This window comes from Lolium rigidum, chromosome 6, assembly GCF_022539505.1.
Source record: "Lolium rigidum isolate FL_2022 chromosome 6, APGP_CSIRO_Lrig_0.1, whole genome shotgun sequence".
NCBI classification, from domain to species: domain Eukaryota; kingdom Viridiplantae; phylum Streptophyta; class Magnoliopsida; order Poales; family Poaceae; genus Lolium; species Lolium rigidum.
This window is the reverse complement of record NC_061513.1, coordinates 287,853,605-287,997,783: the sequence shown is the minus strand read 5'-3', so window position 1 is coordinate 287,997,783 and position 144,179 is coordinate 287,853,605. Positions and strand designations below refer to the sequence as shown.

Genomic DNA, 144,179 nt, shown 5'->3' with positions numbered 1-144,179 from the left:
CCAAGGAAATGAGAGACTTTCTTCCAAAAATTATCAGAAACTATGCAATGAAAAAATAAATGCTCGACAGTTTCAGCTTCATCGCAGAAAACACAATGCAGAATTTTCATTTTGTACTAAGCACGACTTGGTTAATTGATTCATTTCAGTGACCATTACCTAAAATAAACACACACAAAATTTTACCATTACTGGAGAATGTTTCATTTCAGTGAAATAGAGAGCATGACCATTTTGACCAAAAATGTTCAGATCTCTTTTATGCATCAGTTGTGACATGCACAGTTGTCCAGTTTGTCATTTTCAAGCAATTGCACTTTCTAATTGTTCAGAACACTTTAGTCAAAGTGCTTCTGTATTGTGGAGTGAGTTTAGACAATCATCTTATTGATGATCGGAAGATCCATGTTGAATTTAGTCAAAGTGTTTCAATACTGTGGGGTCAATTTAGGCAAAGCAAACAAAATGCAAATAAAGGTACAGTTCTTGACCATGTCTTCTAATCCATGAAATTATTTATTGTTGCAAAATGTGAATTCTCTATGTGGTAGATAAAGATCTAACAATTTTGCCGGTCTTTACTTTGGTCCAAAGTGGAGACAGTGTGTTGTTGGTTCTGGCTAAATGTGAGAAAACTCTGTAATGATGGGAATTGCAGAGCAGCAGGCATTTTACTCCATAAATCTGAAAAGAATCGCATCTAAGAGAACCGTAGTTATCTGTTCATCCTTTTTCTTTCCATCTAAGAGAACATTTTGTTGTTTTGGGGGGTTGTCGGTAAAAGCTAAAACGACTTATATTTCGGATCGGAGGGAGTACTAGACATGATTCAGAAGGTAAGTAAAAAAAGGATTGCAACTGAAGTCCAAATGAGTAAAAATCTTCAGTCTACATTGCCCCCGGGATTGATGTCACCACACTGTTATTTCCTCACCAATGAAGCCAAGAAACAAAAGTCCAGTCATGTTATTTGTATATAACATAAGGAAAACATATTGAGGAAACAAATAAAGCACGTCATTCTTCAGAAATAAGCCTGATTTGTAAGAATAATTGGTAATATTCGAGAGTGACTAGAAAGGGTTCTAGCTGCAAATGAAGTGAAAAAGAATGACCATGGATACTGTAGCCTATCTGCTTGACAACTCAACAGAGAAAGTGAAAACAGACCAAATGTGTAGTAGTATTCTCTTCTTATTATTCATGCCATCATCGGACCAGAAAAAAAAGCAACGGTATTCGCTCCCCAACCAAAACCAGAACCACAACAAAGAAGAGCTATTTCTCGCGTAACAAAAGAGCGATCATCAGAATCAGAACATACAAATCAAAATCAATCGCTTATGTCACCGATAGAGCTATATATGAGAAATCGCAACTCTTTGTACACAATTCCATAGAATTTGCAAGAAAAATATGAAAGATAACCAAAACAAACGTGATACCATCTCAGAACATGTAGAGGTGCATCTCGTAAATATGTGCTATCAGAGACCTTATGTTTTATTATGGGAGAAAGGTGTAGCACCACCTGTTCTGTACACTTATCTATTCTTCCGCCATGAATAAATGATGAATACAAAATGTTTTAATATAATTCCTTAGCCAAGCGATCAAATTATTAGCAATCATCCATACAAAAGAATCAGTTCAAACACATAGTATTTGAACTAGTAAATCAAAGAAGGATGATCTAGCGCAATACCAGATCGATGACCAATCACAGTAATCACTCCCAAAGCAAAACACATGATATTTGCATTGAACTAAAAACGTCAGTAGTAAATGCAAAATACGAGCAGGTGCAACGAGTGGGCACTACTACCTTGAGCACTCGAAACATGTAGCAGGGCAAGGAGGCGAGCCGCGATCAGCACCGGCAGCTGCTGCAACCTGAACCGAAGCGCATGCATCAGGACGTCCTCCCCACATCGATCAGCGAACCGAACCGAATCAAAGAGAGTATGATGGCGCTCCTTGTTTGTCTGCGAGGATGGGGCGGCGGCGCTTGGGAGGAGGTGGGGGGGGAGCCGCCGGCGGCCGGTTGAGGTGGTGCAGGGGAGAAGGTGGCCGGCGACCATCCGTCGATCTGATCCCGGAGAGGTGCCCGCGCGTCGAGGAGAGGTGGGGAGAAGAGACGGCGGCGGCGGTGCTGGTGGTTGGGGAATCGCACGCCGGCGAGGGAGAGTGAGGTCAGAGGAAAGTAGCGATGCGTTTGACTGACGGCTTGATTTTCGTTTGGCATACATAATATAATATATCTAGGCCTTGGCATGAGTAATATCTAGGCGTTGGATCTTTTTGGACGGTTGGGATCACCGATCCGGGTGAGGCAAATTGTGTCATGTGATTGGCTGAAACCAAGCGTCCCGATTACTAGCGATATTATTAATGGGATGACGATTAATTAGTCCTCCAGACTACCAGCAATGCACGCGCTACTTCCGTTTGGGACTTGGTCCATGCAACGCTGATTAATTCTCGCACGCCATTACTATTGGCTATTGCTTCCTCTCCCAGTAATTGCTATAGCTAGGAGTACCTACAATCATGGAGGAAAATTCCACGCGATTTTCAAGTGAGCGCCCCATTACTATTTGCGGAATCGGTGATTCTCGCGCGCACGCCATTACTGGCGAATACTACTGTATTGCTTTGTCTCCCACCAATTACTATAGCTGCCTCAAATCATGGAGTACTCCTATTCCACGCGCGAGATTTTCAAGTAAGCATATTTATTTGCTGATTAATCGAAACGAATCGTATTCCCTTCACACTTGAATGAGATGGTATACCAAAGACCAAGATGATCAATTAATCTACCCAATCACCCCAGAAATTCTGCTTTGACAAAAAAAAAAGGCCCCGCGCCCCTTCATACTCTCGATTATTCTACCGAGCTACTAGTATAACCAGCAAAGTGCCCGTGCTGAGTGACAATATTTCTTTTTCTGAAGCGTACAATTTTTTTTCCTTCTTTACTTTGGATAGAACATAGTAGAACTTAGATGATTTTGCTTTTTCATTACAAAATATTCCTTTACCATTTTAAATAATTTCAGCGTTTTGGGCCCATGTATTAGAATTGATGCAGCAGCTTATTTAATTAACTACATGTCGTCTCCTGATATCTAAGTCACGTGTATGATGGTACATTTGTTGCGGCGATTCGAATTTCATTGCTTACAAACACTACACCCGTTTCAAAATGCGAGCCACTTTTATTATAAAGCTAATTAGCTTGCTGAAAAAACTTATACGTCGAAACTCTGTAAATATAAGGAATGCTAAATAAATAAATAAAAACCCTTACACAACCAACATGAGCAAACACAATTCTAACTTCATAGGATTAGTATATAAGGAGTTTGATCTAAAACAAGAGTACATGCTGAAGCATGTTAAATTTAAATTACTCTCCAACATGAAAAGGAAAAATAAAATGCTAAATCTGTACCATTGTCAAGCCATGGTCACCATGCATCCCGAGGCCGCCGCGTAGTGGCGTGGCCCACCGTTCGGGGCCGCCACCCTGATATCCAACACCCAGACCATAGAGCAACCCCACATGACCGCCGCAAACCCAACGCACAACGAGAGTTAAGAAAGTCCAAGGCGGCGCCTCCAAGAATGTAACGACGTGTGCGTCGCCGCCACCCGCTCCAGAGGACCTTAGGTTTTTCACACGGAGATACTTAAGACACTCCCATCGGTAGAGAATTGCATTTCCCAAACGATGCAATCGAAGAGGAGAATGACACCCTAGGGTGCCGCCACCGTCGGCACCTAAGTACGAGGCTTTCACCTGGAGTGCAATCTCGGCCGCCAATCCCTAGGGCATGGGCAAGGGGAAGCAAGCCTAATGGCGTGGCTCTGCCGCCGATCCCATCCACGTGCCGCTAAGGTTGCGAAACCTCACACCACGACGACCACAAGAAGCTAGCAACCTATCTGGGCCTGCCACCTTGGCTTCCTTCCTACCGTAAGGACAAAGGCATGTCACTACCGCCCGTCGCAACAGTAGTAGCACCTCACAGTGAGGAGATCTAGACGGACACCAAACGTCGCATCTCACCCTGTGCATTCACGGTTTAAGATGGTTTATGCAGTTTTCTTAACCCGGACCACTGGCTACAGTTCTGATTGGGCTGGTCTGGTTTAAAGTGTTTACACATGAGATAATACCACTGTGTGATTTGGGTTGGTTACACAGTGTGAACGGTTTGAGACCGATAAAAGGAGCTTAAACATTTATTGTCTCATGCAAAATTTTGTACGGTCTTAACACAAAATTGTTTACAAGATATATTTAAGATTAGAGTGGCCTACTAAGCTACGAACCTAACAAACTTTTGAAGGACATAATTCATAGGATATTTAAGATTAGAGTGGCCGTGTCAATTGCAAGTGCAATTCAAAACAACGGCCTTCATATAAAGAGGGAGTTTGACCTTGGAGTACTTAAAAATGGTGTCTTTCATCAGCTTATTTGCCCAAAAGTCAAACAAAAAAATATTTAAGAATATCTAAAACCATAACAAGTACTACTTCATTGAACTCGGTTGAGATTATGTTTAGTTCCGAACCAACTGTCAGATGATACAATGTGATAATACTTATATCCAGGTATGTCCAGTAGCTACTAGGGATTACACAAATATAGGTGACTTAGATTTATTAAAAATTCAAGCAACTTCCAGACATAAATGTACGCACTTCCCAACATAATTTTGTTGCAACTAAAAGGAATGCTAAAAAAACCCTAACAAAACCAACATGAGCAAACAGTACTCTAATTTCACAGGATTAGTATATAAGGAGTTTGATCCCAAAAAAGGAGTACAAGCTGAAGCATGTATGTTAAATTTAAATCTCCAACAATAAAAGGAAAAAAAACATGCTAAATCTAAACCATTGTCAAGCCATGGTCGCCATGCATCCCGAGGCCATCGCCTCGGCGCACGCCCTCCATCTGGGGCCGCCACCCCGACATCCAATACCCAACAAACCACAGAGCCACCCCACAGCATGACCGCTGCAAACCCAACGCACAACGAGAGTTAAAGAAACTCCAAGGCGACGCCTCCAAAAAGGTAACGACGTGTGCGTCGCTGCCGCCCGCTCTAGAGGACCTTAGGTTTTCACCCTGTGATGCTTAAGACACTTGCATCGGTAGAGGATTGCATTTCCCAAACGATGCAATAAATTAGGAGAACGGCACCCTAGGGCGCCGCCGCTGTCGGCACCTAAGTGCGAGGCTCTCACTTGGAGTGCAATCTTGACCGCCAAGCACTAGGACCTGGGCAAGGGAAAAGCAAGCCTAGTGGAGTGGCTTTGCCGCCGATCCCATCCACATGTTGCTGAGGCCGTGGCACCTCACACCACTACGACCACAACAAGCTAGCAAACCATCCGGGCCCGCAAACCCAGCTTCCTTCTTGATGTGAGGACAAAGGCATGGCACTGCCGCCCGTCGCAACAGTAGTAGCACCTCAAACTGAGGAGACCTGCACGAACACCCAACCCCGCAGCTCACCCCGAATGTGCTGGTATGGTTTAAAGTGTTTACACCTGAGATAATACCACGGTGTGGTTTGGGATGGTTACACGGTGGGAACGGTTTGACACCGGAAGAAGGAACTTAAACATTTATTGCTGAATCTGCAATGGCAGGCCAAGTCAAAGTGGCGGCGTTCCGACCTCGCAACAACTAGATTAGGACTCTCTAACGCTGAATCCGTTGATTCATTGCCAACTTGGACCATAAGGGCATCCTTTTTAAAAGTGGGGAGCTCTATGATCCGATGGAAGGTGGAGGGAGTGCGGTGATGCGAGGGAAGGTGGCACGATAAGCCAGGGGAGCGCGATGGGCGGTGGCGAGGCGAGGGGAGCTCGTTGAGTTCTATGGAAGGTGGAGGCAGCGCGGTGATGCGAGGGAAGGTGGCACGACAAGCCAGGGGAGCACGGTGGGTGGTGGCGAGGCGAGGGGAGCTCAGTGAGTTCTATGGAAGGTGGAGGCATTGCGGTGATGCGAGGGAAGGTGGCACGACGAGCCAGGGTAGCCCGATGGGCGGTGGCGAGGCGAGGGGAGCGCAGCGGGGATGCGAGGGTAGGCACGAGAGAGCAGGTAAAGGGAGTGCGGGTGTGGCGTGGGTGAGGTCTTGAGGGTGAGCGTGAGGGTGGGGTGCGGGTTGAAGGAGAAATTTCTTGAGGCCAGGAGGGTGAGTGTGAGGGTGGCATTACTTCATGGATGTGACTATCAGAGAGGAAGATTGTGAATTTATAATGCAAAACTACCGGTTCGAGGCCATCGACCCAATGCTTGTAAGAAGTTGTTCTCTTTTTTTATTGTTTTTTCATGTTGCTATGACCTATATCATAAAATAGAGAAAGAGTAAAGTTGCATGAAATCACCACTTTCAAGTAAAATACAGGAGGAAGACATCTCTTTACCCACGAAATAGGATTATGACGTTGGGAGTCTTTTAATCTTTCGGTTTATGCTTCCTGATGTTAAGCCGGGGATCTCCAATAATATTTTCACTAAATGCCGGGAACCTAGCGCCATGGCCGCACCCCGGTTCAAGCAAACCAAGAGACGGCTCAAACCCTCACACTACAAGAAGGACCTCAACAAGGTGATTCCATTGGGCGATAAATCGCTTGCAGCTTAGATAAAAACTTCTTTGCTCTAGTTCGCCGAGATCGGTAAGAGATATGTACACTTTTTTTTTATCAGAGAGAGGGAAGGGATATGTACTTGTATAGAACGTGCCATGCATGCATGCAATGTGTGTGATTCAATCAATAGTCGGTAAGAGCGGTAACCAAATACATTCCCGCGTAGGATTTGGCCAAACGAATTTGGTTTTTGGGCCGAGACATAAACGAATTTGGTTTCTGGGCCGATTTGAGTCAAATAGGCCTCAAGCACAATAGGCTGCCCAAACCCTACCCAACATTTCCCCATTCCATTCACAGCTCCCCGCGACACGATCGCCGCCGCTCTTCCCCGTCGCCGGCCACCTCCCCTCCGCCATCCCCTTCTCCATCCGGCCAAGCTCCAACCTCTACCAATCCCCACGCACAAGATCGACCTCCGCCGCCGCCATGGACTCGCCAAGGACAGAGGCGGCGCCCCCATGAGCCGCCGTGCGTCGTGGCGGCTTGTTCGCCGGCGCGCTCGTGCGCTGGTAGGATGGCGTGCGCAGCGCTCCGTCGAACCTTCTGCCCGCGTCTCGCGCGTGGCTGACGGGCGCTTTCACGCCGGCGAGGTGGTGCACGCCGTCCGGACGTGGCGGCGCAGCTCCGCCGTTCCACGCTCCGTCCCCGCCATCGACCAGGCCGTGGCCTCGCCGCGCCCTGCTCCGGGGCGTCCCCGTCAAGGTATGGTATCCAAACCCTAATCTTAATCCATTTTTCCCCCTGATTCAGTTTTCTTGACTGAAAAATTGCTTCTTTGCAGAGCAGCCGGAGGAGGAAGGAGCGAGCTCAGTGTGGTAACACTTCTCACGAAGAAGGTCGTGCTTGCTGTCCCGTTTACTGCATGTATTAGATTGATTGTATGCGTTGGCTGCTTCCCTTGAACGGTTTAGCCCCATTGATTTATAGCTAGGACCTGTAAAACTGTAAACTATAATAAACTAGTTTAGACGTGGATGCATTAGTCAGGCTCAAGTTTAGCCAATTATTGAACACTAATTCTTTTGGTGTAATATGGCCATACTAGAATACTGCAAAAACAAGGATAATTATATAGCACCCATGCACAAAAAGTTGTCTGAATTCCCAGTCTTTTTTTCTTTAGGCTGCAAATACATTCAGTAACTTGTGCAGTGCATGGAGTTCAGATGAGTATGATAGTTCATACTGATTATTCGGACAAGCATGTTTTGTTTTTGTACAGCCCTCAATCAGTCTTTGCTTCTTCCTTGCGACCTTTGGCTCGCTTCTAACTGACCCTGTCGACACCGTGTTGAAAAACTATCAGATCAGTAGAGAAGTTTTGTTGAAATGTTCAGATTTTTGGGTGGCTATTTCTGCACCTCCTGCCTTGCACTCACGTGCATACATACATGTTTGCACCTGAAGCTTGAGCGCTGGGTTTTGTTCTGGCACCGATGCTCAAGTTTGGCTGGCATATATTGCAATTATAGGGCGTATTTAAGTACACTCTGATTGCTTTTCTTTTCCACGCATATTCCTCCATTGACTCAAATTTTCATGTGCAGGGAGCTTTGCTACCCAGACTGCGCTGCTGACGGAGCAAGGATGGGGTGTCTGTGGAGCTGGGCCAAGGGAGCAGCGCTGCTGGTTCGGGGGCTGAAGCCGGTTGACTATTGAGTGCGACCTACCTGGGGCCAGCAGGGCAAGTCGGGCATCGCCAGGGGCAAGCGGCGCTCTGTTTCTCTTGTGGCGTGGTAAGAACGGAACGACGCTCTCAGTGGATTACACTGCCTTGCATGTATTGGGATACAGGTTCCGTTGAATTGTGGATTTTTTTGGCGATTGTTAGCGATATGGTTATTTAGTGACATAATAGGTCTTCTTTCTTGGTTGGTTTTATTCATTCTCTAGTTTACGAATATGCGGTGCTTCAACCTTTAGGAATTCGTGGTGCTTTTATGATACTGGAATGTGCTGTTGGTCGTGTTGTTGAATCACATGGTTTCCATGATTCAGCGATGCCTGTTTTCTGGTTTGCATTTCCTACAAATTTCCTTTGCTACAATCATATATCATCTGTGCTATTTAGTTCAGAACTATGCACATGTTGTCTTTTAACTGGAGTTCAGTTATAAATGCTGTGTCCTTGGTTGCTATGTGTCACTTTCATGCATATTATTGTTCTTTTAATCATCACTAGTATTGATCTGTACTTGTTTGCACAATATTAACTTTGTGCTATAATTTTTTGACTAGGCGACCCTGTCGACACCCTGGGCGAAGGGAGCAGTGCGGCTTCACCTCCACCCTCGCTGACGTGAGGTGGCAGTGAGTTCAACACGCCGCTACCGTGGCAGTGGTGGCCTCTCAGCTGATTATTTTGGTTCCCCTTTGATGTTGCTTCAGCCATCGAGGGTGCGTTCAGGTGTGCATCTACATTCGTTGATGTTCTGTTTCTTTGGGGGCTGCAGAAATTCTCGATGATGTTTGTATGCCACATGGGTTGTGTTGTATGCACTAGTATTGTCTGAGTTGAAGTATACTAGTATTTGTTGTGCAGGTTCGAATTTCCAAAAAAGAGGGAAGGTCATGACAAAAATTTCAGTACTCCCTAGCTGTTGTCTTTAGTTGGTATATATTCCTTAGTTGCTATTTCGTCCTAGTGGTTTGGGCCAGAATTTCAGCTTGGCCCAGCTCTAATTTTCATCCAAAATATTTGAAACCATCGGACATGACAGCAGCAGCGGGAAAGCGATGGCGGCTGTGGTTGCAAGGGGCATCAGCAGCGCGAGGAAGTAGCAGTGGCTGTAGGAGGCGAGGATGATGCTTGCGTTTCAAACTGTTATTTTCTTTGTACTAGACGCTATGGAGTGGCACTGCTATGGTTTGATTCTGATTTGAACTGTCATTTTCTTGTATACCAGGACTGATTGCATGAACTTCCATGCTGTGCATCTTACTTTGGCTGGACATTCACTGTTCAGTTGTGTGGAGTTTGTGTTTAGTTAAGGCCTCTGATCGAGTTATCATGTTTGGTTGGACTAGTGAGTTGAGTTTGGATGCATAAATAGGCGTGTCATGTGCCACACTTTTTACTGTTCTGTTATCTGAATTATGATCTGGATGTGCAAAAGAATAACAAGGTCATGGCAAATTTTTCAACACAATTGCTGATTAAAGTTGCATCGGTTACTTAGGTGAACGAAATACTATTGTTTCTTGAATAAATTTGCTGATGTAGAGCTGACCACCATCATCTGGTTTTTCTTCTTTTGCGAGGATATAACCAGTAAGTGGACATGCACGGTGGGCGGGTAGCAGGTGGTACACCTGTCGCAGCGCTGCGGCTGCCCTGCGGAAGCCGGTTGACTATTGAGTGCGACCTACCTGGGGCAAGCAGGGCGAGTCGGGCATCGCCAGGGGCCAGCGGCGCTGTTTCTCTTGTGGCGTGGTAAGAACGGAACGGCGCTCTCACTGGATTACACTGCCTTCCATGTATTGGGCTACAGGTTCCGTTGAATGGTGGATTTTTTGGTGATTGTAGCGATATGGTTATTTCGTGACATAATAGGTCTTCTTTCTTGGTTGGTTTTATTCATTCTCTAGTTCACGAATATGCGGTGCTTCTACTTTTAGGAATTCGTGGTGCTTTTCTGATACTGGAATGTGCTGTTGGTCATGTAGTTGAATCACATGGTTTCCATGATTCAGCGAGGCTTGCTTTCTGTTTTGCATTTCCTATAAATTTCCTTTGCTACAGTCATATACCATCTGTGCTATTTAGTTCAGAACTATGCACATGTTTTCTTTTAACTGGAGTTCAATTATAAATGTTGTGTCCTTGGTTGCTATGTGTCACTTTCCATGCATATTGTTGTTCTTTTAATCATCACTAGTATTGATATGTACTTGTTTGCACAGTACTAATTTTGTGCTATATTTTTTTTGACAAGGCGTTGTCTGGAGCGTGCAGCGGAGCTGGGCGAAGGGAGCAGCGCTGCTTTACCTGCGCCCTCGCTGACGTGCGATGGCGGCGAGTTCAGCACGCCGCTACCACTGCAGTGGTGGCCTCTCGGGTGATTCCTTGGGTTTCAGCCATTGAGTGTGCGTTCTGGTGTGCATCTACATTCGTTTATGTTCTGTTTTTTGGGTGCTGCTCCAGAAATTCTCGATGATGTTTGTCTGCCACATGGGTTGTGCTGTATGCACTAGTATTGTCTGAGTTGAAGTATACTATTTGTTGTGCAGGTTTGAATTTCCAAAATAGATGGAAGGTCATGACAAAAATTTCAGTACTCCCTAGCTGTTGTCTTTAGTTGGTATATATTCCTTAGTTGCTATTTCGTCCTAGCTGTTTGGGCCAGAATTTCTGCTTGTCTCAGCTCTAATTTTTCATCCAAAACATTTGAAACCATCGGACATGACAGCAGCTTTGACAGAGCAATGACATTCACTGTTCAGTTGTGTGGAGTTTGTGTTTAGTTAAGGCCTCTGATTGAGTTATCATGTTTGGTCGGACTAGTGAGTCGAGTTTGGATGCACAAAGAGGCGTGCCATGTGCCACATTTTTTACTGTTTTGTTATCTGAATTGTGGTCTGGATGTGCAAAAGAATAACAAGGTCATGGCAAATTTTTCGACACCATTGCTGATTAAAGTTGCATCGGTTACTTTGGTGTATGAAATACAATTTGTTTCTTGAATAAATCTGGTTATCTAGAGCTGACCACCATCATGTGGTTTGTTCTTGTTTTGCAAGGATATATATAACCAGTAAGTGGACATGCACGTTGGGCGGGTAGCAGGTGGTACACCTGTTGCAGCGCTGCTGTGTCAGCCCTGTGCATCATCATCATCACGTGTTGGAAGCTGGAAGAAGACCCGACCAAAGGGAACGCCCATCTGTATATATGCATGCATGCCGCAGCCTTGGTTGAGCATCTCGGATCCTAGTCAAGTTTGTAATAATTTCGTGCCAGGAGGTTGTTTGGCGCACATTGTATGTCTGATGCCGCGCGCGCGGGTTTGCGCATTGGCTGCTTTGCCTTACATTGGATGAAATGCTATCTTATTGTTATCCAGAGCTTTGGTCTGGTCTGGTTGCAGTAGAAACAGAAGAGGTCTCGTGTGGCAGGCAAGCTTTGTTGACGCTCTGGCTGATTAATAAGAGGATTTTTGTTACTAGCTCTACTATGTCTTGTTAACTTTTTTTGTACTCTGTCTGATCCATATTAGTTGCCACTAAAATAAAATAGATGTATCTACGATTAGAATGTGTCTACAGATACTATCGATGTTGTATATTGATGTCATGTAGTATGATTTGAAAAATCGTCTAGATTTTCGTGAGGCTTATATATACTCCCTCCGATTCATATTAATTGACTCTAATATGGATGTATCTAGAACTGTAATGTGTCTAGATACATTCACATTAGAGTCAATTAATATGAACTTAAGGGGGGGATATGGTGGTCAGCAGCTTGAACGGGAAGAAAATCTAGCCGGTTTTTGGAAATGTGAAAAAGTCATCCGTAGGTAGTGTAGATGAGCTGGCCATACATACATAATGTGTTGAATCAGAGGCGAGCGAGCGTGAGCTGAAGCATTGATCCGGGCCGAAACGAAACCAGACGCGATGGAGCGAGCTAGGTTTGCGACTGAAATCCGTAAATATAAGTACTTGCCAGGTATTGCCTCGATCGTATCCTGGCCGGAGTCAACTCGAGTCTATTTGCTTCTCCGCGCGCGCGCGATAGAGAAAGAAAAAAAAAACCCACGGGACAGATCGAGTTCAGCTTCTTGGTGGGCCCCGCCACGGTATTAATTCGGCCGCTGCATGCACTTGCCAGGCTGGCTCCAGCTAGCCACCCAAACCCACCCATGGAATCCCCGCGTAGTCGTGGCGACGATCCCCGCGTAGTCGTGGCGTGGCGCCCGTAGGGTCGTCGCTGCAGGTGACGCCGAAGGTCGGGAAGCCGCAGCTGGGCGCGTGGCGGCCGATCAGCCAGAACGGGTACGTGATGGTCAGGTTACCGCACGCCGCCGGCGCGCAGCTCTTGTCTGCCGGCTGCGGCTGCGCGGAGGCGCCGGTGAGGCCAAGCAGAGCCATGAGCAGTAGCAGCAGCCGACGTAGCTCGGCGGGAGCGTGCGACTGCATTTTGATATTGGAGCTAATGGCGAAAGGAAGAATTCTTTAACTGCTGCGGCGACGGACGGTCCGCAAAGCAGAACCCGCGCACGAAGGCGGGCGTGGGCTCGAGGCCGAATCGCAATGCGGCGAAGCCGGTCGGCGCGGCCGCGACGGGGACGGCGTCGAGGATCGCCATGAGGTTGGCGCGGAACACGGGGGTGCTGATGTCCAGCTCGTCCGTGGGGCAGAGGTTGTAGTAGTAGCTGCCGGTGATGCCCGGGATCGCCATCACGGCGAGGATGCAGAGAAGCATGTGCGTCGGTAGCACCATGGCCGATCGATGTTATCCAAGACTTCCTGTTATGTTCCTTATGTAGTCATTATACTCATGTGAGTACTGAACTTGGTTAATTATCAATACAATTAATGCTCAGTGCTGGGCGACATTGCCTATGGTAGCCGACAGCGGCCGGCTAATATTCGAATTAAGTATGATCGCCAAGTGTTGATTAAATTTCAACAAAGCTTGATCATACGATTCTCCAGCTGACGGAGGCCAAAAAACTTCGCAGTTTGTCGAGCTATCTGCCGAGGCCCACATATGGATAACCCTAAACCCTGAACCCTATTACGAATGTCACATTTTTAAATTTTGAAAAATGTAAAATAAATCAGGAGCGTATAATATGTTGTATAATATGGATCGGCAAAGTTTCATTCAAATATATAATAATATGTGGCCTACAAAGAAAGACAAATGATGTGTGAATAGGGTTGGAATACTTTTCACTTTGGTCTTTTCTTTTCTCCACAGTTCTATGGTTATATTTTGGTACGAAATTTTGTACATGTACAAGATACAACACAACCCATGCCCATGATTTATTACATTTTTTTTTAAAATACGAAAATGTAAAAATCGATATTGGTGCCAGCGTAAGTAGTTACGGAATATTCACTCTACAGCTTGTTGCTTTGTTTGTTTACCTTTTTTTTGTGTCCGACTGACCATTAGATTACGGATACTACTAATTTTCAGTCTACTTGAACTAATTTAGTTCTTTGTACAATGAGATCATCAAGTATCAGTTGCAATTCAAGTTACGTCTCAGTATTAGCCTAGATGTCGAAGCAAATCTGTCGGTTCTTTTCTATAGTTGCAACCTTACCCTGGCTTGCAACTGAAAAAGTATCATTTGCAATTTCAAGTGCAATAATCATTATGTGAATCTGTCGTTGCAGAAATCTACTAAGCACTAGGTCAGGATTCTTTTCGGGGGCATCAACATCAGAGCGATGATATTGTCCGAGTCGAACAACCCTACCGATCCACCATGTCCGCCACCACCGCCATTGTTCAACACGCCTCCGCCTACGAGATGGAGAGCTATATACTGCCCCCGCACGCTCGACAGCCACCGTACTTCCACACAGTTTAGATGTGAAAAAACAACATCAAGTGCCAAACGGAAAAACTGGTCCAGGTAGTTAATTTTGTAACCAGATCTCATAAAATTATTTTTCTCCAAAGGTATGATCTTGCTAGATTTGGGAATCGATGCCACCGCTCACGCCTCAAAAATATTTCTTGCACAAGGTCAGAGTTTGCAAAGTATTAAGACCAAACAATTTGTTTTTATTTATTTTTCAGCAAACTGGAGCACGCACACGAGTATATAGAACTGAAAGATACACAAGAGTTTGGTACACAACTACACAGAACTGAACACCGATGCGAAAAAAGGGAATTAACATGAGAAGCGGCAAATGGGTGTACTCGCACTCACACCGACCAAGCTGGTCCTTATCGCTCAACCAGAGATCTCGATGGCCTTCACCTCGGGCTTCTTGACCTCAGCCTTGGGCACGGTGACGGTGAGCACGCCGTTCTCCAGCCCGGCTTTCATCTCCTCCACCTTGGTGTTCTCCGGGAGGCGGAAGCGCCTGACAAACTTGCCACTGCTGCGTTCGACGCGGTGCCACTTCTCGTTCTTATCCTCCTTCTCCTTGGTGCGCTCGCCGCTGATAACGAGCACGTTGCCATCCTCCACCTCCACCTTGACCTCCTCCTTCTTCACGCCAGGAAGATCTGCCTTGAACACGTGTGCCTCAGGGGTCTCCTTCCAGTCCATGCGAGCATTCGCGAAGGCTGTGGTGTCGGAATCCGACATCGCATGGACGATGGAGCGGAAGGCTTCGAAGGGGTCAGCCCAGAGGTCGGCGAAGGGGTCGAACACACTGCTCCTTCTCACGATCGACATGGTTGGTGTGTTGCTTAGGTTTTTTAGAGGGGAAAATGAAGGGGTAGAAAAGATGTTGGCCGCTCTTGCTAAATGTGATTTGCACTGGCTTGAGTTGAGATGGATTGGAATTGATGGGGAGGCGACGGGGTACTTATAATGTCGTGGGGTGCCGGTCATGAAGCATCGCGAGTTCTCTCGAGTCGACGAGGGTTTGGTTCTGTTTTCCTTTCCAGCTCAGCATTGCTTCTGTTTGTTTCTATTTTCAGCCCAGGAAGGAAGGGCCTACTGCGTTCTAGGTTACTCTCCAGCCTGCTGTCGGTGACTGGACCTTGTCCCTTATGTCTGGAATGGACTGGTCCTGTGGAAAAACGAGAGATATCGAGGTGCTTCACGATTCACGAACTCCCGATCGCGCCATGCATCCTTCCCAAGTCTATAAAAATTGTCAGAATACGTAACGTAGTCTAATTGTAACCTAACATTTGTTTGACCTCTGTACGTCTGTTGATGTTGTCTATATATAAAAGCCAGGATCCCACGCTGTGTGCGTTGAGGTATCCCCCAATATTGTCTTGTCTCTATTGTTTACATGGTATCAGCCAGACCCTGGTTCTAAACCCTAGCCGCCGCCGCCTAGATCGCCGCCGCCGCCGTCATGGGTTCTTCCGCTGCATCTACGAGCTCTGCCCTCGCCGCTCTTCTTCCCTCCTCGGCGCTGCCGCTGTCCGCGGCCGTGTCGACCACTGCCCCGTCGCCGATCCACTTCGGCAATCAGATCACTGTCAAGCTTGCCGCCGCCAATCATCTGTTCTGGCGCGCGCAGGTTGTGTCTCAACTACAGAGCCACCTGCTGCATGGCTATGTCGAGGGCACCTTCCCGTGTCCTCCCTCTAGATTGTGAGAGAACAATAGCCTCCCAACAATGGGAACCAGCTAAAGTTTCCTTGAAGAGGACCTGCAGTACCACGTGAAAGCAAGTTGCAAATTTATCTCCAGTTGTGGGTGCTACAACTTAAGGGTGATGTCATGACATGCATGGACACAAGTCATCTTTTGTAGATGTATTTTGGAAGCACTACACTAAATGCTTTCAACTGGAAACGAGATAGTGCATAACAAGAATTTTCTTATTCAGATGGAGCAACAAACTCAGAAGTTTACTTTTAAGTAGACATCAACATAATGGTAAAGAAAACATATGCTTAATCAGCCTTTCTAGGAATACAAAGAGAACTGCAACAAGATAAGGAACATTTAGAACAAAAGGACAACCAGTAAAGATCAACCTCGCACACTGAAGGAGAATATTTTGAACGAACTAAGTGAGCCGGTCATTACTGCAATCACATTCCATGTTGAGCTAAAGGCTAAAGAAAACTAATGAGGCCATACTATTGCATATACTTTTGCATACTCAATCATATTATTTCGCTGGAAATGTACCCAGAGAACATCATCAGTCCAGTCACACATAGAGCGGCACAAAATCCAGATTAAAATCCTGAGGGGTGCAAATTAATGATTTAGATGTTTCAGTGAAAATATGGGTACCTCATATTCTTAGGGGAAAATCGGTTATGTACCATTAAAAGATGGGAACTTTGGAAAAACCACTAAAATTTTGGCATTAGGAAACTACCATCCAAAGCTATAGGCTTCTACCATGACCGTGAACTAGACGTGAACTGGCTTTGAAAAGAACGAGTATATATCCTCCGCTGCGCCATAGTACCTCCCTGTCAGTGCCACCTCCCCATTCTGGTGCTTCCCGAGGTGTCAACCGGCCACTCCGGTGCTACATCCGCTGTGGAGCATCTGCTTGTCGTCGCGTGCGACGTCCACCACACGGCCTTGTTGGCCCAGGCCGCAACAGGCATGGCAGCGTGGAGAAGCCGCTAACCTTCTCACACACTGTCCGTGGCCGCGAATCTCGACTTGCTCCCGATGGTCGACGTGCACGCATGCGACACTGGTGCTGACCTCGCACACAACAGCAACCAGGCTAGTGCTGACTACTGACCAGGCTGTGCAGATGCCGGTGCTGCATCGACCTGAAGGCTGCCGGTGTTCAACCATACGCGTGAGCTTGCCGGAGCGCGAGGCAAGGTCTAGGTGTTGGAGCGCAGAATGTGGGCAAGTTGACCCTGCTCAAGTCAGACCCAATCAAGGCTTGCTTCGTAGGCACGAGCTGATATCCACTCTTGAGGAGAAGATGCTTGTTCCAGGGAGGAAGGAGATGCAGCCCAGAAGGCCAGAAATACAGATTAAAGGTCTCATTTTGCAGATCGATTCATTTCTTTAGATTGAATTCACGTCCATTTAACGGTCATGGTATAATCCTATAACGGATCAACCTTTGGATGGTATTTTCCTAAAGCCAAAACATTCGGTGGTATTTCTCTAAAATACGAAACTTTTAATGGTACAGTTCTAATTTTCCATATTCTTAGTATTGAACAAACACTGCATGGGACGCCGCATAAATGAGTAGCATAATAAGCAAGAGTAACTTCTGGGCCAAATTTGCTCTTGCAACTTGAAACAGAATTCAATTACATGGTGTATGCGATGGGAATAATTTTCTAAGACCTGTGTTTATGTTTACGAGTAACATATCAAGCACCTTCACACACAATCCAGGTGTAACAGAAAAAACATGCCTTCTGCTGAAGAAATGGTTGGACTGTAAAGTTTTAGCATGTGTACCGGCACATATATCTGTAGAAAAGTGAAGTAGCGCAAAGCAAATACCAACACTCTAGCAGTAAAGTTTTCCACCTATATCCATTTTCAACTTTTACCTAACCTTTCGACATATGCTCGAGGGATGGATCATCATCCAATTACAGAACAAAAGCGATGTAGGGGATGAACTTGTGCATGTTCTTGTTGATATTGTAGCCTATGTAGTACACATCTAGCCGATGAACATACCTCCTTGAGCGTGTCCTGGAACCTTCACATCCCGCACGTAGCCACAGCAGGTGTCTACGACAAGGACAAGAGGTGTTCGTCAGACGCATCGAAGCCTTGCTAAACTAGGATGATGATAAGAAACAAGAGTCGCCAGCTTGCCTATAATGACATAAAGACAAAAAGCAACCAGAGGTTCCCAGGTTCGAAACAAGGAAGGCGTTTATGCTATGCACGAAACGGAGAAGATGCCCACCATGCAGAAAAAAGCTATGGAAATCGTTGAAAATGAAATGGGACTATCTTCGCGATAACGTTGTAAATCTGTAAATTTAAGTATTATACTGATTAAGTACATCTCCGAGAAATATAGGTTAAACATAAGAAAAAGTATGAAGGGGGTGATGTTTTTTTCTTCAAACTAAAGAGTAGAAATTGTAAGTGTTTGAGTGAAATTGTACCTAGAGAGTAGGATTGTGCTGCTTTTTCACTTTCTATAAAACCCTTTGTGGTCAACAACAATCGATTAGGTCAAAGCATTGACCCCCGTATTTAAAAAAAAAACTTTGCCATGGAGCACAACTCCAAGTGTGAAATCCAATATTATCTAGTCTTGACGTGCGCGATAAAGAGAGAGGAACTAATTATTTGGCCAAGTCATCATTCATGCCAACCTCGAAAGATAAAACTGATAACTAGACAATATTGGAGTTCACACTACTACAATATTTGCCCTTCTATTCCATCAATAAAAACAATATTTTCCATAAATATATATAACCATTTAATTTAATAAATAATCACTCTGTTCTTTTTTTCTCGAGTTGGAGTTAAGCAATTTGGAGCATACAGACTCAGAATTAGACTTCTTATAGGTCTTAAATGATGACCAACAAATTTACTTCAAATTTCATGTCTTACAGGTGTTGAAGGGTGATCTTTAAAAATGGTTCCGCGGAGACAGACTACGGTAAACTCTGAATTTTACTCCAATTTGAATTTCTTTGTGATTTCGATAGATAATAAAGCGCAAAACAAAAGTTATGATATTTTAAAACTATATGTTAGTTCCAATAAATATGACAAAATATCAAAACATTACGAATTTTAACATAATAAACACATAAGTCATTGTACATATTTTACATGTACCACCCCCTTCGTCAACAAAGAATTTTCACATCAGCGTCATCTCGTGGTGGGTAGTAGCGGACGCTGCAGACGGTCGGAGCCGGTGGAGGAATTAGGGTCTCACCACCGTTGACTCCAAATGATTGACGTGATCAATATACTCGATGGTCTGTATCTTGGCTTCATGTTCTATTGCTAACTAGCTATATGAATCATCATGACTATCAAACTTAAAACTTAATTATGCATACTATGCTTATTTGATGATTAAATGGACATACGTTAAAACATTAGAAAACATTTCTACCCATGTTATCATCCTGATGTTCTTGCCTAGGTCGCTCGGGCCATTTGAAATTAGCAACATGTGAATACAGAACGGCTACTCAATTAAGCATATTGATATAAATTTTATGCTTACATAATTCTATACAATATGACATTCCACGGAGAAGCATAGTGGTTTGATCCTTGATATTCGTATATGTAATTAAGCCATACTTTACGTATACTTTCTTTCCCTCCAAAAAACAAGGTATAGAAGGATGATTGTAGATTATTATTTTTTGGATTGTATAACAAAAGTGATGTGCAATGTTCAGAAGATCACAATCTCTTTTGTCTCGCTACACTGGATTGAGTTTCGATGTCGCCCTAGAGCCTAGGAGGCGACGTACTTATAACGTGTTCAGCTTAAGATAGCTGCTTGTGAGCATCTAGAGTATTCTTCCGTAATGCGCTAAATCTCTTTCTTGCTCAGGTTCGTTCTAGGGCACTCTGCCTGTAGTTGGTTGGTAGGCCACTTCCCGCACTCACGACATTCCTGGGTACACTGGAATTAAGAGACAGTATAATGCATTGAGCTACGGCTGCTGGGCCTCATCTACATGCTCTTATTGACAATGTAATCCCTCTATTCCAAAAAAGACAAGTTTTGTCAAAATTCTAAAAATTAGAATTTTAACTATTTTTTAGTAAAATGTCCAATCTCTGCAAGGTCAAATAAACCTTATTGATACATTACTAAATGTATTCGATAACTTTTTCTACCCAACTCAGTCAATCTTTGCACGCTTTAACTTTAAACAATATCTATGCACCTACTTTTAGAAAGGGAAGGTAGTACAGTTTAAGTATCCATAAATTTTTCGCTGAACTCATGTCAAAAATGATTTACTTCTTATTTATTTATTCATTTGAAAATTGAAACACGATCAAACTGGCACAACTGAAAGATACAGAAGAGTTCGATACAAAACAACACACGACTCCATGTAGCACAGACACAGCTGCTGCTACAAATCAAGGACATGGACCAAGCTGGTCCCGATGGGCACGCATTTTAGCTGGAGATCTCAATGGATTTCACCTGGGGATTCTTGACCTCTGCTTTGGGCACCGTAATGGTGAGCACGCCGTTTTCCATCCCGGCTTTCACTTCCTCCACCTTGGCGTTCTCAGGCAGTCGGAAGCGCCGGACGAACTTGCCGCTGCTGCGCTCCACGCGGTGCCACTTGTCATTCTTCTCCTCCTTCTCCTTTGAGCGTTCGCCGCTGACGACGAGCATATTGCCGTCCTCCACTTCCACCTTGACCTCCTCCTTCTTCACGCCAGGAAGATCGGCCTTGAAGACGTGTGCCTCGGGGGTCTCCTTCCAGTCCATCTGAGCGTTCACGAAAGCAGCAGTGTCGGAATCCGATGCTGCCGGGATGATGGAGCGGAAGGCATTGAAGGGATCGACCCAGAGGTCGGCGAATGGGTCGAATACGTTGTTCCGCCTCACAATCGACATGGTTGTGACTTGGTGTTGCTTAGGTATGTGCGAGGGGAAAATATGGGGATCGAAGAGATGTTGGCTGCTATATTCCTTGATGTGATTCGCACTGGCTCGAGTTGAGATGAGCTGGAGCGGTGGCGAGGCGAGGTACTTATAATGTCGTCGGGTGCCGGTCGTGAAGCATCCCGAGTTCTCTGGTTCTGTTTTGCTTCCAGCTCACCTTTGCTTCTCTTTCTTTCTAATAATTTCAGCCCAGGAAAGGCCTACTGAGTTCTGGAGCACTCTCCAGCCTGAGGTTGGTGAGTGGGCCTTATCCTTCTTTTTATTTTTGCTGCACAATTCCGGCACCATGGAGACGACTCTCGAATGGACTGGTCCTGTGTCGGAAACATGGAAAAAACCAGAGAAATTGAGGTGCCTCGCGAAGTCACGATTCACGAACTCTCAATCGCGCCCTGCCTCCCTTCCCGAGTCTATAAATATACGGCGTCGCATTCGAGCTGAAACCAACAGAGAAGATCACGAATCCATTCGGCGCATAGCAATTAGCGATCGATTCAAATCAGACGCTCGCAATCACTTTCCCCGCGGTCAGAAACCGCAGCCGACAATGTCGATCGTTAGGCGCTGCCCCTTGGCCGACCTCTGGGTCGACCCATTCGACGGTTTCTGCTCCATCGTCCCAGCATCCTGGGACTCCGACACAGCCGGCATTGCGAACGCTCGGGTGGACTGGAAGGAGACGCCGGAGGCGCACGTCTTCAAGGCTGACCTCCCCGGAGTGAAGAAGGAGGAGGTCAAGGTTGAGGTGGAAGACGGCAAGTACTCCCTCCACTTTCATGATTTTTGTCACGATTTTAGCTCAAATTTAAAATAGTACAATCTTGACAAAAATTATGAAATAGAGGGAGTAGCAATAACACAAGGAACTTGCATGCGCATTGCTTTTACAGGCTTGCCTGCCGCTCACTCACACTGAACCACAGAGGGACGACGGATCACGGATGGATGGATGTATGGAACGAACTACGTACATCAAGCAAGCACCTTGATTTCCGGTGAAGCCACAGACGGAACCGGTCAAGCAAGCAGATCACACGAGTGAAAAGCGGGGAGGGCCCGATCTGTCGGTGACTCGACACACGAACCCCACCGCCACCCCTCGTATCTCTCTCGCCGCCGGCACCACCCCGCCGGCTTGTTGCCCAGATTCCGCCGTCACTCCTTCCCCACCTGCCTATATTCCGCCGTGTTTCGACGACGGCCTATCTGGCTACTCTTCCGCCGGCCTGTTTTCCGACTTTGGCCTGCTCTTCGTCGCTCGCGGCTCGGGTTGCCTCGACCACGCCCGTCAGGTGTTCGTCCATTTGCCTCGCCGGCCATGGACTCGGACGAAGAGGAGGAGCAGATGTTCGTCGAGCTTATGCAAGAAGAGATGGCAGCAGCCGCCCAAGACGACGAGCACATGATGATCCTCGGTTGCTTGGCAAGCATGTACGCCGGACCGGCAACGCGGTCGACGTGGTAGGTCGGCACCAGGTCGCCGGAAGTGCAAGCCGAGACAGCGAATGGAGGGCTACTGCATGTTGTACGCCGACTACTTCGCCGACAATCCATTGCACGGTGAGAGTGTTTTCCGGCGTCATTTCAGGATGAGCAGAAAGCTATTTCTGGAAATTGTGTATGCCATCCGAGACTTTGATCCCTACTTCAGATGCAAGGCGGATTGCACTGGTTTGGTTGGATTTTCGTCACTGTAGAAGTGCACAGTGGCTATGAGGATGCTCGGCGTATGGAGCTCCCGGTGATACCGCAGATGACAATCTTCGGATGGCGGAGTCCACCGCCCTTGATTGTTTCTACCGGTTCTGCAGGGCCGTCATAGCGGTGTTCGGGGACTATTACTTGAGATCACCCACCGTCGAAGACACTCAGAGGATCCTTGCAACAAATGAAGCTAGAGGTTTTCCAGGGATGCTTGGAAGCATTGACTGCATGCATTGGCAATGGAAGAACTGTCCGTTTGCGTGGCAGGGAATGTACAAGGGTCACAAAAAAGGCTGCACTCGTGATACTTGAAGCGGTGGCTACCCATGATCTCTGGATTTGGCACTCTTTCTTTGGTATGCCTGGATCCAACAATGACATCAACGTCCTAAACTGCTCCCCGGTCTTTTCCAAGCTTGTTGAGGGTCATGCTCCCCGGTGGACTATGTGATCAATGGTCGGCACTACAACAAAGGATACTACCTTGCAGACGGTATCTATCCAAAGTGGGCAACATTTGTGAAGACTATCTCGAACCCTAGCACCCCCAAACTTTGCGAGTTTGTCAAGAAACAAGAAGCTTGCCGAAGACGTCGAGCGTGCATTTGGTGTCCTCCAGCAGAGATTTGCTGTCATCCGGTTCCCCGCTATGACTTGGTCCAAAGATCAGATGTGGGAGGTGATGAACTGCTGTGTGTGCCTACACAATATGATTATTGAAAATGAGCGAAAGCATCCGGTTCCTCTGGCTGAGCAAGAAGCACCATATGAGAGAGAGGGTCCTCTTGCACAGCCTAATCACCAGGTGCCTCCATCATGGGCCGCCTTCATTGCTATGCGCCAGGAGATTCGAGACTCTACAATGCATCAGCTGCTGCAAGATGATCTGGTGGAGCACATATGGAGGATCTGAGGCAACGCCAACGCCGACGCCAACTAGTCTGTCTTAATTTGTTTGAAAAATTATGAAATTGTGTGCTTCATTTATTTCAGCACTTGTTAAACATTGTACTGATTATCGCCGAATTTGTTTCAGCAATTTTCGTACTCTTGGTCGCCGAACTTGTTAAATTTTATGTTAAATTTGTTTGAAATATATCAAATGGTCGAGGTTGGGGGTTTCCTGCCGGGGGGACGGCTGGAACTTCGGTGCTCCCCAGGCCAAATCTTCCTCCAATCCGGACGAAAATTTCGCCGGATTTGGGCGTGGGGAGCGCCAACGAGTGGGGATGCTCTTAGGGTCGCTTCTTGCATGCCAGCTAGAATGGATCGGTTCATGAAAGTTGGCAAGCTGGTTGACCGTTGAGTGAGCATTGTGTGAGTTTGATCAAACTTTTAGAACAATCTATTAATAAATATAATATCTATAGATAAATATAAAAATATATTTCATTATTTATTTAATAATATTAATTTTACATTTTACGTATTAATGATTTTTATTAAAAAAATAATTAAAATTGATATAGTTTAAATTTCTAAAAATAATATAAGCTTTATGCTTTGGCAATGCCCGGGCAGCTGCCCATACAAATGTGAGATGATGGCTGCTTGCCCGGGCAACAGCAATGGCCTGCTGGGGCCCAATAAATACACACCAGAACCTAAAACAAGCTGGGTTAGCTGGCCCAAACTGCCAACAGGCCTAAGCACCTATCCTCAAACGATCGGGACGGCAACGGAAGCACCGGCGAGTCGCGCCGGCACTCGAGGCGCAACCCCGGGTACCCGCAGTGGGACGAGGCGTTGGTGGTGCCGTTCGTGCCGCCTCCGTCGCCGTCGTCGATCCAGAACGGATACCGTACGTCCACGGCGTGGCCGCACCGGTAGGACGGGCAGCCTGCCGGCGTGGTGGTGGTGTTTGGGACCGTCGTCTTCGTGGCCGCGGTGCCGGCGACAATGGCAGAGAGGATGAGGAGGAGGAAGAGGTGGACGGGATAGACTGGCGACGGCGCCATGGATCCACCGGCGACAGCGCGAGCCGTGCGCAGTGACGCGTGGCTTTGCGAAGCGTCGGTGCGCGGGATCATGCGTAATTGCAAGCTGCGAAACTGCGCGCGCTCGGGTGACTGACTCCTGGTCCTGGTATCGAGGATGGTTCATCCAAGATGTGTGAATGTGTAGTTCCTGAAATCCTGTAAATATACCTGTTGTTGTTTCTAGCTTCACGAAACCAAGACGTTCAGTTACGCTCCTTAATGTAGTCCGAGGCGAGGCGATGTGAGGATACTCATGTGAGTGGAGTACTGGCGGAACTTGCTAATTATCAATACCTATGTTAGCCGACAGCGGCGACATTGCCTATGTTTCAACAAAGCTTGGTTGAAGCAGGAATGCGGGCGCGCAGGAAGCAGCTGGATCATATGGTGGCGGGCCGGAGTCAACACGTACGAGTGGTCACGTCTATATTTGCGTTGAGCGGCCAGGCAAGGCACATCGATCATGCTGCACTTGCCAGGCTGGCTCCAGCCAAACCGAGGTGGAATTAATTTACACGTGCTTTCCTATCCACCTACGATGGCCGGCAATGTTCCTTTTTCTTGTTTTTTTCTTTTTTCTTTTTTCCCATAAGAGAAGAGGAAGCAAATAGCGAGCGTACGTAATGCGCGGTTCATCAAATCCAGCGATCGATTAAATAGAAAGAAGAAAGCGCGCGGCTGGACCATTCCATCGCGCACCCATCTTTAACTATTCATTCCTCTTGTTTCCCAACTGACTGACTACTACTCAAACGACGACGGATTAATTGATCGATACTAAAAAAAAAAAGAGATCTGCGAAAACGAGCATCCAAACATATATACATGGGGAAAAGAATAGAAAGGCCACCTTTCTCATGAGCAGAAACCCCCACGGATCCATCGAGATGAGATTGGTGGATATATTACCTGATGGATCCCCAAGATCTTCGCGCGCGGATGGGATCAGATCAACCATGAACTCGGCTAGCTAGGTGCCCAAGATCGAGATCCATCCCGACGACGGCAGAGTGTCCTCTCTCCTCTCCTCTCCTCTCCTCGACGAGTAAAGAGTCAAAGTCTAAGTCGTCACACACGACGCACGCGTTGGCTACACCCCTTCCCATATTTATAGACTGTGGGAGGGCCAAGGTCGCGAAATCTGAAAAAACTTGGCGCCAACTTTGCCACCACTTTTTCCCGTTTCTCCTTCCTGCTTGATTAGAGGCCGGAGAGATGAAGAGACGGATGGATGGCTCCGATGCACTACATGTACGCGGATCCCTTGCCTGCCCGGTCAAAACCGAGCAACCGGGGACAGCAAATTAGTGCGGGCGTGGATATGGAAACTGCTAGCTGATTTCTATCCATATTAACACGCTCCTCCTCTCACACTCATAACTGCTATGCGGTAATCACTCCATATTTTAAGGAGCAATCTCTTCATGTTAGGTTCAATACATGGAAACTGCCATCAAAATCACCGAGTCTCTCTCTCTCATAGCTGTTTAAAATGGAAATACTACAGCCCGTGACATTTTCTTCTTCTTCGTTTTCTTATACTAATAGCCATGATTATACTTATTTATTTTTGCTTCCAGGAAGGTGAATTAGAAAGCTTGTCTCGCCCAGGCCAGGGAATTCTTTTCCCATGCATGGGGTCAATATTTGTGTTCCCGTCAAGGTTGAAAACATGTTGAACAAAAGCTCCAATATATATTATTACATCATCATCAGACAAACACAAATCAATGAGTGAGGAAGGTTCCATTTATTTATGTTACCAAAAGATGGATCATAGATCAACAGGAAGCCGAATCATATTACATTGCTAAAACAAGTAACAACGCCAAATGTTGCCAATAATGTAAGAACAGACTCGCATTTCTCTGTAGCTGAATACTTTGGTTGGATCACACTCGATCGAGGCCCTCAAATTGCATTTAGCAAAAATATTTTACAAACTATATGTGTTTTACACACATAAACTCAGGTGCCGCTGCTAGCCGCAGACCCATGATGTCCATGCCAACGATTGGTTATCCTCGTCACCGCCGACATAGCAACAACTTTGTTGGACGTCGCGATGGCAACGCTGCCGCACAGAGCCGTGAAGATCCTCCCTCTAGATTGTGAGAGAACAATAGCCTCCCAACAATGGGAACCAGCTAAAGTTTCCTTGAAGAGGACCTGCAGTACCACGTGAAAGCAAGTTGCAAATTTATCTCCAGTTGTGGGTGCTACAACTTAAGGGTGATGTCATGACATGCATGGACACAAGTCATCTTTTGTAGATGTATTTTGGAAGCACTACACTAATTTCTTTCAACTGGAAACGAGATAGTGCATAACAAGAATTTTCTTATTCAGATGGAGCAACAAACTCAGAAGTTTACTTTTAAGTAGACATCAACATAATGGTAAAGAAAACATATGCTTAATCTGTCTTCCCAGGAATACAGAGAGAACTGCAACAAGATAAGGAACATTTAGAACAAAAGGACAACCAGTAAAGATCAACCTCGCACACGGAAGGAGAATATTTTGAATGAACTAAGTGAGCCGGTTATTACCGCAATCACATTCCATGTTGAGATAAAAGCTAAAGAAAACTAATGAGGCCATACTATTGCATATACTTTTGCATACTCAATCATATTATTTCGCTGGAAATGTACCCAGAGAACATCATCAGTCCAGTCACACATAGAGCGGCATAAAATCCTGAGGGGTGTAAATTAATGATTAAGATGTTTCGGTGAAAATATGGGTACCTCATATTCTTAGGGAAAAATTGGTTCTGTACCATTAAAAGATCGGAACTTTGGAAAAATACCGCTGAAAGTTTTGGCATTAGGAAACTACCATCCAAAGCTTGCCTCGTTATAGGCTTCTACCATGACCGTGAACTTGACGTGAACTGGCTTTGAAAAGAACGAGTATATCTCCTCCGCTGTGCCATAGTACCTCCCTGCCTGTGCCACCTCCACATTCTGGTGCTTCCCGAGGTGTCAACCGGCTGCTCCAGTGCTACAGCCGCTGTGGAGCGTCTGCTCGTCGTAGTGCGATGCCCACCACACGGCCTTGTTGGCCCAGGCCGCAACAGGCATGGCAGCGTGGTGAAGCCGCTAACCTTCTCACACACTGTCCATGGCCACGAAGCTCGACTTGCTCCCGACGGTCGACATGCACACGTGCAACGCTGGTGCTGACCTCGCACACAACGGCGACCAGGCTAGTGCTGACTGCTGACCAGGCTGTGCAAATGCCGGTGCTGCGTCGACCTGAAGGCTACTGGTGTTCAACCATGCGCGTGAGCTTGCCGGAGCGCGAGGCAAGGTCTAGGTGTTGGCGCGCAGAATGTGGGCAAGTTGACCCTGCTCAATTCCATTGCTCGGTGCAAGTCAAACCCACTCCAGGCTTGCTTCGTAGACACGAGCTGATATCCACTCTTGAGGAGAAGATGCTTGTTCCAGCGAGGAAGGAGATGCAGCCCAGAAGGCCAGAAATACATATTAAAGGTCTCATTTTGCAGATCGATTCGTTTCTTTAGATTGAGTTCACGTCCATTTAACGGTCATGGTAGAATCCTATAACGGATCAACCTTTCGATGGTACTTTCCTAAAGCCAAAACATTCGGTGGTATATTTCTAAAATCCGGATCTTTTAATGGTACAATTCTAATTTTCCATATTCTTAGTGTTGAACAAACACTGCATGGGACACTGCATAAATGAGTAGCATAATAAGCAAGAGTAATTTCTGGGCCAAATTTGCTCTTGCAACTTGAAACAGAATTCAGTTACATGGTGTATGAGATGGGAATAATTTTCTAAGACCTGTGTTTATGTTGATGAGTAACATATCAAGCACCTTCACACACAATCAAGGTGTAATAGAAAAAACATGCCTTCTGCTGAAGAAATGGTTGGACTGTAAAGTTTCAGCATGTGTACCGGCACATATATCTGTAGAAAAGTGAAGTAGTGCAAAGCAAATACCAATACTGTAGCAGTAAAGTTTTCCACCTATATCCATTTTCGTTTTTTACCTAACCTTTCGACATATGCTCGAGGGATGGATCATCATCCAGTTACAGAACAAAAGCGATGAAGGGGATGAACTTGTGCATGTTCTTGTTGATATTATAGCCTCGGTAGTACACATCTAGCCGATGAACATACCTCCTTGAGCGTGTCCTGGAACCTTCGCATCCCGCACGTAGCCACAGCAGGTGCCTACGGCAAGGACAAGAGGTGTTCGTCAGACGCATCAGAGCCTTGCTAAACTGGGATGATGATAAGAAACAAGAGTCGCCAGCTTGCCTATAATGACATAAAGACAAAAAGCAACCGGTATCAGGTTCCCAGGTTCGAAACAAGGAAGGCGTTTATGCTATGCACGAATCGGAGAAGATGCAATCTCCCACCATGCAGAAAAAAGCTATGGAACTCGTTGAAAATGAAATGGGACTATCTCCAGGATAACGTTGTAAATCTGTAAATTTAAGTAGTACACTGATTAAGTACATCTCCGAGAAATATATATAGGTTAAACATAAGAAAATATGAAAGGGGTGATGTTTTTTCTTCAAACTTCTAGGTGACTATGTAAACACAAGTGCAAGCTAAGCTAAAAATATCTTGCTTCTTACCATCACATATTAGGAATGCCTACTTCGTTGAGAAGCAAATTACCTTGTGGTGCTGAAGAGACATTTCCTCCAGTTGTGCAGAACCTCTAAGGCCCAAAATAAGATGGACATCACCCAATCGCCATCACAAATTTTGTTTCAGGCTTGCATAGTTTTAGTGAACTATGTGAGGTGATGCCTAGTATAAAATCAATTATGATTCCAATCATGCACAATACTATGATTCCAAACAAACAACTTTTGCATAATCATATGCATAGCTCTTTACAACCAAACAAAATATAGAGCGTACTCATTCATTAGTTGTAGGACCTATAAGAACAGTGCTAGTTGCTGGTAGATGGAAAAAGTTGTGGCCTTGAAAGAGAACGATTGTTCATAAGAGTAACAACTAATAGCTGCCACAATGAACACCGTATGGAGGTCATAGACAAAACTTGTAGCTCACCATGTGTTTTGCTTCAACCTCGGCGAGCGGCACCCACTCGTCCTCCTGCATCCCGCACGCCATCACCACATCCCACACCAGCTGATTAAGTACATCTCCATCTGAAAATGAAATGGGGTTGTCTTCAGGATAACTTTGTAAATGTGTAACATTAAGGAGTACTAGAAGGACCTGGCGCGCGCTGCTGCGCAGTTCTCTACTATTATCGTTTAAATTTTCCTCGTGTGGTATTAGATAGATGATATAGGCATAACTTCACTGATTGGTCTATTTTATGAAAATATAAACCAATCCATAAACAAAAGGTGAATTAAATAGTGAATGTGTATACAAAACTATACTCTGATAAAAATGTACTTCAAGACTAACAACATATATAGCAAACACTAACAAAAATAATAACAAAGCTAATAATGGACAAATTCCTCAAAACACATGTACAGTAAGTTCCTTTTATCATACTTCTTTTCAAAAGGAATAATGGTGTGACCGATCAGGGCATCAAACAATACTCAAGCCATCCAAGTGACCTGTTGGATAGAGAAGGAGAATATCATCCAAGTGACCTGTTTTGTAATAACTGAGCCAAGATAACTGGATTTCAGGAAGTAGGTTTAGAAATTTGTATAGGGCGGGCAAAGTCCACATATTTATTCTATCAGAAAATAAAAATATTAACTATCATATATCTCATAGCTATTTATCTACTAATGATCATATTTCTAGGGAGCTTAGATCGCTTAGAAGGTACCAGAAATTCAGTTCAGCATTATTTAGGCAGTGATCAGTATAAATGTTTGCCTGACTCCAGTCTAAGTTGCATGCACATGTATGTGATACTAACTGCATTAAGTAATCTACAATGTAACACAAGAATTCTGCATCACATTCTGTACTGGACCTGGAAACAGGCAAGCATGAATTCCGAACGAACATAGTTCTAACATTGCTGTCGATGAGCAAGCAAGGCATCTCCTTTGATATTGGTCTGCAGTATTCACAGTTGTAATATTGATTTGCAGTACTCGATTCACAGTTGTAAAAGATAACTGGACATTCATCGTGTTTTATATACCATAGAAAAGCCAATGACCTATTAGCTGTAAGAAAAATATTTAGAAATAGTTGCAGTGTGTAAAACCACATTCCTTGGAGTAATTTCTGCGCGTCTATAACATGATGCACTAACCTACCAAATGTTTTATAATATAATGCACTAATGTACCAAATGTTTTAACTGAACTGATAAACTGATAAATGCAGCAGTGGCCGACTTGGGAAATGAGCGGTCCTCAGAGGTAGAAGCCACTGGCTGATAGTACACAGTGAAGGAATTCTTTGCATTAGTCTAATCAGCTATGGTACAACACAGGGCATACATTCATGAAAGAAGATTGCTCGCAAAGGATAGCAAATGCGGATTCTTCTTTTCAATCGAGTTGAAATTTTAGCAGTAGGTGAACAACTAAATTGCCGGGCAAATTGGATACATGTCTGTGTGTATTGTCACCAGCAAATGTTTTTCAAAATTGAGTTAATGATGGTAATCCAATCATGTGGACTGCAGAATATTAACCAAGAGACAAGACAGTTTTTTCAGTACATAAAGAATGTGCACATGGATCAGTATGTGTGGCGAGGCGGTTTTAGTAATTCAGTTTGCGAAACAGGTAAGCATATTTCTATAGAGATCGACATAATCTTCACAATAGAACCTTCGCAATGCATTTTACCAATAGCCTCGTAAACCCATGATTATAAATGATGGAGTAGAATTGCATCGCAACCTCGTTAAATAGTGGTCTAGAAGCAGAAGGACGGCTAAACAGAGAAAGTGAATTTAACTGATTTTCATTTGTAACGGGAAACACAAAAGAACAAACGGTCATAGCAGGAAATTTCTTACCCCCGTGGAGAAAATGGGCACGCCGCCGCTTGGGCCAAACGACTGCAAAATTACCGAGATGGACTCATGGTTGCGTCAACCAGGTTTGTCAACATATAGGCGAGAGCTGCATTGTCGTTCCTTGATGATCCCTGGTCCTGCACGGTGTTGATCACCCTCGGAACATGCCAGTAGCTCCTCCTGCATAATGAAGACATTTAGTTGTATCTAAAGGAGCAGACAGTACTAATGGAATGCCTGCCAAAAGAGCAGACGGAAGCTTAAACATAAGAAAAAGTATGAAGAGGGTGATGTTTTTTTCTTCAAACTTCTACGTGACTATGTAAACACAAGTGCAAGCTAAGCTAAAAATATCTTGCTTCTTACCATCACATATTAGGAATGCCTACTTCATTGAGAAGCAAATTACCTTGTGGTGCTGGAGAGACATTTCCTAACATAGGTTGTGCAGAACCTCTAAGGCCCAAAATAAGATGGACATCACCCAATCACCATCACAAATTTTGTTTCAGGCTTGCATAGTTTTAGTGAACTATGTGAGGTGATGCCTAGTATAAAATCAATTATGATTCCAATCATGCACAATACTATGATTCCAAACAAACAACTTTTGCATAATCATATGCATAGCTCTTTACAACCAAACAAATTATAGAGCGTACTCATTCATTATTTGTAGCACCTCTAAGAACAGTGCTAGTTGCTGGTAGATGGAAAAAGTTGTGGCCTTGAGAGAGAACGATTGTGAGTAACAACTAATAGCTGCCACAATGAACACCGTATGGAGGTCATAGACAAAACTTGTAGCTCACCATGTGTCTTGCTTCAACCTCGGCGAGCAGCACCCACTCATCCACATGCATCCCGCACGCCATCACCACATCCCACACCAGCTGATTAAGTACATCTCCGTCTGAAAATGAAATGCTTCAGGATAACTTTGTAAATGTGTAACATTAAGGAGTATACTGATTAAGTACATCTCCATCTGAGAAATAAAGGTAAAACGTAAGACAAAAGTATGAAGGGAATGATGTTTTTTCTTCAAACTTCTACCTGTCTATCTAAACACAACTGCAAGCTAAGATAAAAATATCTTGCTTCTTATCATCACATCTTAGGAGTGCCTACTTGATTGAGAAGCAAATTACCTTGTGGTGGTGGCAAGACATTTCCTGACGTAGGAAGTCCAGTTGTCCTGTAAGGGAACCACCTGTGGGTGAACTAGCCGCATGGCATGTGGGTGAGTCCTCCTAGTCGAGCTAGCCAACGGCAACTTTCACTGGTACCCAGCAAGTGTGCCCATCCCTGGACACCTCATGCTCGAGGAAGTCCCCGTGTCGTCCTCTCCGGCGACATCTAAACAAGGGTGAGCAAAAAAGCACGTCAAATATCAAGTGATGATGAATCACACAACTTATGCATCTACGTAGACAACTAAGCTACCTTGACACAAGAGATGATGAATCACAATTTTTTTTGTGTCGGTGTGGTTTCTCTTAGGCAGGTAGCAGGAGGACCGAGATAAAGTTCAGAGATCAAAGTTTTGTTCAGTTAGCTGTACATCTAGCCTAGCTTACAGAGTTGCAGCGGTTAAAAGGAACAAGTCCATACCATGACTATACATGACGAGTTTTTAAATTGAGAAGACACAGAATCTAATCGTAAACAAAAGTGCACAAGTAAATATGTACTAACTCCGTCTAAAAAAAGGTGTCTCACCTTTTCTTAGATATGGATGTATCTAGATACATTTTAGTTAAAGGTACATCCATATGTAGATGAAGTTAAGACATCTATGTCTTCATACATTTATAAAAAGAGACAACGAACCAGGTCTCAGAGTTACAAAATTCAGAGATCAAGGTTCAGTTTGCTGCTAGTTATACAGTTTTTATTTATTTCTTGATTGATGAATCATGAAGCTCTGTTCAGGGTATCGATGCAATCTCATCTGCTAAGTAGCTGAACCCCAATATGCTGAATCAATAGTAGCTGTATTTTAAAATAAACTTGGCAGCCTAAGTAGCAGTTACAAAACAACATGCCAAGGGGTCTTAGCCACACACTGCTTTTCAGAACGGAGCACAACTAGCTAGTGCTTTGCATGCATACTTACAGTTACAAACTGAACCATTCCTATGCAACACCTCGAGAACAAGAAAGCATCCTATGCCTGGCCAATTTGCACTTCTACTGGAAGAGTACAAATGCAAGGAATACAGGCTAACATATGAACCAAAGTGGATTCCCAAAACATTCAATCATCATCCTAGTGAAGCTAATCTTTTGATTTTACTTTCAAACAGAAATCACACAAACTCACACGAGTTACCATGCTCCCTTTGCCCAGCTCCGGACTATCACCAAAATTATATGCCCATGATCAAATTTACCAATATCAAGCTGCACAAAGACTTTACATATTTTAAATTTTCTTGTGAGTAAACCATGGAAATCAACTTATACACAGAACTACACAACACCATGGTTGGCTTCACGAGAAACCATGGCTCACTGCCAGAATAATACAGCATGACACGAATGTTAGGGAGCTATCTTTAGAGAAATTGCAACAATCAAATATGAAACTTAACTACATGGTTACATTAAACACTACACCTAAACCTGATATGCATCCAGCATATACCGAAATTAGCAGTTGATCAAATGAATTGAATGTACTAGACAGCCACTACACATAAAATGCCAAAACTACACCAAATTACATGTTAATCAACTAAAAGAACAGATTAATACCATCATATCTAAATAACAATGCAAGAACCAAAATATACCAGAGTCAAGAAAATTCCAGTACCAGAAATACTACACCACCAAGCACACATTCAGGAAAGCAATACAAATTCCAAAATGTTCAACATGTCCATGGTTAGTCAAATGGCATCAAGTATATGGCCGACAGATAATGCGGAAGACCGGAGATAACACAAGAACCCAAGGAATCACCTGAGAGAATTGCAGCCGCGGCCAAGATAGCATCACCACCGCAATGACTAGCCGCCAAAGAGGAAGAATTCGATGTAGTCAAAGCAAAGCCGACTGGACAAGCAACCAAACCAAGCGAAAACTGCAGATAACAGAAAAGGACATCATTTTGAATGTTTAACCCATACAACACAATCAACATCTAAAGAATAGCAAGTATTCTAACAAATTCCACCTATACATGTGGAATAACTACTACAAACATCACAGCTTTCCGTTGGGAAACAAAACACCACCAGATCAAGATTATTCTCTGCAGACTATATAATGGAAACTAAAAATAAAAAAACTACATGACCAACAGTACATTCCAGTACCAGAACCAACATCAAAACTTCTTTAAAGTTCAACATCAGCACAAACACACATGGCATAAACTTGAAGCCCGAAACAGCAAGCCACGACACAATGGCGAACATGAAGAAAACAACAGATCAAGAGGGTACCTGGGTAATCACGTGATAGAATTTTAACCGAATCCGAGATTGTCACACGGCGGCAAGAGCTGAAGAGGAAGTAGTTGAAGCTGAGCCCAATCCATGTGGCAGTAGCAAGGGCAGAAATATAAATCAACTGGCGAGAGATAATATTTTACACATGAGTAATAACACAAATTACTTAATCCAAAAGATAAAGGAAAATGTGTGGTATTAAACAAGTCAGGTGCATGTTGCAATTCCAGATAAGGAAGCTATAATGGCATATTCATTTTTTTCAAAATTAAGTATTCACTCTCTAACATGTTATACCACGTGGCATATCAAAAACTATGTCAGAAAATTAATGGACGGCGCTATCAAGCAACATTTCTAAATCAGCAACCCCCCTTGGCTAGTCATAAACAACAAAAAGATAGATCGATCCTACTTAACAACGACATTCAGAAACAACCCTACCCTACCCTGATCAATGCATGTCCAACCATTCAGAAATGGAATTTTAATCATGAGAGAAGCTAGCATTAGCAACAACAAAAATTAATGTCAGGACATCACCATAATAATGCCAGGAAGCAAATAGTAAAAAATACTAAGCATTGGCAAAGACAATTGATGCCAGGACGTGGACACCACCATAAATATTGAAATCACATTACATAAATCGATTCCAAGAATCGAAAGCAAGGCCAATTCGCAGTAGATGTCAAATCTCTCTGAAAAATAATCCTTGATACCATAATTGACACTCACATCAACAACATAGAATAAATAGGCAGAAAAAACACCAGGCACCACCCATCATATACGAAAGCACGAAAGGATATTTAAGGGAGAAAACATTCGGATGCCAGCAGCGTTGCGGCATACACCAAGCGTTGAATAAAGAAACCAACTGTTGGGTTTTAAAAACGATTAATAAATGATAAAAAAGTAGAAGAATTTTTTGGAATGTATATATTAAATTTCAACTTTTGGATAATCATATGTGTAGGGCTTTACAACCACACAAATTATAGATCATCCTAATTCATTAGATGTAGCACCTCTAAGAGCAGTGCTCATGTAGCAATTTTCTTCTTGATGCATCTATTTCCATGAATCTGACGCTAGGTTTAATAACAAAATAACAAATATTTTTCCAACTATGTGAATAAGCCACATATGCTAAACTTGTGCATCCAAATTACACATGACTGAATACACTTAACATTGGCAAAAAAGTAAAACCAAATAGTGTTTGCATCAGGCAGCAACCCATTCGAAATTCAGTACCTTTGGATGCTATTGTCGACGAGCTCCTGATCAGTAGCGTCAAGGTCACTGTGGTGGCCCTTGAAGGCAAACAGCTTGACCTTGACGTCCATGACCATCAGACCATACGCGTACACGAACCATCAGACCATATGCGTACACGACCTGCATGCAGTCGGGTGCCACTGTCAAGACAACGATCGAACATCAGCAGCGGATAAGGCCAGTGAGTAGCGGGGGCCAGACTCCAATCATTAGATGAGTTCCTTTTTTTTGTACACGAAATTTATTCATCATCCATGCATATGACTGAAAAGGAGACAATGAATGGTGCAGGGGACTTTTGCAAGATGCACATTGGTTTCTCATGATTTCATATTTGGCACCAAAGTGGGATTTGATTATCAAACATTTCTGGTTCGCATTATCCTATTTCAAAGGTCATCCTTTCTTGCATTGCTACACATAAACATAAGGTGGGTACCATCATAACAAGGAAATTACACTATACCATGGGAACAAACCACTGAAGCCAGTAAAACCTCTTGGGATACAGTTGGTGGGTTCTTCCTCTGAAAGTGGAGCTTCTGATTACTCCTATTGCTGAAGCCAGAAAACATAAAAGACAAATTAGAAAACGAGAACAAGATGCTAGAAATTACAGTGAAGATCTCAAGGTTATTCCTAGTTTGCTTGTACTGATCAGGTGTCTAGGATTCTTTTCCTCAACACCGGAAGACATATAAAAAAGACTCAACTATACCTTCATGACATAAGCATAATTTCTTCAAGCGTAAGAGAAATGAAACTAATTAAGCCGCAGCTGTTGAACAGAGTTGTCCGTCCAAACTAAATAGACACCTAAAACTGATGGAACAACATATCATCGGGCAGCAATCTATTCGACCACTCATAAATTTAGTACCATAGAAATTGGGGTCAGCTATCTTTGTTTGCTCGGGGATTATTTATTTATCAGATCTATTTATGCGTGTAATTATGGACTTGTTAACAGATTTGCAAACCCAAGAAACGAGAAAATGTGCGATGTCAGTGACATGCATAAGCAAAAAAAATATTGTAATCCCTGTTCCGTTGCTCTGTTGATAATAATTAATAAATGAGCAATTAGTCGAGCCCAGCAAAGCAACTACACATATCAGTTGTGACGATGAAGAAATTACATAATTATGAGGATACGTATATACCAATGCAGCAAACAAACTAATTATCAGAGTAAGGATGGCACCAACCATAGAAGGCCCGACCTAGATAATTGTAAATCAGTATTATCACTAGAATCTTGACGCACATAACAGAAACCAAACAACTCGTCTACATTTGGGCAGCAAGCCAATTGGGGTGCTCTTAACGTGGGTACCTTGCGATGCCAATGTTGGCGAGCTCCTAGACCGCAGCGTCGAGGTCACCATGGTGGCCCTTGCGGGCGACCGTCCACGATGCGGCCGCGCCCCACGACGACCATCAGCGGCCGAGTAAGGCGGTGAGCAGCGGCAGTCCAAGGGGATGGGTCGATCTGAGGCGGTGAGCAGCGGCAGTCCGAGTGACTGGTGGCAGAGGGGAGGGGCGGGGTTGGGGTCAGGGCCGGCCGTGAGGGGGAGGGGCGGAGGGGAGGGGCGGCCAAGTCCGAGGATGGTTGAGTCGCCATTATAGTAGCTTTCCATGGTAAGGTTCAGAGAGACAGGATACCACCCGTGGACTGGACCTTGGGCCTTATTTCTTTCGTTAGCTTGGGCCTTTTTTTTTTCCTCTGTTAGCCCGTACTCAACAGTCAACACTATTGGGTTTATAATAAATAGGTGGCGACTTATTTACTGATGTATTATTTGAATATTTTTGTCTTCTCAAAAAAAAAATTTGAATATTTTTGTACTAGCTAATACTAGTAGACAGTCTATGTATGTATTGTATACATTTAATATGCTTGGCACAACCCAATGGGATACCACCGAACACCGCCGTCCCCTTGTCCGACGAGATGCTTCTCGCAGCGTGGCGCAGACGACAACCATCCATGGCTCGCGTCGCTTCCGCCGTTAGCGACGCCATGACTCGGCGCAGCCTCTCCCATCGGCGAGCCTTGCGTGGCATCGGTCGATCTCATGCGAAGTGGAGAGTGAGCGAGAAACTGGGGCGGAGGGGAGGGGAGTGGCGGGGTTGGGGGAGATGAGTCAGCGGCGGAGGTTATCCTAGCGGCGTGGGAGATGAGGTGGCGGCGGCATTAGGTTAGTGGATAGTTTTTTCACTAGCATGCATCGCTGATACATTGTATGTATTGTATACACGAAGGGAGTATTTCAAGAAGTGAGACATATACATGCAATTAGTGCACGCAATAAGCAATTGTTAAATTTAGCGTCTATTTCCTTTGCTTCAAATCGAACTTGGGTATTAGCCTACTACTCTAGCTTTGCCCCTTTCTTAGTATACTAGTCCGGCTAGCTTGCCCCGTAGGCTAGAACATGATACCCTGTAGGCTCTTCGTAGTATTAGTCCTCCTACCTTGCCCCGTAGGTTATAGAACATGGTACAAGTGTTACACATGTTGGGTTGGTTGTCTCGAAGTGGTAGTTTCACACTATATGTCTAAAATCTTCGTGTCGAGTAGTATTGTATTCGAAGTAAGGGTCACTTTAGTGTTCTATATCAGGCGAAACAAACCATATTTTATGTCCCCACGCCATATACACCTATACAAGCCTATGACTAAAACCAAAGTGCAAGGAAGATAGATGGATCAATATGAATTACCAGTGGAGCTAGGTTTTTGTAGTTGGCCGAGGCCATGTTGGGTAGTGGAAGCTGCTCGTCAATATTCGTGTTGGTGGTATATTGCTAGAAGTAACAATTTTTTTCTTCGATTTTGGCTTAGAGGGTACATACACATGCTAGTTAGTTAGTTTGCTAATCTCTAACAATACTTGATTTTAATTATTGTCCCACCAACACTTACAGTTGATCATCATGTAACTAAGGTGGCGGACCTTTTGCACACCACATATTACTTTCTAAATTAATACTGCATTACTTATTCTCCAACCTTGATCACAAAAGTGTACCTGAGTCGGCTTGTCTGTGCCGTTGGCTTGAGGAGGAAACAAATGATTAAGTTGAACCCATGAAAACGTGCCCATTTCCTATGTCGTAGCCAGCATCATCGTCATCTTCTTCCTCCGGACAAACTAAACATCCAAACCAAGACCCATGATTTTGATATTCCACCTTCGAACGGGTGTTAGAAATACTCGACCGCGCATCTTACTGCATGTTGTGTGAATGTGGAGCTTTTAGTAGGAAAAGACTTTTCAGGCACGTCGAGAATGACGTGGTCGCTATATATGGCACCCTCAGGCGGGGTTTGCTTCCACACCATTAGTTAGTTAGTTCTAACTAGCTGGCTAGCTAGTTGCTCAATGTCAGTCACCGTCGAGCATCATTAGAGCATGAGGACGGACGGCGAGTAGCTACGACCAAGCTTTCAATGGGTGTACGACGAGTACACGCATGTCTACGTTGACACCCACGACTGCCGAGCTTAGCATGGAGCGGTCTAAACCTTATAGTAAAGAGCTCGAACTTTGGCTCATCTGTATCAGCTGGCTAGCTAGGATCACGTGGACAAACACGGCTACGTACGTAATTGTACGTACACAAACTTCAATCGATCACAAACACAGCTAAGGTCGCAACACCTCACACCACGGCGACCACAATATTCTAGCAACCTATCCGGGGCTGCCACCCCGGCTTCCTTCCTACCGTGAGGACAAAGGCATGGTAATGCCGCCCGTCGCAGCAGAAGTAGCACCTCACACTAAGGAGACCTGGAGGAACTCCCAACGCCGCAGCTCACCCAGTGCATTCACGGTTTAAGATGGTTTATGCAGTTTCCTTGACCCAGACCACTAGCTACAGTTCTGACTCGGCTGGTCTGGTTTAAACTGTTTACACCTGAGATAATACCACTGTGTGGTTTGGTTGCACGGTGTGAACAGTCTGACACTGGGAGAAGGAGCTTAAACATTTATTGCTGACTCTACAACGGCAGGCCAGATCGGCGTGGCGGCGTGTCTGACCTCACATTAACTAGATTAGACCTCGCCAGCGCTGAATCCGTTGATTCATTGCCGACTTGGACCAAAATGTCATCCTTTTTAAAGGAGGGGAGCTCGGTGAATTCTATGCAAGGTGGAGGCAGCATGGTGATGCGAGGGAAGGTGGCACGAGAAGCCATGGGAGCACGGTCGGCGGTGGCGAGGGGAGCTCGGTGAATTCTACGGAAGGTGGAGGAAGCGCAATGATGCGAGGGACGGTGGCACGACAAGCCAGGGGAGCACGATGGGCGGTGGCGAGGCGAGGGGAGCTCGGTGAATTCTATGGAAGGTGGATGCAGCGCGGTGATGCGAGGGAAGGTGGCACGCCAAGCCAGGGGACCGCGGTAGGCGCTGGCGAGGCGAGCTCGGTGAATTATATGGAAGGTGGAGGCAACGCGGTGATGCGAGGGAAGGTGGCACGACAAGCCAGGGGAGCGCGGTGGGCGGTGGAGAGGCGACGGGAGCTCGATGAATTCTATGGAAGGTGGAGGAAGCGCGGTGATGCGAGGGAAGGAGGCACGACAAGCCAGGGGAGCGCGTGTAGGATAACGTAGCATAGAAAACAAAAATTTTCCTACCGCGAACACGCAATCCAAGCCAAGATGCAATCTAGAAGACGGTAGCAACGAGGGGGTATCGAGTCTCACCCTTGAAGAGATTCCAAAGCCTACAAGATGAGGCTCTTGTTGCTGCGGTAGACGTTCACTTGCCGCTTGCAAAAGCGCGTAGAAGATCTTGATCACGATCGGTTCCGGCGCCACGAACGGGCAGCACCTCCGTACTCGGTCACACGTTCGGTTGTTGATGAAGACGACGTCCACCTCCCCGTTCCAGCGGGCAGCGGAAGTAGTAGCTCCTCTTGAATCCGACAGCACGACGGCGTGGTGTCGGTGGTGGTGGAGAAGTCCGGCGGAGCTTCGCTAAGCGTGCGGGAAGTGGAGGAGCGAGGCGGCTAGGGTTTGGGGAGAGGGGGCGCCGGCCACTATAGGGGTGCGGCCACCTTGGTGGTGTTTGAGGTGGCCGGCCCCCTCCCCTTGTCCCTCATTATATAGGTGGAACCCCAAGAGGTGGTGTCCAAGTCTTCGAATAAGACCCGAACCAAATCCTTCCATAGGAGGGGGCAATCCTAGCCCAACTAGGACTCCCACCCAAAGGTGGGATTCCCACCTCCCATGTGGGGGTGGCCGGCCCCTAAGGGGAGTCCACTTGGGACTCCTCCCCCACTAGGGTTGGCCGGCCATGGGGGTGGAGTCCCTTGTGGACTCCACCTTCCTTGGTGGTTTCTTCCGGACTTTTCTAGAACCTTCTAGAACCTTCCATAGAACCTTCCGCGACATTTTATTCACATAAAATGACATCCTATATATGAATCTTATTCTCCGGACCATTCCGGGACTCCTCGTGATGTCCGGGATCACATCCGGGACTCCGAACAAATATTCCAACTTCATTCCATATTCAAGAACTACCATTTCAACATCCAACTTTAAGTGTGTCACCCTACGGTTCGAGAACTATGCGGACATGGTTGAGTACTCACTCCGACCAATAACCAATAGCGGGATCCGGAGATCCATAATGGCTCCCACATATTCAACGATGACTTTAGTGATCGAATGAACCATTCACATACATTACCAATTCCCTTTGTCTCGCGATATTTTACTTGTCCGAGGTTTGATCTTCGGTATCACTCTATACCTTGTTCAACCTCGTCTCTCGACAAGTACTCTTTTACTCGTACCGTGGTATGTGGTCTCTTATGAACTCATTCATATGCTTGCAAGACATTAGACGACATTCCACCGAGAGGGCCCAGAGTATATCTATCCGTCATCGGGATGGACAAATCCCACTATTGATCCATATGCCTCAACTCATACTTTCCGGATACTTAATCCCACCTTTATAGCCACCCATTTACGCAGTGGTGTTTGGTGTAATCAAAGTACCTTTCCGGTATAAGTGATTTACATGATCTCATGGTCATAAGGACTAGGTAACTATGTATCGAAAGCTTATAGCAAATAACTTAATGACGAGATCTTATGCTACGCTTAATTGGGTGTGTCCATTACATCATTCATATAATGATATAACCTTGTTATTAATAACATCCAATGTTCATGATTATGAAACTAATCATCCATTAATCAACAAGCTAGTTTAAGAGGCATACTAGGGACTTCTTGTTGTCTACATATCACACATGTACTAATGTTTCGGTTAATACAATTCTAGCATGATATATAAACATTTATCATAAACATAAAGATATAAATAATAACCACTTTATTATTGCCTCTAGGGCATATCTCCTTCGATCTCCCACTTGCACTAGAGTCAATAATCTAGATTACATAGTAATATACCTAACACCCATGGCATTCTGGGGTTGGTCATGCTTCGCCCTAGGGAGAGCTTTAGTCAACGGATCTGCTACAGTCGGAGCGGTGTGTACTTTGCAAATCTTTACTTCTCCATCTTCGATGTACTCGCGAATCGAGTGGTAACGCAGCTTGATATGCTTCAGCCTCTTGTGTGACCTTGGTTCTTGTGCATTGGCGATGGCACCCATGTTATCACGAGTAAATGATTAATGGGTCCAATGCACTAGGAACCACACCGAGCTCTACAATGAACCTCTTCATCCATACCGCTTCGATGAAGCCTCTGAAGCCGCTATGTACTCCGATTCCGTTGAAGACTTCGCCACCGTGCACCGCTTCGAGCTTGCCCAGCTTATCGCAGCACCATTCAATATAAACACGTACCCGGATTGTGACTTAGAGTCATCGGGATCGGTGTTCCAACTTGCATCGGTGTAACCGTTTACAACGAGCTCTTGGTCACCTCCATAACAAAGAAACATATCCTTAGTTCTTTTCAAGTACTTCAGGATATTCTTGACCGCTGTCCAGTGTTCCATTCCCGGATCACTTTGATATCCGCTAGTCAAACTAACGAGCATGTGCTATATCCGGTCTAGTACATAGCATGGCATACATGATAGATCCTATCGCCGAGGCATAGGGGATATTATTCATCCTTTCTCTTTCTTCTGCCGTAGCCGGTCCTTGAGTCTTACTCAATACCTTGCCCGGTAACATAGGTAAGAACCCTTTCTTACTTTCGTCCATTCTAAATTTCTTTAGAATCTTGTCCAGATATGTACTCTGTGATAGCCCTATTAGGCGTCTTGATCTATCTCTATAAATCTTGATGCCTAATATATATGATGCTTCACCAAGGTCTTTCATTGAAAAACTATTATTCAAATAACCCTTAACACCGCTTAATAGTTCTATATCATTCCCGATCAATAATATGTCATCTACATATAATATCGGGAATGCTACGGAGCTCCCACTCACTTTCTTGTAAATACGAGGCCTCTCCATGACACTCGTATAAACCCGAAGTCTTTGATCACCTTATCAAAGCGTCGGTTCCAACTTCTTGATGCTTGCTTCAGTCCATAGATTGAACGCTGAAGTTTGCATACTTTGTCAGCATTTTTAGGATCGACAAAACCTTTGGGTTGTACCATATACAACTCTTCCTCAATGTCTCCATTAAGGAATGCCGTTTTGACATCCATCCGCCAAATCTCATAATCGAAAAATGCAGCTATTGCTAACAAAATCCTCACGAGACTTTAGCTTCGCTACCGGTGAGAAAGTCTCATCGTAGTCAACTCCTTGAATTTGTCGGAAACCCTTTGCGACAAGTCGAGCTTTATAGACAGTAATATTACCATCGGCATCTGTTTTTCTCTTGAAGATCCATTTATTCTCGACAGCCTTTCGGCTCTCGGGTAAGTCTACCAAAGTCCATACTTTGTTATCATACATGGATCCCATTTCGGATTTCATGGCTTCTTGCCATTTGTTGGAATCTGGGCTCATCATCGCTTCTTCATACGTCGCAGGGTCCTCATCATTGTTATCCACAATCATGACATTTAGACAAGGATCAAACCAATCGGGAGTGGTACGTTCCCTTGTCGATCTGCGAGGTTCGATAGTTTCCTCGTTCGAAGTTTCATGATCATTATCATTTGCTTCCTCTCGTTGCCGGTGTAGGCGGTACAGGTACAACTTCCGGCATCGCGCTACTCGATCAACGAGTATAGATTCATCAATCTCATCGAGTTCTACTTTTCTTCCAAGTCACTTCTTTAGTGAGAAATTCTTTCTCAAGAAAGGTTCCGTTCTTAGCAACAAAGATTTTGCCTTCGGATCTGTGATAGAAAGTGTACCCTATAGTTTCCTTAGGGTATCCTATGAAGACGCATTTCTCCGCTTTGGGTTCTAGCTTGTCCGGTTGTAACTTTTTTTCATAGGCTTCGCAACCCCAAACTTTCAAGAACGACAGCTTAGGTTTCTTATTAAACCATAATTCATACGGTGTCGTTTCTACGGATTTTGATGGTGCTCTATTTAAAGTGAATGCGGCTGTCTCTAATGCATAACTCCAAAAAGATAACGGCAAATCAGTAAGAGACATCATAGAACGAACCATATCTAAGAGAGTTCGATTACGACGTTCGGACACACCGTTTCGTTGTGGTGTTCCCGGTGGTGTCAATTGTGAAAGTATTCCGCATTTCTTTAAATGCATGCCAAACTCATAACTCAGATATTCACCTCCACGATCAGATCGTAGAAATTTAATCTTCTTGTTACGTTGATTTTCTACTTCACTTTGGAATTCCTTAAACTTCTCGAAAGTTTCGGATTTATGTTTCATGAAATAGATATACCCATATCTACTCGGATCATCTCGTGAAGGTTAGAACATAACGATAACCACCGCGCGATGCTACGCTCATTGGTCCGCACACATCGGTATGTATGATTTCCAATAAGTCGGTAGCTCGCTCCATCATACCGGAAAATGGAGTCTTAGTCATTTTTCCCATCGGACATGCTTCGCATCTATCAAGTGACTCAAAGTCAAGTGATTCTAGTAATCCATCGAGTATGGAGTTTCTTCATGCGTTTCACTCCAATATGACCAAGACGACAGTGCCACATATAAGTAGAATTATCATTCAATTTAATTCGCTTAGCATCAATGTTATGTATATGCGTATCACTACTATCGAGATCTAACGAAATAAGCCATTCTTTTGTGGTGCTCGACCATAAAAGATATTATTCATAAAAATAGAACAACCATTATTCTCGGACTTGAATGAATAACCGTCTTGCATTAAACAAGATCCGGATATAATGTTCATGCTCAACGCAGGTACATAATAACAATTATTTAGGCTTAAAACTAATCCCGAAGGTAGATGTAGAGGAAGTGTGCCGACTGCGATCACATTGACCTTGGATCCGTTTCCAACGCGCATCGTCACTTCATCCTTCAGCAGCTTGTCGTTTATTCTTTAGTTCCTGTTTCGAGTTACAAATATGAGCAACCGAACCAGTATCAAATACCCGGGTACTAGAACGAGAACCAGTGAAATGAACATCTATAACATGTATATCATATATACCTTCTTTCTTCTTCTTGACAAGGCCGCTCTTCAGATCAGCCAGATACTTGGAGCAATTACGCTTCCAGTGTCCCTTCTCCTTGCAGTAATAGCACTCAGCATCAGGCTTAGGGCCGTTCTTAGGTTTCACAGGAGGCGTGGCAGCTTTCTTGCCACCCTTCTTGAATTTTCCCTTAGACTTGCCCTTGTTTCTTGAAACTGGTGCTCTTGTTGACCATCAACACTTGGTGCTCTTTCTTGATCTCAATCTCAGCAGCTTTTAGCATGCCAAAGAGTTCAGGTAACTCCTTGTTCATGTTCTGCATATTGTAGTTCATCACAAAGTTCTTGTAACTTGGTGGCGGTGATTGAAGGACACGATTAATCCCCAGCCTATTAGGAATCACTATTCCCAAGTCACCGAGTTTCTTCGCATGCCCGGTCATGGCGAGCATGTGCTCACTAACGAGCTGCCTTCTTCCATCATACAGCTTGAAAAATTGTTTCGATGCTTCATAGCATTCCACGGCCGCATGAGTCTCAAAAATAGTCTTCAACTCTTTCATCAACTCATGAGGATCGTGGTGCTCAAAACGTTTTTGAAGATCGGATTCCGGATCGCATAAGATGGCACACTCGAACTTGAGAGTACCGAGTTTTCCGAGTCGCGTAAACAGCTTTTACTTCATCGGTTTCAGCTTCTGCAGGAGGGTCACCTAGCGGTGCATCAAGCACATATTGCAGATTTCCGCCGAGAGGAAGATCCTCACATGACGGAACCGGTCGGTGAAGTTGCTACCGTTGCTCTTAAGCTTTTCTTTCTCTAGGAACTCGGTTAAAATTGATTGGGGACGCCATCTCTACAACATATATTTGCAATAGTTTAGACTAAGTTTATGACAAATTGAGTTCAAATTTTAATTCTACATAATTAAAAATCTAGATGAACTCCCACTCAAAACAATATCCCTCGCATTGTCTTAGTGATCACACGAACCAAATCCACCGCACCTAAACCCGATCATCACGAGAAAAGGTGTGATTTCATTGGCGAACACTCAAAGTGTTCATCATATCAACCATATGATTCATGCTCTACCTTTCGGTATCATGTGTTCCGAGACCATGTCCGTACATGCTAGGCTCGTCAAGGCCACCTTAGTATCCGCATGTGCAAAACTGTCTTGCACCCGTTTGTATGTACTTATTGAATCTATCACACCCGATCATCACGAGATGCTTCGAAACGACAAGACTTGATAACGGTGCTACTAAGGATGAACACTTTATTATCTTGAGATTTTAGTGAGGGATCATCTTATAATGCTACCGTCGCGATCTAAGCAAAATAAGATGCATAAAAGGATTAACATCACATGCGAGTTCATATGTGATATGATATGGCCCTTTTGTCTTTGCGCCTTTGATCTTCATCTCCAAAGCACGGACATGATCTCCATCATCTTCGGGCATGAACTCCATCATCGTCGGCGAAGCACCAAGGTCAATGGCGCCGTCTTCATGATTGTCCTCCATGTAGCAACTATTACAACTACTTTGAAATACTACTCAACATGAAATTTAAAGACAACCATAAGGCTCCTGCCGGTTGCCACAATACAATAATGATCATCTCATACATATTCATCATCACATTATGGCCATATCACATCACCAAACCCCGCAAAAACAAGTTAGACGCTCTCTAATTTGGTTTGCATATTTTACGTGGTTTAGGGTTTTTCGATATAGATCTAATCTACCTACGAACATGAACCACAACGTTGATACTAATGTTGTCAATAGAAGAGTAAATTGAATCTTTACTATAGTAGGAGAGACGAGACACCCGCAAAGCCTCTTATGCAATACAAGTTGCATGTCGAACGAGGAACAAGTCTCATGAACGCGGTCATGTAAAGTTAGTCCGAGCCGCTTCATCCCACTATGCCATAAAGATGCAAAGTACTCAACTAAAGATAACAAGAGCATCAACGCCCACAAACCATTGTGTTCTACTCGTGCAACCATCTATGCATAGACACGGCTCGATACCACCGTAGGATAACGTAGCATAGAAAACAAAAATTTTCCTACCGCGAACACGCAATCCAAGCCAAGATGCAATCTAGAAGACGGTAGCAACGAGGGGGTATCGAGTCTCACCCTTGAAGAGATTCCAAAGCCTACAAGATGAGGCTCTTGTTGCTGCGGTAGACGTTCACTTGCCGCTTGCAAAAGCGCGTAGAAGATCTTGATCACGATCGGTTCCGGCGCCACGAACGGGCAGCACCTCCGTACTCGGTCACACGTTCGGTTGTTGATGAAGACGACGTCCACCTCCCCGTTCCGGCGGGCAGCGGAAGTAGTAGCTCCTCTTGAATCCGACAGCACGACGGCGTGGTGTCGGTGGTGGTGGAGAAGTCCGGCGGAGCTTCGCTAAGCGTGCGGGAAGTGGAGGAGCGAGGCGGCTAGGGTTTGGGGAGAGGGGGCGCCGGCCACTATAGGGGTGCGGCCACCTTGGTGGTGTTTGAGGTGGCCGGCCCCCTCCCCTTGTCCCTCATTATATAGGTGGAACCCCAAGAGGTGGTGTCCAAGTCTTCGAATAAGACCCGAACCAAATCCTTCCATAGGAGGGGGCAATCCTAGCCCAACTAGGACTCCCACCCAAAGGTGGGATTCCCACCTCCCATGTGGGGGTGGCCGGCCCCTAAGGGGAGTCCACTTGGGACTCCTCCCCCACTAGGGTTGGCCGGCCATGGGGGTGGAGTCCCTTGTGGACTCCACCTTCCTTGGTGGTTTCTTCCGGACTTTTCTAGAACCTTCTAGAACCTTCCATAGAACCTTCCGCGACATTTTATTCACATAAAATGACATCCTATATATGAATCTTATTCTCCGGACCATTCCGGGACTCCTCGTGATGTCCGGGATCACATCCGGGACTCCGAACAAATATTCCAACTTCATTCCATATTCAAGAACTACCATTTCAACATCCAACTTTAAGTGTGTCACCCTACGGTTCGAGAACTATGCGGACATGGTTGAGTACTCACTCCGACCAATAACCAATAGCGGGATCCGGAGATCCATAATGGCTCCCACATATTCAACGATGACTTTAGTGATCGAATGAACCATTCACATACATTACCAATTCCCTTTGTCTCGCGATATTTTACTTGTCCGAGGTTTGATCTTCGGTATCACTCTATACCTTGTTCAACCTCGTCTCCTGACAAGTACTCTTTTACTCGTACCGTGGTATGTGGTCTCTTATGAACTCATTCATATGCTTGCAAGACATTAGACGACATTCCACCGAGAGGGCCCGAGTATATCTATCCGTCATCGGGATGGACAAATCCCACTATTGATCCATATGCCTCAACTCATACTTTCCGGATACTTAATCCCACCTTTATAGCCACCCATTTACGCAGTGGTGTTTGGTGTAATCAAAGTACCTTTCCGGTATAAGTGATTTACATGATCTCATGGTCATAAGGACTAGGTAACTATGTATCGAAAGCTTATAGCAAATAACTTAATGACGAGATCTTATGCTACGCTTAATTGGGTGTGTCCATTACATCATTCATATAATGATATAACCTTGTTATTAATAACATCCAATGTTCATGATTATGAAACTAATCATCCATTAATCAACAAGCTAGTTTAAGAGGCATACTAGGGACTTCTTGTTGTCTACATATCACACATGTACTAATGTTTCGGTTAATACAATTCTAGCATGATATATAAACATTTATCATAAACATAAAGATATAAATAATAACCACTTTATTATTGCCTCTAGGGCATATCTCCTTCAGCGCGGTGGGCGGTGGCGAGGCGAGGGGAGCTCGGTGAATTATATGGAAGGTGGAGGCAGCACGGTGATGCGAGGGAAGGTGGCACGATGAGCTAGGGAAGCGCGGTGGGCGGTGGAGAGGCGAGGGGAGCTCGGTGAGGCGATGGAAGGTGGATGCAGTGTGGTGGTGCGAGAGAAGGTGGCACGACGAGCCAGGGGAGCACGGTGGGTGGTGGTGAGGCGAGGAGAGCTCGGTGAATTCTATGTAAGGTGGTGGCAGCGCAGTGGGCCATGGCCGCACCCCGGTTCAAGCAAACCAAGAGGTGGCTCAAACCCTCACACGACAAGAAGGACCTCAACAAGGTGATTCCATTGGGCGATAAATCACTTGAAGCTTAGATAAAAACTTCTTTGCTCTAGTTCGCCGAGATCGGTAAGAGATATGTACACTTTTTTTTATCAGAGAGAGGGAAGGGAGAGATGTACACATGTATGTATGTACTTGTAGAGAACGTGCTATGCATGCATGCAATGTGTGTGATTCAATCAATAGTCGGTAGGCGCTGGCGAGGCGAGCTCGGTGAATTATATGGAAGGTGGAGGCAGCGCGGTGATGCGAGGGAAGGTGGCACGACAAGCCAGGGGAGCGCGGTGGGCGGTGGAGAGGTGACAGGAGCTCGGTGAATTATATGGAAGGTGGAGGAAGCGCGGTGATGCGAGGGAAGGTGGCACGACAAGCCAGGGGAGCGCGGTGGGCAGTGGCGAGGCGAGGGGAGCTCGGTGAATTATATGGAAGGTGGAGGCAGCGCAGTGATGCGAGGGAAGGTGGCACGACGAGCTAGGGAAGATTGTGAATTTATAATGCAAAACTACCGGTTCGAGGCCATCGACCCAATGCTTGTAAGAAGTTGTTCTCTTTTTTTTAATTGTTTTTTCATGTTGCTATGACCTATATCATAAAATAGAGAAAGAGTAAAGTTGCATGAAATCACCACTTTCAAGTAAAATCTAGGAGGAAGACATCTCCTCACCCGCGAAATAGGATTATGACGTTGGGAGTCTTTTAATCTTTCGCTTTATGCTTCTTGATGTTAAGCCGGGATCTCCAATATTATTTTCACTAAATGCCGGGAACCTAGCGCCATGGCCGCACCCCGGTTCAAGCAAACCAAGAGGTGGCTCAAACCCTCACACGACAAGAAGGACCTCAAGAAGGTGATTCCATTGGGCGATAAATCGCTTGAAGCTTAGATCAAAACTTCTTTGCTCTAGTTCGCCGAGATCGGTAAGAGATATGTACACTTTTTTTTATCAGAGAGAGGGAAGGGAGAGATGTACACATGCATGTATGTACGTGTAGAGAACGTGCCACGCATGCATGCAATGTGTGTGATTCAATCAATAGTCGGTAAGAGCGCTAGCCAAATACATTCCCGCGCAGGATTTGGCCAAACGAATTTGGTTTTTGGGCCGAGACATAAACGAATTTTGTTTCTGGGCCGATTTGAGTCCAATAGGCCTCACGCCCAATCCTACCCAACATTTCCCCATTCCATTCACGACCAGACGCCACACGATCGCCGCCGCTCTTCCCCGTCGCCGGCCACCTCCGCTCCGCCGTCCGCTCCAACAGCTACCGATCCCCACGCACAAGATCGGCCTCCGCCGCCGCCATGGACTCGCCAAGGACAGAGGCGGCGCCCCCCATGAGCCGCTCTGCGTCGCGGCGGCTCGTTCGCCGGCGCGCTTGTGCGCTGGTAGGATGGCGCGCAGCGCTCCGTCGAACCCGCTGCCCGCGTCTCGCGCGTGGCTGACGGGTGCTTTCACGCCGGCGAGGTGGTGCACGCCGTCTGAACGTGGCGGCGCAGCGCCGCCGTTCTGCGCTCCGTCGCCGCCGTCGACCAGACCGTGGCCTCGCCGCGCCCTGCTCCAGGGCGTCGCCGTCAAGGTATGGTATCCAAACCCTAATCTTAATCATTTTTCCCCCTGATTCAGTTTTCTTGACTGAAAAATTGCTTCTTTACAGAGCAGCAGGAGGAGGAAGGAGCTCGGTGTCGTAGCAGTTCTCACGAAGAAGGTCGTGCTTGCTGTCCCGTCTACTGCATGTATTTGATTGATTGTATGCGTTGGCTGCTTCCCTTGAACGGTTTAGCCCCATTGATTTATAGCTAGGACCTGTAAAACTGTAAACTATAATAAACTAGTTTAGACGTGGATGCATTAGTCAGGCTCAAGTTTAGCCAATTATTGAACACTAATTCTTTTGGTGTAATATGGCCATACTAGAATACTGCAAAAACAAGGATAATCATATAGCACCCGTGCACAAAAAGTTGTCTGAATTCCCAGTCTTTTTTTCTTTAGGCTGCAAATACATTCAGTAACTTGTGCAGTGCATGGAGTTCAGATGAGTATGATAGTTCATACTGATTATTCGGACAAGCATGTTTTGTTTTTGTACAGCCCTCTATCAGTCTTTGCTTCTTCCTTGCGACCTTTGGCTCGCCTCTAACTGACCCTGTCGACACCGTGTTGAAAAACTATCAGATCAGTAGAGAAGTTTTGTTGAAATGTTCAGATTTTTGGGTGGCTATTTCTGCACCTCCTGCCTTGCACTCACGTGCATACATACATGTTTGCACCTGAAGCTTGAGCGCTGGGTTTTGTTCTGGCACCGATGCTCAAGTTTGGCTGGCATATATTGCAATTATAGGGCGTATTTAAGTACACTCTGATTGCTTTTCTTTTCCACGCATATTCCTCCATTGACTCAAATTTTCATGTGCAGGGAGCTTTGCTACCTAGACTGCGCTGCTGACGGAGCAAGGATGGGGTGTCTGTGGAGCTGGGCCAAGGGAGCAGCGCTGCTGGTTCGGGGGCTGAAGCCGGTTGACTATTGAGTGCGACCTACCTGGGGCCAGCAGGGCAAGTCGGGCATCGCCAGGGGCAAGCGGCGCTCTGTTTCTCTTGTGGCGTGGTAAGAACGGAACGACGCTCTCAGTGGATTACACTGCCTTCCATGTATTGGGCTACAGGTTCCGTTGAATGGTGGATTTTTTTGTGATTGTAGCGATATGGTTATTTCGTGACATAATAGGTCTTCTTTCTTGGTTGGTTTTATTCATTCTCTAGTTCACGAATATGCGGTGCTTCTACTTTTAGGAATTCGTGGTGCTTTTCCGATACTTGGAATGTGCTTGTTGGTCATGTAGTTGAATCACATGGTTTCCATGATTCAGCGAGGCTTGCTTTCTGTTTTGCATTTCCTATAAATTTCCTTTGCTACAGTCATATACCATCTGTGCTATTTAGTTCAGAACTATGCACATGTTTTCTTTTAACTGGAGTTCAATTATAAATGTTGTGTCCTTGGTTGCTATGTGTCACTTTCATGCATATTATTGTTCTTTTAATCATCACTAGTATTGATCTGTACTTGTTTGCACAATATTAACTTTGTGCTATAATTTTTTGACTAGGCGATCCTGTCGACACCCTGGGCGAAGGGAGCGATGCTTGCTTCACCTCCACCTCGCCGACGTGAGATGGCAGTGAGTTCAACACGCCGCTACCGTGGCGAGTGGTGGCCTCTCAGCTGATTATTTTGGTTCCCCTTTGATGTTGCTTCAGCCATCGAGGGTGCGTTCAGGTGTGCATCTACATTCGTTGATGTTCTGTTTCTTTGGGGGCTGCAGAAATTCTCGATGATGTTTGTATGCCACATGGGTTGTGCTGTATGCACTAGTATTGTCTGAGTTGAAGTATACTAGTATTTGTTGTGCAGGTTTGAATTTCCAAAAAAGAGGGAAGGTCATGACAAAAATTTCAGTACTCCCTAGCATGGTTTTAAAGGCGCCAAGGCGTCCTAAGGCGAAGGGGGGCGCTCTGACGCTTAGGCGACGCCTAGGCGGACGCTTTGGACGCCTAGGCGCCTAAGGCGGGTGTTTTTCTAAGGCGGAGGGGGAGCGCTTGGACGCTTAGGCGTCCCTAAGGCGACGCCTTTAAAACCATGCTCCCTAGCTGTTGTCTTTAGTTGGTATATATTCCTTAGTTGCTATTTCGTCCTAGTGGTTTGGGCCAGAATTTCAGCTTGGCCCAGCTCTAATTTTCATCCAAAATATTTGAAACCATCGGACATGACAGCAGCAGCGGGAAAGCGATGGCAGCTGTGGTTGCAAGGGGCATCAGCAGCGCGAGGAAGTAGCAGTGGCTGTAGGAGGCGAGGATGATGCTTGCATATCAAACTGTTATTTTCTTTGTACTAGACGCTATGGAGTGGCGCTGCTATGGTTTGATTCTGATTTGAACTGTCATTTTCTTATACCAGGACTGATTGCATGAACTTCCATGCTGTGCATCTTACTTTGGCTGGACATTCACTGTTAAATTGTGTGGAGTTTGTGTTTAGTTAAGGCCTCTGATCGAGTTATCATGTTTGGTTGGACTAGTGAGTCGAGTTTGGATGCATAAATAGGCGTGTCATGTGCCACTTACTGTTCTGTTATCTGAATTATGGTCTGGCTGTGCAAAAGAATAACAAGGTCATGGCAAATTTTTCAACACAATTGCTGATTAAAGTTGCATCGGTTACTTAGGTGAACGAAATAATATTGTTTCTTGAATAAATCTGCTGATGTAGAGCTGACCACCATCATGTGGTTTTTTCTTGTTTTGCGAGGATATAACCAGTAAGTGGACATGCACGTTGGGCGGGTAGCAGGTGGTACACCTGTCGCAGCGCTGCGGCAGCCCTGCGGAAGCCGGTTGACTATTGAGTGCGACCTACCTGGGTCAAGCAGGGCGAGTCGGGCATCGCCAGGGGACAGCGGCGCTGTTTCTCTTGTGGCGTGGTAAGAACGGAACGATGCTCTCAATGGATTACACTGCCTTGCATGTATTGGGCTACAGGTTCCGTTGAATGATGGATTTTTTGGCGATTGTTAGCGACATGGTTATTTCGTGGCATAATAGGTCTTCTTTCTTTGTTGATTTTATTCATTCTCTAGCTTACGAATATGCGGTGCTTCTACTTTTAGGAATTCGTGGTGCTTTTCTGATACTGGAATGTGCTGTTGGTCGTGTAGTTGAATCACATGGTTTCCATGATTCAGCGAGGCCTGTTTTCTGGTTTTGCATTTCCTATAAATTTCCTTTGCTACAGCTGTGCTATTTAGTTCATAACTATGCACATGGGGGTTGTCTTTTAACTGGAGTTCAATTATAAATGTTGTGCCCTTGGTTGCTATGTGTCACTTTCATGCATATTTGTTGTTCTTTTAATCATCACTAGTATTGATCTGTACTTGTTTGCACAATATTAACTTTGTGCTATATTTTTTTGACTAGGCGATGTCTGGAGTGGCTGGAGCTGGGCGAAGGGAGCAGCTCTGCTTCACCTTTGCCTTCGCTGACGTGAGACGGCGGTGAGTTCAACACGCCGCTACCGTGGAAGTGGTGGCCTCTCAGGTGATTATTTTGGTTCCCCTTTGATGTTGTTTCAGCCATCGAGGGTGCGTTCAGGTGTGCATCTACATCCTTTGATGTTCTGTTTCTTTGGGGGCTGCAGAAATTCTTGATGATGTTTGTGTGCCACATGGGTTGTGCTGTATGCACTAGTATTGTCTGAGTTGAAGTATACTATTTGTTGTGCAGGTTTGAATTTCCAAAAAAGAGGGTAGGTCATGACAAAAATTGCAGTATTCCCTGGTTGTTGTCTTTAGTTGGTATATATTCCTTAGTTGCTATTTCGTCCTAGCTGTTTGGGCCAGAATTTCTGCTTGTCTCAGCTCTAATTTTTCATCCAAAACATTTGAAACCATCGGACATGACAGCAGCTTTGACAGAGCAATGACATTCACTGTTCAGTTGTGTGGAGTTTGTGTTTAGTTAAGGCCTCTGATTGAGTTATCATGTTTGGTCGGACTAGTGAGTCGAGTTTGGATGCACAAAGAGGCGTGCCATGTGCCACATTTTTTACTGTTTTGTTATCTGAATTGTGGTCTGGATGTGCAAAAGAATAACAAGGTCATGGCAAATTTTTCGACACCATTGCTGATTAAAGTTGCATCGGTTACTTAGGTGAATGAAATACAATTGTTTCTTTAATAAATCTGGTTATCTAGAGCTGACCACCATCATGTGGTTTGTTCTTGTTTTGCAAGGATATAACCAGTAAGTGGACATGCACGTTGGGCGGGTAGCAGGTGGTACACCTGTCGCAGCGCTGCTGCGATAGCCCTGTGCATCATCATCATCATCACGTGTCGGAAGCTGGAAGAAGACCCGACCAAAGGGAACGCCCATCTCTACGTATGCATGCATGCCGCAGCCTTGGTGGAGCAAGCAAGCGGACATCCAGTCAAGTTTGTACTAATTCGTGTGGTGTGGTGATAATTTCGTGCTAGAAGGTTGTTTGGCGCACATTGTATGTGTGATGCCGCGCGTGTTTGCGCATCGGATGCTTTGCCTTACATTGGATGAAATGCTATCTTATTGTTATTCAGAGCTTTGGTCTGATGTGGTTGCACTAAGAAGAGAAGAGGTAGCGGCACGTTTTGTTGACACTCTCGCTGATTAATAAGAGGATTTTTGTTACTAGCTTTACTATGTCTTGTTAACTTTTTGTACTCCGTCGGATCCATATTTGTTGCCACTGAAATAGATGTATCTACGGTTAGAATGTGTCTACATATATAGATCTTGTATATTGATGTCATGTAATATGTTTTGGAATCACAGATTTTCGTGAGGCTTGTGTACAACTTAAGGTGGGAAATCGTGGTCAGCAGCTTGAACGTAGTGTAGATGAGGTGGGCCATACATAATCTGTTGAATCAGAGGCGAGCTGAAGCATTGATCCGTAGTGCCTCCTCCTGTATCCGGCCCGAAACGAAACCAGACGCGATGGAGCGAGCTAGGTTTGCGACTGAAATCCTGTAAATATAAGTAATTGGCAGGTATTGAACACCTCGATCGTATCCTGGCCGGAGTCTATTTGCTTCTCCGCGCGCGCGACAGAGAAAGAAAGAAAAAGAAAAAGAAAAGACTAGTACGTCGGGGCAGCACGCGAGAGAGAAAAGAAATACGCGGGACTGATCGAGTTCAGCTTCTTGGTGGGCCCCGCCGCGGTATTAATTCGGCCGCCACACATACGCTGCAAACCCACCCATGGAATCAGGCGCACCCCGCCGACGCGTTTAACCACCCATGTAGACTTTGCCAGGCTAGGTGGCGTGGCGCCCGTAGGGTCGTCGCTGCCGTAGGTAGCAGTTGAAGCCGAGCACCGCGGCCACACCGGCTTGGGTACCATCGAGGTAGTAGCACTCAAAATCTCCGTTCATTATCGGGCACCCTTCCAGGTATTGCGCCGAGTCCCTGACGCACTGGGAGCAGTCACTCGCCCTGTCCCTCGGGCAGTGCGCCCGAGCTAGCACTGTGCTCCCCCGAGCAGTAGTCGTGTTCGCAGCGGCTCCGGCGCTCGTGGTCGCGTCGTTGGACGGCACAAGGGACTGCGCCAGGTTGCCGAGCTCGTCGAGGCCGAAGAATTTGGGGTACGCGACGCCTCCGTCGTTTACGGTGAAGTTCAACCGCCGGAACTTTTCGTCGAACGACGAGGAGGTGTTGGTGTTGGAGTAGGACAGGAGGCAGTCGTCGCCCCAGATGCCGGCGCTCCAGCTGTAGGTGCAGTTCTTGGCCTTCATCTCGGCCACGGTGGACTGCAGGCACCCGAGGCACTGCTGCGGCGATGGACGGTCGGCGAAGCAGAAGCCGCGCACGAAGGCGGGCGTGGGCTCGAGGCCGAATCGCAGGGCGGCGAAGCCGGTCGGCGCGGCCGCGGCGGGGATGGCGTCGAGGATCGCCATGAGGTTGGCGCGGAACACGGGGGTGCTGATGTCCAGCTCGTCCGTGGGGCACAGGGTGTAGTAGCTGCCGGTGATGCCCGGGATCGCCATCACGGCGAGGATGCAGAGAAGCATGTGCGTCGGTAGCACCATGGCCGATCGATGTTATCCAAGACTTCCTGTTATGTTCCTTATGTAGTCATTATACTCATGTGTGTACTGGCGGAACTTGGTTAATTATCAATACAATTAATGCTCAGTGCTCGGCGACATTTCCTATGGTAGCCGACAGCGGCCGGCTAATATTCGAATTAAGTATGATCGCCAAGTGTTGATTAAATTTCAACAAAGCTTGATCATACGATTCTCCAGCTGACGGAGGCCAAAAAACTTCGCAGTTTGTCGAGCTATCTGCCGAGGCCCACATATGGATAACCCTAAACCCTGAACCCTATTACGAATGTCACATTTTTAAATTTTGAAAAATGTAAAATAAATCAGGAGCGTATAATATGTTGTATAATATGGATCGGCAAAGTTTCATTCAAATATATAATAATATGTGGCCTACAAAGAAAGACAAATGATGTGTGAATAGGGTTGGAATACTTTTCACTTTGGTCTTTTCTTTTCTCCACAGTTCTATGGTTATATTTTGGTACGAAATTTTGTACATGTACAAGATACAACACAACCCATGCCCATGATTTATTACATTTTTTTTTAAAATACGAAAATGTAAAAATCGATATTGGTGCCAGCGTAAGTAGTTACGGAATATTCACTCTACAGCTTGTTGCTTTGTTTGTTTACCTTTCTTTTGTCCGACTGACCATTAGATTACGAATACTACTAATTTTCAGTCTACTCGAACTAATTTAGTTCTTTGTACAATGAGATCATCAAGTATCAGTTGCAATTCAAGTTACATCTCAGTATTAGCCCAGATGTCGAAGCAAATCTGTCGGTTCTTTTCTATAGTTGCAACCTTACCCTGGCTTGCAACTGAAAAAGTATCATTTGCAATTTCAAGTGCAATAATCATTATGTGAATCTGTCGTTGCAAAAATCTAAGCACTAGGTCGCGTTCTTTTCGGGGGCATCAACATCAGAGCGATGATATTGTCCAAGTCAAACAACCCTACCGATCCACCATGTCCGCCACCACCACTGTTCAACACGCCTCCGCCTACGAGATGGAGAGCTATATACTGCCCCCGCACACTCGACAGCCACCGTACTTCCACACAGTTTAGATGTGAAAAAACAACATCAAGTGCCAAACGAAAAAACTGGTCCAGGTAGTTAATTTTGTAACCAGATCTCATAACATTATTTTTCTCCAAAGGTATGATCTTGCTAGATTTGGGAATCGATGCCACGCTCACGCCTCAAAAATATTTCTTGCACAATGTCAGAGTTTGCAAAGTATTAAGACCAAACAATTTGTTTTTATTTATTTTTCAGCAAACTGGAGCAGGCACACGAGTATATAGAACTGAAAGATACACAAGAGTTTGGTACACAACTACACAGAACTGAACACCGATGCGAAAAAAGGGAATTAACATGAGAAGCGGCAAATGGGTGTACTCGCACTCACACCGACCAAGCTGGTCCTTATCGCTCAACCAGAGATCTCGATGGCCTTCACCTCGGGCTTCTTGACCTCAACCTTGGGCACGGTGACGGTGAGCACGCCGTTCTCCAGCCCGGCTTTCATCTCCTCCACCTTGGTGTTCTCCGGGAGGCGGAAGCGCCTGACGAACTTGCCACTGCTGCGTTCGACGCGGTGCCACTTCTCGTTCTTGTCCTCCTTCTCTTTGGTGCGCTCGCCGCTGACAACGAGCACGTTACCATCCTCCACCTCCACCTTGACCTCCTCCTTCTTCACGCCAGGAAGATCCGCCTTGAACATGTGTGCCTCAGGGGTCTCCTTCCAGTCCATGCGAGCATTCGCGAAGGCGGTGGTGTCGGAATCCGACATCGCAGGGACGATGGAGCGGAAGGCTTCGAAGGGGTCAGCCCAGAGGTCGGCGAAGGGGTCGAACACACTGCTCCTTCTCACGATAGACATGGTTGGTGTGTTGCTTAGGTTTTTTAGAGGGGAAAATGAAGGGGTCAAAAAGATGTTGGACGCTCTTGCTAAATGTGATTTGCACTAGCTTGAGTTGAGATGGATTGGAATTGATGGGGAGGCGACGGGGTACTTATAATGTCGTGGGGTGCCGGTCGTGAAGCATCGCGAGTTCTCTCGAGTCGACGAGGGTTTGGTTCTGTTTTCCTTTCCAGCTCAGCGTTGCTTCTCTTTGTTTCTATTTTCAGCCCAGGAAGGAAGGGCCTACTGCGTTCTAGAGCACTCTCCAGCCTGCTGTCGGTGAGTGGACCTTGTCCTCTGTGTCTGGAATGAACTGGTCCTGTGGAAAAACGAGAGATATCGAGGTGCTTCACGATTCACGAACTCCCGATCGCGCCATGCATCCTTCCCAAGTCTATAAAAAGAGCTGAAACCAAGAGAGAAGATCACAAATTCACACACAGCATAGCAACAAATTCAAGTCAGACACTCGCCATCATTTTATCCGCGAAGGCTGAAACTGCAGCCAACGATGTCGATGGTTAGGCGCTGCCCCTTCGCCGACCTCTGGGTCGACCCATTCGACGGCTTCTGCTCCATCGTTCCAGCATCTTGGGATTCCGAAACAGCCGGCTTTGCGAACGCTCGCGTGGACTGGAAGGAGACGCCGGAGGCGCACATCTTCAAGGCGGACCTTCCCGGCGTGAAGAAGGAGAAGGTCAAGGTTGAGGTGGAAGACCGCAACGTGCTCGTTGTCAGCGGCGAGCGTAGCAAGGAGAAGGAGGACAAAAAAGAAAAGTGGCACTGTGTGGAGCGCAGCAGCGGCAAGTTTGTCAGGCGCTTCCAACTGCCGGAGAACGCCAAGGTGGAGGATGTGAAGGCCGGGCTGGAGAACGGCGTGCTCACTGTCACTGTGCCTAAGGTTGAGGTCAAGAAACCCGAGGTTAAGGCCATAGAGATTTCCGGCTAAATGTGTCCACGCGGACCTTACTGGTCCATTTCTGTGTCCAGTCAGCTACTGACAAGGTATTAACTTGTCAATGCCTATGGATTGTAGGCTAGGGTTTTAGTTGGAAGTAGAGGGCAAGTAGATCTCGAAGGTTTCAGCCGAAAAGTACTCGACGATTATGAAAACTAGGGTTTGTAAACAATGATTCGATGATCTCTGCGTCCCTCGACTCCCCTTATATATGAGGCGGAGCCGAGGGATTCGTGGCTGTACAAGTAACAAAGTCCGGGAAGGTTTCAAACTCATCCCGTAAGATTACAAATAAGACTTTCTATTACAACTCTAGCTTTCCTTAATAATATCTTGGGCTTCCGAATCTTCTTATTCTTCGAGTAGTGGGCCTTCAATAAACCCCGGGTACTATCTTCGGCAGGCCCATTAGGGATGCCCATGTCAGTAGCCCCCGAGATTTTGCTTGAATCGTAGAGTCAGGGAAAATCTCCACTGTTTATTTTTACTCGACAACTTAAACCTTTCTATATTTCTTCATATAAACTTCTATATTGTACAGGGATAATGGTAGTTGGGGCTAGTTCATCTGACGGATCAGGTACTAGTTAACTGCTCTAGTGGCAATCCGCAAAAACCTACTTCAAAATCACGTCCCTGGACATGATTTCGGGATACCGGTGTAAACTTCGACAGGTGCCGCTTAAGGTCTTACCATTCTGTCGAGTCCCGGCCATATTTATCGGGTACCTAACGCGTCCGTTAGGATTTTTCTTCGTATCCGTTGATACGGATAAAAGTAGCAAACCGACGTCGAGACGGCGCCACGCCTCACGTGAATAGATCTGGGGTCTTACCTTCGCAAAGTTTTGCGGCATTCAGAAATTGATCGCAACTTCGGCGTTCTGAGAATATATTGTCGAGTGCTTATTCGGCTGATGGAATGGCACATTTTATCGAGTCAAAGATGACTTATATTGCTCTCCCGATGGGAGTATATGCAGAGTTATTTATAACTCGAAATATACTCTTTTGCTTTTCTATGTTTCTTCTTTTCATTCTGACTTTCTTTCTTTTTTATAATTTCATCGGGCACGCGAACAGCGTTCCCGATGGGAGTAGCCCCCGAGGCTACAGCCAAGGACTTGTGCTTGGTTGTAGGCTCCACGCTCTATGCCGCTATATTTTCTTTCTCTCCCGAAGTTTTATAATTTCTCGGGTGCGCGAACAGCGCTCCCGATGGGAGTAGCCCCCGAGGCTATGAACAAATATTCGTATTTGATCATAGGCTCACACCCTTTCTATTTTGTCTTTATTGATCTCTTCATTTTTCCAAAGTAGCCCCCGAGCATTTGTTCAAAAACTTGTATTTGATCAAAGGCTCTCCAATACTTTTGCATGTCGCCTTTGGATGCAGCTATTGAGTCGAAGTTTTCTTCTGCCAAGGTGACGTTATTGCTGACGATAGCCACGATTGCTAGTCAAAAAAATTCGACAAGTCTTTTCTCGCTGCCATGCGGGCCCAATTGATCCATTATCTTGACACGTCGTGCAAGTGGGGGACACACGTCCTCCGCTTTTTCTGGCGCACACACCGTAACTTCCTCAACGTTAAATTACTTTTTTACCCTTGTTGCCACGTGGCTATCATCTGTCACACATTTTCCTTATCCAACGGTTCGTCGTTTCACCGCACCCCTATATAAGATCGTCTTCTTCCTCCTTGAACACTTCCGCTCACGCCATCCTCCTTCTCTCATCTGCGAATTTCCTCCTGCGATCCACAACCTCTTAAACTCCTCGCCTCCAAGCTGCAAACCCTGCGCCATTGTTGATGCCACCGCGTCGATTGACAAGGCACAGCACGCCAGAATCCTCCATGGCCGCCGCGGATCTTGGGGCGGCGGAGTGGGAAAGATCAAAAATTTCCACTCAAGACATCAACATGCTCGAAGAAGCCGGGGATCAGCAAGAAATCCAAGGCGCCGTGCTTCCCGGTGAGGAGAGCTACCCAACCCCTCCAATGGGGTACCGGGTATGTTTTGTCGATCACCTCATCCGCGGTCTGTCCGCCCCCATTCATCCTTTTCTTCGTGGATTGCTTTTTGTCTACGGTCTGCAACTCCACCACCTCACGCCAAACTCCATTCTTCACATCTCCATTTTCATCACTCTTTGCGAGGCCTTCCTTGGCGTCCAGCCTAACTGGGCGCTATGGAAGCGCATTTTCTTTTGCCGCCGTAATGGCTCGCCCAATCTCGCCTATAATATAGGCGGCGTTGTAATTTCTGTTCGGCCCACTGTTGACTACTTCGACGTCAAGCTTCCTGACTCAGTTCAAGGATGGCGCAAGAAGTGGTTATACATTCAGGAGGAGAACCATGGATGTGCGGAGGATAACATTCCTCCTTTTGATGGCGCCGAAAACCTTTCGCCGCCGTTCCTGGGACGCGGAGGCCACCGAAGAAGAGAGGGCGTCGACAGAAACCTTGATGACTCGTATCCACGAGTTGCAAAATACTCGCGGCCAAGAATTATCGGGTATCCAAATCACTGCATACTTTCTTAGTACTAGAGTACAGCCACTTCAAGCTCGCAAATATCCTCTCTGGAAATATGCTGGCGACGAAGACGTAGATCGACTGTCGGTGAATTTCGAGGTCAAGGATTTAGAAAAACTTGTCCGAAAAATTTCATCTCTCAGCAAAAGAGATGCTGTCCCTTCTTCTTGCCGTGTGACGCCGTTTAGCGCCGCCAATCCACTTCCCAAGGTAATCTTTGTCTATTGTCTTGTTGTTGTTTTGCTATCTTTTTGTAACTTCTTTCTTGACATCTCTCCCTGTTTTATTTTGCACAGAATCATCCAAACCTTGTCTCGCTTCCTCCTCTTCCTGAAGGTGGAGAAGTCGAAGAAAGGGCCATTGTCACTGATGACAATCAAGAAGCTCCGTCTTTTGTGAATGAACCCGTGGATTCTCGAAAATCTGCGGGATCTTCCGAAGGCACTGCGTCGGCCCAATCTCCTCCTCCCGCTGTTTCTCCAAAGGGGAAAAGGAAGAGGAGTAACGTCGAAGATTCCGGCACTTCCAAAGCCGAAGAAGTTGATCCTTCACATCGAAGGCAACTTATGATCCATATCTCGCATCCCTCGTCGGCTCGTAAGTCACCTTGATTTCCCCTTATTTCTGTAGTCGAAGTTTTTTGTCTCATCTTGCTTTTTATGCTGTCGATCTTTAATCACAGTGATGATGAGGAAGAAGTACCAACTCGTGACGTAGCTCCTCGGACGAGCGCGTCACATACTTTACTTCTGTTGGAGACGCTAGTTGAAGGAGAAGAATCCTCGCCTCCTCAACAAAACGTCGTCACCACCACTCCTCCTTCAAGCCCCCTTGCTCCTTCACCAAAAAGGACAAGGGTTGAAACGATCATCGAGCCTGCCCCTCAATTGGGTAGCTCTTCTCAGGCGCTCTTGGATGATGTAAGTTTTTGACTTTCCTGCTAGTATCTATATTTCCTCTGTTTACTTCTTTTTGTGCCTTCATTGTTTTTTTTTCTCATACCGATATTTTCTTTCTCTATTCTTTTTGACAGCCCATGATCAAAGAGCTTGTTCGCATTGGGTCCCAATTCATTGGGTACCGTGAATATGCCAGCAGAACTGAAGGTAACAACTTTTTTGCTATCATTGTTTCCGATCCTCTTGCTCCTATTTTTGTCGCAATTTTGATTGTTCTTTTCTATTTTGGCAGAGAAACTTGCAGAGGCCAACAGGCTTGCCGACACTCCTGCTCAGAAATTGGAGCAAAGTGAAACGGCTCGCCAGAAAGCCGAACTTGATGCTAGCCAAGCAAAAGTGGAGGCTGATGAGGCCAAAGCAAAAGCTGCTAGTGTCGAAGAACTGCAAAAGAAACTTGAAGATGCTGAAGCTGCTCTGGATAAGCATAAAGCGGCACAAACCGCTCGTGAAAGGGAATCCTCAAGCGCTTGAACACACAAAATCGTCGCTTCCTCGGTAGCTTTGTTGATCCCTTATATTTTTCGTAAGACTTGCTTGCTTTTATTTTTTCTTGCTGTCAACTAACATATAATTTCTATGGCAGGTCAAACAAGCCAAGATTTTGACCTTGAGAATCCCACCAATGATCCTCTGCTTGACGCACTGTCTTATCTGGAGTTTCACGGCCAAGAAATTCGCGAAGGCGTGGTGAATGCTGACGCAGGATTGTCGAAGTTGTTCCCCTACTTCTTCCCGAAGAAAGAGGAGCCTAAGACTTTCCTTGCCCTTGCCAAGGACTTCAATCCACCAAAAGATCTTGGACTGAAGATGCGCCAAGAGAACATGAAGGTTGCAGTTGAAAACACTATTGCCTTGGTCGCTGACAGTCAACAACCAGATCATACATATCAAAATCAATTGCTTAAGTCACCAATAGAGCTATGATAAATCACATCTCTTCGTACGCAATTCCATTGAATTTCCAAGACTAAATCAAAGATAACCAAAACATAAGTGATACCATCTCAGAACACATACATGTGCATCAAGTAAATATGCGCTATCGGAGACCTTATGTTCTATCGGAGATAGGTGACATAGGCATCCCAAATGGGCCTGCCTAATATAGTACCCGGGGTTTATTGAAGGCCCACTACCCGAAGAATAAGAGGACTCGAGAGCCCAAGATGTATTTAAGGAAAAGATAGAGTTGTAATAGGAAGTGTTATTTGTAATCTGGCGGGATGAGTTAGAAACCGTCCCGGACTATGTAATCCTTGTATAGCACGAATCCCTCGGCTCCACCTATATAAAGGGGGGTCGAGGGACGAGAAGATCATCGAATCATTGTCTGCAAACCCTAGTTTTCATATTCGTCGAGTACTTTTCGACTGAAACCTTCGAGATCTACTTGCCCTCTACTTCTAACTAAACCCTAGCCTATAATCCATAGGCATTGACAAGTTAATCCCTTGTCAATTGGCGCCGTCTCGTGGGAATTAGAGGCGTAAGGATCCGATCTCGATGGCACGTTCAAGATCTTCGACATCGTCAACCGGGAGCAACACTATGGATCGAGGTAAACGGATCGCTATCGGTCCCGTTGATTTTGTTCCTCACCCACCCTCCCGTTTGGATGCATATGCGTATCTGGCGGAGCCCTTGGAGATGACGTTCGGAAGGTTCCACTTTCGCGTCAAGAAAGAAGGATCGTATCGTGTCGAAATTCCGATTTCGTCGGGATCGTCGGCGGTCGATTCTCGAATTTTCAAGCTATGCATCATCAACCGAGTCGAAGAAGAAACTTCGGCAACACGCTACGTCGGCACCGGAGCGAGAGAGAAACTCGCCAAAATCTTCGACAACGCATCGTCCGGGTCATCCGCGGACTCATATATAAGCGATGGCTCAAGCGATGTCGACAGCTACAACTTCATCGACAAATCTCTCACAGGGGCAAGGTCTTCATCAATCTCAACAATGGTGTCACCGAACCCAACATAGATCTGAGTACAAAATATCATCAGATTTATGCTATCGAAGATCAAGAGGAAACATCGGAGGCTTTCGATCAATTGGGAAATCCTTTTGTCGATCCCTCAGATCTAAGGAGAGGTATGGGCACTAAATACGTCGGGCCCACACCACGCGTCGAGTTCAACTTCCACGAGCAGCCCGGGATAGAGCGGCAAAAGCCATAGATGGTTCAGAACCAATGACGACAACAGCTACAGCTCAAGAACTGCAAGCTTATCAATATATGCTCGCACGAACTGCCCGAGAAATAGAAAAACAGACAGCTGAGCTAAAGAGGAGAAAGGAGGCAGCTTCTGCATCCAGCAGGAGAAGGGCAGATCTAAGTGGACAATCTAGAATTTCGGGTGATAGCCACAGGGAGGCTCGGAACAGAGGAAGATCAAGGCTACAACACATACCCGAAGCAGAAAGAGAGTACTTGGTTCAAAACCTCGACATGTCCTTTATGACGATAGATACAAGAGGAAATATTATCCCTAAGACACCGAAGCTGGATATATGGCGACACAAGCTTACATCCTCGCATCCAAGCCGCCCCCGGAGATCCAAGGGAAACACTATACAACATGGCATTGGCGGGAGTTGGAGCTATGGGGACAGACGTTCGTAGCAACGCCTCCCGAAGGAGCAGCAAGGCAAAATAGTCCACGACCTGCAGCAATAACGGCGGCAGCTCCGGAAGGACCAAGTGGAGCAAGAGACATAGGAGCACAAGCGAGGGTCGATAGAGCAAGGCAAAGCAGAAGAGATCATCGGCAGTCCCCGGAGCTTAATGACGAGGATATGTGTGGTCTACCGTGCTTCACGAGAAGAGTCCGAAAAACTCGAGTCCCCTCGAGATTCAAGTTACCCGATCACTTCAAAAAGTTCGACGGCTTGCAAGACCCGGAGGACCGGTTAATTGATTACCTCGAGACGGTGAAGCTAACTGGAGGAACTAGAGCAACAGCGATGCAAAGTATTCAGGTGCACTTAAGTGGAGCCGCTCGATCTTGGATCAAAAAACTTCCGCCAGGATCTATCGACAGCTCGGGAAAGTTTCGAGGACGTTTTCGTCAAGAACTTTAGATCCACATGCAAGAAGCCTCGCATCGTTGGAAGAGTTGAGGGCGTGTCGACAAAAGCCGGATGAGTCAATGAGAAAATACATCCAAAGGTGGAACATCATAAAAAACTCGGCAGAAAATATATCCGACGAGAGAGCAATAGATGCGTTTGTCGCAGAATCGAGCGCGGAGATTTTGTCGAGGACTTGGGAAGGACCAATCCAAAAACAAGTATCCGCGTTGATGGAGATAGCAAATAGATGGGCAGACGGAGAAGACGCTGTCCACAATAAACGACACAGTCGCCGAGGAGGACCGTAGTCGAAATTATCGACGAGGCGACGATTTCCTCGACAGTATCGAATTACGACGCCCCAGGGCAAATTTCGGCAGGATTTCGGTCAAATGCAGGAGCAAGCAACAGAGATGATTATCAGAGAAGCAATGAGCAGCGAGGCGATAATAGGGACGACTCCCGTAACAGGCAAAATAGTGGGCCAAGGTTTCCACGACCTTTTATGTCTCCCGAAGAAATGCTGAACGGACCGTGCCAGATGCATTTTTTCCTCGATAGCAATGGGAAAAGACAGTCAGGACACCTGCAGAAAGATTGTCGAAATTTCCAAGCAATGTTCAGATGTGCAGAAAACGCTCACGCACGAGCAGCACAGAGAAACCCTCGGGAGCCTAGGAGCGAAATTCATCTACCGCCACCTCCCGCGATTACGGAGGCAATCAACACCAGCTCGAATAGCGGCAGCACCAAGCACCACCACCCTATGTTGATCCTAACTCCAACGGAGCAAGTGTCGATGATTCGAAGGGAAGGCCATCCAATAGAGCTCAAAAAGTAATATCGCGACAGGTGTTCATGGCGGAGAAAATGCCTCCACCAACAGCTTGAGTACCTCAATTGGTCGGGACAAGACATCGGCTTCACCATAGCGGACCACCCGCAGCAGGTTCCTCGACCAGTGGCAGCCAAGCACTCATTCTCGCCAGCAGCTATCGCAGGATTTGACGTTTCTCGAGTATTCATAGATGGCGGCAGCAGCCTAAACCTCATGTACGCAGATACATTGAGGAAGATGAACATATCCTTAGCAAACCCGAAGCCAACGTGACACAAGGTTCCACGGCATCACACCGAAAAACCAAGTTACCCATTGGGGAAGATCAACCTCGACGTTCGCTTTGGAACCCGAGAAAATTATAGAATCGAGAAGCTGGAGTTTGAAGTCGTGGATTTCCCATCACAAGTACCACGCTTTGTTGGGACGACCAGCATACGCTAGATTTATGGCAGTACCACACTATACATACCTGTTATGGAGATTGCCCGGACCCAAGGGACCAATCACGGTCAAAGGGAGTTTCGCTTTAGCCGATAAGTGCGACAAGGATTTCCATCGATTGTCGAAACCTTCGGGATGCAAGCGGAATACTTGGCGTCGAAGAGCATGACTCGATTACGACGCACGCCGTACGTCGGAAGGCCAAACAAGGAATCAACTTTCAACACAGAGAAAAATTCCAAGGAGGTGCAGATTCACCCGACAGATCCAAAAAAGACGACATCCATTGCAAACAATATGGATATCGCATAGGAAAGCGCGCTCGTCGAGTTCCTCCGTGAGAACTGGAAAATCTTCGCATGGTGTCCAGCTGACATGCCAGGAGTACCCGTGGAACTTGCCGAGCACCACCTAAATTTGGATCCAACAAATGAAACCAATCGAACAACCTTTGCGGCGTTTTCGAACCAAACCGCAAATCCATGCTATCGAAATAAATCGACTAGAGGAAGCTGGTTTTATCGTAGAGATATCTACGTAAGCCACATGGGTAGCTAACCCAGATGATGGTGCCGAAGAAAAACACGACAAGTCCTTCGCATGTGCGTCGACTTCACGTGTCTAAACAAGCATTGCCCTAAGGATCACTTTCCCTCCCAAGGATCGATCAAATCATCGACTCCACGGCAGGCTGTGAACGTCTTTCCTTTTTGATGCATACTCGGTTATAACCAGATCAGATTAAAAGAAGATGATGAAGCCAAGACAGCGTTTATTACACCGTACGGCGTGTTTTGCTACAAGACAATGCCCTTCGGTCTAAAAAACGCGGGAGCAACATATCGAGGATGATGCGAAATGTTTAGCAACACAGATCGGGAAAAACGTGCAAGTATACATCGATGATGTCGTCATCACATCAAAAAAGGGGACAACGCTGATCGAGGATCTCAAAGAAACTTTTGACAACCTCGACAAATTCTGCCTTAAGCCGAACCCGACGAAGTGTTCTTTTGGCGTCCCAAACAGGAGAACTTCGGGGTTTCTAGTTTCAGCAAGAGGGATTGAAGCAAATCCCGACAAAATACAAGCCATAGTAACAATGAGGAAGCCAACAAAGTTGAAAGAAATACAAGCAACTAACCGGGCGAGTCGCAGCTTTGAGCAGCATTCGTCGCCAGGTTAGGAGAAAAAGCGTTACCATTTTATGCGCCGATCAAACAAGGAGATAAATTCCAATGGAACGAAGAAGCCGATAGAGCTTTCGAGGATTTGAAGCGAAAATATCGACACCACCAATCCCGGTGGCTCCAAAGGAAAAGGAACCTCTCCCGCTCGTATATTGCAGCCACACCCCAAGTGGTTAGCTCGGTGTTAGTTGTCGAAAGAGAAGAAGAAGGGAAAATCCATGGAGTACAGCGACCGCAGTATACTTCGTGAGCGAAGTCTTGTCTCCCTCAAAACAAAGGTACCCTCAGTACCAAAAGCTAGCATATGGAGTGTTCACGACAGCACGAAAATTGCGCCACTATTTTTCGGCACACCCGATCATAGTGGTCAATGAAGCTCCTTTGTCAAATATACTGAACAACCCAGAAGCTACGGGTCGTGTCTCCCTTTGGGGAATAGAACTTTCCCCTCGGGACATCACGTATGAAAAAAGAAAAGCAATAAAGTCGCAAATACTACCAGACTTCATCGCAGAGTGGATGGAGTTACAAAGTACAGGACCCCGCATTTATCGAGAACCCGGACTATGAACTTCGATGGGTCCAAGAGGCTTGAGGGGGCCGGCGCAGAGTAGTACTCATATCACCCGAAGGCGACAAGTTGAAGTACATCCTTCGGATGACGTTCCCTAACGCATCTAACAATGAAGCGGAATATGAGGCTCTCATACACGGGATGAAGATGGCGAAAGCACTGCGGAGCAACTCGACTAAAAATCTTTGGCGACTCACGCTGGTAGCTCAGCAAGTTATGAACCAATGTGACGCAGTCAATGATAGCATGATGGCATACAAGGAGGTGTACAATGAGCTCGAGAAATTGTTCGATGGATGCGAAGTAAAACATATTAGCAGATTGAGCAACGACGAAGCCGACGTTCTTGCAAACATCGGGTCGCAGTGCCTTGCAGTCCCACCAGGTGTATTTTGGGAGGAGATAACAGAGAGATCTACTGAGACGACAAAATCAAAAAAGAAGGAGAAGAAACCCTCGGGGGCTATCAAGGAGAAGCAAGAGGAAGAAGAAGAAGAGCAAGACCTGGTCCTAGTAATACAGATACCATGGATGCAGCCATACATATCATATATCCTCAGGAAAGAAATACCAGATGATCCAGTTGAGGCAAGGCGAGTAATCCGACGCTCCAAAGCTTTCACGGTGGTTAAAGGAGAATTATATAAGCGAAGTATTTCAGGCGTCTTGCAAAGGTGCGTTACACCCGAAGAAGGAAGAATAATTCTAAAGGACGTACATGAAGGAATATGTGGCCACCACGCAAGTAGTCGAGCTATCGCAGCCAAAGTTTTTCGGGCAGGATTCTACTGGTTGACAGCAATAGAGGACGCTAAGGACATAGTACGAACTTGCGACGCGTGTCAAAGGTTTGCCGCAAAACCTCACTCTCCAGACAGCAGAGCTAGCACCAATACCTTTGTCATGGCCCTTTGCACAATGGGGACTCGACATGGTTGGCAAGTTACACAAATCGTCGCCGGGAGGAAAGGAATACATGCTAGTAGCCGTCGACAAATTCACAAAGTGGATAGAAGCAAAGCCGATAAATTCACCGGACGGAGCATCCGCAGTAAAATTCATAAAAGACCTCGTCTTCAGGTTTGGAGTGCCCCACAAGCATCGTCACGTACAACGGCAGCAACTTCACGTCCAATGAATTCAAAGACTATTGCGAAGAGGTGGGTATCAAGCTGAACTTTGCATCGCTTGCACACCCTCAAACCAATGGGCAAGTCGAGAAAGCCAATGGCATCATCCGCAATGGCATCAAGAAGCGCTTGCTAGGACCACTAGAAAAAGCTCGACATACCTGGCCCGAAGAACTACCAAGTGTGTTGTGGAGCATCCGAACAACTCCAAATACAGCGACACAGAAACTCCGTTCTTTCCGGTACATGGAGCGTAAGCGATACTACCAATCGAGATAGAGCACAACTCTCCACGTGTCGCGGAGTATGACGAAGAAACGTCGAGGAAAGCATTAGAAGATGATGTGGATGCACTTGATGAAGCTCGAGACGAAGTATTGTCTCGAGTAACCAAATATCAACAGGACTTGAAGAATTACCACAGTCGACGTTTGCGGCCAAGATCTTTTCAGGTGGGCGACCTAGTTCTTCGGCTCACGCAGAAAAGTCATGAAAAACTCGAGTCACCGTGGCTCGGCCCTTACATCGTCACGGAAGTAATCGGAGGAGGAGCATACAGGATAAAGGACAAGAAGACAGGGGTGGAGGAGCCAAACCCCCGGAACGTGGCGCAACTCGAGCGGTTCTACGCCTAGAGTCGAAATATAGTCCTTGTAAAACTTCAATGTAATGAAACGCCCGCGAGTTTTCGAGACGCACTCTTTTCCTTTTTCGGGGCACCGAGTGGGGCCGGAGAAGGTTTTTAATGAGGCGGGCTCGCGGTGCTGCAATATAATAAAGATAGTGGCTATATCACCTTCTTCTTTGTCAACGCGACCAAAGTCATCGTTCCGACGAATTTCAATATAGTTCATCGATAAAAGAAGAAAAAATCTTGCCTTGGTATTCAAATACCTCGTGAGTCAATAAAAATACAAAATAGTACTCAATAAAAGCTCGGGGGCTCACACTTGCCTTCAATATATAAATGCCTTGGTCCACAACCTCGCAAATATACAAATATAGAAAAAGTCACCGAAATGCTCGGGGGCTACTTTGAAAAAAGAAAAATTTCGACAATGGCAAATATAGAAAATGTTGAGTCTACAGTCAAGCACAAGTTCTTGGCTGTAGCCTCGGGGGCTACTCCCATCAGGAGCGCTGTTCGCGCATCCGATAAAAAAAGGAAAAACAAAAAAGAAAGAGAGAAGAAGGAGGAAAGAATATCAAGAGATAATGGCAATATAGTGACAAGGTGGACTAAAATGTTGAGCCTACAACCAAGCACAAGTTCTTGGCCGTAGCCTCGGGGCTACTCCCATCGGGAACGCTGTTCGCGTGCCCGATGAAATTGACAAAGGAAAAATAGAACAAGCAAGAGAATATATTTCGAGTTATCAGTAACTCTCCATATACTCCCATCGGGAAAGCAATATAAGTCATATTTGACTCAATAAAATGTGCCATTCCAGCAGCCGGAAAAGCACTCGACAATATATTCTCAGAACGCCGAAGTTGCGATCAATTTCGAATGCCGCAAAATTGCGAAGGTAAGACCCCGGACCTATTCTGCTGGGCGTGGCATCGCCGAAGACCGCGCTCTGCTACTTTTATCCGTATCAACGGATACGAAGAAAAATCCCGACGGACGCGTTAGGTACTCGATAAATTTAACCGGGACTCGACGAATGGTAAGACCTTAAGCGGCGCCCGTCGAAGTTTACACCAAGCATCCCGAAATCATGTCCGGGGACGTGATTTTGAAGTAGGTTTTTGCGGATTGCCACTAGAGCAGTTAACTAGTACCCGATCCGTCGGATGAACTAGCCCCAACTACCAATATCCCTGTACAATATAGAATTTTGTGAGAAAAAGTATGAAAGTTAGAGCTTTCGAGTAAAAATAAACGATAGAGATTTTCCCCGACTCTATGATTCAAGCAAAATCTCGGGGCTACCGACATAGGCATCCCAAATGGGCCTGCCTAATATAGTACCCGGGGTTTATTGAAGGCCCACTACCCGAAGAATAAGAGGACTCGAGAGCCCAAGATGTATTTAAGGAAAAGATAGAGTTGTAATAGGAAGTGTTATTTGTAATCTGGCGGGATGAGTTAGAAACCGTCCCGGACTATGTAATCCTTGTATAGCACGAATCCCTCGGCTCCACCTATATAAAGGGGGGTCGAGGGACGAGAAGATCATCGAATCATTGTCTGCAAACCCTAGTTTTCATATTCGTCGAGTACTTTTCGGCTGAAACCTTCGAGATCTACTTGCCCTCTACTTCTAACTAAACCCTAGCCTATAATCCATAGGCATTGACAAGTTAATCCCTTGTCAATAGGTGTAGCACATGTTATGTATACTTATCAATTCTTCCACCACAAATAAATGATATATATATAAATGTTTTAACCTAATTCCTTAGCCAAGGTATCAAATTATTAGCAATTATCCATACAAATGCATTACGCAGGTTAGCTAAGCAGTTCAAAGTTCAAACATTATATTCCTGTGCTAAAAATAGACAAAGGTAAGCATGTGATGACTAAATCAAAGAACAGAGCTGGAGGGCAGCAAGACCTACAACTGCTCATGAGGGGCGAGAGGCTGCAGCCTGCAGGAAGCAAGGCATCAGCACCATGACTTATACAGAGGGAAAGGACAGAATATAGGAGCAATTGGAATACAAGTTTATTTACAGTATATATATATGTGTATGTGTTACCCTGCCATTGACATTATATTATGCATGCTGCACTAAATGAAATGACACCCAGAATTAAATGATACATCTTGAACCATACAGAGATGGGTTGCACTTCAAGAATTCACAGGCAACAAACAAAGTTCATATATAAATATTTAGAGCATTACTTGGAGTAGACATCAACTCATTGCACCACACATACAGGCTATATGTCGGATCAGGGACAGCAAACAACCAAAGCATCAACAAAATTTCAGTCTCAGATTCTCAACTAACTCAAGAAAACAAAACTTCTTAACGTATGACCTCGACCAACTCATCTATCACACAGGAGCATCAACAGAATAATTCCCATCAATTAATGTACATACCAGCCATTACTCCGTGAACCCTACCTGAACACTATCATCCACCCAAGACAATGCAAAGATCATGTATAGTTCCATATATAACACATGAAAGTAAAACTCATATACTGCTTCAAGCATGGATCACTAGCATGTTTCATAAAAGGATTACACAGGTAAAATGTCTGCACAAATCAGCTGCCTAAGTTTCTTCAACAGTTTGCCAGCTGCTTGTCGCAGCTTGGGAGAAGAACAAGGGGCACATGCCAGCCTCTAATCAGGTGTTAAGGGAGATGAAAACTAATGTCTCCAACTTCCAGGGTTTTAGGTTTTGCTTTGCTAGGAGAGACGCTAATAAAGCGGCACATGCTAGTGCTCATTCGGCTCTTTCCATTAATTCCTTGGTTGTTACTTTTGAACAAATCCCTGGATTTCTGATTGAGCCTGTTCAATCAGACCGTTTATCGTTAATGGAATAAAAGCCTGAGCAGTGAATGTAAAAAAAAAAGTTTCTTTAACAGTGATAAAATGATTCAAGAAAGAAGTCCACTTATACAAAAAAAAAAAAGGAGAACCACCAAAGACAAACAAGCCAGTGGCAACTAAGCAATTGTGTGCTCATTTACAACTTTTCCTGTAAGTAATGAATTGTTGGAAGATTAGACAATCACAAATTACCTGCCAACAAGTACCTAACCACATTCCTGTAATTAAATTCCAGATTTACAAGAGTTTTTAATATTCAGATTTACAGCTCAAGTTGAACTTAAATTCCAAAACAATGCATTCACCAGAAACACACAACTATGCATCCATCTGTTGTAAAATTAGAGGATCACAGTAACATTTCTCTTATTATTATTATTCATTCATGCCATCATCGGAACCAGAAAAAAAGCAATGTTACTCGCTCCCCAAACAAAGCTAGAACCACACCAAATGAGAGCTATTTCTCGCTAACTAAAAGAGCGATTACCAGAATCAGAACATACAGATTAAAATCAATCGCTTATGTCACCGATAGAGCTATATATGAGAAACCACACCTCTTTTTACACAATTCAATAGAATTTGCAATAATAAAGAAAAGATAACCAAAACATAAGTGATACCATTATCCGTTAACATACATGTGCATCAACTAAAAGAGCGATCATCAGAATCAGAACATACATATCAGTATCAATCGCTTATGTTGCCGATAGAACATCACAGCCGTTGTGCCTGCCTTTCCTGCGAGCAGGCTCGACGCTCTTCTGGCTCCATGTTTAGCATAAGCCCAGTAGCAGCAACTGAATCTAGCTCTCGCTTGGCTCAATAGCCTGCATAAAAGCGGAAGGAAGCGTGAACTTGGCATAGTCTTGTCAGCTTCTCATGAGCATGTGGATAGATAAACATATGCCAAAAGCAAATAATGTTTCATCTAAATCGCAACCTACAAAGAATACCCCTTGGAATGCATAATACATCAACCAGGACAATATGCTCGGCGTTTGAGCTAACGAGCTGTAACAGCCCTCGAGGATTACATACAGTGGCTAATATATATCCCAGGAAACAAAGATTGCCTACATTAACAGTTTCACGCTTCCAAACAGTAAACTGGCATGCTTCCAACTAGAAATGACCCCCAACTGCAGAGGTTTCAAATAGCAGCGTGCAACACTAGTATAAGGAGAATAGTCCATCTCATGTAAAGAATGCAGAATTAAGTACAATGTACATATATGGATACATACTTAAGCCTGAACTGAGCAATACCAACCATTCCTATATAGATCAATCGAAGATAAAGACCACACAATACCAACCAGGGGTATTCATAGCGAGATAACAGCAAGTTTAGGCCTATAACTCAAAACGATCAATTAGCAGGACTACATATTAACCAGGCCGACATGTTAGATTCTTAGACACAAGCCTTAGAAACTAGGTGACCAGACGAGCAGCATTACCACAATTCAAATAAGCGTCCTTGGCTCAATGGCCGGAGCATAGTACAGCCACAGAACACATGGGAGCCAGAGATTGTAGAGGTAAACCAATAGCTCACCTGACAGTTTGTAACCAAGGCCGGGCGTCTCCGCCAAATTCAAAACATCCTGTAGCCTCAAAACAGGACATTAGCGTAAACATTTCAACAATGGAAAAAGAAGCAAACTTTAGCAAGTAAATATTACATGACGGTGTTCCAATGATTTGAACAAAGAGAATTAAATACAAACAAGAAAGAAGAAAAGGATTCCTGGTCACAGCAAACCATGTATGGATTATACAAGTCAATGAGAAAACAGAGTAGCGCAACACCAGATCACCAATCACAATACTGACTCTCAAAACACGCAATATTTACCATCAAACTAAGCGACACAATCCTAAGTATACAGGTGCAATCAAGCAGGGGATACTACCTACGCCACTCCAACATGTCGCTGGGCAAACAAGCAACCCACAATCAGCACCAGCGGCTCCTGCTACCCAACCGGGGTCCATCAACCACGCCGAACAAAAAGGAATATGAAATTGGCAGCTCACCTTGCAGATCACGTGCTACTCCTTATGGAGACGCTACGGGCTGCCCTTTAGCCAAAAAAAATACAGTACATTCACGAGATAGTAGAGATGGTTTAGAAGGTACCTAAAAAAGGATTGCAACTAAAGTCCAAATGAGTAAAAATCTTCACTCTACCTTTCCACTGGTATCCATGCCATTTCCAAACCATTGCAGCCAAGAGACAAAAGTGCCGTAATTAACATAAGGAAAACATAAGGAAAACCTATTGAGGAAACAAATACAGCACGACATTCTTCAGAAATAAGCATGATTCTTAAGGATCATTGGCAATATTTGAGAGTGACAAGAAAGAGCTCTAGCTGCAAATAAAGTGAAAAATATATGACCATGGATACTGCAGCCTATCTGCTTGACAACTCAACAGAAATAGTGAAAAACAGACCACATGTGTAGTAGTATTCTCTTCTTATTATTCATGCTATCATCAGAACCATAAAAAAGCAAAGCTATTCTCTCCCCAACCAAAACTAGAACCACAACAAATAAGAGCTATTTCTCACTATATAAATAGTGATCATCAGAACCAGATCATACAGATCAAAATCAATCGTTAAAGTCACCAATAGAGCTATGGGAAATCACATATCTTCGTACACAATTCCATAGAATTTCCAAGATTAAATCAAAGATAACCAAAACATAAGCGATACCATCTTAGAACACATACAGATGCATCAAGTAAATATGCGCTATCGGAGACCTTATGTTCTAGGGGAGGCAGGTGTAGCACATGTTCTGTATACTTATCACTTCCACCATAAATAAGTGATAATATATATATATATAATATTTTAATCTAATTCCTTAGCCAAGGGATCAAATTATTAGCATACAGATGCATTACACAGGTTAGATAAGCAGTTCAAAGTTCAAACATTATATTCCTATGCTAATAATAGGCAAAGGTAAGCATGTGATGACTAAATCAAAGAATGACGGCTAGCGCAATACCAGATGACCAATCCCGGTAAACACTCTCAAAACACATAATATTTGAATTGAAGCAAATAGTAAAATAAAAAATATGCAGGTGCAATGTGCAAACTGCCCGCACCACTCCAGCATGTAGTTGGGCAAGCGGGCAAGCCACGATCAGCACCGCTAGCTCCTGCAACCCAAACCGAAACGCATCAGGACGTGTTTTTCGATCAAGAGGGCTCCCTTCTTAAATGAAACCATGTTTTGGCAAAGGCCACATATCTCAGATTTAAAGCTAGAAACAGAGCAAGAAAGAAAAGAAAGAAAAAGGCTACAAGTTCAGTCCCGAAAACTAAAGATGAACATTGACAGTTCCAGGACTAAGAGACTACAAGTGATCAGAGTCATTGCTTTGCTGCACTCATGTGGTGATCAAGCATTGCCTGGAGCTTTGCCCTTGTGACTTCCGGAGGCAGCAGGTGCATCTGCGGCTACCACCACCTAGAGTACCAGAACAGAGACATTACGAAGCTTGTAGAGACCTTGGCGACGCTGCATGGAGTCGAAGGGGTGACAGGAACGGCGAGAGAGAACTCAGCTAGGAGGTGATCAAAGAAGCATCATGCCTAGCATCAATCACCCCCACGGCAAGGCACAAGGGGACTTGACCAGATGCAGCACCCGTTTGAGTGAAGAGCTCCATTTGTGCCAGCATGGGTTCTTGACAAGGGTTAAATACAAAATGTTTTAATCTAATTTGTTAGCCAAGGGATCAAATTATTAGCAATTATCCATACAGAAGTACAGCAAAAACTTTACAGAAGGCATCCGGTTCTTTTGGGATAATTGAAAGTACAGCAAAAATAATCCTAAAAATATCCAATTTTCCCTCGAAAAAATCAGACAAAAGGGCCATAATATCTGTTTTTACCACCTCCCAAAACTTTTGATAAAACAAGAAGGATAGCCCTTTCGTTATCCCACATCAATGAATCGAACCACACCAAATCAAATCAAAGAGAAGATGGTGAGTACACCTTGCAACTCACGTAGTACTACTCATTCTGGAGGTGCTCCAGGCTGCCCTTGCCAACCATGGCGAAACCCTGGGGCGTACAAAGAAAGTCGAATCAGATCATGTAGTACAAAATCTCCTGCTGATAGTCGAATCAGCTTCTCTACTGAAGCAAGGACAGAACGGGAATCTAGATGCATGTGCCACCTCCTGGTCGCCGGTGCCCCCGCGGATGCATGCAGCAACGCACCGCAACGCGCTCCCTCGTCCACGCGCACTAAGCAAACCGGCGGAATCGAAGGAGCCGCGCGCGTCAACTAAATATGTGCTATCGGAGACCTTATGCTTTATCGGAGAAAGGTGTAGCACCTGCTCTACGTACTTATTAGTTCTTCCGCCATAAATAAATGATAGATACAAAATGTTTTAATCTAATTCCTTAGCCATGGTGTCAAATTATTAGCATTTATCCATATAGATTCAGTTCAAACATTATACTCACATATGGTAAAAATAGGCATGCAAAGGTAAGCATACGATGAGTAAATAAATCAAAGAAGAACGACTAGCACAATACCAGATGACCAATCCTAATATAATCACTCCCAAAACACATGATATTTGCATTAAACCAAACGCCAGTAGTAAATACAAAATACGCAGGTGCAATGAGTGGGAACTACCTTCACGGCTTCACCACTCGAAACAAGTAGCTGGGCCAGCGGACAAGCCACGATCAGCACCAGGCAGCTCCTGCAACCCGAACCGAAGCGCATCAAAAATAAGCATATATATATTTATAATCTACTATATAATTATAATCTACTATATATTTCATGTTGGAATCAAACATAAATATATTTATAATCTACTATATTTAGTTGCCAGATTTAGTTCTTATGCTATTTTCTTAACCAGAAGTAGAGCAATGTAAAATCATGGAGCTAATTTCCCAAAAAGGAACAACAAATTGGCAGCTACATGCAGATCATGTGCTACTCCTTATGGAAGGAGTCAGGCTGCCCAGACAAATGCAGTAGATTAAGTAGATAGTACACATAATTCAGAAGGATAGTAAAAACGGATTGCAACTGAAGTCCAAATGAGTACAAATCTTCAGTCAACCTTGCCACTGGGATTCCACACCATTGCAGCCAAGAGACAAAATTGCAATACCATTATTTATAACATGAGGAAAACATATTGAGGAAACAAATAAAGCACACCATTCTTCAGAAATAAGCATGATTCCTAAGGATAATTGGCAATATTCGAGAGTGACTAGAAAGAGCTCTAGCTGCAAATAAAGTGAAAAAAATGACCATAGATATTGTAGCCTATCTGCTTGACAACTGAACAGAAAAAGTGAAAAACGAACCAAAAGTATTCTCTTCTTATTATTCATGCCATCATCAGAACCAGAAAAAAAAGCAACGGTATTCGCCCCCAACTGAAACTAGAACCACAACAAATAAGAGCTATTTCTCGCTAAATAAAAGAGCGATCGTCAAAATCAGAACATACATATCAAAATCAATCGCTTATGTCACCGATAGAGCTATATATGAGAAATCACACCTCTTTGTACACAATTCCATAGAATTTGCAAGAAAAATATGAAAGATAACCAAAACAAACGTGATACCATCTCGGAACACATAGAGGTGCATCTTGTAAATATGTGCTATCGGAGACCTTATGCTTTATTATGGGAGAAAGGTGTAGCACCACCGGTTCTGTACACTTATCAGTTCTTGCGCCATAAATAAATGATGGATACAAAATATTTTAATCTAATTCCTTGGCCAAGGTATCAAATTATTAGCAATTATCCATACAGAAGAATCAGTTCAAACACTTAGTATTTGAACTAGTAAATCAAAGAAGGATGATCTAGCGCAATACCAGATCGATGACCAATCCCAGTAATCACTCCCCAAACAACATAATATTTGCATTGTTTTGAACTAAAAACACCACTAGTAAATGCAAAATACGAGCAGATGCAACGAGTGGGAACTACTACCTTGAGCACTCGAAACATGTAGCAGGGCAATTAAGGAGGCGAGCCGCGATCAGCACCGGCAGCATGCATCAGGACGTCCTCCCCACATCGATCAGCAAACCGAACCGAATCAAAGAGAGTATGATGGCGCGCGAGTTCACCTGGGCTGGAGGGAGGCAGATCATCGTGGTACTTACTAGTCATTCTTGAAACCCTGGGCTGGGCGCACGAAGAAAGTCGAGTCAGATCGTGTAGTACGAGTAGGGAATAAATCTGCTAGGATTAGTCGGATCGGGTGCTGTACCGTAGCAAGGACGTACGGAGAGGGGATCCAGAAGCTCGTGTGGTCGCCGGCGCGCGCTCCCCGCGGCTGGAGGTGGATGCAGCACTGTGTACCGTGGCGCGCTCGGTCGTCCGCGCGCACGAAGCAGACCGGCGGTGTCGGATGGACGCGCATGGTGTCGATGAGCAGGCAGTGGCGGCGCCATGGCTGCTCCTTGGCGGCTCCTTGTTCGTCTGCGAGGATGGGGCGGCGGCGCTTGGGACGAGGGGTGGTGGGGGGAAGCCGCCGGCGGCAGGTTGAGGTGGTGCAGGGGAGAAGGTGGCCGGCGACCGTCCGTCGATCTGATCCCGGAGAGGTGCCCGCGCGTCGAGGAGAGGTGGGGAGAAGAGACGGCGGCGGCGGCGGCGAAGGTGCTGGTGGTTGGGGAATCGCACGCCGGCGAGGGAGAGTGAGGACTGAGGAAAGTAGCCCCCCGATGGCAGGGCCTTGATTTTCGTTTTCTCTTGCCAAAATGCGTTTGACTGACGGCTTGATTTTCGTTTGGCATACATAATACATATATCTAGGCCTTGGCATGAGTAATCTCTAGGCGTTGGATCTTTTTGGACGGTTGGGATCACCGATCCGGGTGAGGCAAATTGTGTCATGTGATTAGCTGAAACGAAGCGTCCCGATTACTAGCGATTACTATACTACTGTATTATTAATGGGATGCCGATTAATTAGTCCTCCAGCCTAGCAGCAATGCACGCGCTACTTCCGTTTGGGACTTGGTCCATGGGACGCTGATTAATTCTCGCATGCCAACTAGCTCTCAATGTGCTACACTACTAGGTCGTCCCTCTCCCTCGGCCGGGCCGATCCGAAGCCACTCCGCCGAAATAGCCGGCCGGAGGCGGTGGAGGTGAAGCGCCGGAGTAGTTACGTTATATTTTCTTCTAGGTTTCTTGTAGATTTCCGGCTCTATGCCGTGTTCTGGGCGTATGCCCCGTAGTGGTGGTGGTGCCCTGGATCGGCGCCAGATCCAGGGCCTTGTAGGGCTGCTCCTACTGCTGCTCGAGCTCCTATGGTTGGAGAACAGCGGAAGGAGGAGCAGAGCCACCCTCCTCAATAAATCGGCGGTGGATCTCTGTTGGTGCTGTGGAGGCCAATATGAGATCTTTCTCCCGACCGGCCGCGGCAACGAGGGAGAGAAAGAAGAACTCTTGGTGTTTCTTGCTGCGGCCCTTCTCTCGGCCGGCCTTGGTGGCGAGGGAGAGCAGGGAAGCAGAAGAACTCTCTCTGCTCCGACAAGATCCAGGTTCGTCCAGCTCTGCTGTTGGAGGGGGTCGATTTGCATCTTCTTCCTCTCTCTGTCTCGCCATGGAGGTGCTGGGAGAAGAGGAGAAGTTGCTGCGGTCACCATCTGGAGCAGGTTGTTGCCTGAAGGGTGCTATTTCCTCGAGCTCAACCACACAAGTGCCATCTGAGCTCATGTGATCTTCTGCCGACAGGGCGGCGAAACTACAACCTCCACGACGGAGGCCTTCTTCGAGTCGTTTGATCTGAAGGTGACCAGCGGCTTCAACTCCTCGTCGGAAATGGAGCTATCGAGCATAGTGCTCCGGTTCCTCGGTGGCGACGCCTTGAGGACGCCAGCGATTGGTGGTGGCGGCACTCAGGGACCCGATTGCTTTTCCACTTTTTGTCCCAGGGTGTTTTCTGTAATTCTAGAGGGCCCTTCTTCAAATTATTGGTTTCTCAGGACGAGGTGTAAATTTTACCTGCTACGTATGGATGAATGAATTTCTAGGGCCTTCTAGGCCCTTTCCTTGTGCAATTTTTTTTTCTCGCACGCCCTTCCTCTCCCAGTAATTGCTATAGCTAGTACCTAAAATCATGGAGGAAAATTCCACGCGATTTTCAAGTGAGCGCCCCATTACTATTTGCTGAATCGGTGATTCTGGCGCGCACGCCATTACTGGCGAATACTATTGCTTTGTCTCCCACCAATTACTATAGCTGCCTCAAATCATGGAGTACTCCTATTCCTCGCGCGAGATTTTCAAGTAAGCCTATTTATTTGCTGATTAATGAAAACGAATCGTATTCCCTTCACACTTGAATGAGAAGGTATACCACAAAGTGACAAAGACCAAGATGATCAATTAATATACCCAATCAACCCCGGAAATTCTGCTTTGACAAAAAAAAAAGACCCCGCGTCGCTCCGAACTATCGATTATTCTGCCGAGCTACTAGTATAACCAGCAAAGTGACCGTGCTGAGTGACAATATTTATTTTTTTGAAGCGTACAATTTTTTCTCTTCTTTACTTTGGCTAGAACATAGTAGAACTTAGATGATTTCGCTTTTTCATTACTCTTCTTTACTTTGGCTAGAACATAGTACAAAATATTCCATCACCATTTTGAATAATTTCAGCGTTTTGGGGCCATGTAGTAGAATTGATGCAGCAGCTTATTTAATTAACTACATGTCGTCTCCTGATATCTAAGTCACGTGTATGATGGTACATTTGTCGCGGCGATTCGAATTTCATTGCTTACAAACACTACACCCGTTTCAAAATACAAGCCACTTTTATTATAAAGCTAATTAGCTTGCTGAAAAAACTTATACGTCCAAACTCAGTAACTATAAGGAATGCTAAATAAATAAATAAAAACCCTTACACAACCAACATGAGCAAACACAACTCTAACTTCATAGGATTAGTATATAAGGAGTTTGATCCAAAACAAGAGTACATGCTCAAGCATGTTAAATTTAAATTAATCTCCAACACGAAAAGGAAAAAATAAACATGCTAAATCTATACCATTGTCAAGCCATGGTCACCATGCATCCCGAGGCCGCCGCCTAGTGGCGTGGCCCACCGTTCGAGGCCGCCACCCTGACATCCAACACCCAGACCATAGAGCAACCCCACATGACCGCCGCAAACCCAACGCACAACGAGAGTTAAGAAAGTCCAAGGCAGAGCCTCCAAGAATGTAACGACGTGTGCGTCGCCGCCACCCGCTCTAGAGGACCTTAGGTTTTTCACACTTAGATACTTAAGACACTCGCATCAGTAGAGAATTGCATTTCCCAAAATGATGCAATCGGAGAGGAGAACGAAACCCTAGGGTGCCGCCACCATCGACACCTAAGAAGAGACGGCGGCGGCGGCGGCGGGCGCGTGCCGGCGGCGAAGTGGTTGGGGAATCGCACGACGAGGGAGAGTAGCGATTTTCGTTTGACTGACGGAAGCGACGGCTTGATTTTCGATGGCATAATATATCTAGGCGTTGGATCTTTTTGGACGGTTGGCAATTACTATATTTTTAATGGGATGATGATTAATTAGTCCTCCAGGCACGCGCTACTTCCGTTTGGGACTTGGTCCATGCAAAGCTGATTAATTCTCCCACGACCATTACTATTGGCTATCGCTTCCTCTCCCAACAATTACTATAGCTGCCTAAAATTATGGAGGAGAATTCCACGCGATTTTCAAACAAAATTATCCCGGAAATCCTGTCTAGGCTACAAATGATCCCGCTCCGCGCACCGCGCAGGACTCTCTGCATTGGTGGAGATAGGAAATTTTACGAGGTTGTGCCACTCTTTAAAAAAATATTTTTTTCCATCACATAATACAAAATGTTAAAAATCTCGAAAAAATATACAGAATGTTACCCACAAAAAACAATGTAACTAACATAATCAATCCTTACAATATTTGGGACATATTTGGACTTGATTCTCGCTTTCTCGTTCTGTTTCTTTGGGACATATCTGAGCATTCGATCTTTCTACACGGTTGAGATCATCGATCCAGTTGAGGCAAATTGTGTCCTGTGATTTGGCCCATACGAAGCGTCCCGATTAGCAACTATTAATGAGGTGATTAATTAGCAATGCACGCGGCTAAGTTTCTCGGGTGTGCGCGCTTTGCGGACCTCCGTTTGGGGACTTGGTTCATGCAGTGATTTTCGCACGCCATTAATTAGCTCCATTGTCTTTTCTCCCAGCAACTATATATAGCTACCAAAATTATGGAGCATTCCACGCGATTTTCAAGTAAGCGTGTTACTACTAGTATTTGCTGAATTGAAACGAATCGTTGCACGTACACTTGAATGAGATGGTGCGAAAGGACCATGATGATTAATTTATATACCCAATCATCCCGGAAATTCTGTTTGGGCCCAAAAATGACCCCCGGACTCGAAAATATAATACAAACTGAAGCATGTTAAATTTAAATCTACAACACTGATAAAAGGAAAGAAAAAAACATGGTAAACCTAAACCATTGTCGAGCCATGGTCACAATGAATCCCGAGGCCGCCGCCACTCCGATATTCAACACCCAACAAACCACAGAGCCACCCCACATGACCGTTGCAAACCCAACGCACAACGAGAGTTAAAGAAACTCCAAGGCGACGCCTACAAGAAGGTAACGACGTGTGTATCGCTGTCGCTAGCTCCAAAGGACCTTAGGTTTTCACCCTGCGATGCTTAAGACACTCGCATCGGTAGAGGATTGCATTTCCCAAACAACGCAATCGGAGAGGAGAACGACACCCTAGGGTGTCGCCATCGTCGGCACCTAAGGGCGAGGCTTTCACCTGGAGTGCAATTTCGACCGCCAAGCCCTAGGGCCTGGGCAATGGGGAAGCAAGCCTAGTGGTGTGGCTCTGCCGCCGACCGCATATCCATCCACATGCCGTGGCAACATATCCGGGGCCGCCACCCCGGCTTCCTTCCTACCGTGAGGACAAATGCATGGCACTGCCGCCCGTCGCAGCAGCAGTAGCACCTCACACTATGGAGACCTGGATGAACACCTAATGCCGCAGCTCACCCTATGCATTCACTGTTTAAGATGGTTTATGCCGTTTTCTTAACCCGGACCACTGGCTACGGTTCTGACTGGGCTGGTCTGGTTTAAAGTGTTTACACATGAGATAATACCACTGTGTGGTTTGGGTTGGTTACACGGTGTGAACCGTTTGAGACCGGGAAAATGAGCTTAAACATTTATTGCTGACTCTGCAACGACATGCCAGATCGACGTGGCGGCGTGTCCGACCTCGCAACAACTAGATTAGACCTTGCCAACGCTGAATCCGTTGATTCATTGCCGACTTGGACCAAATGTCATCCTTTTTAAAGGAGGGGAGCTCGGTGAATTCTATGCAAGGTGGAGGCAGCGTGGTGATGCAAGGGAAGGTGGCACGATAAGCCAGGGGAGCACGGTTGGCGGTGGCGAGGCGAGGGGAGCTCAGTGAATTCTATGGAAGGTGGAAGAAGCGCGGTGATGCGAGGGAAGGTGGCACGACAAGCCATGGGAGCGCGGTAGGCTGTGGCGAGGCGAGGGGAGCTCGGTGAATTCTATGGAAGGTGGAGGCAGCGCGGTGATGCGAGGGAAGGTGGCACGACAAGCCAGGGGAGCACGGTAGGCGGTGGCGAGGCGAGGGGAGCTCGGTGAATTCTATGGAAGGTGGAGGCAGCGCGGTGATGCGAGGGAAGGTGACACGTTAAGCTAGGGGAGCGCGGTGGGCGGTGGCTATGCGAGGGGAGCGTAGCGGGGATGCGAGGGTAGGCACGACATAGCAGGTAAAGGTAGTGCGGGTGTGGTGTGGGTGAGGTCTCGAGGGTGAGCGGGAGGGTGGGGTGCGGGTTGAAGGAGAAAATTCTTGAGGCCGTGAGGGTGAGTGTGAGGATGGCATTGCTTCATGAATATTACTATCCTAGAGGAAGATTGTGAATTTATAATTCAAACAACTAGTTCGAGGACATCGACCCAATTCTTCTAAGAATTTGTTCTTTTCTTTTTCTTTTTTTCATGTTGGTATGACCTATATCATAAAATAGACAAAGAGTAAAGTTACATGCAATCACCTTTTTCAAGTAAAATCTAGGAGACCCACGAGATAGGATTATGACCTTGGGAGTCTTTTAATATTTTGGTTTATGCTTCCTGATGTTAAGTTGGGGATCTCCAATTTTTTTTTAACTAAAAGCATAATTTTTTTTCTACACATTGTAAACATTATGCTTACAATCTAAAGATCACGCCCTAATGCATGACTTTTGGTCTTCCAATTTTTGTAAATATCATGAGATGACAAGATAGTGTCTATTATACATTTTCGAGTTAAATAACCAGGATTCTATAACTGTTGTTAATCGTGTTGCAATCTTAGCTAGTGAATTTGTTTCATCGAGATTTTCCGGGAACCTAGCGCTATCGTAAATCGTTCATACAACCATCGCCACACCCCCGTTTCGGCAAACCAAGACGCCTAGGCTCAAACCCTGACACGACAAGGAGGACCTCGACAAGGTGATTGCATTGGCCGGGCGATAAATCGCTTGACCCAGTGATCACAACACCTCGATGTCTACATCTAGTGAAGCTCGGATGAAAACTTCTTTGCTCTAGTTCGCCGAGCTCGGTAAGAGATATGTACCATGCAGTTTGTGTGATTGATTCAATCAATAGTGGGGTAGGATTCCCGCGCAGGATTTGGCCAAACGAATTTGGTTTTTGGGCCGAGACGTAAATGCTTTGAGTCCAATAGGCCGTCCGATGCTACCCAACATTTCCATTCACAGCTCCCACCCAACGGAATCCAGATCGAAGGCGGCCGCCGCCGCTCTTCCCCGTCGCCGGCCACCTCCCTCCCCTCCCCTCCGCCGTCCCCTTCTCCATCCGGCCAACCTCCAACCGCTACCGATCCCCACGCACAAGATCGGCCTCCGCCGCCACCATGGACTCGCGAAGGACAGAGGCGGCGCCCCCATGAACCGCTGCGCGTCGCGGCGGCTCGTTCGACGGCGCGCTCGTGCGCTGCTTGGATGGCGCGCAGCGCTCCGTCGAATCTGCTGCCCGCGTCTCGCGCGTGGCTGACGGGTGCTTTCACGCCGGCGAGGTGGTGCACGCCGTCCGGACGTGGCGGCGCAGCGCCACCGTTCTGCGCTCCGTCGCCGCCGTCGACCAGACCGTGGCCTCGCCGCGCCCTGCTCCAGGGCGTCGCCGTCAAGGTATGGTATCCAAACCCTAATCTTAATCCATTTTTTCCCCCTGATTCAGTTTTCTTGACTGAAAAATTGCTTCTTTACAGAGCAGCAGGAGGAGGAAGGAGCTCGGTGTCGTAGCAGTTCTCACGAAGAAGGTCGTGCTTGCTGTCCCGTCTAATGCATGTATTTGATTGATTGTATGCGTTGGCTGCTTCCCTTGAACGGTTTAGCCCCATTGATTTATAGCTAGGACCTGTAAAACTGTAAACTATAATAAACTAGTTTAGACGTGGATGCATTAGTCAGGCTCAAGTTTAGCCAATTATTGAACACTAATTCTTTTGGTGTAATATGGCCATACTAGAATACTGCAAAAACAAGGATAATCATATAGCACCCGTGCACAAAAAGTTGTCTGAATTCCCAGTCTTTTTTTCTTTAGGCTGCAAATACATTCAGTAACTTGTGCAGTGCATGGAGTTCAGATGAGTATGATAGTTCATACTGATTATTCGGACAAGCATGTTTTGTTTTTGTACAGCCCTCAATCAGTCTTTGCTTCTTCCTTGCGACCTTTGGCTCGCTTCTAACTGACCCTGTCGACACCGTGTTGAAAAACTATCAGATCAGTAGAGAAGTTTTGTTGAAATGTTCAGATTTTTGGGTGGCTATTTCTGCACCTCCTGCCTTGCACTCACGTGCATACATACATGTTTGCACCTGAAGCTTGAGCGCTGGGTTTTGTTCTGGCACCGATGCTCAAGTTTTGCTCGCATATGTTGCAATTATAGGGCGTATTTAAGTACACTCTTATTGCTTTTCTTTTCCACGCATATTCCTCCATTGACTCAAATTTTCATGTGCAGGGAGCTTTGCTACCCAGACTGCGCTGCTGACGGAGCAAGGATGGGGTGTCTGTGGAGCTGGGCCAAGGGAGCAGCGCTGCTGGTTCGGGGGCTGAAGCCGGTTGACTATTGAGTGCGACCTACCTGGGGCCAGCAGGGCAAGTCGGGCATCGCCAGGGGCAAGCGGCGCTCTGTTTCTCTTGAGGCGTGGTAAGAACGGAACGACGCTCTCAGTGGATTACACTGCCTTGCATGTATTGGGATACAGGTTCCGTTGAATTGTGGATATTTTTGGTGATTGTTAGCGATATGGTTATTTAGTGACATAATAGGTCTTCTTTCTTGGTTGGTTTTTTTCATTCTCTAGTTTACGAATATGCGGTGCTTCAACCTTTAGGAATTCGTGGTGCTTTTATGATACTGGAATGTGCTGTTGGTCGTGTTGTTGAATCACATGGTTTCCATGATTCAGCGCTGCCTGTTTTCTGGTTTGCATTTCCTACAAATTTCCTTTGCTACAATCATATATCATCTGTGCTATTTAGTTCAGAACTATGCACATGTTGTCTTTTAACTGGAGTTCAGTTATAAATGTTGTGTCCTTGGTTGCTATGTGTCACTTTCATGCATATTATTGTTCTTTTAATCATCACTAGTATTGATCTGTACTTGTTTGCACAATATTAACTTTGTGCTATAATTTTTTGACTAGGCGATCCTGTCGACACCCTGGGCGAAGGGAGCAGTGCTGCTTCACCTCCACCCTCGCTGACGTGAGATGGCAGTGAGTTCAACACGCCGCTACCGTGGCAGTGGTGGCCTCTCAGCTGATTATTTTGGTTCCCCTTTGGTGTTGCTTCAGCCATCGAGGGTGCGTTCAGGTGTGCATCTACATTCGTTGATGTTCTGTTTCTTTGGGGGCTGCAGAAATTCTCGATGATGTTTGTATGCCACATGGGTTGTGCTGTATACACTAGTATTGTCTGAGTTGAAGTATACTAGTATTTGTTGTGCAGGTTCGAATTTCCAAAAAAGAGGGAAGGTCATGACAAAAATTTCAGTACTCCCTAGCTGTTGTCTTTAGTTGGTATATATTCCTTAGTTGCTATTTCGTCCTAGTGGTTTGGGCCAGAATTTCAGCTTGGTCCAGCTCTAATTTTCATCCAAAATATTTGAAACCATCGGACATGACAGCAGCAGCAGGAAAGCGATGGCGGCTGTGGTTGCAAGGGGCATCAGCAGCGCGAGGAAGTAGCAGTGGCTGTAGGAGGCGAGGATGATGCTTGCATTTCAAACTGTTATTTTCTTTGTACTAGACGCTATGGAGTGGCACTGCTATGGTTTGATTCTGATTTGAACTGTCATTTTCTTATATACCAGGACTGATTGCATGAACTTCCATGCTGTGCATCTTACTTTGGCTGGACATTCACTGTTCAGTTGTGTGGAGTTTGTGTTTAGTTAAGGCCTCTGATCGAGTTATCATGTTTGGTTGGACTAGTGAGTTGAGTTTGGATGCATAAATAGGCGTGTCATGTGCCACACTTTTTACTGTTCTGTTATCTGAATTATGGTCTGGATGTGCAAAAGAATAGCAAGGTCATGGCAAATTTTTCAACACAATTGCTGATTAAAGTTGCATCGGTTACTTAGGTGAACGAAATACTATTGTTTCTTGAATAAATTTGCTGATGTAGAGCTGACCACCATCATGTGGTTTTTTCTTGTTTTGCGAGGATATAACCAGTAAGTGGACATGCACGGTGGGCGGGTAGCAGGTGGTACACCTGTCGCAGCGCTGCGGCTGCCCTGCGGAAGCCGGTTGACTATTGAGTGCGACCTACCTGGGGCAAGCAAGGTGAGTCGGGCATCGCCAGGGGCCAGCGGCGCTGTTTCTCTTGTGGCGTGGTAAGAACGGAACGGCGCTCTCACTGGATTACACTGCCTTCCATGTATTGGGCTACAGGTTCCGTTGAATGGTGGATTTTTTGGTGATTGTAGCGATATGGTTATTTCGTGACATAATAGGTCTTCTTTCTTGGTTGGTTTTATTCATTCTCTAGTTCACGAATATGCGGTGCTTCTACTTTTAGGAATTCGTGGTGCTTTTCTGATACTGGAATGTGCTGTTGGTCATGTAGTTGAATCACATGGTTTCCATGATTCAGCGAGGCTTGCTTTCTGTTTTGCATTTCCTATAAATTTCCTTTGCTACAGTCATATACCATCTGTGCTATTTAGTTCAGAACTATGCACATGTTGTCTTTTAACTGGAGTTCAATTATAAATGTTGTGTCCTTGGTTGCTATGTGTCACTTTCATGCATATTATTGTTCTTTAAATCATCACTAGTATTGCTCTGTAATTGTTTGCACAATATTAACGTTATGCTATAATTTTTTGACTAGGCGTTGTCTGGAGCGGCTGGAGCTGGGCGAAGGGAGCAGCGCTGCTTCACCTCCGCCCTCGCTGACGTGAGATGGTAGTGAGTTCAACACGCCGCTAATGTGGTAGTGGTGGCCTCTCAGGTGATTATTTTGGTTCCCCTTTGATGTTGTTTCAGCCATCGAGGGTGCGTTGTGGTGTGCATCGTCATTCGTTGATGTTCTGTTTCTTTGGGGGCTGCAGAAATTCTCGATGATGTTTGTATGCCACATGGGTTGTGTTGTATGCACTAGTATTGTCTGAGTTGAAGTATACTATTTGTTGTGCAGGTTTGGATTTCCAAAAAAGAGGGAAGGTCATGCCGCAGCCTTGGCCGAGCATCTCGGATCCTAGTCAAGTTTGTAATAATTTCGTGCCAGGAGGTTGTTTGGCGCACATTGTATGTCTGATGCCGCGCATGCGGGTTTGCGCACCGGCTGCTTTGCCTTGACATTGGATGAAACGCCTGGGATCTTGTTATCGAGAGCTTTGGTCTGGTCTGGTTGCAGTAGAAACAGAAGAGGTCTCGTGTGGCAAGCTTTGTTGTTTGTTACTAGCTTTACTATTTCTTGTTAACTTTTTTGTACTCTGTCTGATCCATATTAGTTGCCACTAAAATAAAATAGATGTATCTACAGTTAGAATGTGTCTACATATATCGATGTTGTATATTGATGTCATGTACTCCCTCCGTCCTAGTTCATTGGGCTCACTTAATTTTGCATCGCGACCAAGGCAATATTTGATTGGATGCTAAAACTCTCCTGACACTTGCCTCTTTCCAGCCAGATGTACTCCCTATTTAATATAGGAATGCTAACAGACTCATGCTAATGCATTCTCACGGGCATGCATAGGCCAGTTTTATTTCTTGCCTTAGTTATCCACCCCACCCGCATGCACTAGGTTGCTTCAACAAGGTTAAAAAAAAGGAGAAATAGAAGGTGAAGAGTAATTAGAGGGGGTTACTACTTGTAATTAAATGCATGCAGGCCTTAGTATAAAGGTATTATGGGACAAATATTTTTTCAGATTGGGCCCTGTGAACCGGGACGGAGGGAGTAGTATGATTTGGAAAATCGTCTAGATTTTCGTGAGGCTTGTATACAATTTAAGGAGGGGAATCGTGGTCAGCTTGAACGGGAAAATGTAGCCGATTTTTTTCTAAAATGTCAAAACGTCATCCGTACGTAGTGTACATGAGGTGGGCCATACATAATCTGTTGAATCAGGGGCGAGCGAGCGTGAGGTGAAGCATTGATCCGTAGTGCCTCCTCGATCCTGTATCCGGCCCGAAACGAAACCAGACGCGATCGAGCGAGCTAGGTTTGCGACTGAAATCCTGTAAACCTCGATCGTATCCTGGCCGGAGTCTATTTGCTTCTCCGCGCGCGCGAGAGAGAAAGAAAGAAAGAAAAAAAGACCAGTACGTCGGGGCAGCACGTGAGAGAGAAAAGAAATCCGCGGGACAGATCTTGGTGGGCCCGCCCGCGGTGGTTTTTGTATTAATCAGGCGCACCCCATGGAGACTTTGCCAGGCTGGCGTGGAAGGCCACGACGGTCGTCGATGAGGCGGTAGGTGGGTCGTCGCTGCACGTGACGCCGAAGGTCGGGAAGCCGCAGATGGTCAGGTCACCGCACGTCGCCGGCTGCGACTGCGCGGGCGAGGCGCCAAGCAGAGTTCGCGGCAGTCCTGAAGCACGTGAACGCCCACGGCTATCTCGAGCCTTAGGTAGCAGTTGAAGCCGAGCACGGCGGCCACACCGGCTTGGGTACCATCGAGGTAGTGGCACTCAAAATCTCCGTTCATTATCGGGCACCCTTCCAGGTATTGCGCCGAGTCCCTGACGCACTGGGAGCAGTCACTCGCCCTGTCCCTCGGGCAGTGCGCCGAGCTAGCACTGTGCTCCCCCGAGCAGTACTCGTGTTCGCGGCGGCTCCGGCGCTCGTGGTCGCGTCGTTGGATGGCACAAGGGACTGCGCCAGGTTGCCGAGCTCGTCGAGGCCGAAGAATTTGGGGTACGCGACGCCGCCGTCGTTTAAGGTGAAGTTCAACCGCCGGAACTTTTCGTCGAACGACGAGGAGGTGTTGGTGTTGGAGTAGGACAGGAGGCAGTCGTCGCCCCAGATGCCGGCGCTCCAGCTGTAGGTGCAGTTCTTGGCCTTCATCTCGGCCACGGTGGACTGCAGGCACCCGAGGCACTGCTGCGGCGACGGACGGTCGGCGAAGCAGAAGCCGCGCACGAACGCGGGTGTGGGCTCGAGGCCGAACTGCAGGGCGGCGAAGCCGGTCGGCGCGGCCGCGGCGGGGACGGCGTCGAGGATCGCCATGAGGTTGGCACGGAACACGGGGGTGCTGATGTCCAGCTCGTCCGTGGGGCACAGGGTGTAGTAGCTGCCGGTGATGCCCGGGATCGCCATCACGGCGAGGATGCAGAGAAGCATGTGCGTCGGTAGGCCGATCGATGTTATCCAAGACTTCCAGTTATGTTCCTTATGTAGTCATTATACTCATGTGAGTACTGAACTTGGTTAATTATCAATACAATTAATGCTCAGTGCTGGGCGACATTGCCTATGGTAGCCGACAGCGGCCGGCTAATAATCGAATTAAGTATGATCGCCAAGTGTCGATTAAAGTTTCAACAAAGCTTGATCATACGATTCTCCAGCTGACGGAGGCCAAAAAACTTCGCAGTTTGTCGAGCTATCTGCCGAGGCCCACATGGATAACCCTAAACCCTGAACCCAATTACGAATGTCACATTTTTAAATTTTGAAAAATGTAAAATAAATCAGGAGCGTATAATATGTTGTATAATATGCATCGGCAAAGTTTCATTCAAATATATAATAATATGTGGCCTACAAAAAAAGATAAATGATGTGTGAAATTTTACGGAATACGTTTCACTTTGGTCTTTTCTTTTCTCCACAGTTCTACGGTTATATTTTGGTACGAAATTTTGTACATGTACAAGATACAACACAACCCATGCCCATGATTTATTACATTTTTTAAAAATACGAAAATGTAAAAAATCGATATTGGTGCAAGCGTAAGTAGTTACGGAATATTCACTCTACAGCTTGTTGCTTTGTTTGTTTACCTTTTTTTTGTCCGACTGACTATTAGATTACGGATACTACTAATTTTCAGTCTACTCGAACTAATTTAGTTCTTTGTACAATGAGATCATCAAGTATCAGTTGCAATTCAAGTTACATCTCAGTATTAGCCCAGATGTCGAAGCAAATCTGTTGGTTCTTTTCTATAGTTGCAACCTTACCCTGGCTTGCAACTGAAAAAGTATCATTTGCAATTTCAAGTGCACAAATCATTATGTGAATCTGTCCTTGCAGAAATCTACTAAGCACTAGGTCGCAATTCTTTTCGGGGGCATCAACATCAGAGCGATGATATTGTCCGAGTCAAACAACCCTACCGATCCACCATGTCCGCCACCACCGCCACTGTTCAACACGCCTCCGCCTACGAGATGGAGAGCTATATACTGCCCCCGAACGGAAAAACTGGTCCAGGTAGTTAATTTTGTAACCAGATCTCATAAAATTATTTTTCTCCAAAGGTATGATCTTGCTAGATTTGGGAATCGATGGCACCGCTCACGCCTCAAAAATATTTCTTGCACAAGGTCAGAGTTTGCAAAGTATTAAGACCAAACAATTTGTTTTTATTTATTTTTCAGCAAACTGGAGCACGCACACAAGAGTTTGGTACACAACTACACAGAACTGAACACCGATGCGAAAAAAGGGAATTAACATGAGAAGCGGCAAATGGGTGTACTCGCACTCACACCGACCAAGCTGGTCCTTATCGCTCAACCAGAGATCTCGATGGCCTTCACCTCGGGCTTCTTGACCTCAGCCTTGGGCACGGTGACGGTGAGCACGCCGTTCTCCAGCCCGGCTTTCATCTCATCCACCTTGGTGTTCTCCGGGAGGCGGAAGCGCCCGACAAACTTGCCACTCGCTGCGTTCGACGCGATGCCACTTCTCGTTCTTATCCTCCTTCTCCTTGGTGCGCTCGCCGCTGACAACGAGCACGTTGCCATCCTCCACCTCCACCTTGACCTCCTCCTTCTTCACGCCAGGAAGATCCGCCTTGAACATGTGTACCTCAGGGGTCTCCTTCCAGTCCATGCGAGCATTCGCGAAGGCGGTGGTGTCGGAATCCAACATCGCAGGGACGATGGAGCGGAAGGCTTCGAAGGGGTCAGCCCAGAGGTCGGCGAAGGGGTCGAACACACTGCTCCTTCTCACGATCGACATGGTTGGTGTGTTGCTTAGGTTTTTTAGAGGGGAAAATGAAGGGGTCGAAAAGATGTTGGCCGCTCTTGCTAAATGTGATTTGCACTGGCTTGAGTTGAGATGGATTCGAATTGATGGGGAGGCGACGGGGTACTTATAATGTCGTGGGGTGCCGGTCGTGAAGCATCGCGAGTTCTCTCGAGTCGACGAGGGTTTGGTTCTGTTTTCCTTTCCAGCTCAGCGTTGCTTCTCTTTGTTTCTATTTTCAGCCCAGGAAGGAAGGGCCTATCATGCGTTCTAGAGCACTCTCCAGCCTACTGTCGGTGAGTGGACCTTGTCCTTTATGTCTGGAATGGACTGGTCCTGTGGAAAAACGAGAGATATCGAGGTGCTTCACGATTCACGAACTCCCGATCGCGCCATGCATCCTTCCCAAGTCTATAAAAATAGCTGAAACCAAGAGAGAAGATCACAAATTCACACACAGCATAGCAACAAATTCAAATCAGACACTCGCCATCATTTTATCCGCGAAGGCTGAAACTGCAGCCAACGATGTCGATGGTTAGGCGCTGCCCCTTCGCCGACCTCTGGGTCGACCCATTCGACGGCTTCTGCTCCATCATTCCAGCATCTTGGGATTCCGAAACAGCCGGCTTTGCGAACGCTCGCGTGGACTGGAAGGAGACGCCGGAGGCGCACATCTTCAAGGCGGACCTTCCCGGCGTGAAGAAGGAGGAGGTCAAGGTTGAGGTGGAAGACGGCAACGTGCTCGTTGTCAGCGGCGAGCGTAGCAAGGAGAAGGAGGACAAAAAAGAAAAGTGGCACCGTGTGGAGCGCAGCAGCGGCAAGTTCGTCAGGCGCTTCCAACTGCCGGAGAACGCCAAGGTGGAGGATGTGAAGGCCGGGCTGGAGAACGGCGTGCTCACTGTCACTGTGCCTAAGGTTGAGGTCAAGAAACCCGAGGTTAAGGCCGTAGAGATTTGCATCCACAACACTCCCGTTGTGACTGCAATAGGCTAGAGAAGAAAGAACCAGAAGGGGATGATGATGATGACAAGGTGGAGAAGGAGATGGATGTGCGGGACTTCTCCAGTCGCAAAAGCCTTCGCTTCACTCCCTGTATGATTGAGGGAGAATGTTTAAATACATGTACGACTAAGATTAGGCAAGGATTATATCTTCTTGTAATCTAAGTCTTCTCTTCTCATTGTACCTCTCTATATATCCCCGGAAGGGTCAAATAAACACAATAACCAAAATTAGGGTTCTAATATTTTATATAGTCCTCTCCACCGGAATAGCCTGTCAGAAATGGACTAGGGGAGGCTCCTGAGTAGATCGGTTGAGTAGGTTCGATGGTCTGGCGGTAGTGGGCTTTTCACCTAGTAGATGGAGAGGAGCTTCAGATCTTGGCAGCCAGATCTATAGCGTTCTAGGACTCCTACTTCTTGCCTTGGTGTTCCTCTGGTTGGAGCTAGGGGTGGAAAAGAGGGCCACCGTCTCCTTGAATAAAGATGTGCTTGTTGGCGACCTTGTGATGCATGTGGCGAAGCCTCTCCTGGACGGCCATGGTTACGAGGGTGAGAGGCTTTGTAATGAGAGGTGTTATGCAATGAATCTACTCCCAACCGACCGTGGCGACAAGGCTGAGTAAAAGAAACAACACGGTCTCCTGTGCATCAAGAAGGTGTTGGTTCTTCCCTCATGTGGCGGCGGCTGCTATCGGTGGTGCGAAGTGAGATGAGGGGATGTTTTCTATGCCTAATCCTGGAGCTTCATGGGAAGGCAAGGGCGGCGCTACAATAGCATCTGACGTTACAATAGCACTCAGAAAACCAGAAATAAAATCAAAGTCTGAAACTAAAAGGCTCTAACTTGTGAGCTTCTTTCGCACACAAATGAGCAACTGTATTAGGATCCTCTCATTGCAAAAACCAGCTCGAACTCCTGGAACAAATCTTCACGCCAAATTTAGCCGCACTTTAGCAAATTGTCCCCAAAAATGGCATGTTTTTAGCTGACTTTGCAAAATGCCTCTAACCATTTTTAGTGGCAGTTTTTAAACAGGCATTTAAACATACTAGAAGTTAGGCGCGGTACACCCGGCATAATTGATCACCGCACGGCATAATTGATCAATGTGATTATATAATTTACATAGTAGCTTGACATAGGGCACATCATCAGTTCCGAAATTGTGGACCAGTGCAAAGTCAGTATACGCTGCATTTCCCCGGATGAAAAAAGAAACATCACATAAGTAGCACAGCTACCAACCTACCATCACTTGCTACTGACACTACTAGAAACCAGGCTACCGCGGTGGACCCCTTTTTAGCTACCGCCGGCGCACCTAGATCTTCCTGCGCTAACAGGCCGGTGATATCCGACTAGCACCGACGCATCAGTTTGTTCGCCATCAATATATGGATGTACCACCAGTGCATATGTTTAGGTTGCCGACGCTAATCATTTTTGGAAAGAAAAAGAAAAGATGGTCGTGGCACCTGCATCGTTGCAGGGTGCACATGGTCCACCCCGTGATTAATATCTTTGTACATAGCTGAAATATAAAAAAATCAACGGACATAAAAAATTACACCGTTGTCTTGGAAGCCGAATAAATAAGTGGTGCTATATCTTTCGGTTTGTCCCTTCAAGCCAAGGTGTGCCTCCCAAAATGAAATGTTTTGGCCACACCCAGCTGTGATTGTAGTAGTGGCATAGAAAAAATCCATGTCTTCGGCGGTGCAAGGAGTATCCATTCTCACCCAAATTTTATATTTGTCCTGACAATCTAGTAAAGGCCATAAAAATGTAGATCCCTCGCAAAATTATCGATGTTAAGCAATCCAAGACCACCAAGCGCTTATGGGCGGCACACATTGTCCCAATTGACTTTGCATTGTGCTCCCGTGGTCTTGTGTTTGGCCGACCAAAGGAAGGTCCACTCAAGCTTGTTGAAATAAGAAATGATGTCTGGAGGAATAATTAGTGACATCAAGTGATAGGTATGTTGAGGTGATGGATTTTACATACCATACTGGTAAGTCTGTGGTGGCTTGGTCCTAAAGGATTCGGAAGTTCCCTCTTCTTAGGAGCCATACCTAGAGCGGCAGGCCAAGGTATCTCATAGGGAAGGTTGTGCGCATAACCCGAAGGCCGTCAAGAATCTCATAAAGATTTATGTCCCCACATCAGATTGTGACAAAGGATATATTTTGAAAGCTTGTGCATAGACCGGTCACCTCTCCAAATCACTCAAGAATGGTTGCAATATTGATGATGTCTTGCCTAAAAGGGACAACACAGATTGCTGCATCATCTGCATAGAGGAAGGTTCTCAAGATAATATAGCCACAACCGCGAAGCTTATGAATCAAACCGTGGCGGGTGGCGATGCGAATGATTTGCTTTAGTGGATCGATTGTTAGGATGAAGAGGGGCGGGGATAGTGGGTCGCCTTCCCTAAGGACTTGTCCATGCTTAATGGGTTGACCGGCCACTCCATTAAGTAGTACTTGTGAGGAGGACTGTCGTCGTTAGCAATGCGGTGATCCAATTGTGGGACCTACCTGGAAAGCCCCGACGTTGAAGATGATATTGTCCAAGTCAAACAACCCTACCGATCCACCATGTCCGCCACCACCACTGTTCAACACGCCTCCGCCTACGAGATGGAGAGCTATATACTGCCCCCGCACACTCGACAGACCACCGTACTTCCACACAGCTTTAGATGTGAAAAAACAACATCAAGTGCCAAACGAAAAAACTGGTCCAGGTAGTTAATTTTGTAACCAGATCTCATAACATTATTTTTCTCCAAAGGTATGATCTTGCTAGATTTGGGAATCGATGCCACCGCTCACGCCTCAAAAATATTTCTTGCACAATGTCAGAGTTTGCAAAGTATTAAGACCAAACAATTTGTTTTTATTTATTTTTCAGCAAACTGGAGCACGCACACGAGTATATAGAACTGAAAGATACACAAGAGTTTAGTACACAACTACACAGAACTGAACACCGATGCGAAAAAAGGGAATTAACATGAGAAGTGGCAAATGGGTGTACTCGCACTCACACCGACCAAGCTGGTCCTTATCGCTCAACCAGAGATCTCGATGGCCTTCACCTCGGGCTTCTTGACCTCAACCTTGGGCACGGTGACGGTGAGCACGCCGTTCTCCAGCCCGGCTTTCATCTCCTCCACCTTGGTGTTCTCCGGGAGGCGGAAGCGCCTGACCAAGTTTGATAACTGCTGATCGAAAGCTCATAAAAAAAATTGGAACTTAGCATAATGGGTTCTTGGTAACCTACGGTTCTGTAGCGCTCCTACCGTTGCCTTTCACGAGACAAATGTTGCTCAATTTATTTAGGGTATCTTTTCTCCTTTGTTAGAAAAAAAACTCAAGATACGTGACTGAGGAAAGTAGCACACGACTAAATAGCTATGCTAGCAAGAAAACATGAGCGCTTAACAAATAAGTTACGTGACTGAAATGTAGGCAAACAAGATGTTGTACAGAACGGCGAAACCTATACACCGACCAGGTCGGTGGCTACCGGCCACCGCACACCCCCTGGTCGGGTATGGGCCAGGCCCATTTATGTCTTTCTAGTCTGTAGTACTTCGTTTTTCGTTTTTCTTTTTTCTTTTTTGGGTTCTTTTTCTGTTTTCTTTTCTATTTTCTGTTTTGTTTATATTTTTTCAGATTCGAAATTTTTTATTTTTAAAAATTGTTCAAATTGAGAAAATGTTTAAATTTAAAAATGTTCAAATTTGAAAACCGTTCAAAACTAAAAACCGTTCAAATTTGAAAACCGTTCAAATTTAAAATCTGTTCAAAAAAATTCAAATGCGAAAATATAAACAAATGTTTAAATTTAAAAAATGTTCAAATTTGAAAACCGTTCAAACATGAAAACCGTTCAAATTTGAAATCCGTTTAGATTTGAAAACTGTTCAAATTTGAAATCTGTTCAAAATATTTTAAATACGAAAATATTGAAATTCTAAAAATGTTCAGACTCTAAATTTGTTCAAATTTTCAGAAAGTTTAGATTCAAATTTTGTTCATATTCAGCAAAACACAAATAAAATAGCAGAAGAAAAAAGAAAGGAGAGAAATGTTACTGGGCTGGCCCAGTGCCTCCCGCCTGAAGTGTGTGGACGATCCGCTTAATGGGCCGAGCCCATATACGCCCTGGGGGGTGTGCGGTGGGTTGCTGGCACCGACCAGCTCGGTAAATAGAAGCCCCCGTACAGAACTGCAATGACCTAGCGTGTTTGAAGCGAAAGAAGAATGTCTTGCATGCGTACCTGCAGATTTCGGCCCGGCCCATGAAGCAGAGTTCGCGGCAGTCCTGAAGCACGTGAAGGCCCACGCCTCGCTCCCCGCCGTGCGACTGTGGCCGCACATGCCGCCGCCCTTCTCGCAGCCGCCGCACTCCCCTCCCGCCGCTGGACGCCAGCTGAGCTCGAAGCCCATGTTCAGCGCCGGGACAACAGCGTCCAGCGGGCCCGGCGCGGCTGCCGTGTCACCCGTCCTGCTGCCGAGCAGGGACCTCCTGAGCACGGGAATGCCGACGACGTCCTGGCACGCCCCGGCGAGCCCGTGCGCCGGCATGAGGTCGTCGTCGTCGCGGAAGACGTAGGAGTGGTGGCGGCCGTCGCCCTCGAGGCACGCGACGAGGTGTCCGGCCGGAACGCCAACCACGAAGGAGCAGTGGATGAAGAAGGTGAGGTTGGCGTCCCTGGCGGTGAGCGAGAGCGCGCCGGCGGGCGGGAGCGTGAGGTTGCGGCCGGCGACCAGCGGGCACGTGTTGGAGTGGGAGAAGACGCCGAGGTCGAAAAGCGAGACGGTCCTGTCGCCGTACTGGATGTGGGTCACGGCGTAGTCGCCCGACGGCAACGGGAGCACCGGCGAGTCGCGCCGGCACTCGAGGCGCAAGGCTGGGTATCCGCAGTGGGACGAGGCGTTGGCGGTGCCGTTCGTGTCGCCGTCGCCGTCGTCGATCCAGAACGGATACCTGACGTCCACGGCGTGGCCGCACCGGTAGGACGGGCAGCCTGCCGGCGTGGTGGTGGTGGTGTTTGGGAACGTCGTCTTCGTGGCCGCGGTGCCGGCGAGAATGGCAGAGAGGAGGAGGAGGAGGGAGAGGTGGACGGGATAGACTGGCGACGGCGCCATTGCTCCACCGGCGACAGCGCGAGCCGTGGGCAGTGACGCGCGCGTGGGTTTGCGAAGCGTCGGTGCGCGGGATCATGCGTAATTGCAAGCTGCGAAACTGCGCGCGCGGGTGAGTGACTCCCGGTCCTGGTATCGAGGATGGTTCATCCAAGATGTGTGAATGTAGTTCCTGAAATCATGTAAATAAACCTGTTGTTGTTTCTAGCTTCAGGAAACCAAGAACTCACAAAAACAAAACACTCCCCGCGCACGCAGTGGAAGGAGAGTAGATGGAGCATGCACTCCCCGCGCACGGCGCACCCGTCTGCGCGCAGGCAGCCATCGCCCAAGACGTACGTACGTACGTACGTGTCTTTGACATCCTGCGGAGTGTGTGCGCCTGCACCGCATGTCATACCCAAGCAAACACCACCGACTCTAGCGGGTGTGCGCGTAGACTCGGCCGGGTTGCGTGAACAGGTCAACGGGATAGCTCGATCAGCGGGGTGTGTGGGCCTGCCTGCGCATCTCACGGTCAACGCGCAGTCGATCGTATCCCAGCCTCGCGCGCGCGCCTCCCAAACGATCGGACCGAAAGTTAGCTGCATGCCTCGCGCGCGACCAAGCCGGCCAACAATACGCTGCGTGTGCGTGTACGTCGTGCGCGCGTGACGCCCGCACCTGCCGCGCGCACTCGTCAAACGCCCCACGGAAATCACATGCCAGTACTAATTATCGATCCGTCTTCTCCTCGCGCATGCTAATGCAAACTAATCTCTCCCCTCGTTTAACGCAATCGCCCGCTCAATTTCCGGTCTCACACTCCGCGATCCGTGGCGCTAACCATCTCTGCCGTTCATCCCGCTGCCCATCCCACCAGCCATCTATGGGGGAGAAGCCCAGATCGGAAACGCGAACCTTCCTCCTCCGCCTATAAAACAAGGCCATGGTCACCGCCGCGGGCGGCAGCGCGTGCCGTGACTTATGACTTTGGCGAGGAGAGGGGAGGGGAGGCCATGATGCTCTGTATCGCTTTGGCGGACGCCGGCGAGCCTTTCCTCATCCAGCCATCCTGTAGAATCCACGGCGCACAAATCTCTGCCTTTTCTCTTTCTCTTTGTCTCTCCCGATCTGTCTCGCCGAACCACAAGTAAGTTATATCTAGCAGCAGGACAGGGAAGGCCAAGCTCCAGACTGCTTAGAAGGTGGTCGGCCATGGGTGAGCTGCCCATTTCTGTCTCGCAACACCACGTCCCTTCTTCGCATTCCCTCCCTATGGCGCGTCGCTCAACTATAAAAGCCCAAGGTGCCACGCCCTGTCTTCATCGACTCCGGCCTCCGGCAAGTCAAACAAGCAGAGCGCTTCTTTGTCTATTCCCGCCTCACCTGCTGAACAAGCTAGCTCGTATCTACCATATGCGCCTGGAGGGCTATAACTGGCATGCCTGAGCTTTGGAACTGTTTGAATCTCAATGGAAATGGAAAAGTTGGACGGGAGGAGGCAAATATCCGTTCTTAAAACAACTCTTCATTCCTGGTACTAATATACTTACTTTCTATTCTGAGGGCACAGATATTATCTTGAGTATTAACACTCCTTCCCATCCAGGATTTCATCGCCTGGCATTATGACCCTTTCTGGAATTTTTCTGTCAAAAGCGCTTATAGGGCAGCTTATAACAGCAAACATGGTATCAGATGGCATTCTGGATGCAGTTCACGTGACTCTGAAAGACCAATTGGGAACAACATCTGGACTGCTGCTGTTCCTAAAAAGATTCCTATATTTGGGTGGAGAACTGCTCGTGATAATCTAGCTACTATGGTCAATAAGTGGACGAGAACGCAGGAAACAAAAGGCGTTTGCAAAATCTGCGTCACATATGACGAAGACAACTATCATGCAACAGTCAGCTGCACCAAGAGCACTCCGACAGGTTTTGGAAAATTCCTGATAAGCGATCCTTCAAATACACAGGCATAGACTGGCAGCTTTGTTCTTGCCATCCGTTACTAATTCCCTTGATTCAGGTAAACTACTATGCTGCCAGCGGAACTGTCTGCATCAACGTTGATGCAGCGTTCTCGGAGGCTAGCGGGGAGGCAACAACTGGTATCATCATGAGGGATCATACTAGGACAACCTGCCTCGCCGCCAGCCAGCACATGTCAAATTGTGGTGATGCTAAGGAAGCTGAAGCCAAGGCCATTCTTGTTGGTCTAAAGATCGCGAGGGACCATTCCCTGTTTCCTAGCTCCATTCTATCGAGTAGTGGTGCGGTCTCTAGAGCTAATTGTCTTTCAAAGTTGCAGAACAAAGACTATGAAGAAATCCGTCAGATAAAAGCCTTGTTCGATGGATGCTCCATGAGTCACACTAGAAGAACGCGTAATACAGCTGCTCGTGAGTTAGCACATTTAGCTATTTCCCAAAAGGTGCGGTACATCTGGTTGCCACCCCTTCCTCCGGCTATCTCTGAGATTGTTGTAACAGACTCTGTAAATATTTATTCTATCAATGTATGAGTGTTTTCTTCTCAACAAAAAAAATCTCCGTTCAACCGCTGAAGGATCCTCAAATCTATCTATTGACATGGATTGTTGATATGGCAGTCAGTTAATTGCGCGGAACTGATCTGTTTACGACCGGATGTTTCCATTCCCCCAAGAATTGTTGCGTTGTCTTTTGTCTCTTATTACTAGTTGCCTTCATTTGCTCATCCAACCACATAAACCGCCGAAAATGCACAGATGGTTTTCTTTTGACATGTAGCACGTTAGCTGTGATTTTAGACACCCATTAATTGGCTAGATTTACAATCCCTCTCATGTCCAGTGCACATGCAAATGCAAACCACTTGGACTTTTCTCACGAAGTGCACCCTACTTATAGTATGCAGCTGCTACCTAGAATTACCTAATATCATGAAGCAAGTTGGGCAAATTTATGTAGATACAGTTGTGTCTAGACATGTTTTTAGTGTGTATAGGTAAAGTTATTTTTGGAGAGGGAGTAGTAATAGATTTCTCTCGTGAGTCACTCCCTTGTTTCCTAGAAAATAGTTCTGTTATATGTACATTGCAAAATGGATCACTAGATTCAAGGTGAACGAGAACTAGTAGAATCACAGTTCAGTCAGGCTTCTTGTAGATACGTGAGTGTGTCATCGACCAGGACAGTTTTTTTCCTAACAGCAAGTTGGCACCCGTCATGCATGATCGATCATGCAAAACTACTTCAGCTTGAAACCAACATTCCTCAATCCTTCCACTTCACAACAGCAAACAACACGAAAAGATTGAAATTTTGCTATTACCTTTTTGCTCTTTCAGACATTCAGGTCACAGATCAAACAATCAAGAATAAAAGCTAATATATATCAGCAAGAAAATTTACCAAGATCTTCCATCTTTTACGGACATTCACAACACACAGCAAATAAAACAAAGCCAAAAGCGCATACAACACAACTAATGCAACATGGGACGGCGACTAGGTGATGCCTGATGGCGGCGTCTCCTTGTCCCTGTGTTCTTCCTTGTAAGTGATGCATCAGCCTGAGCGCTCCAGGTGCTGCCTTGTCATTTATCCTTCAACACGAGCAAAACATAACTTTTAGCTCTTATAAAGCAGATTTTGCAAAGAAATAAACAGATTCCCAAGAACGATTTCAACTAGACAAGCACGTATCTACCAACATGATAGCATGTTTGTTTCCTCAAAAGGCATACACCTATGTAATGTGGAATTACAACTGCAACAATGGCTTTAGAGCTATTGAACACTAAACACCGAGGTTCTTCTCTCTACATGGACTAAATAGTGGAACTAGCAAGCAGATACATAGTGACATAGATGTACATACAACTTTCAGGATTGCAAAAACCAAATGAATTGACAGCAAGTGATTGGGACATCATTACACAAAGCAACAGATCACACCAAAATTTGAATGAATGAATAGATCACACCAAAATTGAATTAAATACTAAACACCTAGATTCTTCTCTCTAAATTTGAATGAATGAATAGATCACACCAAAATTGAATTAAATACAAAGAAGAAAGAAGAAAAGGATTCCTGGTCACAGCAAACCATGTATGGATTATACTAGTCAATGAGAAAACGTAGTAGCTTATTATAGCATAACACATCCATCAACTGTTAGCACAACACCAGATCACCAATCACAATACTGACTCTCAAAACACGGAATATTTACCATCAAACTAAGCGACACAATCCTAAATATACAGGTGCAATCAAGAAGGGGAAACTACCTACGCCACTCCAACATGTCGCTGGGCAAACAAGCAACCCACAGTCAGCACCAGCGGCTCCTGCTACCCAACCTGGGTGCATCAAGACATTGCCATGGCAATTCAACCGAACCACACCGAACAAAAAGGAATATGAAATTGGTAACTCACCTTGCAGATCATGTGCTACTCCTTATGGAGACGCTACAGGCTGCCCTTTAGCCGAAAAAAAATACAGTACATTAACGAGATAGTAGAGATGGTTTAGAAGGTACGATAAAAAAGGATTGTAACTAAAGTCCAAATGAGTAAAAATCTTCACTCTACCTTGCCACTGGTATTCATGTCATTTCCAAACCATTGCAGCCAAGAGACAAAAGTGCAGTAATTAGCATAAGGAAAACCGATTGAGGAAACAAATACATCACGACATTCTTCAGAAATAAGCATGATTCTTAAGGATCATTGGCAATATTCGAGAGTGACAAGAAAGAGCTCTAGCTGCAAATAAAGTGAAAAAAATAGTGAAAAGCAGAAACCATGTGTAGTAGTATTCTCTTCTTATTATTCATGCTATCATCATAACCAGAAAAAAGCAATGCTATTCTCTCCCCAACCAAAACTAGAACCACAACAAATAAGAGCTATTACTCACTATATAAAGAGCGATCATCAGAACCAGATCATATAGATCAAAATCAATCGTTAAAGTCACCAATAGAGCTATGGGAAATCACATCTCTTCGTACACAATTCCATACAATTTCCAAGATTAAATCAAAGATAACCAAAACATAAGCGATACCATCTCAGAACACATACAGATGCATCAAGTAAATATGCGCTATCGGAGACCTTATGTTCTATGGGAGGCAGGTGTAGCACATGTTCTGTATACTTATCACTTCCACTATAAATAAGTGATATATATAAAATATTTTAATCTAATTCCTTAGCCAAGGGATCAAATTATTAGCATACAGATGCATTACGCAGGTTAGCTAAGCAGTTCAAAGTTCAAACAGTATATTCCTAAGCTAAAAATAGGCAAAGGAGCATGTGATGACTAAATGAAAGAACGACGGCTAGCACAATACCAGATGACCAATCCCAGTAAACACTCCCAAAACACATAATATTTGCATTGAAGCAAATAGTAAAATAGAAAATATGCAAGTGCAATGAGTGCAAAACTGCACCAGTCCAACATGTTGTTGGGCAAGCGGGCAAGCCACGATCAGCACCGCTAGCTCCTGCAACCCAAACCGAAAGCATCAGGACATGCTTTTCGATCAAGAGGGCTCCCTTCTTAAATGAAACTATGTTTTGGCAAAGGCCACATGTCTCAGGTTTAAAGCAAGAAACAGAGCAAGAAAACAAAAGAAAGAAAAAGGCTACAAGTTCAGTGCTGAAAACTAAAGATGAACATTGACAGTTCCAGGACTAAGAGACTACAAGTTATCAGAGTCATTGCTTTGCTGCAGTCATGTGGTGATCAAGCATTGCCTGGAGCTTTGCCCTTGTGACTTCCGGATGCAGCAGGTGCTGGGCCATCTGCAGCTACCACCAGCTAGAGTACCAGAACAGAGACATTGCGAAAAAACAGACCAAAAGTACTCTCTTCTTATTATTCATGCCATCATCACAACCAGAAAGAAGTAAAGCTATTCGCTCCCCAACCAAAACTAGAACCACAACAAATAAGAGCTATTTCTCGCTAAAAAAAGAGCGATTATCAGAATCAGAACATACATATCAAAATCATTTGTTTATGTCACCGGTATAGCTATATATGAGAAATCACACTTCTTTGTACACAATTCCATAGAATTTCCAAGAAAAAAAATCAAAGATAACAAAAACATAAGTGATACCATGTCAGAACACATACAGGTGCGTCAACTAAATATGTGCTATCAGAGACCTTATGTTTTATGGGAGAAAGGTGTAGCACCACCTATTTTGTATACTTATCAGTTCTTTTCCGCCTTAAATAAATGATAGATACAAAATGTTTTAATCTAATTCCTTAGCCAAGTGATCAAATTACTAGCAATTATCCATACAGATGCACTCCAAACATTATATTTGTATATGCTAAAAATAGGCATGCAAAGGTAAGCATGCAATGACTAGTAAATCAAAGAACAATTACTAGCGCTGTACCAGATGACCAATCCCAGTAATCACTCCCAAAACACATGACATTTGAGTTGTTGAAGCAGCCGCCAGTAGTAAAACCAAAATACGCAGGTGCAATTAGTGGGATCTACCTTCGCCACTCCAAACATGTAAACGGGCAAGCGGGTGAGCCACGATCAGCCACCGGCAGCTCCTGCAACCTGAAGCGAAGCGCATGCGTCAGGATGTTATCCCCACATCAACGAACTGAATCGATTCAAAGAGAGGAAGATGCTTCATATTCTTGAAGCCAAATAGTTCCCATGCTTGATATTCTTGAAGCCAAATGGCTAGGATGATCAGCCGGTCCCCAAATGCTCCCAGGAATAGCCCAATGTACTGCACAAAAGATAAGCATATTTTAATTGCTGGTAAAAAGAACCATGTAACAATAGACTAGAACAAACTGGAAGCATAAATGAAAAGCGAGGACAGGATTCGCATTGTGAACATTCTTTCATGCTGGAATCAAACATAAATATATTTATAATCTACTATTTTTAGTACCCAAATTTTGTTCTTGTGCTATTTTCTTAAGTAGAAGTAGAGCAATGTAAAACAGTGGAGCTATTTTCATAAAATAGGACATTAGTGTAAACATTTCAACAACGGAAAAAGAAGCAAACTTTAGCAAGCAAATATTACATGACGGTGTTCCAGTGATTTGAACAAAGAGAATTAAATATAAAGAAGAAATAAGAAAAGGATTCCTAACCATGTATGTATTATAGTGAGTCCATGAGAAAACAGAGTAGCTAATTACTGCATAACACATCCATCAACGGTTAACCACGATCAGCACCGGTAGCTCCTGCAACCCAAAGATGACCATGGACATTTCTAGGACTAAAGATGAACATTGACATTTCTACGACTAATAGACTACAAGTGATCAGAGTCATTGCTCTTCTACAGTCATGTGGCGATCAAGCATTGCCTGGAGCTTTGCCCTTGTGACTTCCGGACGCAGCAGGTGCCGGGCCATCTGCGGCTACCACCAGCTAGAGTACCAGAACAGAGACATTGGGGAGCTTGTAGAGACCTTGGAGTCGCTGTATGGAGTCAAAGGGGTGATAGGGAACAGCGAGAGCTAACCCAGCTGGGAGGCGAGCGAAGAAGCATAATGCCTAGCATCAATCACCCCAACATCAAGGCACAATGGTACTTGACCAGATACAGCACCGTTTGAGTGAAGAGGTCCATTCGTGCCAGCATGGGTTCTTGACAGTTTTTAGCACCTGCCACCAAATCGTGCCTTAGAGAGAGCCAAGTTTGAATGTCAAAAATTAAACGTTCCTATGTTTCCAAATGCACCAAAGTACCATGGCACAGATAGTGCTCAGAGAGCAATGCTTTTTATTTGCAATCCAAAACTCAGCAATAGAAATAAAATCAGATCCAGTGCCCAAGCCAAGGAAATGAGAGACTTTCTTCCAAAAATTATCAGAAACTATGCAATGAAAAAATAAATGCTCGACGGTTTCAGCTTCATCACAGAAAACACAATGCAGATTTTTCATTTTGTACTAACCACGACTTGGTTAATTGATTCATTTCAGTGACCATTACCTAAAATAAACACACACAAAATTTAACCATTACTGGATGATGTTTCATTTCAGTGAAATAGAGAGCATGACCATTTTGACCAAAAGAAGAGCTAAATGTTCAGATATCTCTTTTATGCATCAGTTGTGACATGCATAGTTATCCAGTTTGTCATTTTCAAGCAATTGCACTTTCTAATTGTTCAGAACACTTTAGTCAAAGTGTTTCTGTATTGTGGAGTGAGTTTAGACAATCATCTGATTGATGATCGGAAGATCCATGTTGATTTTAGTCAAAGTGTTTCAATACTGTGGGGTCAATTTAGGCAAAGCAAACAAAATGCAAATAAAGGTACAGCTCTTGACCATGTCTTCTAATCCATGAAATTATTTATTGTTGCAAAATGTGAATTCTCTTTGTGGTAGATAAAGATCTAACAATTTTGCCGGTCTTTACTTTGGTCCAAAGTGGAGACAGTGTGTTGTTGGTTCTGGCTAAGTGTGTAAGAAAACTCAGTAATGATGGGAATTGCAGAGCAGCAGGCATTTTACTCCATAAATCTGAAAAGAATCGCATCTAAGAGAACCTTAGTTATCTGTTCATCCCTTTTCTTTCCATCTAAGAGAACATTTTGTTGTTTTGGGGGGTTGTATCTAAAAGCTAAAACGACTTATATTTCGGATCCGAGGGAGTACTAGACATGATTCAGAAGGTAAGTAAAAAAAAGGACTGCAACTGAAGTCCAAATGAGTAAAAATCTTCAGTCTACATTGCCCCTGGGGTTGATGTCACCACACTGTTATTTCCTCACCAATGCAGCCACAAAACAAAAGTGCAGTCATGTTATTTGTATATAACATAAGGAAAACATATTGAGGAAACAAATAAAGCACGTCATTCTTCAGAAATAAGCATGTTTCGTAAGAATAATTGGTAATATTCGAGAGTGGCTAGAAAGGGTTCTAGCTGCAAATGAAGTGAAAAGAATGACCATGGATACTATATGCTTGACAACTCAACAGAGAAAGTGAAAACAGACCAAATGTGTAGTAGTATTCTCTTCTTATTATTCATGCCATCATCGGACCAGAAAAAAAAAGCAACGGTATTCGCTTGCAAGTAAAACTCATCTAATGCTTCAAGCATGGATCGCTAGCATGTTTCATACAAGGATTACACAGGTAAAATGTCTGCACAAATCAGCTGCCTAAGTTTCTTCAACAGTTTGCCAGCTGCTTGTCGCAGCTTGGGAGAAGAACGAGGGGCACATGCCAGCCTCTAATCAGGTGTTAAGGGAGATGAAAACTACTGTCTCCAACTTCCAGGGTTTTAGGTTTTGCTTTGCTAGGAGAGAGGCTAATAAAGTTGCACATGCTAGTGCTCGTTCGGCTCTTTCCATTAATTCCTTAGTTGTTACTTTTGAACAAATCCCTGGATTTCTGATTGAGCCTGTTCAATGAGAACGTTTATCGTTAATGGAATAAAAGTCTGAGCGGTGAATGTTCAAAAAAAAAAGTTTCTTCAACAGTGATAAAATGATTCAAGAAAGAAGTCCACTTATACAGAAAAAAGGAGAACCACCAAAGACAAACAAGCCAGTGGCAACTAAGCAATTGTGTGCTCATTTACAACTTTTCCTGTAAGTAACAAATTGTTGGAAGATTAGACAATCACAAGTTACCTGCCAACAAGTACCTAACCACATTCCTGTAATTAAGGAATGAACAATAGGTAATAGGAGTTTTTAATATTCAGATTTACAGCTCAAGTTGAACTTAAATTCCAAACCAATGCATTCACCAGAAACACACAACTATGCATCCATCTGTTGTAAAATTGGAGGATCACAATAACATTTCTCTTCTTATTATTCATGCCATCATGGGACCAGAAAAAAAAAGCTACGGTATTCGCCCCCCAACTAAAACTAGAACCACAACAAATAAGAGTTATTTCTCGCTAAACAAAAGAGCGATCATCAGAATCAGAACATACAAATCAAAATCGATTGCTTATGTCACCAATAGGGCGAGCTATGAGAAATCGCACCTCTTTGTACACAATTCCATGAGATTTCCAGGAAAAATATGAAAGATAACCAAAACAAACGTGATACCATCTCAGAACACATAGAGGTGCATCTTGTAAATATGTGCTATCGGAGACCTTATGCTTTATTATGGGAGAAAGGTGTAGCACCACCGGTTCTGTAGACTTACTAGTGATTCTGGAAACCCTGGGCTGGGCGGACGAAGAGAAGCCGAATCAGATCGTGTAGTACGAGTAGGGAATAAACCTGCTAGGACTAGTCGGATCGGGTGCTGTACCAGAGCGAGGACGTACGGAGAGGGGATCCAGAAGCTCGTGTGGCCGCCGGCGCGCGCTCCCTGCGGCTGGAGGTGGATGCAGCACTGTGTACCGTGGCGCGCTCAGTCGTCCGCGCGCACGAAGCAGACCGGCGGTGTCGATGGAGCAGCGCGCGCCGTCGGATGGACGCGCATGGTGTCGATGAGCAGGCAGTGGCGGCGCCATGGCTGCTGCGTGACGGCTCCTTGTTCGTCTGCGAGGATGGGGCGGCGGCGCTTGGGAGGAGGGGTGGTGGGGGGAAGCCGCCGGCGGCAGGTTGAGGTGGTGCAGGGGAGAAGGGGGCCGGCGACCGTCCGTCGATCTGATCCCGGAGAGGTGCCCGCGCGTCGAGGAGAGGTGGGGAGAAGAGACGGCGGCGGCGAAGGTGGTGGTGGTTGGGGAATCGCACGCCGGCGAGGGAGAGTGAGGACTGAGGAAAGTAGCCCCCCGATGGCAGGGCCTTGATTTTCGTTTTCTCTTGCCTTGATTTTTGTTTGGCATACATAATATAATATATATAGGCCTTGGCATGAGTAATATTTAGGCGTTGGTTGGATCTTTTTGGACGGTTGGGGTCACCGATCCGGGTGAGGCAAATTGTGTCATGTGATTGGCTGAAACCAAGCGTCCCGATTACTAGCGATTACTATACTATTATTAATGGGATGACCATTAATTAGTCCTCCAGCCTAGCAGCAATGCACGCGCTACTTCCGTTTGGGACTTGGTCCATGCAACGCGCGCTGATTAATTCTCGCACGCCATTAATTACTATTGGCTATTGCTTCCTCTCCCAGTAATTGCTATAGCTAGTAGCTAAAATCATGGATGAAAATTCCACGCGATTTTCAAGTGAGCGCCCCATTACTATTTGCTGAATCGGTGATTCTCACGCGCACGCCATTGCTGGCGAATACTATTGCTTTGTCTCCCACCAATTACTGTAGCTGCCTCAAATCATGGAGTACTCCTATTCCACGCGCGAGATTTTCAAGTAAGCCTATTTATTTGCTGATTAATCGAAACGAATCGTATTCCCTTCACACTTGAATGAGATGGTATACCAAAGACCAAGATGATCAATTAATATACCCAATCAACCCCGGAAATTCTGCTTTGACAAAAAAAAAAGACCCCGCGCCCCTCCGAACTCTCGATTATAACCAGCAAAGTGCCGTGCTGAGTGACGATATTTCTTTTTTTTGAAGCATACAAGTTTTTTTCTTCTTTACTTTGGCTAGAACATAGTAGAACTTAGATGATTTTGCTTTTTCATTACAAAATATTCCATTACCATTTTGAATAATTTCAGCGTTTTGGGCCCATGTATTAGAATTGATGCAGCAGCTTATTTAATTAACTACATGTCGTCTCCTGATATCTAAGTCACGTGTATGATGGTACATTTGTCGCGGCGATTCGAATTTCATTGCTTACAAACACTACACCCGTTTCAAAATGCGAGCCACTTTTATTATAAAGCTAATTAGCTTGCTGAAAAAACTTATACGTCAAAACTCAGTAAATATAAGGAATGCTAAATAAATAAATAAATAAAAACCCTTACACAACCAACATGAGCAAACACAACTCTAACTTCATAGGATTAGTATATAAGGAGTTTGATCCAAAACAAGAGTACATGCTGAAGCATGTTAAATTTAAATTAATCAACATGCTAAATATATACCATTGTCAAGCCATGGTCACCATGCATCCCGAGGCCGCCGCCTAGTGGCGTGGCCCACCGTTCGGGGCCGCCACCCTGACATCCAACACCCAGACCATAGAGCAACCCCACGTGACCGCCGCAAACCCAACGCACAACAAGAGTTAAGAAAGTCCAAGGCGGCGCCTCCAAGAATGTAACGACGTGTGCGTCGCCGCCACCCGCTCTAGAGGACCTTAGGTTTTTCACACTTAGATACTTAAGACACTCGCATCAGTAGAGAATTGCATTTCCCAAAATGATGCAATCGGAGAGGAGAACGAAACCCTAGGGTGCCGCCACCATCGACACCTAAGTACGAGGCTTTCACCCGGAGTGCAATCTCGACCGCCAATCCCTAGGGCATGGGCAAGGGGAAGCAAGCCTAGTGGCGTGGCTCTGCCGCCGACCGCCGATCCCATCCACGTGCCGCTAAGGTTGCGAAACCTCACACCACGACGACCACAAGAAGCTAGCAACCTATCCGGGCCTGCCACCTCGGCTTCCTTCCTACCGTAAGGACAAAGGCATGTCACTGCCGCCCGTCGAAACAGTAGTAGCACCTCACAGTGAGGAGATCTAGACGGACACCAAATGTCGCATCTCACCATGTGCATTCACGATTTAAGATGGTTTATGCAGTTTTCTTAACCCGGACCACTGGCTACGGTTCTGATTGGGCTGATATGGTTTAAAGTGTTTACACATGAGATAATAGCACTGTGTGATTTGGGTTGGTTACACAGTGTGAACGGTTTGAGACCGAGAAAAGGAGCTTAAACATTTATTGTCTCATGCAAAAATTTGTACGGTCTTAACACAAAATTGTTTACAAGATATATTTAAGATTAGAGTGGCCTACTAAGCTACGAACCTAACAAACTTTTGAAGGACAGAATTCATAGGATATTTAAGATTAGAGTGGCCGTGTCAATTGCAAGTGCAATTCAAAACAGGGGCCTTCATATAAAGAGGGAGTTTGACCTTGGAGTACTTAAAAATGGTGTCTTTCATCAGATTATTTGCCCAAAAGTCGAACAAAAGAAATATTTAAGAATATCTAAAACCATAACATGTACTACTTCATTGAACTCGGTTGAGATTATGTTTAGTTCCGAAGCAACTGTCAGATGATACACCATTGTATGTGATAATACTTAGGCTGCTCATAGTGGAGAGTAACTTAGTCTACTAACATATATCATGTTACTAGTCTAAGTTACTATCTCCATAGTGGGTAGTAACTGTGGTTTCATGCAATGTGTCATTAATTATGTTGTAGACTCATATTGCTTTGGGATGTGTGATGTTATGGTAACATAGCTAGTTACCACCTCACTCTTTTTCTTTCTTTTATTGTCATGCTATGTCACCAAAATGCCTTGAGATGTGTGATGTTAGCACCTATGTTACCCCCACTATGAGCAGTCTTATATACAGGTATGTCCAATAACTACTAGGGATCACACAAATATAGGTGAATTAGATTTATTAAAAATTCAAGCAACTTCCAGACATAAATGTACGCACTTCCCAACATAATTTTGTTGCAACTAAAAGGAATGCTAAAAAAACCCGAAACAAAACCAACATGAGCAAACAGAAATCTAATTTCATAGGATTAGTATACGTTGAAGCATGCATGTTAAATTTAAATTAATCTCCAACACGAAAAGGAAAAAATAAACATGCTAAATCTATACCATTGTCAAGCCATGGTCACCATGCATCCCGAGGCCGCCGCCTAGTGGCGTGGCCCACCGTTCAGGGCCGCCACCCTGACATCCAACACCCAGACCATAGAGAAACCCCACATGACCGCCGCAAACCCAACGCACAACGAGAGTTAAGAAAGTCTAAGGCGGCGCCTCAAAGAATGTAACGACGTGTCCGTCGCCGCCACCCGCTCCAGAGGACCTTCGTTTTTTCACACTGAGATACTTAAGACACTCGCATCGGTAGAGAATTGAATTTCCCAAACGATGCAATCGGAGAGGAGAACGACACCCTAGGGTGTCGCTACCGTTGGCACCTAAGTACGAGGCTTTCACCTGGAGTGCAATCTTGACCGCCAAGCACTAGGACCTGGGCAAGGGAAAAGCAAGCCTAGTGGCGGGGCTTTGCCGCCGACCCCATCCACATGCTGCTGAGGCCGTGGCACCTCACACCACTACGACCACAACAAGCTAACAAACCATCCGGGCCCGCAACCTCGGCTTCCTTCCTGTCGTGAGGACAAAGGCATGGCACTGCCGCCCGTCGCAACAGCAGTAGCACCTCAAACTGAGGAGACCTGCACAAACACCCAACACCGCAGCTCACCCCGACTGTGCTGGTCTGGTTTAAAGTGTTTACACCTGAGATAATACCACGGTGTGGTTTGGGATGGTTACACGGTGTGAATGGTTTGACACCGGAAGAAGGAGCTTAAACATTTATTGCTGAATCTGCAACGACAAGCCAAGTCGAAGTGGCGGCGTTCCGACCTCGCAACAACTAGATTAGGCCTCTCTAACGCTGAATCCGTTGATTCATTGCCGACTTGGACCAGAAGGGCATCCTTTTTAAAAGAGGGGAGCTGAGGCCGTGGCACCTCACACCACTACGACCACAACAAGCTAACAAACCATCCGGGCCCGCAACCTCGGCTTCCTTCCTGCCGTGAGGACAAAGGCATGGCACTGCCGCCCGTCGCAACAGCAGTAGCACCTCAAACTGAGGAGACCTGCACAAACACCCAACACCGCAGCTCACCCCGACTGCGCTGGTCTGGTTTAAAGTGTTTACACCTGAGATAATACCACGGTGTGGTTTGGGATGGTTACACGGTGTGAATGGTTTGACACCGGAAGAAGGAGCTTAAACATTTATTGCTCGAATCCGCAACGACAGGCCAAGTCGAAGTGGCGGCGTTCCGACCTCGCAACAACTAGATTAGGCCTCTCTAACGCTGAATCCGTTGATTCATTGCCGACTTGGACCAGAAGGGCATCCTTTTTAAAAGAGGGGAGCTCGGTGATCCGATGGAAGGTGGAGGGAGTGCGGTGATGCGAGGGAAGGTGGCACGATAAGCCAGGGGAGCGCGATAGTCGGTGGCGAGGTTAGGGTAGCTCGGTGAATTCTATGCAAGGTGGAGGAAGCGCGGTGATGCGAGGGAAGGTGGCACGACAAGCAAGGGGAGCACGGTGGGCGGTGGCGAGGCGAGGGGAGCTCGGTGAATTCGATGGAAGGTGGAGGAAGCGCGGTGATGCGAGGGAAGGTGGCACGACAAGCCAGGGGAGCGCGGTGATGCGAGGGAAGGTGGCACGACAAGCTAGGGGAGCGCGGTGGGCGGTGGCGAGGCGAGGGGAGCTCGGTGAGTTCTATGGAAGGTGGAGGCAGCGCTGTGATGCGAGGGAATGTGGCACGAGGATCCAGGGTAGCGCGGTGGGCGGTGGAGAGGGGAGGGGAGCGCAGCGGGGATGTGAGGGTAGGCACGACAGAGCAGGCAAAGAGAGTGCGGGTGTGGTGTGGGTGAGGTCTTTAGGGTGAGCGTGAGGGTGGGGTGCGGGTTGGAGGAGAAATATCTTGAGGCGGGGAGGGTGAGTGTGAGGGTGGCATTACTTCATGAATGTGACTATCGGAGAGGAAGATTGTGAATTTATAATGCAAAACTACCGGTTCGAGGCCGTCGACCCAATGCTTGTAAGAAGTTGTTCTCTTTTTATTGTTTTTTCATGTTGCTATGATCTATATCATAAAATAGAGAAAGAGTAAAGTTGCATGAAATCACCACTTTCAAGTAAAATCTAGGAGGAAGACATCTCCTCACCCGCGAAATAGGATTATGACGTTGGGAGTCTTTTAATCTTTCGGTTTATGCTTCCTGATGTTAAGTCGGGGATCTCCAATAATATTTTCACTAAAAGCCGGGAACCTAGAGCCATGGCCGCACCCCGTTTCAAGCAAACCAAGAGACGGCTCAAACCCTCACACGACAAGAAGGACCTCAACGAGGTGATTCCATTCTTGAAGCTTAGATAAAAACTTCTTTGCTCTAGTTCGCCAAGATCGGTAAGAGATATGTACACCTTTTTTTTTATCAGAGAGAGGGAAGGGAGAGAGGTACACATGTATGTATGTACTTGTAGAGAAGGTGCCATGCATGCAATCAATAGTCTTTTTTTTTTTTTTTGAGAAACTCACATACCCTTTATTCAGAAAAATTCAGAGTTACAGGTATGTTTAAACCAACTGGTGGCTCTAGAAACCACACATGCCGACCCACTGGCAAGGATGAAGCGAACCTAGCCAACCTGTGAGCCTCCCCATTTGCCTTCCTACCTTCATGAACGAAAGTCGTATCTCCTCTCAACCTTGATCTGACATTGATCTCCTTCAAAATGCTTCCAAAAATACCCAAATTTTCAGAGCCAAGACCTTTGACAACTTCAAGGCAATCTGAGGCCACATGAATTGGACCAAACAGCAGATCCTCAGCCACATCTAAAGCTTCCCTGCAAGCCAATGCTTCCAGAGTTCCAGGATGAGTAATACCCTCATACACCACTGCCGATGCCCCTCGGAACTGACCGTCTCCAGAACGACAGACTGCACCCACCGCTCCTTTGGCTTGAGACTTGGACACGGCAGCGTCAACATTCACCTTCATCGAACCTACAGGTGGAGCGAGCCATCTCCCTCTCCCGGCGGTCACATGCACTTTGCTCGGATTACCATTGGTTCGGACCCCTCCAGCGTCAAGATCAGTCAAAAAGCGGTCGACGAACGCCACCGTCGCCATTGGACTTTGATAAACCTCCTCATGGATAGCCTTTCTCTTAGCATGCCATATAGCCCAAAGGGTGACCAGCATACGAGTTAAATCTTCCTTCTTCATCGTATCTATCATGGCAAAAAGCCACGATCTAGCAGAGGGCTCCTGCGATAGGGATATATGTTCGACAATATCCGCCTTAGTCAGTGCCCACACACATCGCGCCATGTTGCAGTCGATGAGCGAGTGGCGCCAGGAGTCTTCTCTTCCACAGATGGAACATGCCGCCGATGGCGCCATATTCCGTCGCCGTCGCAGATCCCCTGTAGGTAGCGAGTGTTTAGCTAGCCTCCACAGAAAAATATGAATCTTGGACGGAACTTCAGTCTTCCACAGCTTCTTCCAAGACTTCTCCCTCTCGGACGTGCCTGACGACGCTGCCCGCTCGTCAAGCCAATCCTCCCGTGTGCGCTTTGTCGCCGCTATAGCCCGGTAACATGATCGCACTGAGAACACACCTGAACGTTCAAAATGCCACGCCCAGAAATCATTTTGCACCCGATGGGATAGCGGAATTGTTCTGATCACCTCCGTGTCCATCGGTAGAAAAAACTGATTCAGTTTTTCCACATTCCAGTCTGCTGTATGATGATTAATAAACTCACTCACTCTCCTCGGCGCATCGGCAGCCATGACAGTCACTGGACGTTACCGAGAGTTTCTCGGGAGCCAATTCTGTTCCCACGCCATTGTCGTCCGTCCATCTCCGATTCGCCGAATCAGGCCAACCGCTAGAGCCTGTCTTCCTTCCAAGATGGACCTCCAAATCTGAGATGGGTGAGACCCAAGTTCAGCCGACAGAAAATCACCAGATGGGAAGTACACCGCTTTCAGCACACGTGCACTCAACGATTCTGGCACCTGTAGAATCCGCCGACCCTGTCTAGCAAGTAGAGCAAGGTTGAACAGTTCAATGTCTCGGAAGCCAAGGCCCCCTACACTCTTTGGCTGTGTCATCTGCTCCCAGGCAACCCAGCTCGTTCTTCTCTGTCCCTCCTTACACCCCCACCAAAATTTGCGGAGCATTGAATTTATGTGCTCGCAAAGGCCTTTTGGCAGTTTAAAGCAGGACATCGAAAAGGTTGGTACCGCCTGTGCCACGGACTTGATCAAAATTTCTTTCCCGCCCACCGACAACAATTGTTCCAACCAGCCCAAGACTTTCTTCCATACTTTATCTCGGAGATATTTAAAGGCGCCACTCTTTGAAATTCCCACATCTGAGGGCATCCCCAAATACTTCTCATTCAAAGTTTCCTTTTCAACCTGTAACTCTCCCTTTATCATCCCTCTGATCACCTCTGGACAGCCCTTACTAAAGAAGATGGAGGACTTGTCCATATTTATCCGCTGACCTGATGCATTGCAATACACGTTCAGCACACTCTTGATTTCTCTAGCACCCTCGCTACTAGCTTTGAAGAACAGCAGGCTATCATCCGCAAAGAGCAAGTGGTTTACCGCCGGGGCCGACGTCGCCACTTTTAACCCATCATGCAATCAATAGTCGGTAAGAGCGCTAGCCAAATACATTCCCGCGCAGGATTGGTCCAAACGAATTTGGTTTTTGGGCCGAGACATAAACGAATTTGGTTTCTGGGCCGATTTGAGTCTAGTAGGCCTCACGCACAATAGGCTGCTCAAACCCTACCCAACATTTACCCATTCCATTCACGACCAGACGCCACACGATCGCCGCCGCTCTTCCCCGTCGCCGGCCACCTCCCCTCCGCCATCCCCTTCTCCATCCGGCCAAGCTCCAACCTCTACCAATCCCCACGCACAAGATCGACCTCCGCCGCCGCCATGGACTCGCCAAGGACAGAGGCGGCGCCCCCCATGAGCCGCTCTGCGTCGCGGCGGCTCGGTCGCCGGCGCGCTTGTGCGCTGGTAGGATGGCGCGCAGCGCTCCGTCGAACCAGCTTCCCGCGTCTCGCGCGTGGCTGACGGGCGCTTTCACGCCGGCGAGGTGGTGCACACACCGTCCGAACGTGGCGGCGCAGCGCCACCGTTCTGCGCTCCGTCGCCGCCGTCAACTAGACCGTGGCCTCGCCGCGCCCTGCTCCAGGGCGTCGCCGTCAAGGTATGGTATCCAAACCCTAATCTTAATCCATTTTTTCCCCCTGATTCAGTTTTCTTGACTGAAAAAATTGCTTCTTTACAGAGCAGCAGGAGGAGGAAGGAGCGAGCTCGGTTTTGTATTTGTAACAGTTCTCACGAAGAAGGTCGTGCTTGCTGTCCCGTTTACTGCATGTATTAGATTGATTGTATGCGTTGGCTGCTTCCCTTGAACGGATTGGTTTATAGCTAGGACCTATACACTGTAATAAACTAGTTTAGACGTGGATGCGTTAGTCAGGCTCAGGTTTAGCCAATTATTGAACGCTAATTCTTTTGGTGTAATATGACCATACTATAATACTGCAAAAAAGAAGGATAATCATATGGCACCCGTGCTGAAAAAGTTGTCTGAATTCCCAGTCTTTTTTTCTTTAGGCTGCAAATACATTCAGTAACTTGTGCAGTGCATGGAGTTCAGATGAGTATGATAGTTCATACTGATTATTCGGACAAGCATGTTTTGTTTTTGTACAGCCCTCTATCAGTCTTTGCTTCTTCCTTGCGACCTTTGGCTCGCCTCTAAGTGACCCTGTCGACACCGTGTTGAAAAACTATCAGATCAGTAGAGAAGTTTTGTTGAAATGTTCAGATTTTTGGGTGGCTATTTCTGCACCTCCTGCCTTGCACTCACGTGCATACATACATGTTTGCACCTGAAGCTTGAGCGCTGGGTTTTGTTCTGGCACCGATGCTCAAGTTTGGCTGGCATATATTGCAATTATAGGGCGTATTTAAGTACACTCTGATTGCTTTTCTTTTCCACGCATATTCCTCCATTGACTCAAATTTTCATGTGCAGGGAGCTTTGCTACCCAGACTGCGCTGCTGACGGAGCAAGGATGGGGTGTCTGTGGAGCTGGGCCAAGGGAGGAGCGCTGCTGGTTCGGGGGCTGAAGCCGGTTGACTATTGAGTGCGACCTACCTGGGGCCAGCAGGGCAAGTCGGGCATCGCCAGGGGCAAGCGGCGCTCTGTTTCTCTTGTGGCGTGGTAAGAACGGAACGACGCTCTCAGTGGATTACACTGCCTTGCATGTATTGGGATACAGGTTCCGTTGAATTGTGGATTTTTTTGGCGATTGTTAGCGATATGGTTATTTAGTGACATAATAGGTCTTCTTTCTTGGTTGGTTTTATTCATTCTCTAGTTTACGAATATGCGGTGCTTCAACCTTTAGGAATTCGTGGTGCTTTTATGATACTGGAATGTGCTGTTGGTCGTGTTGTTGAATCACATGGTTTCCATGATTCAGCGATGCCTGTTTTCTGGTTTGCATTTCCTACAAATTTCCTTTGCTACAATCATATATCATCTGTGCTATTTAGTTCAGAACTATGCACATGTTGTCTTTTAACTGGAGTTCAGTTATAAATGCTGTGTCCTTGGTTGCTATGTGTCACTTTCATGCATATTATTGTTCTTTTAATCATCACTAGTATTGATCTGTACTTGTTTGCACAATATTAACTTTGTGCTATAATTTTTTGACTAGGCGACCCTGTCGACACCCTGGGCGAAGGGAGCAGTGCGGCTTCACCTCCACCCTCGCTAACGTGAGGTGGCAGTGAGTTCAACACGCCGCTACCGTGGCAGTGGTGGCCTTTCAGCTGATTATTTTGGTTCCCCTTTGATGTTGCTTCAGCCATCGAGGGTGCGTTCAGGTGTGCATCTACATTCGTTGATGTTCTGTTTCTTTGGGGGCTGCAGAAATTCTCGATGATGTTTGTATGCCACATGGGTTGTGTTGTATGCACTAGTATTGTCTGAGTTGAAGTATACTAGTATTTGTTGTGCAGGTTCGAATTTCCAAAAAAGAGGGAAGGTCATGACAAAAATTTCAGTACTCCCTAGCTGTTGTCTTTAGTTGGTATATATTCCTTAGTTGCTATTTCGTCCTAGTGGTTTGGGCCAGAATTTCAGCTTGGCCCAGCTCTAATTTTCATCCAAAATATTTGAAACCATCGGACATGACAGCAGCAGCGGGAAAGCGATGGCGGCTGTGGTTGCAAGGGGCATCAGCAGCGCGAGGAAGTAGCAGTGGCTGTAGGAGGCGAGGATGATGCTTGCGTTTCAAACTGTTATTTTCTTTGTACTAGACGCTATGGAGTGGCACTGCTATGGTTTGATTCTGATTTGAACTGTCATTTTCTTATATACCAGGACTGATTGCATGAACTTCCATGCTGTGCATCTTACTTTGGCTGGACATTCACTGTTCAGTTGTGTGGAGTTTGTGTTTAGTTAAGGCCTCTGATCGAGTTATCATGTTTGGTTGGACTAGTGAGTTGAGTTTGGATGCATAAATAGGCGTGTCATGTGCCACACTTTTTACTGTTCTGTTATCTGAATTATGATCTGGATGTGCAAAAGAATAACAAGGTCATGGCAAATTTTTCAACACAATTGCTGATTAAAGTTGCATCGGTTACTTAGGTGAACGAAATACTATTGTTTCTTGAATAAATTTGCTGATGTAGAGCTGACCACCATCATCTGGTTTTTTCTTCTTTTGCGAGGATATAACCAGTAAGTGGACATGCACGGTGGGCGGGTAGCAGGTGGTACACCTGTCGCAGCGCTGCGGCTGCCCTGCGGAAGCCGGTTGACTATTGAGTGCGACCTACCTGGGGCAAGCAGGGCGAGTCGGGCATCGCCAGGGGCCAGCGGCGCTGTTTCTCTTGTGGCGTGGTAAGAACGGAACGGCGCTCTCACTGGATTACACTACCTTCCATGTATTGGGCTACAGGTTCCGTTGAATGGTGGATTTTTTGGTGATTGTAGCGATATGGTTATTTCGTGACATAATAGGTCTTCTTTCTTGGTTGGTTTTATTCATTCTCTAGTTCACGAATATGCGGTGCTTCTACTTTTAGGAATTCGTGGTGCTTTTCTGATACTGGAATGTGCTGTTGGTCATGTAGTTGAATCACATGGTTTCCATGATTCAGCGAGGCTTGCTTTCTGTTTTGCATTTCCTATAAATTTCCTTTGCTACAGTCATATACCATCTGTGCTATTTAGTTCAGAACTATGCACATGTTTTCTTTTAACTGGAGTTCAATTATAAATGTTGTGTCCTTGGTTGCTATGTGTCACTTTCCATGCATATTGTTGTTCTTTTAATCATCACTAGTATTGATATGTACTTGTTTGCACAGTACTAATTTTGTGCTATATTTTTTTTGACAAGGCGTTGTCTGGAGCGTGCAGCGGAGCTGGGCGAAGGGAGCAGCGCTGCTTTACCTGCGCCCTCGCTGACGTGCGATGGCGGCGAGTTCAGCACGCCGCTACCACTGCAGTGGTGGCCTCTCGGGTGATTCCTTGGGTTTCAGCCATTGAGTGTGCGTTCTGGTGTGCATCTACATTCGTTTATGTTCTGTTTTTTTGGGTGCTGCTCCAGAAATTCTCGATGATGTTTGTCTGCCACATGGGTTGTGCTGTATGCACTAGTATTGTCTGAGTTGAAGTATACTATTTGTTGTGCAGGTTTGAATTTCCAAAATAGATGGAAGGTCATGACAAAAATTTCAGTACTCCCTAGCTGTTGTCTTTAGTTGGTATATATTCCTTAGTTGCTATTTCGTCCTAGCTGTTTGGGCCAGAATTTCTGCTTGTCTCAGCTCTAATTTTTCATCCAAAACATTTGAAACCATCGGACATGACAGCAGCTTTGACAGAGCAATGACATTCACTGTTCAGTTGTGTGGAGTTTGTGTTTAGTTAAGGCCTCTGATTGAGTTATCATGTTTGGTCGGACTAGTGAGTCGAGTTTGGATGCACAAAGAGGCGTGCCATGTGCCACATTTTTTACTGTTTTGTTATCTGAATTGTGGTCTGGATGTGCAAAAGAATAGCAAGGTCATGGCAAATTTTTCGACACCATTGCTGATTAAAGTTGCATCGGTTACTTAGGTGAATGAAATACAATTGTTTCTTTAATAAATCTGGTTATCTAGAGCTGACCACCATCATGTGGTTTGTTCTTGTTTTGCAAGGATATAACCAGTAAGTGGACATGCACGTTGGGCGGGTAGCAGGTGGTACACCTGTCGCAGCGCTGCTGCGACAGCCCTTGGCATCATCATCATCACGTGTTGGAAGGTGGAAGAAGACCCGACCAAAGGGAACGCCCGCCTCTACGTATGCATGCGTGCCGCAGCCTTGGTCGAGCAAGCCAGCGGACATCCAGTCAAGTTTGTACTAATTCGTGTTGTGTGGTGATAATTTTGTGCCAGGAGGTTTTTTGGCGCACATTGTATGTCTGATGCGGCGCGCGCGGGTTTGCGCACCGGCTGCTTTGCCTTGACATTGGATGAAAAATTAGAGCCTTGGCCGAGCATCTCGGATCCTAGTCAAGTTTGTAATAATTTCGTGTGACGAGGTTTACATTGTATGTTTGCTGCCGTGCGGGTTGGTGCATCGGCTGCTTTGCCTTACATTGGATGAAATGCTATCTTATTGTTATTCAGAGCTTTGGTCTGATCTGGTTGCACTTTGCAGTAGAAACAGAAGAGGTCTCGTGTGGCAAGCTTTGTTGACGCTCTGGCTGATTAATAAGAGGATTTTTGTTACTAGCTCTACTATGTCTTGTTAACTATTTGTACTCTGTATTAGTTGCCACTAAAATAAAATAGATGTATCTACAGTTAGAATGTGTCTAGAGATACTATTGATGTTGTATATTGATGTCATGTAGTATGATTTGGAAAATCGTCTAGATTTTCGTGAGGCTTATATATACTGTACAAGTTAAAGGGGGGATATCGTGGTCAGCCGCTTGAACGGGAAGAAAATGTAGCCGATTTTTTCTAAAATGTCAAAAAGTCATCCGTATGTAGTGTAGATGAGCTGGGCCATACATAATCTGTTGAATCAGAGGCCCGAAACTTAAGCAGACGCGATGGAGCGAGCTAGGTTTGCGACTGAAATCGTGCACATATATACATACCAGGTATTGAAGAACACCTCGATCGTATCCTGGCAGGAGTCAACTCGAGTCTATTTGCTTCTCCGCGCGCGCGCGACAGAGAAAGAAAAAAAAAAGACAGTATTAATTCGGGCCAGCACGTGAGAGAGAAAAGAAATCCGCGGGACAGATCGAGGTCAGCTTCTTGGTGGTTTTGTATTAACTAGGAGGCATTGGCGCGGCGACACGCCGCGCCCGTGGCATAATATGCATAATATCTGAGAGCGATGGCAGAGCTGTGTGCAAATGAGCTTCCTGTGAAGGTCGAAACTAATCTCTATAAATGGTGGCACAGCTAAGTTAGCTACACCTGCACAAGTATGAGGGCGCTATAGGGCAGAGTAACACGGTTGAAACAGCAGAATGCTTCATACAATCATATACGCAAACGTAGTAGTGCAGAGACATAGAAGTATGCTTTTAAGTTATTACACACAGCTGGGTAATAGGTACTTAATACTACGGTACATCAACTACACATTGTCTTGTCTAGGTTGACCGGTATTTCAATAATATTATACATAACTGATCTGTGGTAGCACACGAAATTTTCACTACACGGAACTTTTTCTGCTAATAGCTTCCAGGCTGGGTCGAGCCGTTGCTGAACATGAGGCTTTGCTTCTCTGCGAGAACAGAGGGAAGTAAAGTTAGGGCATCTTTATACAATTGAACTTTGTATGCTTAGCTTCTGTCTTATTTGTGCGGGAAGAGTGCCTTGTTAACATGATTCTTGGCCGATACTGAATTTGCTTGTTCGGTCTTCCTTTTTTCAGATGCAAAGCTGACGCCCTTTAGCAGGAAAAAGAGGTGTTATTCGATTTTGGATTGTGTCATAGTTGTGTGCCTTTTAAGCTTGTGTTGCTGGGAACTAAGAGAATAGAAAAAAATGAGTTTGCACTGACCTCCTCTATGTCGGATTCAACCTTTTTCTATAATCTTTTCGCTTGGCGCGGAGCCTGAATCTCTTATATCTTCTGTTCCATTTGGTACTTCGTCAGGTGGGGAAGGTGCTGGAGCTTTTTCTTGACACAATGTAGTTTTTGTGGTGCTTGTTGATGACAGCGGACAGCGGACGTGATATTGTCAGCTTCGTAAGCTTCCTGTGTGACACAGGCAGTGACCAAACATTTTGTGCCAACAACATTCTGCACAGCAGGTGATAAATCGCTTGCTTTTCCTCTGGTCGTTGCAACAACCAGCTCTTCATCATGGCCTGTAAGTATTTTACCATGATCGCCAAAAAACATGAACTCACATATGAACTCTTTATTTTCTTCATTTGGTTTGATGTCTTTTTCCCTCACGCGCAACTTGTACCTGAAAACAATAGCACCTTTACTTTTTCTGTTTATATGAGCAAGGGTGGTTTTGTCGGTCTAAGCAATACCTGTGTTTCTCTTCTCTGCAGGGGCAGTCACCAGTGCACCTGTAGGCGTTTCCATTAGGGACTGTCTTTTTCCAGCATACTTTGCAGGAAGAGCCAATCGCATGATAGACAACTCCACAAATCTTAAAAACATATGGGTCATTCCCAACATTAACATTCCTGCCAACATGATGTCGGGAGGCGGAAGAGCGGAAGAGATACCATGCCATCTCGACAGCAAACAGTATATACACAATGATAAGTCTTGCCTAAACGTTTATTACGCTCCGGAGCCCAGTATGAAGCGCCATAGACCACCATAGTAAGACCTACCAGGACAGGCAGCTGCAAAGCACAACCCAACACAAAATGAGCAAGAAGAGAACAAACAGCTCTAAAATAAGAAACCAATAAAAGAAAGAACAACTTTTGCAGCCTACCAAATGGGCTTATATCATAGAACAGAACAGAGAAAGCATATTTTTTGATGAAATGATCTTGTGATATGTAGGATAGAGTAGTTTAAATGTGATAGATGAATAAGTGAAGTGGGGTCAATTTGGCCAAAAAGAAACCCCTCAGGCCAGGGTAGTTAAACTGGCATATTGACTTGCATGTTCTTAAATTTTCTTGTACGATGACTGCCCTGCAAACCAAAGAGTGGCTTCATAGAACCATCACCTATACGAACGTACTGGCAACTCCTGTCTGTATTATTTTGTGCTGCTCCTTACGCTGCCTGATTCGACGGAGCTCTTTAGCACTTATAGTAGTTCTCTCAATTCCATTGCTAAACCAGTGGCCTACAATTGCTTCTCTCTTAATTAGGCGGACTGTAGTTTGCACATACGCCTGGTTGTATGTGGTTAGTCAGAACCGGTAATAGGCCTCATAAACTTCAGCGTTAAAATGGTACAGGACAATTATTTATTACTTGCAGGACACCAGGGATGATGAAATGAAATCAGAGGAAATCTGATAAAATGTAACACCTGAAGGTACACCAGGGAATAGCACTGACATGATTTTCAAACCTGAAGAGTAGACTGCAGTAAAAGAATTCTTTACCCTCACACTTGAGGAGGCCAAAAGTATCCAGCAGGAGCAGATAACACCTCAATAGATTGGAGCAAAGTATCCGGCATAGCAGGACCGGCACAGTAGGCGTGAGGCGAGTCCTCGAGTCATAACCAACAGTCCGAAGACGACCCAGCTTAATTCAGCACCTACCAAATAAGCCGACGGCAGAGGAATCCAAAAGTTCGGACTCTACAGGGACGACGAGCAGCTGCCATCACCATAGCAAAGAAACCTGAAAAGGAACAATAAAAAAGTGAGAGAAAACAAATAAAAGGTACCAAGAAACAAAGAAAGACAAAAGCAGAAGAACGCAAGCAACGAATCATCAAACGGTAGTAACTATCTCGAGCACATAGCATACATATATTAGAAAATATGGCCAGACTAATGGATCTACCTCAAACCGTAATCTTTAAACGCCTCTAAAGATGATGAAGCACCTATATATAATATTTATCTGCCACCTCCCTCCTCTTACCGCTACTTTTGAGGATAAACTTTGGTAAATTTCATGTCAAATAGGGTCAGCTAAAACACAGAAAATGAATTAGATACCTCTAGATTCTATTCCTAAATTAAGATATTGATTAAGCCTCTTCTCTCAAGCATCATGTCTAATAGTTTCGAAGTGATATGCTCCATGACATGGTTGAAACACAACAATTAGATGAACAATATCACACGAGAGGGTAAAGGTAATAATCAAAACGAAGATAGCTAAGGAGAACATAGAGGGGGTAATGAGAGGGAAAGAGATCCGCCGGACCCCCGCACACCTCCACCACGCGTTCACCGCTGCGGGATCCCCCGTGGCGCCTACCTTCGATGAAGCAGGCAGCAGCAACGCGGCCATCCACCGTGTTTTCACCGCCGCGGAATCCCCGGAGCGCCTACGTTTGATGAACCAGCGGGAGCAGCCTTCCCCGCCGTCTCCACTATCGAGGAGGTCACCGCCTCTGCCGGGATAAGAGATGAAGCAAGTAGAAGCTTCCCCCACCATATCCACTATAGAGGAGGCTGCTGCCCTCACCGGCGGCTCCATGGCTACCTTCTTGCTCGCTTCCCGCCACCGTTTTCGGCCCCGCAGCCGTAGGCGGCGTGGGCGACGCGGAGGGACGGCTGGCTGGCCGGCGCGTAGAGCGGAGCTCACGCGGCACCCGTGCCGGGCGGCGGCGCGCGCGACGCGCACGGAGCGGCAAGCGTGTGCCGGGGCGTGGGAAACGCCGGAGCCGGAGGGGATGCCCACGGGCTGGCCGAGGCAGCCATGGGAAGGATCTCATCCAAAGAGAAGGAGGCGGATGGAGGTGGAGATAGCGAGGAAAGGTCACATCTGGAGGATGCACGATGCCACGACGCAGTGCAGAATAACTGCTGGTTTGTTCGGTGGTGGGTCCAGCACCGCTTTGACCAAATTAAATCAAATTAAACACGGTAAGAAAGGAAACCGGAAGGAGATCGGTCACCAATACACACTATAAATTCGTTTGCCGGTAGCCGGTTGCCTGATCTTAAGGAAAAATAAAGGAAAGGAAAGTTACTGCTGGACATAAAAAAATTAACAGACTACGTGTCGTTCAAAGGAAGGAATGTTAGGCATGGAAAATAGCCCATCTACAGTAGACAGATCAATTAGGGAGCGTTAAACCGTATAATTCGGCCGCCACATCACTTGCGCATTCAGCGACGATCCCAGCGTAGTCATCCCGTAGGGTCGTCGCAGCACGTGACGCCGAACGTCGGGAAGCCGCTGTTGACGAGCGTAGTTTTGCTTTCCAGCTCAGCTTTGCTTCTCTTTCTTTCTTTCTAATTTCAGCCCAGGTAGAGCCTACTGAGATCTGGAGCACTCTCCAGCCTGCGGTTGGTGAGTGGGCCTTATCCTTCTTTTTATTTTTGCTGCACAATTCCGGCACCATGGAGACGACTCTCGAATGAACTGGTCCTGTGTCGGAAACATGGAAAAAAACCAGAGAAATTGCGGTGCCTCGCGAACTCACGATTCACGAACTCTCAGTCGCGCCCTGCCTCCCTTCCCGGGTCTATAAATATACTGCATCGCATTCGAGCTGAATCCAACAGAGAAGATCACGAATCCATTCGGCGCATAGCAAATTAGCGAGGAAATTGCAGCTTCCACCAGGTTCAGCTTATTTCGTTGCACAAAACACCACATCGACGAAACTTTTGCAGTCTCCACCAGATCCACATCTAACCAGTTGCAACTTAGTCTAGATACTCATTTCATCATCGGTAATAGCTAAACTGACTAGTCGGTCCCACACAGATAAACCCATTTTTAATGAGGTATCGCACCTCCCCATGCGTTGTGTCCACTGTAGGCAGAACACCAAAGGGAAACGGCTCACACTTAGAGCATCTCCAACAGGCGCACTAAAAGTCGGCGCGCTTGATGGCGTGTAAGACACACGTCCGTTGGGAACCCCAAGAGAAAGGTGTGATGCGCACAGCAGCAAGTTTTCCCTCAGTAAGAAACCAAGGTTATCGAACCAGTAGGAGACAAGGAACACGTGAAGGTTGTTGGTGGTGGAGTGTAGTGCGGCGCAACACCAGGGATTCCAGCGCCAACGTGGAACGGAGCCGGCGGCAACGGCGGCTGGTGGGACGGAGTAGGGAGGGGTTGGTGGGGTGCCGGAGGTCGCGTCCACCGCCGGAATTGCGTCGGCGGCCGCGCAGAGGCAAGGGATTGGGCGGTGGCGCGGGGGAAGTTTCAGCGCGGGGTTTTTTCACGCTTGCGTCGCGATGCCGCGCGCTCTAGCCGGCGTCCCAAGTATAGCGCTTGGGATAGCGCAAACCGGCCCGCGCCCAAAAAAAATTACAGCGCCTGCTGGAGGAGCGATATCGACTCCGCGCGCTGCAAACCGGCGGTTAATATAGAGCGCCTGTTGGAGATGCTCTTAGAGCATCCCAGCCCTGTGTTACCAACGACGTCTGGCGTAAGCTCTGGCGTAAGCTTCGGAAACATCCGATTTTATTCAAGTTTCATTAAATTAACAAGTTTAAATCAAAAATGCTGAAATTTGAACACCTAAACTAATTGTGGAGTGGGATGACGCGCCAGAACCACTCCATGTCGGGCTCCTCCTCCGCCGCATCCTCCTTCTTGATGGACAAGTTGCCGCCCGCACCTGCTCCTACCGTGCCGGTTGCACTAGTTCCTTCGCTAGCCGTGAAGTCAACGAGTGCGCTGGGGGTACTTCCTGGTCCTGGCCCGAACCGTTCCAGCCTTTCCACCGGCGGAAGGGGATGAGGGTGCGTCGGCGAGCCTTCCAGGTCGTGCGCCGGTGGTAAGCCTGGGCCTGTAGCTTGTATTGAGATTGTATTGAGATTTAACAAGTTCGTAGTATACATCAATGGCTACCTCTAGAACTTTGTCTCAGATATTTTCTAAAACCTTCAAATACAAATTCCGTGTGTTTGAAAAGAAAGCGGTACTTGTAGCTTTTGCTTCAATTTTAAGTTTCTCCATTGTTATGGTCATATCCTATTTCATATATCATGCACTGTTAATATTTATTATCTCATAAATTATACTCTTATATTGCTGCACCATTTCTGATTTTTTTTTGCATGCACTTGACTAAAACAGTTTCCCATTGTAATTTTGTTGCTAGGTTAGCTTTCAGCATGGTATTAGACTGGACTGCAAAGGATTAGATGTAGATCTAGTGGAATGTGCAAAATTTCCGTCGATGTGGTGGTATGTGCAACGCTTTGAGATGAGCCTGGTGGAGAGTGCAATTCCCTCCAAATTAGCGATCGATTCAAATCAGACCCTCGCAATCACTTTCCCCGCGGCCAGAAACCGCAGCCGACAATGTCGATCGTTAGGCGCTGCCCCTTCGCTGACCTCTGGGTCGACCCATTCGACGGCTTCTGCTCCATCGTCCCAGCATCCTGGGACTCCGACACTACCGGCATTGCAAACGCTCGTGTGGACTGGAAGGAGACGCCGGAGGCGCACGTCTTCAAGGCTGACCTGCCCGGAGTGAAGAAGGATGAGGTCAAGGTTGAGGTGGAAGACGGCAATGTGCTCGTTGTCAGCGGCGAGCGCACCAAGGAGAAAGAAGACAAGAAAGAAAAGTGGCACCGCGTCGAGCGCAGCAGCGGCAAGTTCGTCAGGCGCTTCCAGCTGCCGGAGAACACCAAGATGGAGGAGGTGAATGCCGGGCTAGAGAACGGCGTCCTCACCGTGACCGTGCCCAAGGTTGAGGCCAAGAAGCCCGAGGTGAAGGCCATCGAGATCTCCGGCTAAATGTGTGTGAACGATAAGTACCAGCTTGGTTCGCCGCACTGTATCGCGTTATTGCGGAGTCGTACTATGTACTAGTTGTATAACCTTCCTTGGTCGCCACTTTGTGCTGGTGTGCTGTGATCGTCTTTCAGTTTGCCCGTGAGAAATAAAATCGTTTGGAGATGCTTTACCTTTTGTTGCATGTGCGAAAGAGTTTTCCAGTTTGTATATTATGGATTGTAAGAGGCAACGGAAATGGCACTTCCCCACTACTTTTACTATAGTTAGATTCAGAAAGTACAAAATACGTGGCAAAATGGGGTTCAGAGCTTTTTTTTTTTGAACAAGAGAGTGGTCTGGAAGACCCCGGAGAGAATTCATTGCATACGTGGTAGGTACAAATTTTTTTTTTTGAATAACAGCAGGAGAGCTGCTGTGTTCATTGCATTAGAGGAGAATATTTACAAAGTAAGAACCCCCTAAAACGGGTGACTTCTGGAAAAGAAGAAAAGGTACAGACTCAACCAGGGTCGAAAGGTGTCCCTCCTACCTGGATAACAAGAGGAATGGGCGCACCTGCGATTCTCCAAACGTCTACCTCCTCTAAAGTTTTCGCGATCATTGCGCTTGTCGGCATCTCACTCTTCTGGAAGATTCGTCGGTTGCGTTCTTTCCACAGCTCCCAACAGACAAGGTTGGTGAGCGTAATGATGGTTTTGCGCCGTTCCTTTGAAAGCTTTCCGACTATGTTTCTGTACCAACTTTGGAAGTTGTGGTATGTGTTGGTCCAGGAGTTCCGCTTCAACTCGTCTTGGCTAAGCTGAGTGGCAATGGATGTCCAGACCTTCAGGCTATAAGGGCATTCAGTGAACAAGTGTATGGTTGTTTCTAGGTTCCTTCGACAGAAGGGGCAAAAATATTCTCCTAGCGACGCATTCTTCATGGGGCAAAAATATTCATTCTCCTAGCGACGCATCAACAGTTTATCTACTGTTAAGACACGTTCAAGCATTAGGGGACACATGAAGAATTTGCAGGCGCCCATCCTTTCCAAATGATCTTTTTGTAATCTGTACAGATATGCAGATTTGGTCGTGTAGTAGTTCTTGTTCCCAAAGGTCCAGGTGATCTCGTCCGGTGTCTCTGTGAGGTGGATGCCATCGAGAAGGATCTCCAAACGCAGTAGTTCATCGGAGTGGCGGATGTCCAGGGAGAAATGAAGGTCCATCAACCATTTTCTATTATTGAGTGCCTCACGGACCGACCTGTTTTTCCGGACTGAGATCTTAAAAAGCTCTAGCGCAATCTCTTTCGGAGACAAATCATATAACCATCCAATTTCGCCGTTTGGCTGTTTCCAATGGTTATTTTGGTCGCAGCGTCGAATAAGGCACGGTCTTTGGCAGTGGATGGGATTTGTGTGTGTGACCATGGTTTGTTGAGGTACTTCCATTTTTGCCACAACCATCTAAGTCCTTTTACATCACTCGCACGGAGAAACCCAGAATTTGAAGAAAGGACCTCGAACATTAGAAGAAACACCTTGGAGCAAAAATTGAAAAAGCAATGAGGCCCTTGGATGTCTCCGCCACCAATCGCCGGCGATCTCCAGACGTCACCGTCGAGATACGGCGCCGAGATGCTCAGTAGCACGCTTCCGGTGAAGCTTAGCATCCTCCAGCCACCTCTTCTCCTCCGGGGTCGAACCACTTGTTGGTGAAGAGGCGTTGAGCTCCGACGAGGCTTCAGAGTTCAAACCGATACAAGAGCAGAGCTTCAGCCAGGAATAAGTACTCCTCAAATTCATGTCGCCTCGGAGGTAGCCCGCCCTGTGCACGGTCTAATATTTTTTTTGAACAGGGATCCAGGGCCTAGAAGACCCCAGCACAGCTTTCATTCATCACACGTGGCAGGTACAAATTACAAAGAAGCCCTTTTACATCTCTCGCACAGAGAAACCTGAAATGTGAAGAAAGGGCTTCTAAATATGCAAAAAACACCCTAGGAAGAAAAGCGAAAACGCAATCAAGTCCAAGGGTGGCGCCGCCACAGATCGCCGGCGAACTCAAGATGGAGACGTCGAGTTCAGGTGCCAAGATGCTCAACATCACACTTCCGACGCCGTGTCGCAACCGCCGGTCGCTTCTCCACCTCCGGGGACGAACCACTTGGCGATGAAGCAGCGCCGAGCTCCGGTGGTCGACACGAGAGAGAACCTCCACACTGCTAATATTGGTTTGTCCTTAACACTTGTCTTAGAAAATTACAGTCTTAGAAATAGTCTGATAACGTGTACGAATGCTTGTCACTAAGATTAATTAGTTAGGTGTTTGGACCTTGGCGGGCCCAAAGGCTTTTAGTGTTCTTATTCCGCCAGAGAATGTTTTATTTTTTGGTCTTAGGTTTTGGCCTGAAAATAACCAATCTTTTACATTCGACCTTTGCGAAGAGAAAAATAAAAAATTCAGTGGCAACCATGGGTACCACTAGATAAAGACCGACCTTTGCAAAGAGAAGTTGGACCAGCCAATTGATGATGCGTGGCAAACACCGCGCGCATGCGTCTCGTACTCGTCCCGCGACCCGTACGTGCAGCCCCGCGCGCGTACTCGTTCCGTCCGTGTACGTCAAACCCCGCGTACTCGTCCCCGCGCGCGGCGTGTTACTCGTCCCGCGCGAAGCACGCCCATATCTAGCTAGCTATCTAATTATACACTATATAAAAGCTGAACAAGTTAGCCGTTCCTAAGTGATTTTGCTACTGTAGATGGGCTATTTATCCACTTCTCTGTCCGATCATTTGTTGACACGTAACCTCCTCTTTTACTGTTGGAGCTATGACTTGCTCAAGTAAGAATCCCGCCAGTTCTTTTTGAATTTCTCATACATTAAATATTGCCCTAAAAATAATAATATTGAAAATGTTAGGCTTAATATTAGTTTTTATACAACACATCATTCAAGTCATTAAATTATCCATATAACAAATTTATTCAATGTATGTGACCACTCTCTTATTGTCAGGTCCGATAACGCCTATTGTTATGCATCCTTAAACATTTTTTATAAGGACATTAGATTTCATATGATATTTCTATATTTTACCTAATTCAAATAACTGACATATATCGGATGGAGTAGATTTGTAGTCCAAAGAATCAAAAGATTTTGCTAACAATAAACTCCAACTGTGGAACCTTAAAATTTGTATTTCACCTGATATCTACATCATTGTAGCATAAACCACAAGTCCAATGAGTTGGTATAAGAATAAAAATCCTGCAAATAAAAAACATTTCTTTGTTATAAAAAATACGACAAAGCTAAAAGGATCAACATACCACCACAAATATGAATTTACATGATCGAGATGAATGGCCCGGAAACAACTTTCAAATGTATATTATTTACCACTTTTCTTGGCTAGTAGTATATTTTGTCCCAAACAAAAGCTTATAGTGAAAGTTCACTCAAGAAAAATATGATGATTGTGCCATTAGTATTGTTTTTTGCATAAATAACACTTATACAGTAGTGGTATGGACAATCACTTCTTATTGTAACATGCTTGACAGATAATCAAAATATGTACTTTTCTTCATTTACATGTGCTCAAAATGGCATTCATGGGAAAACTTCTTTTTGCATTGAATAATTCCACTAGGTTAGGTTCAAATTTCCAATGGAATTTCAAGAAGGTACCATGAGAATCGTGTGTTGGTAACGGAAGAAGACAAAATACAGATATAAATTCAACCAATCATGCCATGCCATGGCACGCATCATCAAGGGAAAGTTTCCTACTGTGAAGATGAAATACATCTGATTTTGGTGATCTCAAAAGCTTATTGAATAAATAGGTTTAGTGCGTCCAATGGGCAGCATATAGAGGGAACCATAACACTATACATTGATTTTATTTGCTAGCAACTATTGGACGGTGGATCAGTAGTGGATCAACTCTGAACTAACAAAAAGGAAATAGGGAGCTACAGAATCCACTTTTATGTATGGAACATATAAGTACAAAGACTTAATTTGAAAACATCCCATAATACTGAATTTTTGAATTTAAAACAATTTTCAGAAGTTCACAAACATAACGATTGTTTTAGGCTTTTATAAACATAAAATTAATTTTGCAAATGAAAGTAAGGTTTTTACCATGAAAATAATTTTTAGGGTTTTACAAAATATGTATTGTGTTGATTCCATGATTTAATTAGTACTCCCTCCGTTCCTTTCTATAGTGCCTATAGATTTTTAGCATTTGTTTCAGAATATAAGGTTGTAGCTTAGCTTTTTTTCAATTACCCCCGCCCCGTTCAGCTCCCAAATCGTTCAGCTCCCAAAATTGTTATGGTAAATTTGGAATATATGGATTTCCCAAATTTTACGTTGATCTCAAATCGTTCAGCTAGGGGTCTTGTGTAAAAAATACTCTTGCGCTAATTTCCGTGCCAAAAAACAATAGGCACTATAGAATGGAACAGAGGGAGTAGGATATTATCTTGATATGTTACGTGCACAACATCTTTGTGGCATGGTTAATTATAAGTGACCACCTAGTGTGTCTCTCAGAATCAAGATTATTCTTTTAGCATGTAACCGTATCTACTATAGGAAGGGGATTTTTGGCTCTCGGGTGCAACACACCCCCATACACCAAACTTTTTGTAGTAATTAAAAAATTAAAAAATTGAATCTTCCTGAAAACAAGATGTACCAAGTTTGTACTCGTACAAATATGTTTGGAAAATAAATGATTCCCATGGTATTTAGAGCAAAAAAAAAATTATGACGAATTGAAGTGAATAGGATCGGGTAATAGGGAATTTCGAGTTTGTTTTCTTTACATAGGATACAATGAAACTAATTTCCTATGGATTTTTTTATACAAGTACAGTACTTGATCATCTTTGATTTTAAAAAAAAGTTTGAATTATTTTTAACCTTTTTATATTTTTCCATGTGTGGCACATGAGATCCACTCTGCATTTTTCATCTACTATATTACTATATACGTACATGACACCACAGTTTAGACAACCAGAACCGGCGAGTGAAGAACCGGCGGTTAACTTGTTCGCCGGTCGACCGGCAGCTCAACTGATTCGAGAGTAATAAAAACAGGTATGGTTAATTAATATTTTCTTAATTTCAAGAAAAAAATCGCCCAATGATACATATTGTAAATAACTAGTAGTATATCACAAAGCGAAAGTGATATTGTCCAACATATGAGGCGTTTTAGCCTCCCGTGATTTAGTTGAAAAATTCTATACAAAACAACTAACCAGTAGCTTATTTTCTAGTTTGTGTGCCACATTTATTGCTAAGCTATATAAAACATCATGACTATCAAAATTTAGACTTAATTATCCACACTATGTTGATTTGATTATTATAAGAACATATACCAAGAAACTATTATTTCCATCCATGTGGCCTTCCTGATGTCTTTGTTCATGTTGCTCGTGGCATTTATGAAAAACTTTGTGATATGTGAATCTAGAGGGTCTACTCATGTTAATGGATTAACCAAATTGACATGACCTTTGAAGTTCATTCCAAACCTGTTAAATAAGTCTGCATTATACGATGGAACTATGTTGGAGATTATTCTTTTATATTCTAACTAAAATATGCATACTTCTATGTTCCTTAGAAAACAAGGTGGGGCGGTCATGTTTGTTAGATGATTAGGACAGTACCATGAACAAAAAAAAAACATTTCCAGCAAAAAAAAAGAACAAAAAAAAACATGAAGCACCAAATTTACATGGACTTTTTTTAATCTAATTCTTGCTTGAGTCGATACTATTGGGTACATATAACATGTTGAAGTGTTGGATGTGAAGTATCTAGAGTTCTCGATGAGCTAAATCTGTTTCCTTCTACGTTCTAGAGCACTCTGTTGTGTGCCGTTGGTGGGTGGGCCTGTAATTTTGCTTGGATGCACATTTCCAGTACCCAAGAGCATCCTGGGCTAGTCTAGAATCCCTTTCTAGAATAACACACGGAGAAACAGAGGACTCCAGATGCATCACGAGAGCGCACGGTCCATACTCCTTGACGAAGCTATAAATAGACTGTCTCGCACTTCAGCTGACACCAACCGAGAATTGAGCGAATTCAGGTAGAGCATAGCATTCGATTAGAATCAATCGAAGTAGCGGCAAGCCACCAACCATGTCGATCGTGAGGCGCAACAACGTGTTCGACCCCTTCTCCTTCGATCTCTGGGCTGATCCTTTCGACGTCTTCCGCTCCATCGTCCCGGCAGCCTCCGGCAACAGCGAGACGGCCGCGTTCGCCAACGCCCGCGTGGACTGGAAGGAAACCCCCGAGGCCCATGTCTTCAAGGCCGATCTCCCCGGAGTGAAGAAGGAGGAGGTCAAGGTGGAGGTGGAGGATGGCAACGTGCTGGTCGTCAGCGGCGAGCGCAGCAGGGAGAAGGAGGACAAAAACGACAAGTGGCACCACGTCGAGCGTAGCAGCGGCAAGTTCGTTAGGCGCTTCCGCCTGCCGGAGAACGCCAAGGTGGAGGAGGTGAAGGCTGGGCTGGAGAACGGCGTGCTCACCGTCACCGTGCCTAAGGTTGAGGGCAAGAAGCCCGAGGTCAAGGCCATCGACATCTCTGGTTGAGCGTGTATGCGATGAGGATCATCTTGGCCGATGTCTGTGCGAGTACATCCATTTGCCGCGGTTGTGTCCTGTTCGTGTGGAGTCCAATGTAGTTGTGTACCGAACTCTTTTGTATCATTCTGTTGTACTCATGTGATCGTGTCTCAGTTTTCTGAAAAATAAATAAGAAACAAATCGGTTGGACTTGAGTTGGGTTCATAGTTTGACAACATTTACAATATGCATGACGTCTTTCGAGTGTGGATTGTGAGAACTAAGGAAAATGACGCTCCTTGTTTCCTCAAACAGTTGCTTGCTCTTGGTCAGATTCAGAAGTAGTAGCATGAGACAAGGACATACGCAATGAACAGTTTGTTAACAGAGCAAGATCACTAATCTGAAATTAGTTACTCCGTGCGTATTCAGATGTTGTACTACTTATAGTTGCCTCCTCATCAGTACATCCTTTGATTTGTCAGCCATTTATGCAGCTCTCAGATAGCAGATACGGGCCCTGGTACAGCGCGATTCAGAGATCAGGCTGAGAATAGGAGCATAGTTACATGGGCTTCAGCCAGGATTAAAGTGAAGTGCATATAGCCAACGTAAGTTTAGCCGCCTCTGAGGCAATAGCCCGCCCAGTGAAGTGTTACGACCGAGTACCGTATCCAGGAAGGCAAGCGTCCCAGAACTCGTGACAGGCTGCGAAGACGTGTCCTGGCCAGGAAGGCGGGTTCTCCGCTCAGTACTTAAGGAAGGCATCTCCTCTGTAATAGGCATCGAGAAAACTGTAGACCGAACCGAATCGGGACAGAAGCTGTGCTTCGTCCTTGGGCTCCTTCCTCCCTCCCCTTTCTGTTGTAATTCTGAACCAGATATCTTCCCGAATTCAAATCGAGATCTAGATTCGTAACATTTGGTATCAAGAGCACCGATCCTGGAGTACCTCGACAAGCCACGCTACATCACCAAGGCTACGCGGAAGATCATGACTATGGAGGAGCAGATCGCCGCGCTCACGGCGGCGGTAAAGGAGAGCCGCACGGCGACGGACGCCAAGTTCGACGCACTCCAGGCTTCCTTCGACAACTGGAAGCCGGTGGTCACGGATCTGCAGATCCAGGTTGAGGCGCTGCGGATCAAGGTGGATCGCGTCATCCCGCTCATCGACGGATCCTCGTCGTCGAACCCGCACACCACCGCCACCGCACCAAGGGAGGCGGAAGCGGAGCAAGGAGTACGCGCGGCGGCGGAACCAACGGCTACTCCGGGCCAGATGGCCACCGCCTTCAACACAACACCGGGGGTAGCGTGCTTGGGTTGCCCAACGCGACGCCTCCGGTCACAGGTGTGAATCAGATCCTCTCTGCCACCGCTATGTCCCTTGATCGCCATGAGTTATATGAGAGTAGAGATGGTAGGAATTCTCATCACAATTGGGCGTTGCCGAAATTGGATTTTCCAGCATTCGATGGCGAGAATCCCCAATTCTGGAAGGCTAAGTGTGAGAAGTACTTCGATGTTTATGGGCTTCAATCTGATCTCTGGGTTCGGGTTGCGACCTTGCACTTCTCGGGCAACGCTGCGCGATGGCTGCAGGTGCACGAGAAACAAGGGGTGCAGTGGGATTGGGACAATCTCTGTTCCAAAATTTCTGAAAAATTTGGCAGAGAACACTACCAGCTGCTTCTTAGACAGTTTAATTCTCTGAAGCAGCAAGGGTCAGTCACAGAGTATATGCACCAATTTGAGGATCTCATGCATCAAATCCTTGCTCATAATTCAGCCATTGATTCGCTGTTTTTCACCACCCAATTTCTAGAAGGGCTCAAAACTGAAATTAAATCTGGTGTAATTTTGCATCGCCCCAAGGATTTGGATACTGCTTTTTCTCTGGCTACAATGCAGGAGGAGCTGTTGGAAGCCCTACCCAGGCGTGAGTACAGGCGTGCTGATGCAGGAGGGCCAGGGCGCTATCCAGCGCGTCCCCTGTTGGCACTCGATGCACCACCACAACGACCACTGCTGATGCCACCTCCGGCTCCAGCAGATGATCGAAGAGGCGTTGAAGGCGCACGCGCTGCGGAGCGTCGAGCACCTGACCAAGGGCGCGCTCCAGAACGGGCACGAGGCGACGATCGCGTCGGCGCTCTCCGAAATTACAGGAGGGCGCGTGGCTTGTGCTTCAAGTGCGGCGAACGATGGGGCACTGGGCACCAGTGTGCAGCCACAGTACAACTGCATGTAGTGGAAGAACTACTCGAGCTGCTGCAAGCAGAACAAGACGCTCAGCAATCAGACGACTCCGATGATGACCTCCTTATGTCAATTTCCAAATTGGCAGTGTCTGGAGCAACAACTTCCAGTACCATCAGGCTGGTGGGAATGATTGGGGATCAGGAAGTGCTGATTCTGGTCGATTCAGGCAGCTCCCATAGTTTCATCAGTGAAGGTGTTGCCGAGAAATTGAAGCTGGCAACCACCTCAATACCTACAGCTCGCGTAAAGATCGCAAGTGGTGGAATTATGACTTGTGACAAACAATTGGCAGGGTGTGCTTGGTGGACTCAAGGGTATTCTTTCAATACTGACTTGCGAGTGCTAGCTTTGGGTTGCTATGACATGGTCTTGGGAATGGATTGGTTGGAGGAAATGGGTGATATGAAGGTGAGCTGGAAACAGAAAACAATGCAGTTCCAGTACAAAGGATGGTCAGTGTTTCTGCGAGGTATACCGCCTACACCATCTGTTTCGGAGTGTGCGCCAGTAAGACTTGCCCAGCTACAAGCCATGGAAAAGGCAGGCTCTATCCTACACATGGTGGCCATCTTTTCTGCCGAGGAGGGAGACAGTACACAGACTTACGCACCAGCAGTTCACAGACTGATCGAGGACTTTGCAGAAGTTTTTGCTGAGCCTACTACTCTACCACCGGCTAGGGATTGGGATCACACCATTCCATTGGTGGCAGGAGCAAATCCAGTTACAGCAAGACAATACCGCTATACACCAGCACAAAAGACAGAGATTGAGACACAAGTCACTGCTATGCTGCATGCGGGACTCATCCAACCAAGTGCCAGCCCTTTCTCGTCACCAGTCCTTCTCGTGCGTAAGAAGGACCTATCATGGCGTTTCTGTATCGATTATCGACTGCTCAATTCCATCACCGTCAAGAACAAGTACCCGCTTCCGGTAATTGACGAGCTTCTGGACGAGTTAGCAGGGGCATGTTGGTTTTCCAAGCTGGATCTCCGTGCAGGGTATCACCAGATCCGTCTGCGAGCAGGTGAAGAATACAAAACTGCCTTCCGCACACATCAAGGGCACTTTGAATTCAGAGTGATGCCATTTGGGTTAACCACGGCCCCAGCAACTTTTCAAGGAGCTATGAACATAGTGCTCGCTCCGTTACTGCGCAAATGTGTCCTGGTGTTTCTGGATGATATTTTGGTCTATAGCGCAACCTGGGAGGCGCATATCCAACACCTGGACCAAGTTTTGCGTTTGTTACAGCAACATGAACTCAAGGCAAAGCTGTCAAAATGCACATTTGCACAACCCGAACTCAGTTATTTGGGGCACAGAATCAGCGCGCAGGGCGTGGCGACAGAGGAGGATAAAATTTGTACAGTCCGTGATTGGCCAGTTCCGGCTACGGTCAAGGAGCTGAGGGGTTTTTTGGGACTGGCTGGATACTATCGCAAATTCGTATAGAATTTCGGTATCATCAGTCGCCCACTGATGGCGTGTATTTCACACGTTCGTTGGGCAACCCCAAGAGGAAGGTATGATGCGCACAGCAGCAAGTTTTCCCTCAGAAAGAAACCAAGGTTTATCGAACCAGGAGGAGCCAAGAAGCACGTTGAAGGTTGATGACAACGGGATGTAGTGCGGCGCAACACCAGAGATTCCGGCGCCAACGTGGAACCTGCACAACACAACCAAAGTACTTTGCCCCAACGAAACAGTGAGGTTGTCAATCTCACCGGCTTGCTGTAACAAAGGATTAACCGTATTGTGTGGAAGATGATTGTTTGCAGAGAAAACAAGAAAGAACAAGTATTGCAGCAGATTTGTATTTCAGTATTAAAGAATGGACCGGGGTCCATAGTTCACTAGAGGTGTCTCTCCCATAAGATAAAAGCATGTTGGGTGAACAAATTACAGTCGGGCAATTGACAAATAGAGAGGGCATAACAATGCACATACATGTCATGATAAGTATAGTGAGATTTAATTGGGCATTACGACAAAGTACATAGACCGCCATCCAACCGCATCTATGCCTAAAAAGTCCACCTTCAGGTTATCGTCCGAACCCCTCCAGTATTAAGTTGCAAAGCAACAGTACAATTGCATTAAGTATGGTGCGTAATGTAATCAACAACTACATCCTCGGACATAGCGCCAATGTTTTATCCCTAGTGGCAACAGCACAACACAACCTTAGAACTTTCTCGTCACTCGTCCTGTGTGTCAATGCAGCATGAACCCACTATCGAGCATAAATACTCCCTCTTGGAGTTAAGAGCAAAAACTTGGCCAGAGCCTCTACTAATAACGGAGAGCATGCAAGATCATAAACAACACATATGTAATAACTTGATAATTAACATAACATGGTATTCTCTATCCATCGGATCCCGACAAACACAACATAGAGTATTACGGATAGATGATCTTGATCATGTTAGGCAGCTCACAAGATCCAACAATGAAGCACAATGAGGAGAAGACAACCATCTAGCTACTGCTATGGACCCATAGTCCAGGGGTGAACTACTCACTCATCACTCCGGAGGCGACCATGGCGGTGTAGAGTCCTCCGGGAGATGAATCCCCTCTCCCGGCAGGGTGCCGGAGGAGATCTCCCGTAATCCCCCGAGATGGGATCGGCGGCGGCGGCGTCTCGCAAGGTTTTCCGTATCGTGGTTTTTTCGCCTCGGGGGTTTCGCGACGGAGG

The 144,179-nt window shown here is 45.9% G+C and overlaps 8 protein-coding genes, 5 long non-coding RNA genes and 1 pseudogene across 14 annotated transcripts; 7 read left to right on the top strand and 7 right to left on the bottom strand.

Moving 5' to 3' along the window:
• Window positions 1-8,241: 8,241 nt before the first annotated feature.
• LOC124659599 lies at window positions 8,242-10,323 on the top strand. Of its 2 annotated transcripts, XR_006989636.1 has the most exons (3): window positions 8,242-8,420; window positions 8,923-9,091; window positions 9,957-10,323. It is a non-coding gene; the product is annotated as an uncharacterized LOC124659599 (long non-coding RNA). The 2 variants fall into 2 exon arrangements; XR_006989635.1 differs by lacking the exon at window positions 9,957-10,323 and having other exon boundaries at window positions 8,923-9,708.
• Window positions 10,324-10,463: 140 nt separating this feature from the next.
• LOC124659600 lies at window positions 10,464-11,851 on the top strand. Its single transcript, XR_006989637.1, has 2 exons — window positions 10,464-10,780; window positions 10,915-11,851. It is a non-coding gene; the product is annotated as an uncharacterized LOC124659600 (long non-coding RNA).
• Window positions 11,852-14,609: 2,758 nt separating this feature from the next.
• Window positions 14,610-15,071, bottom strand: LOC124659597 (16.9 kDa class I heat shock protein 1-like). Its single transcript, XM_047197437.1, has one exon. The coding sequence runs from the start codon at window positions 15,057-15,059 to the stop codon at window positions 14,610-14,612; it is 450 nt and encodes a 149-aa protein (XP_047053393.1). The 5' UTR covers window positions 15,060-15,071.
• A 5,356-nt stretch (window positions 15,072-20,427) lies between these two features.
• LOC124664318 (16.9 kDa class I heat shock protein 1-like) lies at window positions 20,428-20,877 on the bottom strand. Its single transcript, XM_047201864.1, has one exon. The coding sequence runs from the start codon at window positions 20,875-20,877 to the stop codon at window positions 20,428-20,430; it is 450 nt and encodes a 149-aa protein (XP_047057820.1).
• Window positions 20,878-28,820: 7,943 nt separating this feature from the next.
• Window positions 28,821-35,136, bottom strand: LOC124659601. The gene is made up of 5 exons (XR_006989638.1): window positions 35,052-35,136; window positions 34,567-34,687; window positions 32,748-32,955; window positions 32,409-32,509; window positions 28,821-28,913 (listed from the first exon to the last, which is right to left on the bottom strand). It is a non-coding gene; the product is annotated as an uncharacterized LOC124659601 (long non-coding RNA).
• An 18,168-nt stretch (window positions 35,137-53,304) lies between these two features.
• LOC124659598 lies at window positions 53,305-90,896 on the top strand. Its single transcript, XR_006989634.1, has 4 exons — window positions 53,305-54,569; window positions 55,066-55,185; window positions 79,983-79,986; window positions 90,802-90,896. It is a non-coding gene; the product is annotated as an uncharacterized LOC124659598 (long non-coding RNA).
• Window positions 59,188-59,649, bottom strand: LOC124659596 (16.9 kDa class I heat shock protein 1-like). The gene has a single exon (XM_047197436.1). It carries the CDS (start codon window positions 59,635-59,637, stop codon window positions 59,188-59,190), a length of 450 nt encoding a protein of 149 aa, XP_047053392.1. The 5' UTR covers window positions 59,638-59,649.
• LOC124659595 (16.9 kDa class I heat shock protein 1-like) lies at window positions 60,170-60,607 on the top strand. The gene has a single exon (XM_047197435.1). The coding sequence runs from the start codon at window positions 60,170-60,172 to the stop codon at window positions 60,605-60,607; it is 438 nt and encodes a 145-aa protein (XP_047053391.1).
• LOC124659602 lies at window positions 76,781-79,665 on the bottom strand. Its single transcript, XR_006989639.1, has 3 exons — window positions 79,596-79,665; window positions 77,094-79,003; window positions 76,781-76,984 (listed from the first exon to the last, which is right to left on the bottom strand). It is a non-coding gene; the product is annotated as an uncharacterized LOC124659602 (long non-coding RNA).
• A 4,438-nt stretch (window positions 90,897-95,334) lies between the features above and the next one.
• On the bottom strand, window positions 95,335-95,785 carry LOC124659594 (annotated as a pseudogene).
• A 534-nt stretch (window positions 95,786-96,319) lies between these two features.
• LOC124664317 (16.9 kDa class I heat shock protein 1-like) lies at window positions 96,320-96,787 on the top strand. The gene has a single exon (XM_047201863.1). The coding sequence runs from the start codon at window positions 96,320-96,322 to the stop codon at window positions 96,785-96,787; it is 468 nt and encodes a 155-aa protein (XP_047057819.1).
• A 3,091-nt stretch (window positions 96,788-99,878) lies between these two features.
• Window positions 99,879-101,964, bottom strand: LOC124664316 (LEAF RUST 10 DISEASE-RESISTANCE LOCUS RECEPTOR-LIKE PROTEIN KINASE-like 2.1). Its single transcript, XM_047201862.1, has 3 exons — window positions 101,094-101,964; window positions 100,975-101,051; window positions 99,879-100,028 (listed from the first exon to the last, which is right to left on the bottom strand). Exons 1-3 carry the CDS (start codon window positions 101,962-101,964, stop codon window positions 99,879-99,881), a joined length of 1,098 nt encoding a protein of 365 aa, XP_047057818.1.
• A 30,205-nt stretch (window positions 101,965-132,169) lies between these two features.
• On the top strand, window positions 132,170-132,607 carry LOC124666284 (16.9 kDa class I heat shock protein 1-like). Its single transcript, XM_047203627.1, has one exon. The coding sequence runs from the start codon at window positions 132,170-132,172 to the stop codon at window positions 132,605-132,607; it is 438 nt and encodes a 145-aa protein (XP_047059583.1).
• A 6,171-nt stretch (window positions 132,608-138,778) lies between these two features.
• On the top strand, window positions 138,779-139,234 carry LOC124661763 (16.9 kDa class I heat shock protein 1-like). Its single transcript, XM_047199639.1, has one exon. The coding sequence runs from the start codon at window positions 138,779-138,781 to the stop codon at window positions 139,232-139,234; it is 456 nt and encodes a 151-aa protein (XP_047055595.1).
• Window positions 139,235-144,179: the final 4,945 nt, after the last annotated feature.

Excerpts from the sequence above, each read along its gene's own strand:
- LOC124664316 (XM_047201862.1), bottom strand. The coding sequence starts at position 101,964 with ATGGCGCCGTCGCCAGTCTATCCCGTCCACCTCTCCCTCCTCCTCCTC. Across the intron at positions 101,052-101,093 it reads GGCCGGGCCGAAATCTGCAG|GTCATTGCAGTTCTGTACGG; the intron begins GTACGCATGCAA and ends CAAACACGCTAG. Across the intron at positions 100,029-100,974 it reads CACCGCACACCCCCCAGGGC|TTATCAAACTTGGTCAGGCG; the intron begins GTATATGGGCTC and ends TTCGATCAGCAG.
- LOC124659596 (XM_047197436.1), bottom strand. The coding sequence starts at position 59,637 with ATGTCTATCGTGAGAAGGAGCAGTGTGTTCGACCCCTTCGCCGACCTC.
- LOC124659595 (XM_047197435.1), top strand. The coding sequence starts at position 60,170 with ATGTCGATGGTTAGGCGCTGCCCCTTCGCCGACCTCTGGGTCGACCCA.
- LOC124664318 (XM_047201864.1), bottom strand. The coding sequence starts at position 20,877 with ATGTCGATTGTGAGGCGGAACAACGTATTCGACCCATTCGCCGACCTC.
- LOC124661763 (XM_047199639.1), top strand. The coding sequence starts at position 138,779 with ATGTCGATCGTGAGGCGCAACAACGTGTTCGACCCCTTCTCCTTCGAT.
- LOC124659597 (XM_047197437.1), bottom strand. The coding sequence starts at position 15,059 with ATGTCGATCGTGAGAAGGAGCAGTGTGTTCGACCCCTTCGCCGACCTC.
- LOC124666284 (XM_047203627.1), top strand. The coding sequence starts at position 132,170 with ATGTCGATCGTTAGGCGCTGCCCCTTCGCTGACCTCTGGGTCGACCCA.
- LOC124664317 (XM_047201863.1), top strand. The coding sequence starts at position 96,320 with ATGTCGATGGTTAGGCGCTGCCCCTTCGCCGACCTCTGGGTCGACCCA.